The sequence below is a fragment of the Lytechinus pictus genome, chromosome 3 (assembly GCF_037042905.1).
Source record: "Lytechinus pictus isolate F3 Inbred chromosome 3, Lp3.0, whole genome shotgun sequence".
Lineage (NCBI taxonomy): Eukaryota > Metazoa > Echinodermata > Echinoidea > Temnopleuroida > Toxopneustidae > Lytechinus > Lytechinus pictus.
Window position 1 is genome coordinate 62,189,953 of NC_087247.1, and position 144,179 is coordinate 62,334,131.

At 33.7% G+C, this 144,179-nt stretch overlaps 2 protein-coding genes and 1 long non-coding RNA gene across 3 annotated transcripts; 2 read left to right on the forward strand and 1 right to left on the reverse strand.

The window, feature by feature from the left end:
• The first annotated feature begins 31,737 nt into the window (after positions 1–31,737).
• LOC129255433 (thrombospondin type-1 domain-containing protein 7A-like) lies at positions 31,738–52,865 on the forward strand. The gene is made up of 22 exons (XM_064096044.1): positions 31,738–31,831; positions 34,388–34,593; positions 35,060–35,264; positions 35,501–35,738; positions 36,244–36,359; positions 38,124–38,354; positions 38,815–39,009; positions 40,402–40,665; positions 41,024–41,196; positions 41,709–41,857; positions 42,035–42,191; positions 42,547–42,822; positions 43,470–43,587; positions 44,028–44,173; positions 44,540–44,695; positions 45,231–45,333; positions 45,953–46,042; positions 46,470–46,565; positions 46,828–46,951; positions 47,584–47,840; positions 48,333–48,417; positions 48,826–52,865. The coding sequence occupies exons 1-22, from the start codon at positions 31,738–31,740 to the stop codon at positions 48,929–48,931; spliced, it is 3,585 nt and encodes a 1,194-aa protein (XP_063952114.1). The 3' UTR covers positions 48,932–52,865.
• A 244-nt stretch (positions 52,866–53,109) lies between these two features.
• Positions 53,110–117,707, reverse strand: LOC129255432 (unconventional myosin-Ia-like). Its single transcript, XM_064097529.1, has 26 exons — positions 117,261–117,707; positions 111,575–111,861; positions 103,048–103,163; positions 97,027–97,121; positions 96,169–96,273; positions 83,448–83,494; positions 81,935–81,998; positions 81,370–81,468; positions 80,232–80,338; positions 78,489–78,636; positions 75,764–75,972; positions 74,700–74,765; positions 74,006–74,173; positions 71,284–71,478; positions 70,326–70,496; positions 69,231–69,296; positions 68,735–68,802; positions 67,901–68,117; positions 63,917–64,066; positions 63,008–63,163; positions 62,519–62,593; positions 61,973–62,211; positions 61,219–61,354; positions 60,785–60,937; positions 60,232–60,359; positions 53,110–59,079 (listed from the first exon to the last, which is right to left on the reverse strand). The coding sequence occupies exons 2-26, from the start codon at positions 111,752–111,754 to the stop codon at positions 58,959–58,961; spliced, it is 3,279 nt and encodes a 1,092-aa protein (XP_063953599.1). The 5' UTR covers positions 111,755–111,861; positions 117,261–117,707; the 3' UTR covers positions 53,110–58,958.
• Positions 107,654–109,210, forward strand: LOC135153771 (uncharacterized). The gene is made up of 2 exons (XR_010293277.1): positions 107,654–107,724; positions 108,680–109,210. It is a non-coding gene; the product is annotated as an uncharacterized LOC135153771 (long non-coding RNA).
• Positions 117,708–144,179: the final 26,472 nt, after the last annotated feature.

Sequence of the window (144,179 nt, forward strand, 5' to 3'; positions counted from 1 at the left end):
TTTTTTCATCATGCAGTGTCAATCATGAAACCCACATCACTGTTCTGATAAACATTAAGGCCAAAATCCTTTTAAGAGGGTTAATCATCTTTGAATTTAATAGTATGACATGAAGTGATTTGCTTAAAGTTTGTTAATCAATTCACACAGGTGCAGATATTGCAAATTTTGAAACATGAAAGCTGAAGAGATAGGATAGGAGGAAAAAAATAATGAAGAAAGTAAGAGGAAAAGGGAGATGGTGAAATGGGGATTGTGGGGAAAGCTATATAAAGGAGCAGATTTCCTTAGTCCTAGTAAGATATAAGATATAAGAGAGGGAGTGAGAGAATAGTAAGACAAATAAATGGAGGAAAGCAAGAAAGGAAAGAGTTGGAAAGAGAGATGTAGTTACATCATGCAGCAGAGAAGGACTTTGACTTTGTTCACCATGTATATAACACGACAGGGTTAACTGCTGTTAATGTATGATTCAATTTGTCTCTCTAGCAAGACAAAAAGGACTCCTCAAGCAAATCAACTGTTACATTCCGTGTTTCAACCCTACTAGACAGCATTAAGTTGCTTACAAAGTGGTCTTTACCCTTTATCCACATTCAATCAAATGATCTATTAGTTTAGCTCCAAGTCATCCTCACTGGACATTCTTTTTTGAAAAATTCAGGAAGCTACACCTTTCATATTCAAAATCAAGTTACCTCAACTTTTGTTTTAACCAAGTTTTGATATAAACAATTAAAAGCCTTTTGACTTGCAATTAAAACTTACAAAGTCTTTGGTTATCTTGCTTTAAATAAACATATATATAAAACTTACATCTCGATTGTTCTGAAATAAATTTTATCCAACTTGATAATGTTAGAAGATATGAGATGAAGGATCTGTTGATTATTTCAAAATAAATATATGGTTTATTTATTCATTAGAAATTTCCCTTCCAATCCAAAGCTGAATTTATTTTCAGAAGGTATGTGATGCACTTTCAAAATATTCATAATACAGCATTACATTTGTGTGATTTTAAACTTGAAAAAAAGGAAAGAATTGATGCAAGATATGTTAGAACATTTAATTTTGATATGTTATCTCATGCTTCAGTTTTGCCAGAGAAACAGACATTTCTTTTCTCATCATCTTATAGCATACCGCTGAAAATTTGATGGTATATTTAGGTTTTTCATTTAATTATCTAGTTTTCCCTGCAAAGTAAGATGTAACTTGGAAAGATCTAATTCTATTGTTTATTATTAACAGCACGTGTAACACATGACAGCCCGTGGTCAAGTTACAGCAATCTGAATATTTGCACTCTTTCTTAATCAATTTAACTGGTCAAATAGAGCACCAAGGGATTTGTTATGAATATGCCATTGTCTAGAAACCTGTCTATTTTCACACTTTTTCCAGTAGAACCATCAAAGTTCATCAGATGATATATTCCAGAAGATGATGAAGATGATCAAATGCAAATATGCTCTGCATATCGTCAGAAAATTTGATTTATACTTTCTTTGGGAATTAAGAACAATGGCCGGATAGAAGGAAACCTGATTACATCATTGTCCAGAGGGAGTTGTGTTAACTCTGATTGCAGCCGACTCTAAATGGTTCCACATATGGTAACAAAAGTGGTTTTAATCATGTCCCATGGTGATAGGCATGTTAAGAATAGAGGAAATAACCCCAAATGGCCTTTTCTTTCATTTATGTTTAATGTACCTCCCAAGAGCTATGGCAAGTGTATTTCTTTTCTTAACCTTGCTCACCAATGTTAAGAGTAGCTCCCTTCAACATTTGATCTTTTCCATCATACATTATTCTCCTCAGGGAACTGGCTATCTGACAGTGACACAAAGCGATCAACATCTTTATTGAAAGTTACATTTAAAATCCTCTGAAGGATAGTCCTTAAGTAGGCCAGCAAACATAGCTTAATTTGTGTGCACAAAATGGCTGTGTTCTAAATCCATGAAATTAAGGATTCCCAATAATTTTTTGAATGGACATTGACAAGCCTCGTGTTTTGGAGGGCATGCACTTTTTCACACATGAGAACGTGGCTATGCATTTTGGCTTTATTTGTGTCTATGTGAGATGATAGAGAGAAAGTGGTTTGCAGGAGCACAAAAGGTTTGTCCCCATAGACAGAGGGGATTAAATTTCTAACACATTGTGATTCATAAGTGGTTGCACTTGATATAGAATATGATCATTTCCTCTTGTGCTTCACACCAGCCGAACCTGAAAAAGAGAGGAAATAGCATTTTGGAAATCACAAGTTAAGCATATGCCTTTCCATGAATTCCCAATAGGCAAAAGAGTACATTTATCTGAGATTCTACATAAAGGGCATAAGTCCATTGCAAAAATTTTGGTATTTAGAAAATCACCCCAACATGAAGACTATTAACTTTACATGGTGTGATGATGATGATGCTGCTGCTGCTGATGATGATGATCTGTTCTTTATTATATTTGTTCCTTGTTTGTTTTATTATTATTATTTGTTTTTAAATGGAAGTTCACCTTGACATCAATTTGGTTTTAATAAAAAAAACATTTATTAGAGAAACATACAAATGAAGGTTTGACGAAAAGAGTCAAAGAAAAGAAACATTACAAGTTTTCTTGGTCTTGATTTTGCAGCATTTACTTTCTCCCATATTTTATGTAAAATTGACTGCCTTAATTCCAATTTTTAATGCTTTTTGATAATTGAAATGTTTTTTATTTTCCTAACTTTATATAACCTGCACAGGTAAAGAATCAATATCAATATTCTGAGAATATTACATTTAATGAAAATCATATCCCACAACATATGGGAGATTTGCTCGCATGTGAGGTCACATAATAAATGCTCCAATATATGAAATATAAAATATAAAAAAACAGAAAAATATTAAATATTTTTTAAACTTGACAATTAGATTATTACAAAAGGTTTTTCAATGAGATGTTTCTAGGTCTTCCCCATGTTTGTATTTTAGAAACATTGAGCCCATTCATAATTTGATGTATCTCATAATTAAATGAGGGAAAGACTCATAACTGTGTTACAACCTTCTTGCTCTCATAAACTATTAAAGAGTATAGAGCTAGTGGTGAGCTTATGCACTTTCTGATATCACCCTGTGTCTCAGTTTACCACACTTGTATAGCTTGTCTATCTGGGCTAATAGCTTCCCCATCATCTTGGGCTTGTGACTATTTGGTTACCTAGAGGAAAGAAAATAACCCAGTCATGGCCAAACGTCCACCTGAACAGCTTGTTCAACATAGCCTCCTAAAGACCTGTCCCTGTTCCTTACAACTGGAGAGGAATACAGTTCTTGGGATGTTCTTATTGCATTAGAGCTCACATTCAAGTTACATGAAAGAAGGCCTTTTAAGGAAAGAAATAGGGTATCTAAGACATAAAAATAAAACTGATTTCTTCAAATACTGAAGCTAGATACCGGTACATGTTAAGGTGTAGGTATGTATCCACCAAAACCAATTGAGCATCCTTATCTGATTAAGCTCATGAACTGAAATCTAATTTATAGGATTGTTTATTGGGAATAGGCTTTTGACAATATGATGATAATAATCCACTTTTATATAGCACTTGATACATCGCACTGACATGTCAAAGCGCTTCACTGATATATTACTATCCCTATCATTGGATCCTGGATTGCCCACAGACATATACAGTCTATGACCTTCCTCCACTCCCTAGGGAGCTAAATTGCAAGGCATGTTAAATAGGTTCTCACATCCTACTGGGTCCCCATTTTACATCTGGGTGGAGACTTGCAATGTGTTGAATCAAACCCATGACCCTCTGATTATAAGGCGAGAGTCAGAGCCACTACAACATGACACTTTTTGCAATTAATCACTATGTAAAATATTCTTGATAGAGTATAGGATAGCAAATACTAGTTAACATGAAGCGATTATGAAGTGAAAGGATATCTTGTAAAAAAAATCATATTTTTCTTTACTTATAAGCCATTTTTGTGTTGTGAACTTTACAAGCAAACATCTACTGCTACAAAAATCTTCCCAGTGCAATGGCTTTATTTGTTTTACCTAACAGGTCAAGTGCACAGAAAACTAAAACCTTACCTTAACCAACCACAAACCAAACCTTTGCTAGGGGGTTGACACTACTAGATCTTGAAGAGGACGTAACCCTTGTCTTTTAATATCGCTCACTGCACAAACCCCCTCCAGGTAATCAATACATTCCCTGTCTCATGATCAAGCCACTGGAATTAAATCTTGCTACTCTGCAAAGAGAAGAACTCGTACCACTTTTTTTTCTCAAATGAATATCCCAAATTATTTTTCCAGTTATGAAGTGTGTTCTTGTCATTCCTATGAATAGTTGGAGAGGTAAATAGAAACTGTGGAAGAAGTAGGGATCAGGTCCTGATATTAGTTTTCTATTTGTGCAATATGAAGAAAATGAAGATGAATGTACATGTAGCTGTGATTCTATGTCCTATAGTTTAGTGTCAAAGGTAGAGAATAAAACTGAGGCTTTGTTTGTTTTACTTTTGAATCAGTAATGCTCTGATACAAGCATTATTTTGTGAAAACAAGCTGTGTTACACATTAAAATGGCTGGATTTATATTAATGTTACTTCAGTCCTATGTAGAACCATAGTAACATATCCTTAATAATTAACATGGGCTTGATAGTGCACTTGAGACTTTATGATTTCAAATTAGACCACAATAGCTATAAGGGAAGCAGGCCATTGAAAATTATGGAATTCTAAGCAAATTATACATTACAGTCACCATATTTTTTATGTACAAAGGACTTACAATATGGTAACTTTGTCACATTGGTAATTAGCAAGGTTATAAGGCCCAAGATCCAATCAGAATATTTCAAGAAAAGAAGGATTTTGCTATCCACTTGTCACAGTTATGATACTACAAACGCAAAACTAAATATTTTTCATCCTGAAGTAACAAAGATTGCTATCAGGAGTAGATATCAACATATTGTACATTTGAAACCCAGATTAGCAAAGTGGTTTCTCTGACTTATTAGAGCATGAATTTAAAAAATGATAAAGTCAACAAACCAGCAAGATTATTATTCTCCTCTCACTCTGGTCTTATAAAGGCGTTTCTTCTAATCCTTATCATTTTTAATTATTTTACTTTTTGTTTGACATTTACCGGTAGCTGTGTGTCTATTGTGGAAGAGGTTTTTAACTCCTCCCCTTGTAGATTAAATAACTAATAATAAGCTGACACAAACTTCAACTACATATGATGTGTGTTGAGGTTTGGTAAAACCCATTTCTACCACTTTAGTGAGTCATGTAATTTACTACATAGGCTTATGGCATGACCTAGAAAACAATTTGATATCCACTCTTTAAAATCTGCTATCCTTAAAAGCCTTTTGTTGAATCGCCCTGTTTATGTGTCTTAAATTCGGATTACTAGCCAGTTTCACCATAATCTATGGGTTTACTTAATGCTGTGTTTTTGTAGTGTGTAACTCATGATATCTTACTTTCCTAAGAGTAACGCTTCATTTGAATCACTTGATATGTTTATCTTGTGGAAGCTGAATAATTTAAAGATTCAGCACTTCATAAGTTATGTCTTCATCGCAATTACAACAAAATATTTGCTTGTAAGATTATTCTTGAAAGTAATCATATATAGCTCACAATCTACTAAGTTCAAGAGGTGGCAATGTTTTTATGTAAAAGCAGGATTAGTTTATTGGAATTTTTTTTCAAAGAAGCTGGAAGCCTTTAACTACCTGTGATGTTAGAGTGAGTATGGCATGATTTTAGAGGTAACTTGATGAGGGTTCGTGACATTTTATGCGGATGTTCCTGATTAGTCCACCCCTTGCTCAAATTACACAGGTGTCCTCAGGGAACATGTACTCACACAAATCAACAATAAACTATTCCTGCCATTAAATTCATGCATAACCCCCCCACTATTATCTAGTTTTATGGTTTTGATCATAAAGTGTGCAAAAGTGAAAATTTCAACAGAACTTTACATGAGGAAGTATAGTTAAGTTTATGATTAAAGCTGCCCGAATCCCTGAAAATGTTCTATGAAGATTTCCAAAACATATGACTGCCTTGAATTAAAAAAGCATCACCCAAACCAATACAAATTCATCTGAGTATGTTTTAGATGTAAAGGATCAGAAAACAACTTTATATTTGCTGTCAGTCATAAGTGCAAAGGTAGGAGAACTTTCCAGCCTTATTTCAAACCACAAAGCTGTATGCAAATTGATGTATTATACATAGACATGTCCCACCACAATTCAGATCTTCACTACTCTCTTACACCAAATTTAATTCAAGATATCATTGACACATCACCATGCAGTGATCTTCACTCATAAAACCACATAAAGAAATACAGCAGAATAGTATGAAATAAAGGAGTCTCTCATGCTAGACTATAACCAATGTGAGTGAGACTGGCATGGATTGCGACCACTAATCCGGTTACCACTGCTGCAGGAACATATGACCTTTGGTGACGCGATGTTCGGCGGCTCATTAGCCTGTGTTTGTGATGTCTTCAGTTTTGGGGACAGAGTGGTGCAATGCATGATGGGGGAAAGGCTGGAGTGGAATCAGGGCTGGTAATAGAAAACGAGAAGGGGATATTGGTGTTTTACAGAGCAAGAAGGGAAAACAGATCAATAAGGGAGAAGAAAGAAAACAAGCATAGTTATAAGTGGAAGACAACTTAATCATTTGGAGCATATAAACAGTTTATTATAATCACTGAAAGACAAATTATTGCGTATTATTAAAGGTATGTGCCAAAAGTTATCTCGCTCACAGCAAAATAAAAACTATGAAAAAAAAATGTTGTTAAATTGTATCAGAAGCAAAATAACACAACAATAGGAAAATTGCAGTTTGTACAAGATAAAAGTGCTATTGAAATTCTTTAAATTAAGAGAGAGTATAGATTTGTAATACCTGTAAAAGGGCCAAGGAAAAATCATGAGAAAGGTCAGATAAAAGGGGAACTAGATCATGTGGAAGAAAGATAGGAAGGAGTTGAGAGATTATAGAGAGTGAGTGAGAACATGTAGTAGAGATGGTGAGAGATATAAAAGTCAATCAATTGATTCTTTTGTTCAATGGTGTGGTAGCATAGTGTTGATTAGTTTGAGTTGATAGGCTCGATTTGATGCTCATCATTTGTAAACGGGCCAGGTCAACCTTAATAGATAGAAAGGATGAAAAACAGGAAAGGAGGGCACTTCAAAGTTGATATTGATATGTGTTAACATCACGATGTTACCAATTCCTTCTTCAATTTGTTTTGAAAATTAGAGGTCAATCTATCTAATATACTATTCTGGTACTTGATTATTATATTTTTGGCATCCTTTATTGATTAAAGTTGATGAGTATTTTCAAACAAATTTAATTTTCACACTGAACATAACGCATGTAAAACAACCCCTGACTAAAGTTTTTTAAATTTCTTTGAATTCTTTGATATTTTGTAGATTCTTTTCAACTCTTAAGCTGTTTACTGTTTTTTTATCAAGAGGCAAACTTTGACTTACTTTCTTTTCAACTCCATTTTAACTTTTCATTTTAGCTTTCAATACTGTCTTAGTAGTAGATACTAGCATTGATCAAAGCTAAACATCTGTATATCTGGTGATATCAGATAAATCCTCTTCATCATACACCATAAATATCCCTGACAGAACTAAGAAATACAATACTTAACTGAAAGAAATCACTACAGATAAAAACCCACCATGCAGATTTAGAGGGTACGAACCGTAACTTTAGGATAGAAACCTGATAGATTTCAGACGCCGCCGACATTTCCCTTTCTCTTGCTCTCACTTTCTATCTTCCCTGTGGAAGGAGCTCACCTGAGGGGGTGTGTAGATGCTCTAATTGTAGTCCTGTATTCTAGAGCCTCTCTGGGTCCCTTGCTGATTATGTCACTGGTGAAAAACATGACCTAAATAACAGTATTCTCGCGAGGGTCGGTTGAGGCAGGGTCTGAGGCATTGGGGCGGCAAATGTACATAAAACATCACAGAGTCAGAGAAGAGAAAGAGGGTGAACAGGTTTAGAGTGATATCTTAATCCTTATGTTATTGCCAGAAAGCAATTGTAGGTATCATGTTGGAGGTATGACTTGACTTTTGCCCCATTTTTTGTGGTTGAATAATATAGAATAAAGTTTTTAATTTCTATCCTCATTCTCATATTGTTAGAACAGCAAAAGATAGATATTTTTAGATTGAAATTTGATATTGAGAAACTGAAATGTAAAGTATGCTTTTAAGATATACTTTTTATTATGATCAATTTAGTCTTGATTAGTAGAATGAAATTATCTGTCATAGTCTACCTTTAATTTTACATTCGTTGCCCATTCAAGATTTTAGTATTCTATGGGTTTCTTCATCAGAGTTTAAACATATCCATCTAACATTTTCATCAGTATGTGCACTATTTGTTCAGATAGTAAAACTAAGAATATTAGTGGATAGAGTTTCATATCTTCATTAGATCAATGATCTGATCATCTTCATCGTATGCAAAGAGTTTAGTCCCATCTATTGAATCCAATGCTGGTCATTTTCTTGAAGCGTGATTCCATGCATCAATTACGATAATTAGCTAAGAAGATAATCTCTGAGACACAGCAGACAGAATCTTACTAGGCTCGTTAAACCAGACTCATTATGATCACATGACCTTTTCCCTTATGCATGATGGTTCATGATAATGAGCTATGTCAATAAAAAAAGACAAGAGAAAAATAGTATGCTGCCATCAAACATAGCGTGCAGGGAAACATCAAGCGATATCGATTGGTAATAGTTAGGGTAAACATTCTCTCTCTAGACTACTGACAATGGGTCACAATAATGTGATTAGTTTTGGTATGCCACGCTCAGAGCGATGCATTGATTCTATGTCATTATAAAGGTGATGGAGGAGGGAATATCTGTCTGTTAATTAGTTATTTGTATTGTCTCTATATTATGTCATATGCCTACATGTGTCTGTCCATAGTTCTTCCCTTTTCTTCATCTCTCTCTCTTCTCCTCATATCACTGTTTATGATTTTATTCCTACCCTCTTATCTTCTCATATTTTCATCTTTATTTGTCTTGTTCCTCTTTATATTTCACTTTCCACTTTCATTTTCCTGTTTAAATTGATCCCATCAAATATCTATAGCCATTATCCCCTTTTCTCCTTTCTATCTATCTCCAGTTCTGGCATGATTACCTATAGTCATTTAAATTAACTGGTCCTGTCTAAACTGGTCCTGTCTAGACTTTAACGTATTATAGTTTTATTATTCATCTCTTGCCCTTTTAAAAGATATGTCTGTAAGATCCTCCCTCAATTCTTATGTTACATGTTATTTCCATTAATATCATGTCAATGCTTAAAACATGGAGAGAACAAAAGAGTGATAGAAATGTAATAGAACCTTACAGCACATGTGCAGCATCTTGCCATGAAGTTTATTTCAACAAGAGTGATGCACCTTTAAGCTCATATTCCCATTAATCACACAGTGAAGCTTTAAACAGGAGGCTCACATTGCTAGTTATCATATACTGCAGCTTTAAAACTGATGTGATCAAACTAGATTGAAATGCAATTGAGTCAAAAGACAGGTGTCAAGCAGCTAGTCCTGAAATCAAATCATATCTGACTGCTTCCATCCTATTCTCAATTATTCAGTTCAAAAGGTTCAAGGAATCCGGTTGCTAGAACAAAGGGCCTTGTCCATTTGCAAAGCGATGGCAGCGGAAGATTGGAATTGGTCAGCAATGAGGATCAAAAATTAATTTTCTAAATGTACTTTGGGCAAAATAATGGGATAGGGATGGGGGACATGTGGTTCGTTTGGTGACGTTTGGTTCTGCACGTAGAGTGACAAGTATTGGTAGATTTATTTGTTCAGAGCTAAAGCTTTGAAATAAAGGATTTGTGAACTTGAATGAGAATGTGATTATAGAAGGGTGTAGAATGATTTAAGTGAGATTAATATTGACCTTAGATTACATATGATAAACAATGAATAGAGTTGCATCATTAATATATTTTGACTGTAAATTAAATGAAGACGAAATGTGGTACTTCAAAAGAAGAGATATTGACTAATATATTCAACATTTTACTTGGGAGAGGGGGTAATTTCATTTAAAAAAAAAGAAAACTCAAAGTATTTATGTCTTCACATCAAGTCATTCCAAATACCCATGTCATCTCCTAAACTCCAAATATTTCCAACAAAATGATAAAAACCTCTCCCCAGTTGTACCACACACTCCCTGTACACTTACAAAAGCGGCACCACTGACGTCAAAAAGTCAGGTCACCGACATGTTGCTGCATTCATTGAGGCAAGTATATTCTGCATTGAGTACAGGCACACACCGGCACAAGTTTATAGAAAGTCGGAACTATAGAGGGAGAACATTTTTTATGCTTTTGGGGATTGAGAAGGATGAAAGTGTCGTTCACCTGTCAGAGTAGACTACAAAACGAGACTCTAAGATTTACATAACAATAAGAGATATCCATTCTTTGATAAGAGGTTAAAACACATACAGCTTGGCAGTGTCTACCAAGGAGTATTCTGTAAGCAGACTTAAATTCCATGATAAAACCTCTCAAATTTAACACTATTTTGAGGCTAAATTGGTGCAGGTTCATATTTTTTTAGCTTTGAATTTTGATTCTCTGCTACTATGCTTTTATTCAGCACCCATTTTAGAGTGCATTGTAAAGCAATAAAAAATATCAATCTCCTCCCTAAGACTCCATCATTGATAATCCCTTGCAGTAATATTACTTCTTTCAGAGCAGCATTGTCTAACTCTTGTTTTGAAATAAGTTTATTTTTTAGTTTGAATCCAATTTTATATTTTAATCAGACTAACCAACAACAGTTATTATTGTTATTTGTACATGGCTGGTTCTTAATTGATCTCTCACTGCACAATTAGGCTACCTTGGGTTATTTTTAGGAGGAAAAAAGTCATGAGTTTCAGATGGATATTAAATGAAGCCATATATATATATACTGTATATATTAAAATACCTCACCACTTTCTTCGTCTTCAATATTTTCATGGAATTAGACCATTATACATGACTTGTTAAACTGTTCAACCATATTTTTTTTCATTTCTTATCATCCTTTCATTCTCTTACTCTCTTTGTTTCTTGTTTGTTTGTTTCTCTCTACCATACCTCCTATCTTCAGTAGATATTGAACTAATAGTTCTTCTATAGGCTACTTATAATTGAATCATCATAGGCAACTATTCAAACTTTCAAATACTACAATCTATTCTTGCTTCTATTCACCACAATCGACCATTCATTAATGTAAATGTCATTCATGTTCAACATTCCCACACCTGAAGTAGATGAAATTCTTCCTGCAAGGCGTAATTGCCATGAGATTTCCCAGCAGGACAGGAAGTCTGTAATTTGCTCACGATCCGGAGCACAAGAGTGCCAATTCCTCTGTCATCGTCTATAACCCATGACAGACTTTAGTCCCACCTATGCATTTCTGATGCTGGCTATCATGCATTATTGATCACCGCACACCTCTACTAGTCACAGGTAATGATTTGTGGGGTGTCTCGGACCAGGGCTCTGGGAAACCTACTCTCTCCTGGGTGTTCAAAGAGATATTTATGCAATTACAGAGGTCATTTACATGGGGTTTTTTTTCCTTCTTTTTTTATATTTTTATGATTTTGATATTTTTATGTTGCACTTTGCCCTGGTATTCACTCATGCATGAAAAGCTGCTAGAGTGTTATATACCCTGAAGGTATAAGTATGGTGAAATTAGAAAGAAACAACTGGGATGAGGATACTCTACAGAATTCTTGATTAGGTGTTGCAAGTAATTATTCCATTTTACATACTATTTTTCTGTCAGAAATTGAGTTATTCTAGCTGTCAATCATAACAGAAAGTCTCTTGTGTCTCTCATGTCTTTATAAGGCATCACAAATATATTTATATGTCACCTTGTTATTTCATTGAGTGACAGGATTACAAATCAAAGTAGAATATATTCAATAAAATGAAATACTGTGTTTGAAATACAGCATTTATATTCTTTGAAATCCACATGTAATGAGTTTTGGTACACTTAAGATGATAATAGCCTAAGTTGTTGGAATGATAATGAACAATAAGTGCATAAAGGCTGCCACCTTCATTTGTAGAGATGTATTCAAAAGATGCTTAATCTTTATGATGTGGGAAAATTGATGCATTTTTATACCAATAAATAATTACTGCTTCCTCTATCCTCATTCTAAGAATAAACTGAAATTTATTGGTCATAAAAACAGTATTTGTATGAAACAAAATAATCTAAGACACTGTCATATATTTGGCAGTTAGTTTTCTTTTTTTTCTGTCTCTCCCTCTGCCTCATTGACTTTTCTTTATTGCTTTTCCTCTTTTTTTCACCTGTATTTTCTTGTCTAATTTACCTGTGCACTCTCCCCCTCTCTTTACCTTCTCCTATCCTTCTCTATAGCTGCTTTCTCATACTATACCAATCTCCCTTTCTTGCTATTTCTACGAGTGATAACTTCTCCGCCAGGGGGTATAAACCTAAAACCACCTTTTTCCTGTTTGAAAACTTCAAGGGTTATTCTTTGTCTAGCACTCCAATTGTCCCAGATATATGCTAGTCTTTCTCTGCAGACAGATATATCATCTCTCTTACAACTCTGTATTTTGATTACTGAGGTTTTCCAAAATTGTTTCTTCTTTCTTTCCTTTTTATTCCAGAGAATAAAACAGAACCTTTATTTCATAATATAAACAAAAACAATAACAAATCAAATGAAATTATTTTCTTTTAACTTTTTACATACATTCTTTTAACATGTTTTCCACATAACATACAATATTCAATAAATGAAAGAGTATACTATATGCCTACTTCATAAAATAATGTAAAAACAATGACCATTTCTGATGTAATTTCTCGCATTGATTATTTTTTATAAAAATGTACTTTTCAAAGACAAAGTATCTCTGAATTTTACTTTTGAGGAGATTAAAATTAGGCAATTTGTCATTCATTTTCATTTTATATATGAAATTGAGAAATTAATAGAATGGTATTCAGAGCAAAAAATGATCTAATTCCAAATAAACACATTTCTCAATCAAACTGTAACTTGATATTTGAAAGTTCTCTTAACCATTGTATAATTTTGTTCTAAAATAATAAATTTATCGAACATTCAGAGAACAAATGAATTAATGTTTTGTCTTCAATTTTACAAAAAGAATATAATCCTGAATCAATTTTATTTATTTTCAATAGAAATGAATTAATTGCCAAAATTCTGTGAATGAGACGATACTGGAACTATCTTAATTAAGTGTCTGTTGTACATTTCATTGGAATGTTGTAAGCTACAGACCAGACATCTTTACTGTAATGACCATTTAAGTTTGTGTTCCATTTATCTACAAACTTCCTTGCTTACCTTGCTAAAATTTCTCATTTTATAGAAGGATGCTGTAAAAATGTCTGTCATGTAACCTTGGTAGCCTCTTGCTTCAAAAGAATAATATATTCAATCAGTTAACATTCTGGCATTGCAACAAACAGTGTCTTGCAGTTTTAGACTACTTATAGCACATAACAAATTAAAGTAACAGGACTATTTGTTCCTTCATAGGACACTCACTTCGTCTATATTTAATCTGACTTATTTTGTTCATGTCAGTTTTTTGTGTCCCTATGATATTTTGTTCATTGCATCGTCGTCGTCGGCACACGATAGAAGGCCATCTCAAGAGCCCTTCATATGTGGGTTATGTATGAACTAGGTTAAGAAAGAAGAGGTAGTATGATCCTCTTCCAACTTCATCAAAAATCCATCTCTGTGTTGATCACAGGGACAGATTGGGTTATAGGGGTTGATCAATAGAGGGGGTACTATTTCTTTAATATTGCTTTGTAGTGTGAATTGTATCAGTGTGAATGATCAAGGGAATATAGCAAGGACTGTGGTACTCTTTGTTGCTACTGATCAATGCCATTTATTATTAGTAACATGTGTATATTGATTTTCATTTATTTAAGTACTTTGGTTTGATGAATCAAACAAAGAGGACTCTGGCAAATATTTTTGATATACTGGGTAAAACATCCACCTGAATTAATGAACTTATCTAAAGATGATGTGAATATACATTCAGATATAATGTATATTTCACATCATTAAAATAAACAAAAAGCATTACAATATGATTAAAAAAAATTATTTTTGTCAACATCTGAACAATTTTATTTTGGATTTCGTAAATTTGTGTATGGTTGATAATTAAACCATTTTCTGTCTTAATATTTAGGTCATTTCAGCATTGATAGTACTGTTTGCTGTTAATTGCCATAACAGAAGTTTACATTAATGTATATTTTTTTCTGAAGAAAAAAAATTGATTGAATATACTTTTCTGAGTAATACATATTTTCAAGAAATACAGATTCAGGTGATTGAATTTATATATATATATATATATATATATTTATATATATATATATATATATATATTTATATATTTATATAAAATTTTGTTTTGAATGATTGTGTAAAGACATATTACCTAATGATAATACAATTTAGAAAACAACCAAACTCATTTTATTCTATGATATAAGTAAAAATGGTTAACAAGAAAAAGTGCAATATTTCAAAGATGTATTGAATAAGGAAAGTGCAGCAAAAGTTGAAATAATCTTTCTGAGGAAATTGCCTGTTTGTGCAGCTAGATTTATGTTGACCCCACTATGTTTGTCCGCACCTGATAAAAAGGAGTGGTGAGAAATGAAGACCGTTTGCTGACCAAAGCCTTCATTCATACCAAGGTTTGTGTGTGTGTGTGTGTGTTAGTGAGTTGTAGTGAAGGTATGTTGGCAGATTGGAGAGTGTCAATGTGTTGATGTGTTGAAGTAATAGTTAAATTTACTCCCCTTAATTACTGGTAATTAATACCTCTTGAGAATTGAAAGAAAATTTTATAAAACTAATCATTTTTACAGTTACCATTCTTTTGGTTTTCATATATTCATAATGAGAATGTAGTTGTTAGTTGGTAAGAATGAGCCAATACTTAATGTTTTGATTGATTATTATTTTTCATTTCAATATTTCTTATTAATGGTATCGGTGATGTAATGGTATATAACTGGTATTTTAAACGGAATAAGATTCCGTGTCCAGGCAAGTCAGAATCTGATGACAATTTAATTACATATCTGTAAATCTCTTATATACATCATCTTGATATATTAAACACTATGCAGAATAATTGTATTAGATTGGTATCTGATTATCTATTTCATTGATTACTCTATGAAGTAAATTTGAATACAACTTTTTCCAAACCTGTTGATCATGTACCATATTTTCGAGTGTATGAATAATATACAATCCATCTAGAAATAAGGGGGAAATGGAATTGAATGGGAAGTATTTCAAACATACTGCAAAGGATATGATGTCAGCGAATGGACAACCTTCTAAAGCCATTACTTGCATCCATTCCAATATTCTAATCATGAAGACATGAGTTAGCTCCAGCAGTTGTTTAATGCCTTTCATTGATGATGGTTGGAGTATACCATCAAACAAAGAACAGAAGTTAGCAAATAGAGACCCTGCCAAATGGGCAGAATGGATGTGAATAGCAATTCTCAACAATTTCTTTCATCAGATTGGGATCTACCTCCATCCCTCCCAACGTGAAATACTGAATATTTTATGCTTCTTCATGAGTCTTCAATTTGCTATGTATTTCCTAAGTACTTACCTTCTTGAAAATAAGTGAGAATGTTTAAAAAAGACTCGAGTATTTGGTTGATTGACAACTGTTAACTGACCAATATCACTAAAGACCAGATGAAAAAGGATGATTTTTTCCCACACATCTCTTCTCTTATATCTTGGCTGAAACAAAGTCAATAATTATGGTTACTATAGCAACAAGTCTACAAATCATATTTTAACTCATGATCAAAAGTATCTCCATGATTGTACACAGCATTAAAGTTAAATGGGGTTGTGACTTTCATGTTTATTGCAGTTAAAAACATAAATGAATGGAATATATCTATTTGCCCTAGACTTTTAATTTTGGGCAGCATCCCCAGTAATGTACATCTTTGTATAATTTGGGAGAGAAGGGGTGGGGTGTGTGGAAAGGAGACACAGAAATATAAAGGGATCTGGGCTATATATAGGCTGCAGCAGACTATATTCAAATCATATCAACTTAATAGAATACCTTTGACAAGGGAAAATTAAACTGGATACAGTAGCCCTGCTTTGTCTTTATGAAATAGTATAACCTGTCCGTCTATTGATGCTCCATGAATTGATAAAATGAGGTAGTATAGTTGAAACAAGGAATCTTAGAATGTTTAATCCTTTCAGCAAAAATACCTATTCATGAGCCAATCAAACAGCTGGTCAATCATTCTTTTTGGAGTAGTATGGACAAGAGTGAGTTATTTACAGACATCTCGACTCATCCAATTAAACTTGCTCCAATTTTCTGTTCCAATTTCGGAACAGTTCCATATCGCGAGTGACTTATTGACCGTGACTCTGGGCTATGGTTGATCAGGAAGGAAAGATTTCCAGAAATTCAAGTTGGTGATTGGAGTCTGAGATTTGAACAAGAGAGTGAATCTTCATGTTTCTTTGAATTGAAATTTTATTTGATGGATTAATAATAATATTTGCAGAGCTAGAATCTCTCATGTAGTATCTGGAGGGGGTACAAAGTAGGCTTACTGAACTTGAGAAACACCACTTCTGTAATTTAAAAGTCATGTGGAAAAACACATTTTCTGAAATTTGTCTAATAAAAGTCTTATTTGTTGATTGATGACAGGGTGAAGTATGTATGGAAGACATCAGCTTGGTCTGAATGTGACATCTTACCAGGTTCATCTGGAAGTGAAGATGGAGATGATGATGATGAAGAAAGAGGTCCATGTGGAGGAGGGTTAGCATCTAGAGAAGTATTCTGCACCCATATCAATGATACAGGTAAGAAGACGATTTATCATGTGGGTCATGATTATATCTTCACATTGCCTGCTAATTTTTTCTTACAAAAAAATGGCTGAACTAAATATCATTTGAAGAATGAAATTAGTAAGTGACCTCTTGGAAGATGTTAGACCTTGGTTGTATTTTTTATGGTTTGCTAAAAATTGAATGGATGGGTAAATTAAGCAATGCATACAGATTGTATATCGCACTGGTATATTGTATACATACTTAATGCAGCAGTTGAACAGTGATTCATCAATGATAGTAAAAATTTGAATTAATATTTAACAAGCGCTGTCCTTGCATTGATTAGAATTATTGGTATTCCCTGGCCTGCAGCCTTTATGACCTCCATTTTTAAACAAACTTTATTTATGATTTCACGGTTCTATGCAGTTTAATATCACTGAATATCACTCAGATATATCTCATGTTATTCTATGACTGAAATTGACAGCTTTATATCTCTAATTCTTAAATTGCTCTCCTCCCCAACAGAGAACTAATTAAGATGGACACAAGCCCAAGGCTCTTTTCAAATAACATTTTTTAATCAACCACCAATCATTGTAAATTAGGTTTTTCCTGTGAATAGAATATATATCTATTCTCAATAGGATATATTTAATAGAATAATCCCTTACTTTGCATTGTCTTCTTTGTGTGTATCTGTTTGTCATTTAGATTTTACCTTCCATCCTGTAGATCCATCTATTAATTTGATAACCCTCGGTTGTTTTTGTATCCTCTATCTTTTTGTCTCAATTTTCACACATGTTCAGCTATCTCTATACCTTCTCGCAAAATATTTTTTGTCTCGTCTTACTCTCATGTTTATCTGCCCTTCCCACTCCAAACCTCTCTTTCTTTCTTTCTCTGTTTGTTTGTCTCTATTTTTCTCTCTTTCTCTGTATCTCTCCCTCACTTTCTACTGCTCTGCAACTTTTCTTCTTATTCTTTTATTTCTACTCTTCCCAAATTGTCTGCCTGTACTGACTACTATATTCCATGTATGCTCTGTCCATTTCCATATATCTCCTTTAGCCTACCCTATTAACTTGTCTTTAAATGTATAATTGCCGCAATACTACCTACTGTCCATATTCCTCCTAGTTTCTTAAGTATTAGATTATATATAGCACTGGGAATTGGAACTTATTTAAAGCATCCCACTTCTCCCCTCCTTCCACTATGTCTACAATCGTTGACTCCATTCAACCGTTTTTTATATTTTGAAGAACTTTCTTACTAGAAAGAGGCAGAAACTATATCCTATTCCCCACGTGCATAAGAATAAATCTATCCTGATAGCAGAAGATTGTCTTCTTTCATTGAGACATTGATTTTTGTCAAGACTTTCATGTGCAGTGGCTGTATGTCGTAGAGACCCCCTACCTGAAGAATTAAGCAACTAATTTAATCAGTGAACCCTACATCTAGGCAATATTCCTATTCCAGAAAGTTTATGTAAGGTTTATATCTGTAAAGCCTGGAAATCATGTTATTCAGTCTCTGTGGTAAATTGTACAAGTACTACATGAATGATCATCAATGAAGAATAGATGTTGGAACTTCACATGGTTAGGAGTCATGGAGTCAGTTCAGTTAAGAGTACTTGCAACTCTTCAGGGTTACTTGTCTTTTAAACCTTTTGGAAAACCATATCTTTGAAATGAGATATAAAGTTTAGCATTTAATTTCTATTATAAAATACAACATAGGAATAAAGGGTTTTATTTTCCATTGTCTTTCTACACTCCATTTTTTGTACATGTTTGTGAAAGCGAATTGCAGCAATGTAAGAGCTTATAAGATTAGACCAAACAAACCAAGTCAAACAGATTCAACATGTGAACTAATATGGGAATGGATTACGCCTTTAAATCGCCCTCCGAGATTGACATGAATTAGTTTCATTCAGCGCTAGTATTTACAGACAAATTTCAGTCTGTTTGTGCTGAAATCCCAGGTGATGGTGCCGCAGGAAGTATTTGCGGGTGTTATGGACGTCACCATTTGACATTTTACAGAGGGAAGGTGTCGCTCTAGCATTCCTTTACCTGGTAGTTTGATGCTAGTCTGACAAGGAGAGACTTTTGTGTGTAAAAACAAATCAATTATGTTATCAAATCAACTGTTCATACATTTATCAAAAATAAGATAATTGTAAATATCATAATAGTTTTTGTTATATAATTGTTTGTCAGTTATATGTGAGGTTTAATTCTAAGTTGGACAAGAAACTCACATTGAGACTAAAAACCTAGACAAATACATTCATTTGGTATAAAAGTGCATTTGTCATTGCTATGGTGATGTGTATTGATGGTGAGATTTCAATTCTGAGCATGCAGTATCCTCTATTTATATCTTCATCTCAAGAGTTCCAAAGAAGATGCAAAAATGAGCAAAATTGGAGCCATCATGCGTGATCACTTCAATTCTTAAGTTCCTTGTCAGAGGGATATGATGAAGTCATGAAACATATACTTATCAGATTTTTTTAAATTTCTTATGTCTATATAATGCATACTATTGATATAAATTGCCTTTTTCTCACATCAAGTTTCACATTAAATTTTATCTGGAACTTTGATAAATGTATTTTTAAATTGCTCAGTCCCACTAGAATTTTATAAAATTGATCAATCAACGCATCCTCTATTGGCTTAACATTGAATTTGGAACTACTGTTTACTGACAGATATGTCAATTATCATCCAGCTTTATCATCAAATGAAATCTGGTATTGACATACTAGGCATTCAGTGAGTTTTGACAAGTGATCTGATAAGGGAAAATTATATTCTGTTATTTACTACTAGTCTTCATGGTAGTGTGTTGGTTTCAATAAGAATACATGTTTACGGTTCCATATCAATAAAACATTTATTGCTGTCTTATTATATAACAGCATCAATGCCATTACCTGATGACCTCTGTGACCCAGGTGAACGACCTGGTACAATAACAGACTGTCATCTACCATGCCCTAAACCATGCAGGGTTGGCCCATGGACAAGCTGGGGTCCATGCATATCATTTGCATGTGATGTGAGAGGCACCAAAAAGGCAAAAGGTAAGAGATAGTACTTTTAGGATATATGTTTTTTGTATTTGGTGCAGATCAATTATAGAAAGACAGAATGGTGAAATGCATGCTTTCAGTACATGATTCTTAGATTATGATTGTTGTTTTTGTCTAGATCAGGAGTCTATTTAAATCTACCCATGATGATGTATTTAAAATTAATTCCAATAAACCTTTAAAATAAACGTTCATTCAATCATAGCAACAAGTCTTAATGTAGAGTCTTTTATATACAGTAAACTTTCCATATGGGCCATTTATCTGTTTACACTTTAAATTAAGCACAATTTTACCGTGCATTACCCATGGGTTAAAATTAATCACCCAATGTGAATACTTCTTGTTTATCAATGTATTCAAGGCTATAAGACATGAGTATATAAGACTATCCACTTTATATTGATACAATCAGCACCGTACATCTCACATGGCTTTATGCAAAGAGATATCACTATCTACTGTAGATTTGAACTTAGTTCGAGAATCTTACAACCTGTTGAAATTTTTCCAAAATGGGTTGGATAGTCCGAAGTATTCCCCATTCTAGGATTTTATTTAAGTATCAGATAGATTAATATTGTATCTTAATTCCCTAATGCCATCCACCTACCTGTGGTAGAGTTAATTTGAACATGATTTCTCATGAACAACTATCCTCTTTTATAATTTCCTGTTTAAAGCAAATACCCTATTTCACAAAGATTTCTTAGCAATGCCCAACCCAAACAATAGATAGTTTGATAGTTTTATTTATATATTTCGGATCTTGAATTTGATTACATGTGACTCAGTATACTCCAATAAAAGCTCAAAAACACATACTCGACTCTCAATATCTTTCATATTGGTATGATGTCCTTATGATTAGAAGTCACTGAGTTTGAAGAGTATTATTATCAAGATTGTTGACCAAAGAAAGTGAGTCATTTTAGTTTGACTGGTCTTCAGTATTGGAGTGTGATAGATTGGCTATGACATGTGATAGTGACAGAATTTTACTCAGAGTCATTCCATGCTGCTATAGATAATAGGTCAGTTCTGATGATCAAGTCAATATGTCTTTGACAAGGTTTTTACGTCTCTGCCATCAGTCAAATCTTGGTTCATAATCTCTGCTTTAAAACTTCCATTGGATACAAGAAATTAGATTGCAATAATTGTACTGGCATTATGTTGATAGTGAGGTACCCACCTGTCTAAATTACTGATATGAAGTACCACAACATTCATTATTTGGCTAGATATGGATATTTTTTTAAAAAGAAAAGAAGACAATTGTCAAAAACAAATTCACAAAAACTAAAATGGATAAGAGGCGAGTAAACATTACAACTTGCTCAAATTTTCTTCACCATGGTGTACATAAAACTCTCATTATTCATTGAAATATATTCAGAATATTTGTTGGTATAATTCAACACTTTTTTTAATATTTGTTTTTCAGTTATTATTTAGTAAGTGATGCAAGATATGTTTGTTTTTCATGTTCATAGTGTTTAGTGACCCTTCAGCAAAGAGGAATATTAACTCAGATTAGAAGTTAGCTTAGATGAATCCAATTTCTCCTTTTATTTTAAGGTTTTGGAGTGTGATGAATGACATATAGCACATAAAAGTGACACTGTCCATGCAATTACCAGGTTGTTCATTAACTAAAGTGATATTAGGAATCATGGCAGAGAGGCTTATATAAAGTCATTAAATGTGTAGAGTATGGTAGATATTGAAGGATAGAGGATAGGAAAGGGGCGCTAAGTGATATCTGTCAAGAGCTTACAGGAGTAAATGTTCTCCTGGCCACAGCAGGCAGTGTTTGAAGTGAAGCGTTTATTATGGGAAAGAGTCAGAATTGAAGTATATATGATGATTGGTGACCAGTAAGTGATGTCTTCAGACAATGAGGGTAAGGCTAATTTATGATAATGATGAATATGGAAGCATTTGAAAAAAGAATCAAAGGGGAGAGAGAGAGGGTCGGAGGGAGATATGCTGTAATAAAGGCTTTCAAAATTATAACTTTTGGGAAATAACTTAATGCATCACACTTTGAAATGCTTGAGATTTGTTTGCAAGATGACAAACATTTTTTTAAATTTGCATTTCTATGAATCAACTATGGCATGCCTTGCAGCTTATCTATAGACTTTGTGCAGTCAAGCTCCTTTGAATTCTGATAGTAATAACATTCTTTTTACCTATTTAGACACATCATTATGGATGTACATGTACCAGTATCTAGTAAAATATTCATACCATGTTTTGGTACACATTCATTTTATCTTGCTTGAATGGTCGACCATACCTTTCTCGCCTCATTTCATCCTCAGCTAAATGTTCCATCAGAGAACCCATTATGATCATACTGCAATGTAAGGTTCAATGCCATTTAAATATACTTTCCTACATCATTACCTCTCTGTCGTAGAAGGCATTCAAGCTGATCATTATGCAATGGCTGACATTTGCTTAATGACTTCTTGCATCTTTCAAAACAGTCCCATTGCACGCAAGCTCTAAGATACTGAAAAATTACAGGAGAATATTAAGCAGACAAACTTCTCCTATTCCTCCTACCCCCCTACTCTTTTTTACAGAAATTTTCTATTACCATTTAAAGACCACAGCACTGGAGTATACATTCAAGCCATAATATATCTTATATCAAATTTTAAGTTTGTTGTTCAATGCCAAAAATTGCCAAACATAGAATGTAAAGTTGATATTGAGTGTTAAGATAAAAAGTATGTATGTGGAGTCGAGGGGTGCCAGAGTGAGTTTCACTTTCATCCAACCATTAACAAGTCCTAAATCTTTTGTCAAGATCTTGAATCCATGTCATATCCCCCACACTCCCCCCCCCCCAAAAAAAAAAAAAACATGTTATAGGTTGCAAGGAGTCCATTGATGTATCTTCATATTACTAATGCACTCATATATTATATTTCCACTCCAAATTTTTTGTATTGAATTTTTTGTACTTGCATCTTTCCATCAATTTTACATGAGATCTCCTCAGTCATAAAATGTCAGGCGTGAGACCCACTAATATTTTTGTTAAAGCTATTACTGCATGAATAGCAAGCAACCTTACTTTGACTTGATATTCCTCAAGTCATACGTGTATACTGAGATCAATAAAATGATGTTCACAAAATGTAATTAATTAGTTTCTTTTGTCAAGAAAAGATAAGAGGCTTTGGTATCACCTGCTTAGGAAATTGAAAGTTCTCTTTAAAGAGACGTATATAAAGGTTCATTTTAAAGGTACATGTATTGCTCAACCTAAAATACTCCTTGTTTCAAATTGGGACTGATGGGACTGAGTTCATACAGGCATAACATTGATCTACATCACTTACTGATCCAATTGTGCCCCTCAAATCAACAATGATTATTAGATAATTTTCTTTCAAATTACTGTGGTTGACATACCATGCATTAAAATAAATATTAAAACAATCCATGTAATGCATTTTTAGAAACTTCTCAAGTTTCAGTGTCTTTACTGAACAAGTGCTATCTGATTGGAGTGCACAAGATGTAGCTTTTTAAACATGTATGTTGAGTTGTTTTCCACTAACAGGTGATCTATCATACAAGCTGTTGGCATGACACATTTTACATAAAATGCACTAGGAATACAATTTAAGCAAATTGAAGGTGTAAAGAATATATGGGTCTCTGAACTAGATCCCAAAATGTAAAGAAAACATGCCTTCAGATATTTGTAGGATAAAACATTGTGAAAGGACTTTAACAGGCTTTCTGTTGCAATGTATAAGACAATATGTCTACATGAAGGTTGTTGTCAACATGAAGAAAGAAACACAGTACTTACACCACTTTCTCTTCAAAGAGTAAACCGCCTTATGTTTGAGATTGTTTTAAAACATGAAAATATAAAGAAAGACAGATAGATACATACAGGTAGATTAAAGAGAGGAAATAGAGTAATGGATGGGGATACAGTGGGGTGTGAGTGATGCAGGAATGGTGAAGGTAGAAGAAGGCGAGTGGAGGAGAAGGAAAATACTTGACGAAATGTTTGAGAGAAAGAATGGAGAGGATAGAGGGAGTGAATTGGGGAGAAAGGTATTTTGTGGAGGTAGGGAATGAGGGAAGGGGAGGGAGAAAGGAGAAAAAGAATGGACAAGATGCTAGGCCTAGAGTAATATAAGTATGCCTACTGTAGCTGTGAAGCAATATAAAAGGATAGGAAGACCAACATACAATGGGTGATTTCAAGAATGGTGTTGGAATCTGGTTTTGGTGCTGTGACAACACCAACACCAGCCACAACACTGTACTTGAAATCAGGCTGGTGTTGTGATTGACCTCGGAAAATATGATGTATTTCCGGCAGAACGTTTGTGTTGAAGGCTGGTGTTGAATATCATCTGCTGAACCCAGCACTGTGGTTGGTGTTGATGATCTACGTGCAATTTCCCCATTCACCAACACCAACTCCCAGGGATTGGGAAAATCATGATTTCATGTTCGGTGTTGGTATTGGCAATCTCAAGCTCGTGAAGAGGCGGCGAACACGATGAAACATCCCGTATAATTAGCTTTTACAGTTAAGATGAGTATAAATCATAGGAGCTTTATATATTTTGATGAAGAATAAAGTTTACTCTTTCAAATTCTTGAATTAATTAAAGCATTGGTATTCTGTACAATGAAAATTTAATGCATTTCTCTCTGGTTTCATTTTCGTCGTTGAGACTTCTTGCGTGAAGTTGAGATGATTTAGCAGCGCAGAGCCAGAGGCGTGACGTCGTGTGCTATCGATAACGCAATCAGTATCCTTTCTCTGAACCCTGCTTGGTGTTTACGCTCTCAACACCTACACCAACACCGAACTTGAAATCACCCAATGTAATATTGAAGAGGAACAAAGGTTTATAGGGATAGTATATATGAGAGTGGAGAAAAGTGAAAGTAAATGAGAAAAAAAAAGAGTTAAACATAGCTAGGGAGGCAGAGAGAGAGAGAGAGAGAGATTATAGAAATGGATGGAGAAGATGGGATGGGGTATTCACATCATTTATCATCTCTTAACTCGTGATACTTCCACTTAAAAAGGCTATAGAAATGGTACAATTTTTTACATGAGTTGTACAAATTTTGTAGTTATATTTGAGGAAGAGAGGGGGGGAGATTGAGAATATATAATGGTATGATTTAAATGCATGAGTTCAAACCCTCTAGCTCTCTCCACCTTCAGCCAGATTGCTTGAACAAATTTAGTTAGCCAGAAACCTAGGTATACTAACCTTGAAAGCCCATACGCACATAAAACCCAAACAAAATGGCCATGATGTAGAGTTTGTTAGATTGAATAGACCAACCCATCCATTTCTCATTAAACCTTAACAAAGTTGCCTTCCTCTCACATCACGCACTATGACTTTACCCTTTCCTACAATAGTTAATCTTTATGACGACAATTTGATGAAGATTCATGAGCACTGCTATCGTTGCAAAAAAAACTCAAGAGAACTTTACATTTTAGCATTTTAAAACTATTTCAAAGTATAAAGTTTTATTTTTTCTTAAGATTTATGAGAAATCAACATTGTGGTGCTAGAATGATTGACATAATGATTGTTCATAATAATGTTACCTAACTGTTATATTTTTGGTATCTATGCAGACTGACATTTATTAAACCACATGGCAGATTTTAAAGGAATCTATGAATAGAGGCAAACCCTGTAGTATAAGACCAAGACATCTTCTTGAATCTAGCTTTGTGAATGATTTGCTGTTAAAAATAAATATTCATTTGCAGCAAAGAAGATTAAGTCAAACAAAAATACATTAAAAAATGAATTGGAAAAGAGTCAGTAGGAAGGTTTTTTTTAATGGTATTTCATTTTGGAATGAATATCTGTGCAGATTATCAACAACTTCATAGAAAAAAAATCAAAGCAGCCTCATGCTTACTCAGTTATACATCTGTTTTATTCATTGTCTTTGAAGAGAAAGATTTCAGAAATCCTCTTTTTTTGCTTACACGAACAGTCTCTAAGATGTATTCACTGTTCAGTTGCAATCGATCCTCGTATTCTCCCTGTGGTAAGAAAAATCTGAAGTTCAAATTTTTTTAGAGCTGCTCATCTTCCATTTAATGTGCTCTTGTAATGCACACAGATACATCTTAATGGGTATGACACAATACTGCTTCCCAACCATGAAAATTCAAATAAAATATTGAGTTCTTTATAAGAGGAATAATGATTATGAAATTCAATCAATTTAAAGAAATCTTTATAAAGCTTCCTTTGAATAGAAATAAGCAGGGTATTCTAAATGTCCAAATAATCTAATATAATTCTTTCTTAAATCTTTTCCTTGCATGCGGATATGTGATCTACAACAAAGTTGGAGAAAAAATCCTTTAAAATCTGTCATCTGTAAAGTCTTTACTTTGTGTATTATTATATTATAATCACCTTTACCATGGGCTCCATTAAAGTATCTATCACATTGACATTACCTGAACACTCAACTTTCTCTTTAATCTGCCTGCTGGATAACTTGACCAAGGCTGAACTTTTTCTTTAATCTGAGTACTGTGACAGAAAGCACTTACAAAATGAAAACAGAATCTATTACTATAGCTGAAGGGATCTACAGCCACTTTTAGATACAACATCCTTTTGTAAACCTTTCATTGCATCCTATCATCCCTGAAGCGTGTTGGATATCTTATATCATGAGATGGAAGACCATCATGTGACCTTTATGCTGTGAAGTGACCTTTGTTATGTAAATTACCTTTGGAATTTATCAGAATTGTATTGTTTCTTCATATTCAACAGTTTTATGGTAAAGAGAGAAAGAGAGAGATACTGTCTGGCCAATAGTGAAATGCATAATCAAACCTTGAAGAAATGGAAGTATAATTTTACTGAGACATGACCTCGCATCAATAAATGCATTTTGATGTTGGTCAAATCAGCAATTCTTTAGTGGATTTTTTTTTTTGGGGGGGGGGGCTGAAAGTGAAACTTTAACAAAAAGCCTGGTCAGAAATGCTTTTGAGCATTGTGGCCCAGTGGATTAGTCATCTGACTTTAAAACAGAGGGTCGTAGGTTTAAATCCCAACCATGGCATAATTTCCTTCAGCAAGAAATTCATCCACATTGTGTTGCACTCAACCCAGGTGAGGTGAATGGTTACCTGGCAGGAATTTATTCCTTGAAATGCCACCACGCTGTAAAAGGCTGCAGGGCTAAAGCCAGGGTAATGATATCCAAGTCCTTTGGAAGCGCATAGGGACGTTTTGACATAATGTGATATACGCTATACAAGAACTGCATTATAATTATTTGACTGATATCTCCAAACTTGGTTCTCTTATGTGGCAAATATTGGTTCTATTTTATAACAAAATTATTTCAGTCCCCATTACACAAGTGTTTTCCTAAGGGAAGGTGGTAGACTTATGTGATCAATTAATTCATTTGTGGTTATGTTATTCAGAAATGATTGCATATTATCTTGGAAGCGTCATGGTGTAGCGGTTCAGACTCTCGTGTTGCAATCAGAGGGTCGTGTGTTTGAATCCCACTGCGGACTAGCGTCCTTTGGCAAGGCATCAATCCACAATTTTTCACACTCCACCCAGGTGTTAAATGGGTACCTGGTAGGATGCGAAAGCCTATGTAGTATGCCTGGCAATTGAGTCTTGGAACTCTAGTTGGAAAGCTCCCCAGGGAGTGGAGAAAGTTCATACATTGTTTGCAGACTAATAATAATTACAATAGAAAACCCCTATAAAACAAAGTGTCATAAGTGCTATATCAATCTAACTACTATCATTTATTTTATTATTATGATTATCATTTTAGGAATCACTCTGATAAGATATTTTGTGTGTGTGAAAAATTAGGGTCTGTGTTTTTTTAATGATTTTAAACAAACCTTACATAACGATACATTACATTGCTACAATGATTAAACATATTTCAGCAAAAGTACATGTACATGTTTGCCACACTGTGTGAGAAGTCATTTGACAGAAGTATACCATATGGTGGAATAAGCAGTACAGATGCAATATACAGTTAACAACATAATTATTCATACCCCTACTGAAATTTCAATATTTCGTGTTTTTCTGGAAAACTACAGATGGACACAGAATATTTTGACCATGGGTGGATACCTTAACCTGAAAGGTAAAAATTGTGAATGGGTTTTGAATAACCTCATTTGCATAACAAAAAGCAAATTAATTTATTTGTATTTTGACGAGCTCAAAATTATTCATACCCTTTGTTAAAGCATGACATTTGGCCATATCAATCTGATATACACATGCTCCAGACCTTCTGCATGATTCTGCATGTTGTTTTGTTCACATGCAAAGATGTGTAGGCCTGTCTGGATAATCTCCAAAGTGGTAAGTGAGTTATGGAATGCCATTGTTCTAGAGTATAAAATCAAGTGCAATTATGGAATCTTCCTCAGTTGTTATGATTATGGCGAAAACTAAGGAACCCAGCAACGACCTCTGCATGAGTATTATGATACCCACAAAGATGAGAAAGGCTACAAAGCCATTTCCAAACTCTTCAGATTACCGTTCCCCCACTGTACAGTCCATTGTCCAAAAGTACAAGAAGTTCAAAATAGTGTAAAACAAAGATATCTCCTCGTGTGGCCAGAAAAGTATGCCGTGAGGCCCTTTGCAATCCTAGAACAACAGTTAAGGCTCTTCAGGACAACTTCGGTGAGGTGCGCACCTAGGTCTCACTGCAGACCATACACCACACACTCCACATGGAAGGACTACATGGATGTCGCCCGAGGAAGACCCCTCTCCTGACTCAGAAGCATCGTAAAGCTCGACTTGCATGGATCAACATTTCTGGTCATCAGGTCTATGGTCAGATGAGACAAAGATGGAACTTTTTGGCCACAGAGATGTTTCCTTCGTTTGGCGCAAGAAAGGCGAGGCATTTAACCCAAAGAAGACTGTGCCAACCGTGAAGTTTTATGGTGGGTGCATCGTGCTTTGGGGCTGTTTCTCTACAAGTGGGCTTGGCAATCTTGTAAAATAGAAGGCATCATGAATGAGGAGCAGTAGCCTTCATCACACTTTTGGAGGACAACGTCAGGCAGTCTGCAGAAAATCTTCATCTCGACCCCAACTGGACATTCGAACAGGACAGTGATCATAAACATACTGCAATGGAGGTCAAAAATGGTTCAAGGAAAACAGTCTGGAGGTACTACAATGGCCAAGCCAAGGCCCAGGCCCGAATCCGATTGAAATCCTGTGGAAAACCCTCAAGATGAGGGTGCTGCCAGCACATTTTTTCTAACACAGTACAGTAGTAGTCTATGGGGAAAATTAGTGGTTCTGGGCCATTCTGGCCACTTGTCCATTTTCACTCTTTTGAAGCACTTAATGATGTTTTTTAAGTACATTTTTTTCAGGGCTCAATTTCTGTACCTTTCCACAGACACTGATACCATTTAGGACCATGCAGTTTAGATTTGTTTTACGTGAAACAGTATTAAAAGATGCCTTTACAGTTTTATTGACAAAGGGTATGAATAATTTTGAGCAAGTCAAAATACAAATAAGCAGTGCGCTCTTTGTTATGCAAATGAGGTTATACAAAACCTTTACAGAATTTTTACCTTTCAAGTAAAAGGTATCCAACTACGGCCAAAATATTCTGTATCCACTTGTCATTTTCCAGAAAAACATGAAACATTGAAATTTCAGTAGGGGTATGAATAATTATGTTGCTAACTGTATATCATTAAGTCATGATTTGTGTCTTGCCATACCTAGGAGAAAGTATGGGAAATATTATGATGTCAGTCCAGAGCAATCAAAATGAAACTTTGAGCATGGGTGGGAAATCTTAGGGAATTTCTTGGAAAGTATGTTTCATGTGTAACAATAAAAATGACAGAAATAAATTGTCCCACTCTAAAAGTAGAGAATTTAAGGAATGACAACCAATAGCTTTTCAAGTAGCCTTTTGGCCTAAATTTTGGTATATCAAGGGGTAAGATCTTTCCTTGCACAAGATCCAATAAAAGTAAAAGCCCCCTCCCATCAGATGGTTTACCCAGGTCTGTGGTAATTATTTCTTTCCTTTGATGGACATAGATGCCGCGATGTATAATACATCAAATAGAAACTTATGCTGCAAACAGAGATCAAGCATATGGAAAAAGAAATAAGTGTTGAATGCAAAGATATGTAGAAATTCATCCCCAGAGTTGTCCAAGAAAGCAGATGAAATTTACTCTAGCGGCATGCAGGAAATGCTCATGACACATGTCGATTCCAGAAAAAACATATGCTAGTTGCAGGTGTTTTACAGGTGAGATTTGATTGCAAACCAATTTGAGAGTGTGGCTAAAGTTTACTTGTACTTGAGGTAGTAGATGTATCTTATATTGGTGCAATGAGGGGAGAGATAGAGAAAGAGGGGGATATAGTGGTATAGAAAAAAGTGGTAAAATAGATAATGATAAGATTAAAATGGTGGTATGTACTGAATATAGCAATGGAAGAGAGAAGGATAGAGCAAAAATGAAGGAAACAGGAGAGAAGGGTCAGAAGAGCAAAGGAATATTGAATTGGTGAGAGGGAGAATTGAATCAGATCTATGGACTATTGAAAGTGAGAGAGGTAGACATAGAGATAATGGAGAGGAGAGAAAGAAGGAAAGCAGGAGGAAGAGAAAAAGATATCAAATTTGAAGAAAAAAAAGACAGAAAGGAAAGATGATGAAGGATGGAGACTTCATCTGAAGATTAAGAACGAGGATGGAGAAAGCTAGATTTCATTAGGTTGTACTGTGGTCTTATAGGAGCTATTTTGACATAAATATTTACATTCATGGCTCCACGAAGAATCATCGTTAGGGGTCCCAGGGTGATGATCAGATTTTGAATATTATGCCAATTTGGTATTTGAAATGGGAAATATATAAAGAGGTTCCAGTGATACTGGGATACTGTACAAGATATTTGAATTGTAGAAATGGGGTATCGTGGGATAACGTACATGCTTCGAGGCAAGGGGAGAATCAGAGAGAGCATGAGTGAAAGAATGTGAAGCAGAGTTTGGAAATGGAACATATAAAGAAGACTTGTAAAGAGAGAGGGGAGGGGAGAGAGGGGGATAAATGGGTAGGGGAGGGTAGGGTGAGACATATTTGCAGCATTATTGATAAAATGCATGAGCTTAATATTTTAGTAAACATAATTATCAAAGTTTCTTTCAAGTGGTCATTTGTTATGAATGAACTGAAGCTTTTAATAATGCATGAAGTCTATTATTCATTGACTTGCATGTTCCATTCTCCATCAGGATATGAAAATGATCAAGTGCACATTTACTATTCATTATTTTCTTCTTTATTTCTATGTTTAAAAATCCATGATATTAATCAAGATATTGGGGGCGGTGTAGTTGGAATATATGTTAAAGATGTATTATGAATAATAAATCAATGATGCTGATAAAAATGAATACTATCAATGATGATGGTGGTGGTAGTGGTGATTATTATGGTGGCAATGATAATGATACTAAGAATGATGATATTAGAGATAATGATGGTAATATTTGAATATAAACACCCAGTTCAACATGTATAATCAATAATATTTGTAGGAAAAGAACTTGTTAAACAAGTAATCGCAAGACCTGTTTGAATTGTAAGCAAATTAATCTTGGAATGAATTTTTTGAGAATTTAAAAAAAGAGAGAAAGATGGTACTATGGCTTGCTCTGTAAAGGAAACCCGGGTGGAGGTAGAGCATATTTGCACTGCTAATCGAAATCTAGGTCCGAACATGTGCGAGAGCCATCAGGACTTGTGTTAATTCTTTTCCTGATCTAATATTGTCAGCAATCAATGGTACAAACACCGCTGACATTTCCACTGCCTTGGTATAATGGGTTCTCAGTCACCAGCAGCGTCAAAGTGACAACGCCACATCACTGGTTTAATATAAAACAGGATCAACCATCCATATTTTCAAGTATATTTCCCTTATATCAATCCAATGCCCCTTATAATTTTTTGATTGATAATTTATGTCTGCTTATTGATTATTTTTTATAGCTATGTAAATGAAAATTTGTTTGATTTTACATATTTCATCTTGCATGTAACATAAAAAATAATATGATTAATTACATATGTGGTTCCCTTCCCTTGGTATTTATCTTGTTTGTTTCAATATGAAATGTTTGCTTGAATTAATGGTAGCATATTTTGTAAACATGCTGGAAGCTACTTTCTTTTCATCAGCCATACTTCTTACCAATATATGTAGAGTGTAGGCTATAATTAGTACTGACTGGATTGCATTCAGTTCATGCGAAGTAGCCTTTCTTTTACCATAATATAGGCCTATTATTCAACTGATAAGACACAATTAGAAGAAGGATACCGTATTGATAATCATCGGTGATTATGACATATTGGATCATTTTAAGATAGAGAGGAATGAATCAGTGTGTTTAAAATACATAACGCTTAGGTTATAATTTGAAAATTCCCAAAGTTGTGAGCACAATTATTCACCAAGGTGTCCCTAAAGGCCACCGCACACCTTACGACTGTTCGCGATCCGATTTTGGAACAAATCGCATTTTGCTCATTTTCTGAAAATGTGAATGGAGCATATCATTTTATTTGAGGTTAAAATTAATTGAAAGAATACTAATATAACCATTTTGAAAGATTGCAAGCCTTTATTTTGGAGCAAAGGCCAAATTAGTTTCAAATCGTAGCCAATCGTACAACTGCTATGACGTCATTACGACTAGGTATTAAATTTTCTTTTATTCTAAGAAGGATGATAGCATAGTCACAGATTTGAACAGAGGTATTCGTACGATGATTTCGAGCATTACACAGTAAGATATTCCAAGTCTCAATATTAGCATCAAATTCTACTACGTTTTATTCCAAAATTGAGTCGCAGACCAATCGTAAGGTGTGCGGTCGCCTTAAGACTGGACCTTTATATCATAGTTATGATAAAATGCAAGGGAATGTTGAATTTGGTCTTTTTGTGTTTAGGGGTGGATGGAGGTTGGTTAGGAAGTTCATAATTTGTAAACTTTGATAAATATTCTTTTCAAATAAAAGTAATCAAGATATTTTAAATGTGAAAAATGTTATCCCTTTCTATCTCTGCTTTTTGTCAATTCATTTCATTGTATTCTGGAATCTTGATTTATCATAAGGCAATTCAAAGTTTGTTATGTTAGCCTATTGGCTTCCTCTTTCTCAAATTCTCAATGATATATTTTCCTCCTGTATAATGACTGTCCTAAGGTGTAGCACACCTTAATGAACATGGCGCACCTTTGAAGTAAATGATAGACAATATATCAGATTCTATGTGAATACCTTCCTTGAGGTCACATAATGAGAAAATTCTGTACCTTCCAATTTTCTTTCCTCAAGGGTATTTACCTTTAAAATGGCATCTTTTATTATTGATGTTTGTTAATAATAATCTAATCAACTGGTTAACAAGACTTCCTGTGGGTAGGGAAAGGAGGGGAGAGGAATACTGAATAGAAAACTAATTGTGTTTATCTGCCTTTGATAAATGTCGCTTTAGGATAGTGATCAAAGTAGGTTAATGGAGGATTGTGTAAGATTTAAAAGAATAAAATACTGAATTATTTTATATTTTCTCTGTACTAAAAATAAAGCTGCTAGTAATTTATCATACTTTATATTCTTGAAAAATTAGAAAATTAAACATCTTTTTCGATTTATGTTAAAAAAAAATCAGAGCTACCCTATTATACAGTAGATGCAAGTAATTTTGATAATGCTTCAGTGTAGTTGAAGTTTTGTATTGCTGAATTATAAAACATTATTTTTCTCAATAGAGCAATGACTTATTTCTTGATTTTTAAGTTAATCCGAAATATATCACCTTCTACAAGCTATGAGACTTCAAATACCGGAGCAATAGTCATAGATAAATAATTCTGAATTCTTGATTTTAGTACTTGTGGGAAAGATAGTGAACTTTCTTGTCTAATACCAAATCATTATTTTAAAGTCATGTTTAATGCCAACCAAACCATGGATAAAATCCCTTTAAAAATACTAGTTATTTATTTATTTTCAATTGTTTTAGGGCATATACATCGTTCTCGAGAGATATTGGCCCCTCCAGAGCATCATGGGAGAAAGTGTCCTCATTTGACTGAACATGCCCCATGTAACATTCAGCTTTGTTTTAGATGGGTAGCAGAGGAAGCAACCTGTCAACCAAGTGATGCACAAACTATGTGTGGAGATGGTGTCATGACCAGAAATATCTACTGTATCAACTCACAAGAAGTAGGAATACCTTCTGGATTTCTATCAATGTTTTATGTCTACCAGTATGTTTTTCATATATCTTTGTGTTCAGTACTAATCATATCCAACTTTAAAGAATAGATATGACTTCTAAGGAAATGAATCTTTGATAGTGTCAGAGCAATTATTTGCGTCCTTAAATTTGAGCAAAGAGAGGGTTGTGTAATTATATTTCACGTTGTTTACATCATCTTATCTCGAATATAATCATAAATCTGCATTATACATATAAAACTTTACTTTCCCCTTTTTCACTAGATCATAGATTTAGAAGATGAAATGTTGATATATGCTTCCTTAAAATGTTTTTGCATTCCCTCCTTCATAAAATAGTACCTTTATACTTGCCTTTGATCCATCAAAGTGTGAACTACCTTGTAGCTCTTGATATGTCCTTAGTCACTTAAACGTCTTATTTTTTGGTTGTTGTTTTCCCATTTTCTAGATTCCAATTGAAGATGAGCTTATGTGTGAGGCCCTCAGTAACAAACCTTCAGCAGAGATCAGCTGTGAGGCCCCATGTTCATCGGATTGTGTGTTAGGTGAATGGGGACCATGGAGTGAATGTTCTCAATCATGTGAATCAGAGACAGGTAGACCAGGTGGTGTCCAGGAACGTTACAGAGTCATCTTGGCACAGCCTGGACCTGGTGGGTACATCCTCTATCATTCTTAGATGTGTATATTTATAAACCTTTTTAACAATTTTGTTTCTAGTGTAGTAAATTAAATATCTTACTTGTGAGAGATTGTAGACAAATACAAGACAAATTATACATATGATGAGAAGACCACATCTAGATAATGTTGATTATATCTGTTAAGTCCCATTTTATATGACTTTTTTATTAGAAAATTATTTTCATGATATATTTATTTACTACAGGTGGAGCTGAATGTCCTGATGTGGAAAGTAGTGAAATGAAAGAATCCAGAGTTTGTAACCATCATAGTTGTACCCTGTTTGGTTGGCTTACTACGGAATGGGGAGAATGCTTACCAAGTTCAGAGAATACAGATCAAACTACTACACCAGATGAGTATGGGAGCTGTGGAACAGGTACTCAAACAAGAAATGTTAGTTGCAGTCGGGTCAGTCCAGCTAAGATTGCACCAGATAAAAGGTAAATTAAAGTTTGAAATACTCTTTCCCTTTGGGTATGGTATTTTTTTAGTTTTGATCAAATATCTGGGAGCAGGCCCTTTTACAAATAGTTGTTATTGATTAAAATCAAACAAAAGTACAGATTGATCTTAACTTCTCTCTCTTACGTACACAGTTGAAATTAATATAAATTTTATTTGCAAAAATTGCAACCTGGCAGACAGTTCCCTGATCTAAATGGACTTTATTACTCCCTTACATAAAAACTTATGACTGCGGTAAATGTTCATACCATGGAGACCTTGATATGTTTGGCAGCTAAGCTCAGTTACCATGGCAGTAGTCATAATTGCAATGTTAACATTCTAAGGTTATTTATGAAATATGCCTAATATGTAACTTGTGATGCACTTTTTTCTTATAATCACTTTTATTCACTGTCTTTGTACGACACAATTCATGGAAAAAATGAATTATGTCAGCCTTTATTGAAGTTTCAAATAATCTGCTTTTCCTCCCTTAAGGTGTTATGCACCAGTGCGTCCTCCTGCTTCTCGGTCATGTGAGGTAGAATGTACTTTAAATTGTATTGTATCAGAGTTTGGAGACTGGACACCCTGTCCCACAACTTGCTCTACAGGTAACTCTTTGATCTAAACTCACATTTTAATTCATTTTTTAAATTCTAGTTTGTTTTGATGAATCAGGGAATTATGTTTGTGCTGCTGGTTTGCTTCTGAGAGAATCTGATTTTAGTCATTTATGTTTAAGGGTCAGTGCAGACTGTCTCTGAAAGAATTAGGAATCCATACTTGGGGGCTTCTATAAGTTTGAATTCAATATAAAACAACCAAAGAGCTACATGCACATACACAATATAGAACTGATCTAACTATCGCTGATTGAAATAAAGAATTATTGGAGAGTGAGTAAGAAATCTAACAAATGAAAGTCAGCGTTTCTGATTTAGGTAAATTTATAAACATTGTTGGAGTTTTCATGTTGGATAGTCCATATATTATCTTAAATGATTTGTAAGATTCTTGAAGAAAAGAAGTGTTGATCTTTGGTGTTTTGATTTCCTTGAGGCTTGATAGTACTTCCTCATATATGAAAACTAAACAGAGTAACATTCAGATGATAGAGACAGGTCACTACCCCTATCAAAGGTATGAAATCCATTTCAAACCCCCATTACTTTTTCATCCAAACTGCCCATGGGTGCATTTGCTTGCCATGAAAACAGCATCAATTTCCCCTGTAATTGCTATCTAATTTTCTGCCAGTCCCTCTATTGCCCCGGGTCGTCTTCTCTCTTTGTATGTCAGTGCCGTCATGCGCCTTGCTTGTGATGTATGAGACTTAAGTTATAACGGGGCAGGATAAGATTAATACGAGACAGAGAAGTTGTGGAATGCTTACTGATTATAGATGAGTTATAAGAGAAGACAACCAATTAAGATTCATGTAGTGTCTTATTCCCAATGAAGCTAAGCAGCCCCTAAAATAAAACATTACAACAAATAAAAGATATAACTTATGGACATGATAAGTTTATAGGTTATTATAGGTTATTATTTCTTTGATGGTGTATGTTACTGAGTGATTAAAGACTTGACAAAACATTTGTATTTTGTGATGTAATTGTGTTTATGTATTGAACAAATTTGTTGAATTTCGATTTATTTGCAGTTCCATTCTTTTATTTTTGGGGGTTGTTATTTACATAACTGTAAACATACAAAGTTTACCAAGTATGGTGATTTCTAGAGAAAATTATTATCATATTGGCTATTAAAAGACTTCAGACCTTATTTTTATACAGTAGATCAAAATGTACAAAAGATTTTAGATTTCTTTATTTAGCACTATCAAGAAATAAATGAATTATTCTACATAATCAGAACCATGCTTTGCTTATTGCAGTTTATTATTGTATGAGCCATCATGTTTATCTCTGCATCAATATTATCCTCATCTAAGTCTGAATATGAATTTATATCACTGGTAATGTTCCATCAGATATCACGTCTCAAATCTCTTTTTTGTATTGCATGGTTGAAATTCTTACACTAGAATGTGGGTTAATAGAATTGTCCCCTCTTTTATTGCTGATTGAGGGAGGATATACTTTCAGCCACAAGATATTTTTTCCACTTATCTCCTGTTAAATGTATCCCTTGATTTTTATAATAATATTTTCATTACATCCTCCATTAAAAGATACTTGGGCTGTGCTGTACTAAAGATTTTGGATTAATTAATATCCCTTTTTTCTCTCTATTCTGAAAAAAGAGAATGATAGGCAACATGTCTCCAGATATTAATTTCTTATTTCTCTCTTTGTCTTCCTGTATTTTCATAAAATCTTTTTAATTTCATCTCAATTTGTCATCATATATAGATGGATCCCTTGCCACGCAAGAGAGAAGACGTTACGTCTTGCAACAACCACAAAACGGAGGCGAGGAATGTCCCACTTTACTTCGTGAAGAAAGAACATGCAACAAGCCAGACTCCTGCTATTCCTACACCTGGTTAGTTGGCACGTGGAGTGAGTGTCGGTTGACTGGGATAGATGTCATTAGTATAGATGGAATTCAGGAGCAATGCGGAGATGGACTCAAAACCAGAGGTGAACCACCTTTTTTATGATTTTCTCCTGCATAGATATGCTACTCATTTGGGTCTCATAGCTGAAGATGTTAATTGCACAGCCTCCTCAATGTTTCTCAGAAAGACTTATGTCATTCCTTATGTTAAGCATGCAATAGGTTTGGCCAATTGCCAACTAATTAGATTAGTTCTCAAATTAGAGCATATCAACTTATAATACCAAATTATTTATGATATAATGTTAAACTGTCTGAATAAACTCGAGTATAACTGATTTTTATTATTCAATAAAAAAATTAGATGTTCTGTTGTTGCTGTCTTATAATACTTAGTGTAAAAATGCATGCATGATACTAATGGTAAGCTAATTGTTTGGTTTCTTTAAAAGATTTATAATTAATAATTGACATTCTCCATTTGACTACATAAGGTAATAGTTTGGAAGTAAAGTAATTGAATCAAGAATCTGTTAATTGCAGGTATCCAATGTGAGCGTAGTGATGGTAGTATCATGGAAAGTGACCTATGTCTACAGTATGGACCACCGATGCCATTATCATCTCAACCTTGTAGAGTAGCATGTGCAGATGATTGTCGTATGACGGATTGGTCTCCATGGACCAACTGCCATTCTCAGTGTACAGGATCACAGATTAGAAGACGTAGAGCAATGGGTAGGTCCAACATCTGCTCTTTTCGTTTCTGATATTTAGAAAATATAAAACAAGAGATTATATCAGTCTTCTTGAGGATTAATTATTCTTACAACTGATTTTCATATTTGTATTTTTTGTATCTATTTATTCTCCAAAATTCACAATAAAAAAACTAAGTGTACATAGAAACATATAAAATCAAGATACAAAATAACAAGTAAGAAACAAACATATACAAAAATCAACAATATATATATATATATATATATATATATATATATACCAAAGAGACATGAGGATAGTGAAATATGAAGGACACCCAGTTCAGCTCTGCCCAAAGACAGTACTGTTCTTCCATGGGGTCCAAGGATTAAATCACAAAGAAAAAAAGTCTAACAAAAATCTCTTTGAACAAAAGGGTAAAATAAGGGATATGGGGGGGGGGATCCAGTATCAATTTTAGAATACTTCATATATCAGAAAGGAAGGCATTGAGCCTATGTAAGATGACTTTGAGACTACAAGGGACCCTTAAATTTGCAGGGAATGTGAAAGTTGAAGCTACATTAATATAACATTTTAAACCATACTTGTGGATTATTCATTATTGACCCCAGTATTCCTGTGTATAAAACTAAAGGTAGCATACTATGGGATAATTTCAGGTGTTTCAAATTCTTGCTTTCATGTTGATATCCCAGGGAATATACATCTCCATAACACATACTTGACATTTTCACTGTGTTCATTACAGGATGAAATGTACATTTGATATACAGATTAGAATGTAATTTGCATGAAATGAACAAAGTTGAAATGCAAGCCATACTCAAGTATTCATACATGTATGTTAATTTCAATCAATTTTTTTAGAAGATCCAGTAATTTGAAATGTACAACATACAGAATTAAATTAATCCATTAGGCAATGGAAAGAGTCTCTGGAAAACATGATTAGATATTCTAAAGGATACATTGAAGCCAGTGGCAAGTCTAATCAACTACCAATTTCAATTAGTATAATTTTTTGCAAGCATTTTAATCTGAAAATCTAATCAAATGTAAAATATAGTTACATTTACTTATCTGTCATGTGTATATCAGCTCTATGATATGACATAATTTGATTTGAAGTACAAAAATTTAATCGGTTTGGGAAAATTGAGCAGTTTTGAAAAAAATCAAATAAAAAGAAATAATAAAAAATCAATTCATCTGTCGATTAATATTTTTTAAAAACTTTTCCCAAATTAACCTTATCTTGTCTTTTATGCATAAAATTGCATTTGGATTATTTTCTGTTAAATTAGAATTTATCAGTTGATCTCTTGTACTTTTCAAACCAAACAAATATTATTATGCGCACATCTCTATTGATTAATTTCTGGACTAAATGCTTGTGTATGACAGGTCGTAGTCAGCGTCAGCCAGAATGCCTGAACACTGAGATCTACCCTCGGACAGAGTCACGCCCCTGCAAGTGCCCCTCCTATCGTCTTGTCCCTAAAGGGAAATGGTCTGATTGTCTTCTTGGTGGACCTCAGTTTGAGGTACAAGGAATGAGAAGCAATGATGAACAGCTAGAATGTGGAAATGGTATCAAATATCGACCCTTAGTATGTCTGGATCAAGATGATAGATATGTGGATGTCACACATTGTGGAACTGAAAATGGTATGTAATCAATTTGTAATTTAAATCAAAGACAATGTTTCTTGTGAAACATGAATGAAAGTTTTTTTAATGTGGTAAAATGCTTTTTAGAAAATAATGCAATGATCCATCACTTTTCCCTATCTCTATTCATACCTTCTTTGTATTTGCTATTGCATGTAGTAGCATATATTCACATAATGAAAGTTCAATATTTTTGTTTTTACTGTTTTAAAGATATATCAAAATATTATGTCTCATTTCAGATATGTATGAAATTTAAAGGAGATTGGAAATATTTAATGTATGGCTTATAAAGAACCCTAATTGAATTTTCACTTTTTATCATTTTTCTATCATAATTTTACCAATATCCTAGATTTCATGGAAGAACACTGCGCTGTCCCCTGTCCCGTAGACTGTGAGCTTAGTGATTGGTCAGATTGGAGATCATGTAAGCAAAGTGGTATAGGTGTGACCACTAGATGGCAGCAGATAGTAACACCAGCTTTAAATGGAGGTAGACCATGTCCGGAACATAATAACAACTGGGTATGTTTAACAATACTTTGAATTTGTTTGTTGTTTTTAGGATTTTGCATATATTCATTTGTATCTTATGGATAACTGCTTAAAGTTGTGCTAATCATACTTCATTGATAAGCACTTATTGGAATTGGAATTTATACTTTGTTTCTATTTACTATGTTTAATACATTTTTACTTTGTTTCATTTACGTACCAATTAAGTTGTAAAGCACTTAGAAACTTTATTGTATGCTTTATAAAAGCCCCATATTATTTATTGTTATGGATAAGACTGTGAATCACAACATTCTTATCTGTGATGAGAGTTAGGTTGGAATAGAAAGGAGGGGGTGGACTTGGCATCTAATCCCTTCAAAATGCATTGAACATTAGCTGAGGCAAAAATACGAATTATCAATAAACTTGTTGAATATAACATAACAGCAGGTGTAAGCATGCTATACAAATGAAAATGTACAAAAGAAAAGGCAATTTATCTTTATCAAAACAATTTCAATTCTCTGCTATACTTCCAGATTGATGAATCGAAGAAATGCCGTGTGGGTATTGGAAGATTAGATGCATCATGGCAGGCAGGGGATTGGCAGGGCTGTGTTGTTAGTAAGGTCATCAGTACGAATGATGGAAAGGATTGCGGTCATGGTGTCAAGAGAAGAGGTGTTTCGTAAGTATTTATTCCATTAATATCATCTCAGACTAGAGACAAGAATATTTTACTAGATATTATCAGTTGGCATAATAGAATAAAATGCATATTACATCTTTTAATTGTCAGATTATATTCATAACATTTATTGTAACGCTCTGAGATTCATTGAGTATTGATTTTGTCATCCTTCAGCTGTGTAATTCCTGTAGACCATGGTTTCCGAGCACAAGTTACTAATCTATCAGAGTGTGATGCTAGTAGAAAACCTGTACTGGTAGACGCTTGTATTGAACATTGTCCGGGACAATGTGTGGTTAGCAGCTGGACTGAATGGACTACATGCCCACAGGTAAGAAACATACAGAGAGAAAAAGAGAGATAGAGAGTAGGACAGACAGACAGAGAGTTGAAGAGAGTAATAGTGAGTGTGTGAAAGAGAAAGAAAGTAGGCATCAAACATTGACCTCCCAAAAAAGTGCATCCAGTTAACAGAATTTTAAGATTTTGAGTGGAAGTCCAAGAATATTATCATTAGGTAGAAAACAATCAAGTTGAAAACATATATCAAATTAGTTTTTGCTTATTACTGTTCCCCAAAATTCTTCCTATGTATGGTTATGATAGTGATAAATGAATTATCATTATATGATTATAATTCAAATGAATATGTAATTATATTCTTAATACATCATCACTTCCTATAGGACTGTCCACAAGACACCTTCCGTACCCGCAACCGTCTCATCCTTCGTAATCCGATTGACACTACTGACGAAGATGGTCCTCTAAGCTGCCCTCACTTGATAGAAAGAGAACAGTGTATGCCAGGGATCAACTGCTTTACCTACATCTGGAACTCAACAGAATGGAGCCCATGTCAACTAGAGAAGGGCAAGATCTGTGGAGAAGGGATTCAGGATAGGCTCCTGCAATGTCTGCGAAGCGATGGACGCATTGTTGAGGTCTCAAAATGTGAAGAGGTATTAACATCACTCAGTATAGTTTTAATTATTTAGATGTGTCAGCTGCCTATATTAATTGATATTTGTTAGGGATCATAAGGGTAATTAGGTACAGCAGCAGAATCTGTTGAAAAATGGATGAGAGTCAAGCATCTGAAATATCTTAAAATGTGGTTCATCGGAGGCATATTTTGAGAGGTATATATCTTAGGTTGTTGTTAATTATAAATCAATATAGTTAACTTACAAAAAACGATGCTGCTCAGAGCTTCTCCCTTTTTTTAAAAACTATATTTCATATCATTTTTATTTTAGTTATAATTACTAAGTATATATATTTTTTAGATTCATTTTAATGATACTAATGCATACAATCAACACTTAAGCAGTCATGTGAACTTATTTATGAAGAGCAATATTACATAGAACATTTTTTTAAAGCATCACATTTTCATGATGAAATGAAGTATTTCACATTTCACACTCTTTGAAGAAGTCTTATAAATATTTTTATTAATCTATTATTTTTTTTATAATATCCTCAATTGTATTCTTAATCAGCATTAGATATGAAGTTCTTCACGTTATTATGTAATCCACCACAATGCACTAAATGAATAATTTGATTAATGTTCTCTTTAATATTTCATGATTTCTTTACACAGTTTTCTACATCTATGCCTCTGACTACATCTCAGTCATGTGAAGTAGCATGTCCAGTAGATTGTACACTAACACAGTGGACTGAATGGTCAGAATGCTCTAAAACATGTGGCAATGATGGTAAGTAAACACTTTCATACTCTTATTATGATAAAGAGGCAATTTTTGTAGCTTAATGGCTTATTTGGTCAGTGAATGAATCTTTAAAAATTAGAGTTTACTTGCCTTTAAATTTAATCATGTGCTACTCCAGGGAACACCTGTTTTTAACATACTTTAAAGAATAATTAGTTTTTAAAGCATAGTAATAAAAATATATGCATTTAATAAGATTCTCAAAATGAGCAGAGTATTATCCTTATCTTTTATTAACTTTCATGTCAAGAGACTAGAGGTAATTTTCAGTTTAGATTCCTTGCAAGCCACTGTATCTACGTTCCAATAAAGGCAAAAATAAAGTCTTTCAAAAACTTAATCTTAAAAATTAATTGTTGTCAATAGTCCTGTTTACCTGGCTCTTAACTATATATGTTCTTTTTACTTTCTGATTGTTAATCCAGCTGTAAGGATGAGACATCGTAGTATTCTACAGGAGCCCAACCAGAAAGGACGACCATGTCCATCTTCTTTAACTCAAGATAAACCATGTAAAGCAGTACCATGTTATGATTGGGCTATTACACAATGGAATGATTGTACAACACTGGTATGATATCCGCTCTTTCAATTTGATGCATAAACTTATCTACTTGTATATATAGTGTAAACTACCTGTTTACTATGTATCTCTGCATATATACAACATTTTAAGTCTTTGGGTTTTTTTTTTATATTATATAAAAAAAAGCTACCTGATGTATTACTGTGATATAAAATTGACATTCATCAACTCTTAGCAATGATAAATCCTAAACCTGTTTGTATTGTTGGTCAAATAATTTTTTCAGCATGTACATCTGCAAAGCATTAGTAAAGACACTACCTATATTATCTTGTTACTGTAGTCATTAAAGTCTCTTAGGAAATCAAAGGATATTTTGATTTACTCTAATTTCATGTTATGTCCCATCAGATTGGTGAATGTGGTGCTGGCGTAAGAAAGAGGAATGTGACATGTCGTCAGCCTAGTGGGTTAGCCGTTCCAGATAGCTTCTGTCTTTTCACAAGGAGCACAGACATCTATGATAAGAATACAAACATCACATCACATGGACATGAATTCTTAGAGGTATATGCAACGCTCAGCCTGATCTTTTCATTCATTAATGCATTTGGAATGAGACAATTAATTGCTTAATGCGATTGTACAGTAAAACCTGTCTATAAAGATCACTCAAGGGAGACAAGAAAAGCATTCCTTATAAAAAGCGGTCTTTGGGTCCTGCAATACATGTATCAATGGAGACATAAGTATGTGGTCTTTACAGACAGCTGATTCTTATATTGTGGTGATCACTAAAGCTGGTTTGAATGTGTGAATATAATGAAAATTCTATTTTTGAATGGGCTAAATTATCATATATAATTCAGGCATCATATTTACCCTTACAAAAGATTAACAATTAAAATTAACAATTAAAATGAGTGCAGACAATATTTCCTCATAATTAAATATCATTTAGATATATAAGCCACTCTTAACAGTAAGTGTGTTATGGAAATCTTTGATCCAGATGTTTTTAATGAGTTTTTCATTGTTAAGTATACATAAGGAAATTATCATAGATTATGAAATGGAATAATGATTTTTTTTTTTTTTGTAGAGAGAACATTTTTGTGAAGTACCTTGCCCTGGTGAATGTCATCATACTGCATGGAGTCAATGGAGTGTATGTCATAGAACATGTGTACAAGGTAGACCTATAGGTAAGTAGGACACTTATAGGATAATATTATCTTCTAGATTAGATTTATTAATTTTTCTGTTCAACAAATACAATCAAAGTAACAATACATAGTCAAAATCTCACAAACCATCTACCATTTAAAACCATGGGTTACATGTTATGCGTGTTGAAAATCATATATATAAATATGTGACTTGCTTACTAGCCACGACCCCTTTATTCAGAAGAAAACTAGAGACATACACAGTAGTACATTATTTCCACTTTATAGTAACAGAAATATTTTTTAGTTTATTATCTGTATTTCTTACTTTCAATACAGTTTCTCCACTCATGTTCTTAGTCTTAGACATACCTTTATAAAGTGTAATATATCATGTTAATTTTATTCTCCTTAATGAGTAAACGCAACGCGTTATAACAATAGTAAATGATTTTTTTTTATTCAAAATTTTAATGTAGAGTTAACGACTTTACTTGTTACATAACATGTGCTTTGACATTTTTTGTCCATCAATATAGACACAAACTTTACTGTTTTTTCAAAAAGCTCATAGGTATGTATTTAGCAGTAGCAGTTATATTCACTGTATAAACATAATGGTACAATTGTTCCATCATTAACCTGTTTGTAATAGGTTCTGAAGGTATCCAGGTGAGATCTCGAGCCAGTCTAACCACTGATAGAGTATGCCCTGGAGATGATTGGGAAACAAGAACATGCTCAGGTATCTATTAAACTTTATAACTTAGTGTGTATGCCAGACAATAAGTGAATATCCCAGTTGGATAAAGCTAAATGATAATGTAGTGTTAGATCTTATCTGCTAGAAATTCATGTAGATAAATGTGTTATCTATCATTACATACAATGATGAATTAATGGAATACTGTTTTCACTTTAAATTGATTTATAGCATTCCAAGTATTCTTAGGGTTGTATGTTGCAGATTCATATGAATTTAATGAATATCAATAAAAAATTGGTTATTCTTGGTCGGATTTCATATTAATTGTATCTAACTACACAGCTTATTTTACATCATCAAAGTTTGTCAACTTTTCCATAAAGAAGTATGTTACCAGTAGATATTTAAGTAAGGTTGATAGATCTTTTTAATGACAGTTCACTCTTGTACATTGCTTATATTTTAGGTGAGCGATGTTATTTGTTTGAATGGTTTGTTGGTGATTGGGAGAGAGATCAACGAGATGTCTGGTGTCGAAGGTCAGATGGACTCAATGTCACAGGTATGTTGAATTAGATTCATGTTTCCTACGTGTTCAAGACATTGGCAATCAATATTATTATCAAATGTCCTTTTCTCAGTTATGTTGGTCTTGCAAAATAGATATTTATAAATTTACAAACGCTTGATAATTTCTGAACTAATTTCCATCCTTGAATAAGGTATCAATTTGAATAATCATTTCATAAGTTGATGATCTGTAAACTTTGAATATTCTTTTCTGAGTTATCATTTCAATTCCTTTTCATTATTTATTATTCTAGGTGCCTGTACCCTTGATAAACCATCCAGTAGATCCATATGTAATCCTGAATGTTACATTGAATCTTCATACTGTACAGAAGATAATAGATGTGTGTGTGACTTGGGTTACAAAGCTATTTACAGGTGAGTTTGATGATTCCTCTGTCCTTTATATTTCTACATTTTCTCAGTTTTACAAAAATCTCAAACTGCAATTTCATGTCTCTATTGAAATTCTGGGCTATAGATGAAATTTAAAGATGAAATTTGTTGTTTAGACATGTACAGACCTATTGAAGAACAGTCATTTTGGCTCATGTTGAAATTAAAAAAAATATATTTTAAAAGGGGATACTTTAGTATACGTAGTAATTATAAAGTTTTGTTTTATTTTTTTTGTCTTTTTGGGCTTACCAAAGGTTTGATTACAGAGCTGTAATCTTTTTGAATTCCATGTCCAAGTTACAAGTTATTTCACATTAAAGGGATTTAAGGGTATAGCAAATATGAAATGAAAGAAGTTTTCCTATCTTTGTCTATAAGCAAGCCATTGCAAGATACATAGAGCAATCTCTACTCATCATGTGTTTCTATTCTCAATCATTTTCAGTATGAAAGAATATGATAGCAATTCTGTTGAATTTGTGTCCATTTACAGTCTTGTCATGATGAAACGCCACACAGTTTGAAATTGATATGTGCTGTATGCTGATATGGTATGTAACAATGCCATGTGCATGTGACTCTATTTGTTTCCTTTTTCTTAAATCTGACAGCATGAGTAGTGGTCAGCTTGAGGCATGTCTCCATGTAGGTTACATGTCTCCTATGGTCCACACAGAGTCTGACCCATCACTATCTCCTGGACCATCTGGTAGACCAGGTACTGCTGGAGAACTCACCAATTCTGGTGATTCTGGAATTGGTACTGGTAACTCTGTGAATACTGGATTGAATAACAATGCACAAGCAGGTAAAGGTCAGAACAACCCTACTGAAACACCAAAACCACCTCAACAACAATCATTTCTAGGTAAGTGCAGATTGGGTTATTTATGAACTACATGTAGAAAATTTAAGTTTAAAGATATGTTTGGAATGTAATAAATGAATAAAAGGAAATTAAAAACAAATGAAATGGTTGGTATAAGAGAGGATGAAATGATGTTATAGAAGAGAAGAAAGAATATGTAGCAAGTAGACAGAAACTGAATATATATTTCCCCCCAGGTAGCAAAGATAGGGTGAGAAAAAATCAAACAGTATGTGACGTGATAGATTTGAATATTTTTTTTATTTTAGGAAGGAGAAAGAAAAAGTTCATATTGATATATGAAATACTCGCTATCTCTTTCAAGTGGGACAGGTATTTTGGAAATCTGTTTTTTGTGTGTTTTACTCTTCCCTATTTGTATCTTCCTCTTCATTTTTTGTTGAGGGAAACAAAGAGTGTTCATTTTCACTTAAAAGAAATAATTGTCATGGTGTATAATATTATTGCATTTATCTTTGTTATCTATTTCAGCTGCGCTCCCTCCTTGGGTGTATGCTATAGCAGCAGTAGTCGTCCTTCTCATAGTGATTGTAGCTGTAGTACTCTGCTGTGCCAAGTAAGTATATCATAATTCTCATATTTATTTTTCTCAATATTTCTATAGATTTCTTTCTATTTTTTTCATAACCATACCATTTGTCACACCTATATCAACTGTTTAGTGTAAGTGTAACACGCATTAGAAATGTAAATTGAATTCATCTTTAAAATATTGAATTGTTTACATTTGTAGTATGTGTTTTGATTCTAATTTGAGTAAATTTTGGAAGATATTTTTGTTCATAATTTTAAAAAGTACACAATATTTTAAGTGGTGTTTAATCTTTAAGAAATATATTGAGAAAATGTTTGTACTTTGATTAGTAAGGTAATTGATAACGTTGATATAGATTATGACTGAAAAATGTTTGTGAACAAGTAAGAATCAACAGTATGTCTGACTTTGTATTTACTGTTGTTGTAGGTGTGCACCGAAGAAGAGAGAGGAGGAGAAAAAGCCTGAACCAGATTACTCCATGTACTGGGATGAAACTGTTCAGAAGAAATACACAGGAGAGATTGAATTATGACTAGATGTTAACAAACAGAATACAGAGATTGAAAAGGGTCAAGCTGCGGTGGTTAATCGTCGTAGTGTGGCTGCATGTACAGCGCCATCAACAGGTCAAACCAGGGAGAGGAAAGATGTAGAGAAAGAGCTAGCCAGGAGAAGTGATGGCTTTGCGTTAGGGAATCAATCAACATATGTCAGCTATAGGTTCTCAAGAGATGGAACTGAAGTTGGATCTCAATGTTGATCAAAGAAAAGAGATTATGATTACAAAAAACAAACTTTTTGACCAAAACTTCTTCATGCTGCGTTGTTTGATTTTTCTTGATACAAAGAGATGTATGCGATCCTTGGAAGACTTGAAAGTAGAGAAACTTATCATGAATGGAAAAGACAAAATCGCCCTCATTGAGTAATTGATTCTGTTTGAAATGGTGGCTATCATTGTTTCAACTTGATCCTGGATCCTTTATCATCAGCTCCATCACAAGTAAACTGGTTTGCTTTTTAAGCCTCCATAAAATTGTTGCTGGGATTGAATACCTCTGTCTCTACGCTTGATACTATGCTTTTACTCACACTACAATCATGTTCATTAGCTGACAGAAAGGAATTCTGTACAGGGCATATATGAGAGAACACCATGTTGTCATAGCTCTGGACCTCCTAATATATTTCTAACAGAAGAAAAATGGAAGGGGTGAACAATTATATTGTGATTTCACAGTAAGTATTTAAAGATAAGCAATTAATTGTCAAGGCTGGTCAACTTGTACAGGTGATATTGTACAATTTAACAGGACATCAAAGCAAGATCGAGATGGACCCCTTTGCATAAAAGTTATTTATTATGATAACTTTGCAATCCAATGGTATTACCATCCAATCCTTGATTTTGATTTTCTGTTGAGCATTGTTACCATGGTAGTTACAAACTGGATGATAGAGTTACCACAATGGTAACGTTCATGCAAAAGAGCCCAGCTATGCATCATATAGAACTGATAAAATGTAATGAGGATGAAATAATGTTGGATCTGAGTGATGTGCAAAGAAATGATGAACTGTGATGAAAAGATGGTATTAGTAAGTTAATGGTGATTGTATATTTTATGAGAAAGCTTCTATCCTTGTATTCTGTTTGTTAGACCTCAGTTGGTCAAAGGATGAATGTGAAATTATGCGCTGAATAAATAAAGAAAATATGGCTGTGTTGATTTGAATATTGGACAAATATATGATTATTTTCATGTGAAGAAGTTATGATAAAAGGATAAGTAATAAGCAATGATGATAGTAATTTGGATGAAAATCCTGATATTTGATATCAATTTTACATGATTGAACAATTGTGTGATATCGGTTATCACAGTTGAATGAGAATTTTGAAAATGATATTATGATTTGTAAAGTTGATGACTGAACATTATTTGAACAAAAGGTATTTGAAGAAGATTGACCTTTGCCTTGAACTTGAATGGAAAGCACAATCTGGGTAGTATGAAAGGACTTGTCAGACAGTTACCATAGTAACAGTCAGACACCTGAGCTTTTCAGCCAATCAAAATTAGTAATCTGCCAGATGACTAATATTGATGAAACACTCTCAACCTGACGATGGTTTTAATGAATACAAGAAAATTAAAGAAACATAATGGTGATGACCATCTAAAATCTATCAAAGAGTTGTGGATTTATTAAGTTATGATTTTGTGATGTCATATATGCAGCTCCCCATACGTGATATCAATTCCATTAAATGTTATTTTCTCAGAAAATTTGAAGTTTTTCTTCCATAAATTCAATACATCATTACATTGTATGAGATTTCGGTGAAAAAAAATCAGTCATGAACTATTAGAAAATGAGAATTCATGGAATTTATATACATGACATGCTGGGCAGCTGCTAGTATATGACATCATGAAAATCAACACATTCATTGATGTGTTGTTCTTTACATCAACTCTTCATTTTGGCGTTTCTCTCCTATGTTTTTATTAGACAAACTTGATGTAAGGGTAGGTTTCCCCTTTAAAAGATAAGATACTTCATTGGTGCTAAACAAAGATAGACCATAGTCTGATGATATTTATTCTTATTTTTGTTCATTAATATGTAAGATAGAATTATATTAAAAACAGAATTGCATTAAAGATATCGAACAAGGGAATTTACCCATCGAAAAAATACGAAGTCAATTGATAGCAAAATGCCAATTAATTTCCATCCAAACCTAGAATTATATTTCATTTCAATATGTACTAATATTTGGCAATATGGAGCAAATTTGTAGCAATACATGTACATTCATGGAGAGAACTGTCAAATGAAACAGAAAGGAAAGGCTCAAAAGAAGGCCCTGACATCGCAAGAATATTCTTTTATTCTATGCAATTTTCAGAGAAAAAAACAAACAGAAGAAAATATGTGCTTTCAGTCTGATATGGCAGATATTTTTACTGTTACCTTTAAAACATTTTTCCACTTTTGCGCTGCTTAAAACAATGCATCAGTATAACTTCCCCTTCACCCTCATATATTCTAACCATATAACACCTTGTTATTTAAGTCATTTGTCCGTTTCTTTTAACACTTCTCTATTTCAGTCAAGATCAATAAATATGCAGACTGTCCGAATGGTCAAGTCATGTTTTATATTAATTTGCATATCTGCAAATATTGCTTTAGAAATTATGCCAGGAAAAAGCAAGCTCTTATGTGAGGTGCATTAATAGAATAGAAAATGGATTGTACAAATTTTTTGTAAATTATCTCAGTGTATATTATGAAGTGGATAGAATGTTTGTTTTAAGGATTTCCATACATTTAACATAAAATTTTTTAAAATGTGTGACATTTCATTTAACATGTGATTAATATTTAATCAGAATAATTGATAAAAAAGGACTGTATATACATTATTATGAATGTCTGACAAGGAGAATGTCTTTCTTTTAAATGAACTAATTTCTTTGGTCTGAAATGGTTTATCATAATGAAAGGGGAGGAGTTATTTTACATTTTAATATCAGTGAGCTCAAACAAAAAGTATAGTTGATTAAAATCTTTTTAAAAATATCATTATGATTACATGAGATTTGCATGGAATGGCTGGTATTTGACTCCAGATTTTAACCCACATTTATAACTAAATAAAGTCAGTTAGCCAGAGCTTGTGATCAAACTTTTATTTCCAAAATTTCTTTCAGCAATATTTGTAGTTCTTTGACTGTAATGTGAAAAAGAAGTATTTTTGTGACATATAATGTATTTCCCATTTCCATACATATTTATTCTACTTTAATGTTGTAGCTTATCATGTGTACCTATAACAAGCTAATACTTGTGTATTGATCATCTTTTTTATAAACAAAGATATATATCAATTCATTCAAAAATTTATATATATATATATACATGTGTGAACCTCCCCTCTCCAGTATATATTTATAGGCATGTAAAATTAGCTTTTCTTTCAAATGCAATTTTAGATTTAAAAAAAAAACATATAGTTTCACAATTATAGATGAGAATATTGAATAAATGTAAAAATCCCACCTGTATTTTCTTTTTCCCCATCCCATCAACCATCAAATATCTTTTTGTTTTCATGTTGGATGTCTTGCCTTCTCTGTGTAAGTAATGTTAATCTGACTATAAATATTCATCCATCATCTTTCAATGTGTCATGTAATTATTGTAAATATTGTTTATTTTACTAAATTATTGAAAATGATATTCCCTGTTGTGGATGTGAATTCGCCAATGTATTTTCTATGAATGTGATGAAAAAAGCTTTTGGTTTTTTTTTCTTCCAAGTTCATGTTCTGAAAATGAAAGGAAATTATTATGTTTGAATGGTGTAATGTTTTAATATGGAGCTGTGTAGTCTTTTTAATATGAGTGTCAAACTTTCTTTTCTTTTCGGAATAAAGAACAATCAAATTATCAATAAATTTGTAATTGTTGTTATAATTGAAGTTCTGTTGACAGTAGTATGATTTATTAATCAAAATGAAGACAGTGTTAAAAAATAAATTATAAAAAACGACACAAACATAAGGTTTTGTTGAAAATTCTGTCACGGCCAACATACAGTAATATGACATGCAATTATGATTAAATTTTGATTTCAAGAATAGACATATTTGCTAGATAACTACAATTAAACAGACCATAAGTGTTTTTTTTAAATTTCCTTTTTATAGTTAAACATTTATTCATTTTCTGAAAAACATTTTTCCAGTTATATACTGATATCTTTCACAAATATATGCATATTGGACAAAAAAGCATAAAATTATATCAAATCACATTGTTGAACAAATTGTTTTACAGGTAATATTTCTCATTATACACACAAACAAGATCTATGAGTTACACTGGTAAGCTTTTGGTACTGTGTAATTAAATATGTAAATAGTGATTTTTGTTTTATATATATTGCAATAACTACTATTCATGAACAATTAAAATCAAATAACTGACAATTAGAAAAGCTCTCAAATATGTGAAGAGATTTGAAGTATATTGATTACATGATTTCAAATACTCTCCTCATTCACATACAAATAATTATAAATAAATTCCCGTTGTCAAAAAAGCACACATGTATTTTGATATCCTGCATACAATCTCCCACACCTAAGAATTACATGCACCAAGAGTAGTACTGACAAAGCAGAAAGTATATATGCTACGTGGTAATAGATCAATATTAGTATTTAAGACACATGATAACGGATGGTCAAGATAACATACAAAATTTCATAATAGATGAAAATCATAGTGGTAGTTACTTGAAATCTCAATTTAATGGATGGGAGTAAGGCATGTTTTCAAATAAACTTTTTGCTTTTTCAGTTAGATATTCTTTGGAAAATACTGATACATGTATGTGTATAATCACATTGTAGCACCGGACATATTGAATGCTGTATCATTTGAATAATAAAATCCTAACTGGGACATATTTTGTTCTATTATTGTTTCATTTTTATTGCATTTCTCTAACTACACACACGGTCAATTTACCTTGATGTTTGGGATTTTGTTAAATGGGGGGGGGGGGGGGTAAAAAAAGAATAAAATTATGAAAAAGGTGTACTTTCTACAGGAGAATTATGGATTGAAACTGACTTTAAAAAAAATTAATATAATCGAAATATGAGACACATATAGAGCTGAAATATTGTTAAACCGAAAGCAGAGATGAAATGCATACAAGAGATTATTAATGATTAAAATTTTTTTTCCTACATAAAAAACCAATAGATCCAAAAACATAATCTAATGCACTTTAAAGTTAAATGTGTGAATAAGAATTTTTCTTTAAAGGATCCATTCCTATAATGAGAATGATAGTAGTTTTCTCACTTTTGGCAATCGTAAAAATTTGGTCAAAAAACACAAATTTTAGTCTGGTCGAATCAATAAATTTCATACTCCTGCAACTTAAATAAAAATAAATGTTTCTTTACTCCTATCTCATGTAACTAGGTCTACAGATTAAAGTGTACAAATTCTTCATCTATAAACAGACACATTTCCCTTTTAAAGACACTTTTGATCGGAAGACAAAACAAGATTGACATGATTTCAGAACACAAAAGAAATGGGAAAAGGACATCAAATAAGAGGGAAATTACATTAATAAAGATTACATAAGAGCAATCTTCATTATCTATTAATCTCTAACAATAATAGTTTAATTGAAATAATGCTTTACTTGGTGATGTTAATATACATTTACTTTCAATCACAAAAAAACAATTATGGACTGAATTCTTTATTCTTGCATTTCTTGCATATACACACATTCATACAAACACAAATACCATCCATGCAGTCACATAATCTAGGCTGTTTGGTATCACCTATATCATGATACTATATAATTATGATCCATGGTGACTAGCTTATTCAGACGTGAAATAGACAAACACTAAAAATAAATCAACACTCCGTATTTCTATTAACCTTGTATGGCAATTATTTTCATGTGTAGACAGTACAATATGCAATACAGAATTCCTAACAGGAAAGTATCAAATGAGTTAAGTTGATTTACTATAACCTTCATGATTAGTTTTATATATCATATCTCAGTATTTACCTTAAATGGCTAACCCACACTGAAATCAAGATAATTTGAATAAATAGTAAAATAAAAACAACTTATTGAATATTTCACTGAAATCATATGAATAATAATTGCAGATCTATAATGAAAAAACACACAGAACTACTTTTTTTATCCTTCATTCAATATTGACAAAATTTTCTTGTCTTGAATGGTTAATACATTGTATGAAGCAGCTTTTATCAAAGATTTTTATTGGCAGCTTGGATTCATCCCAGTCAGTATAATCTGTCTTTGTTAATGATAGAACATTCACTTATACTAACTAGGCTTGAACTGTACTATCATGACAAAAGAGTTCAATTTCAAGGAAACAGGGATAGATTATTTGAAGGCATCTATATGATTTTGAAATACAGGAGTATGAATTCAATATGACAATATCAATTTCAAGAACTACTCTAAAAAAAAACTACTGACATCTTTAAGAACAGTTTTCAACCACTCATATTCACTGCTTGGAATATATTACAAAGCAATACTTAATGATGTTTCAAGTGCTGAAAATACTTGTAATACATAAAGACTTCTACCACAATTCAAAAGAATGTAAAAGCAACTAACCATAACCATAAGCAATATTACATACTAAGAAAAATTCATAAATCTTGAAGGAAAAACAAATATGACACAGCACCATACAAGAAAGAAAAATGTAAATTGTCTTCCAAACAAATCCACTTGAGAGAAATGCCTAAATAACTTTACTAGCTCAATCTGTTGGCAAAATAAAATCAGCTTGTCCCTGTACTAAGCATTAATGTGAATTACACAATTCAGTATAGACAACTGGTTAAATATTGCGACAAACGATAAAAATTTGAGTTACTCTTGAGTACAAGGCAGAGCATAAGAATTTAATAACAGATTACAAACTGAATAACTATGATCATAAAATTGACCTCTCAATTTATACAAAACAGATTCAAAAATTTAGATTGGGAAAAAAGATAGAGGCCACTTTGGCGATGGCTTTAGGCACAACTAAATATAAAAAGTGCATAAATGTTGACATTTTCTGCGTCCGTTGAAAGAGCAGCTATAAATGTCAGTACTAGACGGACATTGCAATGGAAAGGAATGTTACTAGGTGACAACATCTTTGATATTAAACTAGCATGATAGTTTTTAGATACCACCATCATCATCAATATCAAGTCGATATATACTTATTGTGAAACCTGCTTTTCCTCAATCACATGAATGTTTTCTATCTCTAGGTATATACAATAACATCACAGACTTAGGATGATCACCACAATTTGGATGGGTTTAACATATCATTGAAAAAGAAAATCCCTCTTACATCTACTGTTAGCAAAAGCTATACATTAAAGAAATATACAAGTAAGACATGTCTTACCATTTAAAACGTTTAATGCTGATGATTAATGATTATTGACCATGTCAAATTGTCTTCAACATGAAACTGTATTTTCAATAGGACAGATTAAATAAATTCTTTGGGTGTGAAATTACAAAGTCAAAGGCTAAAAGAATGTACAATCATAATACAAATGCTGATCAATCATGACAAATTTAAAAACAAAACCAAAAGGCAGATTAACTTGCTGTAAATAAAGGCACAGAAATCATCTAGAAACACAGGGTAAGTATTTCTGTATCTGAAAAATTCAAATGTTCTGGTAATAACCAAAATCAGCTCAAGTTAGCCTGCATTTCTTACTAGATGTAATGAATGTGGATGATCAAAACATATTGCAAAGCTTTTCTACTATAACAATTGTACATAAAAGTATATGGAAAAGGTATATCTAGTTAAAAAGAAGTGCAACTCATCTGTACCTAACACAAATGAAAAGATGCAGCAGTCTAATACAATTTTATGTTGCATGATTATGAGTTGTTAGTATCAATTAGACATATGTAGGTATTTCTGAATATGAATTATCTCAATTGCTTCTTGCATTACTACAAGCAGTACTTGAAATTATCATCTCATTTCATGAAGGTCTTAAGAGTAATTTACACACCATATAAATAAGCAAATGTTTATTTATTCTTCAATTTCAAAAGCTAGACCTGATCTTATTCATACATCTACATACATTAGACAAGAAAATGAGTTGAATGTTTTAATTGCTGCAATACATTATATAGTTGCACAATACTTACACAACACTACTATAACATTTTTGGTTTTTAGTTTGTTTTTTTGTGGGGGTGAACTTTAGAAGTCTCAAGGACTGAATTCATGACACATAAACAAATGATGAAGGCAAAATCTTGTCTTGTGCAAAGGTAAATCAATATCTACTTACATTGTTATCTCTGTCAAAATAATGCATTATTGTGGATTGGCCTCCCATGGCTTAAATGTCTTTGAGAATAAGCCTCACAGCACTACAACACTACTATGAATATTGTATTTGTATTGAGGCTAAAGCATTACCAGAAAGCAGTTAATTCATATTACTGGCGGAATTATCATTTGTACTTTACTACCAAACTTCATAGAAGAAAAATAATGATTATGAATATTACCACTAATCACAAGATCAAATTTTGAAAGAAATAAAAGTGAGTTTTCTGACAAATAGCATAATTTATAGAGGAATGATTATAAGGCATAACTGAAGACTAAAAGACATCATCTTTGGTTTACAATACTTTAAATCTGTTTGTCTGTTTTGGTTACTACAATGTTATTTCATCATTCACCATCTAATGGTAGAATATGTATAAAGAATCAATATCATAAAGGAATGTTCTTTTCTAAGGCAGAATGTTCAGCTATATATCAAATATATATGCATATATTCCAAAGGAATTATTAATCATTCAACTCTACTCTCGGGGAAAACAAGATATAACTCTCATCCTTGTGCAATATTCTATGAAGTGCAGATGCCACACATACAAAACTTGTTGGAATACAGTTTGTGAAATTTGATTTATATCTATTTTAGATAATTAAATCTTCCCAAGGATGAGCTGTAGGTTAACTGGTCTGATGATCCATGTCAATGGATCAATCCAATATATCATGGGCCAAGGATCATAAACCAGGACTGTCAATCTATTTGTTATACATACAGAATTTTGTGACAAAAGTTGAGAGTGGCAGTCACATAGTTTTGTGCACTTGTTAACACAAGGCAAAAGCGATATTGTGTCTTGCCCACTTATGAAAATGACCAGAAATATTGTGATTTGCGAGGGCACGCAACAGAATTGTATCGAAACTTCATTGTGAAATGACTGGGATGGAATAACACTTGTCATAAGAGTCTTGCACGTAAACTTTAATGTTGACCTCAAAATGACCTTTGACCTTACCATGTGACCTCCGACTGCAGCCTAACATGCAGGTTCCCCAAGTCCATCTACCATCCAAGTTTGGTTGAAAAGTGATATACGGTTGCGGAGTTAGGTGTCATAAGAGTCTTGCATGTAAACTGTAACGTTGACCTGAAAATGACCTTTGACCTTACCATGTGACCTCTGCCTGCAGCATAAGATGCAGGTCCCCCAAGTCCATTTACCATCCAAGTTTGGTAGAAAAGTGACCTACGGTTGGGGAGTTATGTGTCATAAGGTTTGTGACGGACAGACGACGGACGGACGACATTTGGATCCCTAAGTCTTGCCTTCACCTCTGGTGGGCGAGACAAAAAGTAGGTGAAGAGCTCTCATAATCCAAAAGATGAAACTTAGAATCGTACCAGTGTCTGATTAGTTTCTTGATAAAGACCAAAGAAAGCTGATAACACAATAATGATCCTTTAAACTCACTTATAACTTGGATGTTATAAAGGAACACCTGGTAGAGCGTTCCTTTCTCCATGTTAGCCCTCCATGGTAACCTGTCTACAAGGGACACTTCTCATCTTCATATCCCTGGCTGGTCCTTACATACAAGTTTGACATGAATCTATTGCTATGCTTGTATTTCCATTCTTTGACCTTTCCGTTTGATGAGTGGTGTTGGATTAGACACTTTAGGGTCTTGTGTACTGATGATGGCCTCGATCTTTGATCCATTGAAGTTCATTGGGAATCTGAATTATAATAAAGAGAGGACAACAAACATAACATCGGCGTTCGACCGAACCATCGTATCAGTCAATTTTGGTCAAAAATTGATATTGAGAATTTTGCAGAAATTGAAACTACAAGTCTTATTCTATACATGATTACATTTCTAGGAAGAAATTTATTTTAGTTTCTGAGATATGTGGGGATTTTCACGGTGATGCCATACAAATTGTTGATAAAATGTGCAAATCCCATAGGAAACGTGTACTGAAGTCAAAGCAAACAACAGCTGCCCACCCACACTTAATATGCTAATGCAGGGTCAGTCAAACCATCATATCAGCACTGCATTGACTTTGCGTGTGAAAAAGCGGTAAGGGTTGCTGTATTCCCTAAGGCATTTTTGTACAGGGAAAATCTAAACAACTAAGACCGAAATTACAAGCATGTAGCTCTCTTGCAATATTTTCTCTGATCCTTGGATTTGTGTTAAAATTAAGATACCAATATCAAGCAATTGTCTTGTTCTTTCCAACCATGTATTTTTCTAGCAATGAATATGTTGTAAGGCTGGGGAACTAAGTGTGTAAATCATAGTAAACTCTCTCTGAAATGGGTTTGCACCGTAGTATGTGTGATATGACGTTTCAAATGACCGCCGACGATAAGATACAAACATTTCTTAATATTTTTTACAAAAGTCTATCATTTTACAATTATTATAAACCTCTATCCAAAAAAGGTGCATAATTGGTTAAGATATTGCAAAATATTTTCTGCTGTTGAGGATATTTTGAAAATGAATTTAATAAAGGTATACAGACCGGACATTTTTTATAAACAGCTGAAAATGAACGTTGATATTGAATTTTTTCAGCCACACAGATGCAAAAAATATGCTTTTACCACTGAATTATATAGCTTATATTACTACACTTCTGCAGTTGATAGGATATATTTAATTTCAGTAATTAGAAATGAATATGATTTTGTACAACTGTCCAATCGTTGTGACATGTGTGCTGATTTTCATCACAATCGCATGATCAACAGAACTAAGGACCACCCCCACCAACAACGCAATTTCAAAATAGCCTGGGCTCTTTAGGATAAGTGCTTAAGGAAGCAGGAAAGGGGAATATATTTTACATGCAATGAATTAATCAACTTCATACCTGTCAGCTACTGTGACAGTGACATCTTTGTTGGTAGCTGTTCTGATAATACGATGAAACTTTGTAACCATTTCAATCAGTTTATCACTCATAAAGACATAATCTCCTTTCTTGGTGTTATCTTCTCCCTGGTTCAATCAAAATCAAACAAAACACAATCATATTCATGAGAGGACAATAGGTTTGAGGACAGTAAGACAACACTCACAATAAATAAAATATCACAGACAAGTAATGATCAGAAGTTCAGCTAAGGAAAAAAACAACAATATGGTATCTAATTGACAAAAATACAGTTTTAATATGAATAAAAATAGTTTAAGTATATTTCATTAAGCTGATTGTACAGTTGAGCATAACTATGGGTACAGATTGCAAGAGATAAAGTGAGAAGAACAACTCCCCATCATTGCATCAAGTTTAATGAAATATTAACAGGTAATTTAACATGCTTATTGCTCATGAGCAAAAAACATGAACAGGTTCTACATATTTTTTTCCTACACATGTATTATGCAATGTTGAATAGGAGAAGATAAATGTTTGCATATACCTTTGTGACATGAATGACTATGATATAATCACTATATGGTGTAACAGACATTCCAGAGATAGCAGCCAGTGGTACTCTGTTCTTCTGGGATAATGTCTTCTGATCCATTACCATGAATGATGCTGTTGTCAAGACAACAAGCTGCTCAGTGACCTTCAAAATCAAACAAATTGCAAATGCAATAGAGCATATTATTTGTAATAGAAAAATCAATGAATTAGTAATAAATACAAAGTCCTGTACAGGGCAGAATGCACTTAGTTCAATATATACTTGCTGAAAAATAAACATAATCTCTGCTGATCAATGATACTAATATCTAATGATGAACAAAATGATAACACCAGACAACTTTGAAGTTTAAATAACTAATGAACACATGTAATACAGTACATTAATTCCATGTTTCTATTTGAAATGATTGAAGAGATTACCTTGCCATTGTTTCTGTTGATCTTTTTGATGATATCAGCAAACACAATAAACTGATCACTTGTCTCTGCATATGTCTTCTTATATTTACCATTGTTCCTTAGTAGCACATAATCACCCTTGAATGGAACTGCAACACTACAAATGGAAAATAGATTCAAAGATGCACTCTATTTTCATTAATTAGATATACAACTTTCCATTTTAGGTATGTCTATGCCAAAAGACTAGGTAAATCTTAGATTTACTTCCAACTACATGTATTAAAGCCATTTGAATTTTTTACCATCTCTATATGAAAATATAAAAAATTCCACGGGTTTTCAACAAATAAGTCACTTTATTGTAGTGCATTTTGTAGAGATAATAGGCTTCCCTTATTCTCCTTGAGGTATGGATTAATTATACATGTATTTCTAATCTTGATATCTGTTGTTTTTTTCCTGTTAATAACTTGCCATGCATTGTAGTGCACAGTTGATTATATCCATACAGATATTGTGCAATATAAATTTAAAAATATCAATATTATTGATTACACCTATTTAAAGAGGGATTTGCAGTTGCTCTAATGGCAAAAGTTCCATAGAATTGGCAAAACAGACATTATCTGGTTTATGTGTACGGAAGCTATTTATTTAGCTTGTTAATATTGTTGAACTGTCTATTAGGACCCAGTACTCTCTCTATCAAAGCTAATGAGTAAATGAACATGCAGAAAATAAAACAAAACAAATGTATGATTTTTCTTCATACCTAATTGGATAGAGTGCTTTCTTATCCTTAAACAAGCTGCTAGCTGTGACCTTCTCACCAAGACGAATCCTTGTAGGCTCATCAAACTTCTTCCTGAATTGGTTTGCCCTCCACATGATGAAGATTTCTTGAAGATGTTTGTGAGCTGCAGTGTGTAGTGGGGAACATGGCGGCCATGATGCATCAGTAGGTGACATTGACGGCAGGTGTTGTTTTAACCTCTGTAAGTACCTCACATGCTGTTAAATAATACAGGTATAAAACAATCTATAGCTTTATCATCAAAAGTGAAAATTAACTACTTCGCTTGACTGAAAAGAGAACAATGTAATTTTATCATTTTCATAGCATGTTAGGCACAGGATCTTTCCTCTATCACCCAAGTGATTTAAAAAAAAAAATTTGGGTGAGATTATCAACCAAAGGTAAATCATATAAAATAAAATAAAAAGTGAGAAAGATTTATGAGTTTGATGTCACTAATCCAAAGATGTCAGTTTTGAATGCTAAACACAAACAGTTAATAAGATGTTATAGGTTACTTACAATACATTTCATGAGAAAGGCTTTGACCTTGGGACCCGCATTTGCTTTGAAGTGTTTCCTGAACTCCTTCCGCACCTGTCACAAAAAGACAAAATTAAGATTTATTGCAAAATTTGTTCCTTTAATTTCCTACTTTCCTTTCTCTTCCTCCTTCACTTCTCTTTCATATTTCCATCTATTATCTTCACTCTGTTGCATTACAACATGTGCATTAGGGAAGTACACTCATGATGTAAAACAAACAAAACAAATCACCAATAGCAACACAGGAAAAAGTTGTCAGTATACACAAGAACTCTTTTTAACCCATATCAGCATTGTGGCTACTTATGAGCAACTTCATATGATACTGAATTCAGCTTTCTCTATCTGTAAAGAAAGTAATCTACATGTCAAAGATCTACATCAATTAATACATTACAATTATAAAAAAAAAAGATTTACATATCCCATAACTCTTTTTCATTACTTGAAAACTGATCAAGTTACCTTCCATCCAACATAGAATTTATGAACAATGCCAGCTGCCCATACACATCTTGCCCTGTATTTGATCTTCTTGAATTCTTGTCTTGCTTGATGACCATGATAATGAGCTGCTATAGTAGTACAAGCTTTCCTCTTCTTCTGGTACAATGTTCTCTCCTGACAAGAGGGAAAAGAAGAAAATGGATGATGAATATCACCAATAGGATAGGCTCATACGGAACTCCCTAAATCCCATAGAATTTAGGCCTATATAGGGACCATCCAGTTTCCATAACCAAGAGGTAAATAGCAAATTATACATTCAAATGAGAACAATCACAGTAAACCAAAAAAGTAACATTCTAAAGCAAACATGAAAGGAAGAAACAAGTCAATAAAAAAACACTAAATGTGAAACATGATACATAAATTTGACAGAAAAATCATTTTTATTCTCCATAATATTAACAAATTCTCTTGTGCTTATAGCAAAGGCATGAAACTTAGTTATGTCAGCTAGAATTCCTCAAAAGGCCTGAAAAACTTTGAAAATGGGCCCATATGTACGAAAATTGTGGCCTGAAAATAAGTTGGTCAGAAGCCAATCCTGACGTACCAATTGTTTGTTTAATAAAAAGTAATCACACAGATCGGAAAGCCTTAGCAGATAAAAAAATCACAAGAACATCTTAGTGAATTTCTGTCTTATAAGACGTTGCAAGAAACTTATGTGCTATTGCAAATCAAATTTGTCAAAATTTCAAAAAGGTTAAGAAGTAATTAATGCAAATTGGTAATAAATTTGCATTAATCAGAGGATTTATGCTTTACTTGGGGACTTGTGTGATTTGGAACTGATAAAAAAAAATTAGGTTGGATAGTCTGGATACAAGCAATAAATGTAGGTATATCGATGTGTTGAAATCTTACCTGAAAGCCCTTGAACTGTGAAGCAATGAGTACAGCACTCTTCTTCATCTTCTTAAATAGTGTCATAGCATGCCATCCACGATACATTGTTTGTACTAAGGTTGCTAAGTGATGCATATGATGATGTCTTCTCTCTTCCATATCAAACAACTATAATATAAAAATATATGTGAAAATCAACTTTATTATTCCTCTATTGAAAACACAGATCATCTACATTGTATTACTAATCTTATAACTTGTGCATTCATACTGCAATATAAGTCAATTCATACTAAAAAGGGAAGTAAGTATGAAGTAAAGAATAAAAACAGATAATAAAACCCATAAATCTGTTAATTCATGCTTTAATGTGTATAAGAGAAAGTCAATAATCCCTTGAATGTCTTTTCTGAAGCTATGCACAAGTTTATATGTCAGGAAAAAATCCCTCCTTGGTAAAAAAAAAGAAGGTTCTTAAAGGGGAATCCAACCCAGATAAAAAACTTGTTTTTATAAGGAAAAGAAAAATCAGACAAGTTGATAGGTGAAAGTTTGAACAATATTGGACAAACAACAAGAAAGTTATGAATTTTTAAAAGTTGTAAATATTGGTAATCACGATACCCATGGAGACTTCAAATTGGCCGCATATGGGATGTCATAGTGATGTAAGGCAAGGACTAAGTATCTTCCATGTACTCCAATACATATTATGGCTAAAATGTCATTTTTCCCAAAAGTTTTATTTCAAATTATATTTTTCTTTCATGAGGACATAAAACAATATACTACCTGGGTTACATTTAGATTACTGCCCCAGGGGAATGGGCACTTAGGAGAAAACCACTAATCCCTGATAATAAAGTACATGGCCTATGGGAAAGTTGTCCTTGCCCCTTGTCATAATTTACTTACTCAGTTGCCAATTTGAAATATACATAGTATTAGTGATCTCAATTTTAAAGCAGCTATAACTTTCTTATTGCTTGTCTGATTTCTTTCAAACTTTCACCATTCTGTTTCATTTATTTTTCTCCTTCCCAACACAACATTTTATGGCCAAGGCTGGATTCCCCATTAAAGAAAAATTCATGCGGGTTCTCTCCAAATATTGTTCTCTCCAAATATATCAACTTAGATATGTTAAAAGTTTCACAAAATATTAAAATCAATGCTTTTTTCGATTTGATGCTTAGTTATTCTTTTCATCCGCTTATTGGTGCACCAACTCGTGTTACAGCTTCATCTGCCACTTTGTTGGATAATATTTTTGTTAACTCAGATTTATTTATCAATGCTGGTATTCTCATATCTGACATAAGCGATCATTTACCTGTTTTTGCAATTACTGGTTCGTTAACAAGTGTGCCTCATGAATCTATGTATACTGTACAATGTATTAATGATGACACAATTAATATGTTTTATAGTGAAGTTCAAAATCTGTCATTTAGTTTAACTGATGATGTAAATAGTTCGTACAATTCTTTTCTCACTAATTTTACCAATCTATATAATAAATGTTTTATAAAAAAAGAACGCCAACAGAAAAAGATATGTAATAAAAAAACATGGATGACGCATGATTTAAAAAAGCTCTGCAAGAAAAAATCAGAACTTTATAAAAAGTTTTTACAATATCCTACACAGTATCGTGAGAAAGCATACAAAAGATTCAGAAATTATGTTACCTTAAAGCTTAGGCAAGCTAAGAGAAATTTTTATTTCAAGAAATTCAATGATTTCAAAGACAATACAAGAAAGACTTGGCAATGTATTAATACAATTTTGGGAAAAAACAAAAGCTCATCTTCAAGTATTAATTCTATAAAACTTAATGGTGAAATTGTAACTAATAAAGAAACAATTGCAAATGCCTTTAATGATTTTTTTGCTACAATTGGTACTAATTTGTCTTCTCAACACATTAATAATTCTAACGATAATTTTGCTTCTTATCTAGATGACCCCAATTTGCAATCGTTATATCTCAAACCAATAAAACCAAGTGAAATAATTGATATAGTTTTAAAAATGAAAAGCAATACAAGTTCTGGTCAAGATTCTATAGGTATCAAAGTTGTCAAGAAAATAATTCGTTTACCAGTCATTTGCAAAACCTCTTGGTCATATTTTGAACTGTAGTATATCTACTGGCAAATATCCCGACTTAATGAAAATAGCCAGAGTAACCCCAATTTATAAAAAAGGTGATACGAGTGAACTTAATAATTATAGACCAATCTCTGTACTCTCAATATTTGCTAAAATACTCGAAAGATGTATGTACAATAGAGTTGTTTCTTTTTTTGATAAACTCCAAGTTCTTTTCTGTACTCAGTTTGGCTTTAGATGTGGGCACTCCACATCTTCTGCAATATTGGAATTGATTCATAAAATTACGCAAGCAATAGAAAGGAAAGAATATACATTAACAGTTTTTATTGATTTGTCAAAAGCTTTTGACCTTATAGATCACTCAATTTTATTTCATAAATTGCATTACTATGGGATCAGAGGTATTGTTTTAAACTGGTTTCGAAGTTATTTGAATGAACGACAACAGTATACAGTTATAGATGGTATGGAATCAAAATACAATACAGTAAGATGTGGAGTGCCCCAGGGCTCTATACTCGGTCCCCTTCTGTTTGTGATTTATATAAATGACTTGCCAAAATGTTCGACCTTATTAAATTACATATTATTTGCAGACGACACCAGTATTTTCCTTTCCAATCCTGATCCAACTCAACTTATCAATACCATGAACACCCAATTAATGAAATTACATCAATGGATGTGTGCCAATAAGTTGATTTTAAATGTAGATAAAACTAACTATGTAATATTTGGTACACGTAAAATTAATAATAACATCCCAGATATATATTATAATCAACGTATTATTAATAGAGTGTCAAGTACTAAGTTCTTAGGTGTTATTATTGATGATAAGTTGTCTTGGAATAATCATATAAGTCATCTATGCTGTACCATATCTAGAAATATCGGAATTCTTAGGAAATTATCATTTTTGCCCAGAAATGTTCTTAAATTATTGTATCATTCTTTAATATCTTTTCATTTAAGTTATTGTTCCACAGTGTGGGGCTTTTCATCAAAATATAATCTTAATTGTATATTTCGTCTACAGAAAAGGGCACTAAGAGTTATAACTCATTCTCATCATTTACATCCTTCTTCCCCTCTATTTTCCAAAATGAATATTCTTTCAATACATAGTATTATTTCTTTACAAACTGGTTCATTCATGAATAACTGTTATCATGGTAATATACCACTGTCACTTTTGATTTTTTTTATATTGAATCAATCCATTCATTCCCATAATACACGAAATAGGTGTAAATTTCATCCTCCTCTGTGTCGCACTGAGCTAGCCAAATCAACCATTTTTTATCAGGGCCCTATACTGTGGAACAATCTCTCTGTTAAACTTCAGACAGCAAAGACATGTAAACTTTTCAACTTTAATTACAAACAACATTTACTTTACACTCAGTAACCCCTTTCTCTTGACAAATAATCATAGCCTCTCTGTTTCTTTCTTCCTTCTTTCCTGTCCTGTCTTATGCCATATGGATGCATTTTAATGATTATGTATTTATTATGTTTTATGTATTACGTACTATGTGCGCTTATGAATGTTATTTTGGGCCATCCAAACAAGCCTGATGAGCTTTCATTTGGTCCACCACTATTTTAAAATGTACTTGTATATTGCTTTGTATATATTTTAATTTTGTGGAAATAAATAAATGAATATACATATATTATACTATTTGGGAACACAGTGACTATGTCCATGTATGGAAACATTCTTTTTTTTTCATTTCAATTAATATTTCAATAAGACACCTGGTAACTGAGAGCACAACAGCAAAATTACAGAAATGTCAGACAGTTTCCTGTTAAAAAAACCTAAAGTAAATAAGATTATGCAGAAATGTATATCAGCCTTAAAGATAATATGCTTACTGTTCTTGGGTTCCTGATGAAGATCTTATTCCTGCCATATGCTATCTCATCATCCATTATATGAAGATGTCTAACTAGTTCTTCAACACCATCCCGTGGATCTCCAGTCCACTTAGGCCATGTCTTTGGACATAACATCTTGTAACGGGACAGGAACAGCTCATACAGCTGACGGAATGCAAATCCTGCTCGTCTAACCCTTACATTCTCTAGCAAGCTGGAAAGATTATAAAAGAGAACATTATCACATAAATTCAAGAGCCAAATTCCATGATTTTGGTGGCATATGATAATGCATACTCACCAACTTACCATACCCCCAAAAAGGTGAGACTAACTTAAAGCTATGACAATAATGAAATTTAGCTAATATTACTGGATAACTATCAGGGTAAGTCAATCTCCTTGTGAATCCCATCATGTAAAAGTTTTTACTAATGTCAGGTTGATGTTAGGCAAGGTAAACTGTAACTCTCTTTGCTGTAATTGCCTCATTTTATGCTAAAAATTGTCATGTTTTAAAAATGTTTTCCTATGCTTATTTTGGTTTTAATTCTGGAATTCTTTTTTTCATGTCAAAAATATGTATAGAGATGAGATTATATCATATACTATAAGACATCACCACTCCACCAGAGTATCATTTAGAGTGAGCCTGGAGCCAGAGATGGGATAGGATGTAAAACTACAGAAACAAAGAATGCTTAATGCTTTTTTTTTATTAAAAAATAATAATCTAGGAGCTAACTATAATACATATCTATAATACATTTGCAATTCACCCATAGATTCATATGGTAAATTTCATGAGATAAGAAGCTTCCTTCAACTTACCCAAGGTATCTAACCTGGTGTTGGACAATGTCATAGTCAAATCTCATTTTCTTCTTGAAGTCATTTGGCTGTGAATAAAGCATTATGAATATCAGATATTGAATATCTAACTAAACTAACAACCATATATAAACATGGTAAAATCCAGGTAACTATAAACTATTGGAATATGGGACTTAATTTTTCTTCTTTGGGGGCAATATGAAGGTTTTCTTTTTTTTAATCAGGAGAAAAAGAAAATTACATCTGGGGGAAAAAAAATGGTGACACAACATTTGCTCTAGCGACAATTGCTCCTGGATTTATTACGTCTAAGATATAGGGTTAGTGTTTAGGGTAGGGTAGTGCTAAATCCAGGGTTGAAGTTGGTAATGCCATTAGTGTGTGGAATTTGCAGTGGAGCAATTGTCGCCGAAGCAAATGTCCATGGAACCCCAATAACACAAGAAACCCACATGAGAGCAGGGGAGAAAATGAAATAAGAATGGAAACCAACCTTGATACATCTGATGTAGTTGGGATGTTTGCTAACCAGGTTCTTCATAAGCTTACTAACTGAAGCCTAGAAAATATAAAAGGAAAAGGTCAATTAATCAAATGAAAGAAAAGTATTTTATGCAGTATGATATGAAACTTTTGATAGAAACACAATTGCCTGCTGAACTGATTAATAGGTTTGGAATCATACTACATATCTCAGTTATTTGGTAATATTTTGGACATTTATTTCCCGTATTCTTTACTCTCTGCTTAAAAAAACATAATGAACATGTAATTTGATATTAGAAATAAACCTCTTTTTAATATGAAAATAAAATCAATTATTTCCTTCAAGGATTGCAAACAAGTAAATGGAAACCATATTCAAAGGAGGATACAAGTATCAAATCAACAAACAAAATACTGAAATTCCATTTCCTTGTGAAACTAGGAGCATAATAACCCAGTATTGGACTGTTGGAAAGATGGCTACCGTTTACCTTTTAGATATAAAAACCAAAACCAACATTTGAATAATATATACCGGATCAACATCAGTGCTTAGGTTATTTTAATATTTCATGGGATAATTTTGAAGGAAAAAAATTGAAAACAAGGTAAAACAGCATTATGATCTGACCAGGTTTTACTATACAAGGATAATACCACTTGAGAATAAACATCTAATATTTGAAATGAGAGACTGCCATCTTATATTTTGATGTGGTACAAAAAATGATAGCTTTAATAGTCGGTAGAATGGGGGTTTCAGATTCCAGTCACCTGGGTTCGATTCCCACTTGGTGTGCTAGTGTCTTTTGGTAAGGCATTAATTCTCATGACCAGGTCCCTCGGAGAGCACCTTAAGCCATCAGTCCTCTGGTTGCTTGCTTACAAGCATTCATGCTTTCTTAGCAATCAGGTAAAAAATCACCACCATCACCATCACCAAGCCCATTTCATAAAAAACCAACTCATTTCCAATAGATAGCATTACAATTAGGTAGTGATACACGTTTCATGACAAACAAAAGCACGAAGTTGTAAAAAGGTTCTTGAAATATATTTTTTGTCTATCATGGAATCCCTTAGCAAAGACTTCTCTGGATACCTTGAACTGACTGCCCGCCGTTGGTGGTCGTTTCTTGGACATAAATTTAGGATCTCCTTCTGGGAAGAGTTCTGATAGTAGCAGATGTTTACATTTAAACATAAGCTGAGAGAGATCATGGAACAGAAGATCATTGTTACGATCGATGAATCCTTCCACTTCATATGTCACCTGAGGGGAGGAAAATAGACAAAGAATCTTTGCTTGATTGCTTTTAGGGGAAACTTTACTGTGGGTAATGTGAGTGTTATACTATAATTCCATGGGCAATATTTTTCAATCATCAATTGACTATTAATGATTTGTCAAAGAATTTATGCTTACCTATGGCTTTGCTGAATGAGAAATTCACAGTCGCTATCCTGGTTGGTGTTTCATAAAGGTACGCATAAGTTTAAGAACGACTGGAACATGATCTTGGGTCCTAACTCAATTATATAAGGATATTTCACTTGGCATGAGAAAGGGTTACCAGTTGTGAGTAAAGTAATTTGTATCTTATGAACAGCTTTATGAAACACCCTCCTGGGCCCCGTCTTACAAAGAGTTACGATTGATCCAATCAATAGTAACTCTATAGAAATCCATCAATATCATAATTTATTTTGCAGGAAATTGTACTCAATGTTTTTCGTATTAGCAAAGAAAAGCACACTGAACTTGCAAGAAAAGGATGAGTGCATGAATATACAGCATATCTAGAAAATATTTTGAACCAACATGCATTTCAGATGTTGATGTTGCTAGCTTTCCATAGTTGCGATTGATCAGATCAATCGCAACTCTTTGAAAGACGGGACCCGGATCTTACTTTGTATGTACATGGAGAAATGATGGGACAGGAAGAGATAAAATGCTAAGAGGGATTTCCGTTAAAAGCCGCACTACAGGTGGCTCAGAATTTTTAAAGGTACCTAATAAAGAATCAATTAGTCCCACTAGGCAATATGATACTCACAGCTCCTGCATAGTGTTGTAACCTAAAGCTGTTATGATCAATGGTCTTGTCTGATTTGAGTTTTCCTCTGCTCTCAAAGTGTGGATGATCTACAACAGACTTGATGTTGTTTAATTTGTTGAGGAAGGTTTCATCTGACACAGTACCAGGTCTCAGACATTCTTCATCTAACATGGCGAGGATACCTGTATTGCTCTATTTAAAAATAAAGATGATAAATGTTAAAAATACAAGGCGAAGCACAGCTCTTCACTTTCTACTTCTAACCAATGACTTAATATTTACTTTTGGTCAAATGTTAAAGCAATAAATAACATCAAGTACACATTACAAATAGTCACTAGGTTATGGAACATATAGCACAAAATAAATATACTATTTCTCTCAAATATGTTAATGTACATGAATTAAAAACTTTAGAAACAGTAAATTTCATATTTACCAATATTTGTTTTGCCTTGAAATGAATGACATTAATGCTATGCTATTAAAGTCCACCCCCCTTCATAGATTTGTAAAATGTATGACATTTTTTATTTACTGCTTTTTATCAAATTTAAAAATATACTGAAAATATGAATAAGTGTGAGTATTTGTGAACCATATAAACAGAGAATGACATTATTTCAAAACTGACATTACTAGTCATTTTATATGCACATTCACATAAAATAGTAAAAATTCACAGTTATTCACAGACTATGCACAAGTATCTTATATGAACATTTAACAATTTAATTTTTAAAAGATATCATATATTTACATACTTCAAAAATATATAAATACCAGGTATGCATTTCATTTCCTTGTTTTTTAAGGGAGGGAGAGTAGAAACCAGCCTTCATGCTCTACAGAATATATACTCATAGCATTTGAAAATATGCAAAGAGTGATATACCAGCATACATGTTTTCCTTTATATAATTATATTCCAATCATTCAAGTAAATGATAGCATTGCCACATTTCTATTTCCTCAATATTACTTCCAATGGCAATTTATTAAGCTTCTATGCACCCTGACCTTTAAAATACATGAGAATACTTTTTATTTCATATTCTGTAACTATAGTTACCAAAGAACATATGTTTGCATCATACTGCATCCAGATGGAGGATTCGATTGTAGTTTCAATACAAAGTAAACATTACTATGATCAAACAGGCCAGGCTTTTCTATCCCATTTCAAGTGTATCATAATTAGCAAACACTACATTTTGCCATGAAGCATAAATTAAGTATTTCAAAGAAGGAAATGCATATAACGTTGACCTACATAAATTGTATAAATTTATGATTTATTTGTAAATGATAGCATTGCCACATTTCGATTTCCTCAATATTGCATCCAATGCCAATTTATTAAGCTTCAAGACAGCCTGACCTTTAACATACATGAGAATACTTTTTCTTTCATATTCTGTAACCATAGTTACCAAAGAACACATGTTTGCATCATACTGCATCCAGATGGAGGATTAGATTGTAGCTGAGTTTCAATACAATGTATACATTAGTGTGATCACTGATCAAACAGGCCAGGCTTTTCTATACCATTTCAAATGTATCATAATTAGCAAACGCTAGATTTTGACATTAAATTAAATGGCATAAATTTAGTATTTCAGAGGAAATACATATTAATTTGACCTACATATATGGTATAAATTTATGATTTATTTGCCTAAAGTAAATATAACCAATAATTTGTATATTCATTTAATTCGTTTTTATGTGGTGCAATGGACATTTTCTCATTTATATATCAATATAATTTAGTGCTGTTAAAGTTGCAAAATTAGTAACAATAAACCAATGAAAAAAAATTAACCTTGTATCACTACACAGTAGCGGATAAACAGTGTATGTTGCAAAGTAGAAAGCTAAGAATCTGTTTACAGTCTGAAGCGATTTGATAATAGGAGAGAAGTCAATATCTAACAACATGCACAGGAAACATATGTAAAAAAGAAGATGGGATATATATATATTGCATCCTCTACTCACCTCATCTTCCCGTTCCTTTCACATTGACATATAAATGATTGCAAAAAAATCAAAGCATTTAAAGAAAATAGCAAAGCAAAATGAGTGAGAAGCAAAATGAGTGAGGTGCAAAAACAGGGGCAATGAACATGTGAAGAATGAAATAATAAAGAACAATTAGTACAAAGAAAGCATTAATGTGAGATAGCTTGATGGATAAAACCTGAATTGACAAGTAACACATAACTAAATATGAAAAGAAGGATTTTATGAAAAAAATAAAATAATTATGAGCCCTATCAGATGCAGGCACACATAAAGACAAAAGTGGTCAGTGAATTTTGAAGAAAAAATTGACTTGGAGATGAGAAAACTAAAAAAAAAAAATAACATGAGATTTTGCAAACACAATAAATTATCCAAAAATACACTGGCAGTTACCATTACTAGCATTTCACACACCATCTATCACTCTCTCAAAAAATTAAACAAATCTTCATCACAGATGCAAACAAAAAGCAGAAAAAATATCAGCTGTTAATATACCAGCATTTCCAACAAGGAAATGATATGTGATATGAGATCATAGAGGAAAGGTGGGGAGGGGGGGGGGTAACATGGATGGTAAAAGTTACAGGCTTGATAGAGTGAATGAGAGCAAGTAGCCTAAACAAAGATAACATCAGCTAACAGTAATTGCATACAAAGACACACCCTGAGAGAGATATAGACTCACCTTCTCAATAAGATCACATATTGAGATATTATCAAAGTAATCAATATGTGTCCATTCAATCCCTTCTTGAATATATTCTTCCTGCTCTTCTCTCAGCGTTAGCTCTATGAAGATCTGTTGAAGCTTCTCATTGCAGTAATTGATGATGAATTGCTCGAAGAAGTTTTTCTGTATCATAATCAAATGAGACCCTTACAAGTACAATCCATTGGTTGTTAGTTTCTTTAGAACATCAGAACATGATATATATGATGCACAAAGTAGACTGCAACAAGAATAAGGTAAATATCTAGCAATTTCATCTAGGATTCTTTTTTTATACCTCCATCTTCATCATAGTAAAACCAATAAAATGTATTTTTTCATATAGTTTGCAGATCTATGAAAACCCATTGTTTTATCACGGTGCATAATGCAAAGTCTGAATGTAGAGACTACATTCACTTATGTACCGTGGCTACTCAAACCATCAGCCAGCTCCCTGCTCTTACATTACACACAAAGTAGATTTAGAGTCTAGTCTCCACTTAAAATAACTAATTTGTTAAAATATCACATCTGTGCTTGCAGGATATGTTATAGTTATTACATCTTGGTGCAAATATACCCACAGATATATACATAATTATATAGAATAGCTGAAATGGAAAAAGTTCAATATTATCTAAAACAAGAAAACTTAACATTGGCATACCTTGAAGATTTCAAACCCGTAGATGTCTAGTACACCCATGACTTTTTTGGCAGATCCTTTTCTCACCTGCAAAAAAAACATGGACACAAAACATACAGAAATAGGAAGGAAGAGGAATTATGTGAGGATCAGTGTCACTGTATAAACAAGGTTTAGCTAACAAAGTAGGATAAAGATAACAGTCTTTCTAGAATTACTTGGCACATCGAAGGGTGTGACAAGCCAAACATATAAACCATATGTTAATGTGATCTCTTTAAAGCAGTACCATCTTCTAAACATTAATAATCATGGCAACATCGGATGAATGTAAACCAATCACCTTAATATATTTTGATCTATGTGTTAGAGGCTCCATGTTAATCTTAAGCTTATGAGCTTCAAATATTCTTCTGCAAAGAGATATTTCAATATTAATTACACTCTCTATTTAGTATAAGTATGCAGTAGTAGAACGGATTAACTACTTGCTTAACCATATATGTATATAAAAATAACTGCTTACAAAGAATTTAATACAAGTTACATCCTGCACTTGCATCTAAATTTTTGTTACTTTCATTAATTTTTTGTGAACCGCTAACCAACAGGTATACATAAAATGCCTGATATGGCACTTCAAAACTTATTTCATACTTTAAGCAGCATACAAATAAATTTATGGCAGAATATTAGATAGAAATAAAGAAGAGACAAAATAAAAAATAACATGACTCCTACCAGTAGCCTTCAACCTTTACATTCTAATCACACCTATGTTGTAATTTTGTAATGAAACTAAGTTAGGGACTTGCCTTTGTACAAGCTTTGCTTTTTTCGGCGAGACCCTCCGTTTTACTTTTAAATACAAATGTAATCTGAGATAACTTTATTTATTGAATTGAATTCCTTAATTCTATGATTATGTTATATATATATATATATATTATGTCTTGAGTATTTTTGACCTTGTTACGTTATGTTTATCATAATATGTACAATTGTGAAAAGGAAATCAATAAATCAAATCCAATCAAATGTCCACAAAAACCCTTAATATATGATTTTAAATCTACTTGACTTACCCTGATACTCTCATTGATCGTCCTTACAAGCCATGAGAATAGTCTATCATAGATGGCTTTGCATAAGGCATCCCTGGCATAGAATGCCTGAGATGCACTCAAAGTGGTTGTCACCTTATCACCTTTGCCTCCATACATGGTACGCTTGGTAAGGGCTCCCATTACACTATGACGCTCACACTGTAACAAGTCACATACACTGTCCATTTCTGAGTTTGAAAGATACAAATTTGAATAATAATGCTATTAAAATAAAGAAAGATGAAAATGACAATGATACAATTGTCCTAATAATGATCAATGATGATAAAAATGAGAATGATACTAGGCCTATGCATAATAATCTGTCCTCATTGTCAGAAACCAATTCATATGTCACTGTATTATTGTCATTGTATTATTCATTATTTTCTTTCATGCATTTTTATATGATTTATGACAAAAATATAATTCCAACTGTCTTTTTTGTATACATGTATGACATGAATTTCCAAATTGAATAATAGAACATAATAACAATTGAAACTAAATATTGTATTGGAAACTACTTTTTTTAGAAACAAGTCATGTTTTACATTTAGATTTTCAAAATAAAATGTATATAAGAGACATGAATCTTTATGAAAACGGAAAAAAATATCATTTGAACTTCATTTAAAGCATGAAAAGAACATTTTTGAGAGTTCTGTCATACATGTAGTGTGTTAACAAAATTATTTAATTCATTTAAAAAGAAAAAGTACATATGGTGCAATGATGACATGATAAGGGCATATCATATAAACAAAACTTTATGTGTTAAAAAAACAAGATGAATTTCTTTTTAAAGAACCTAAATTATAATATCGGCTTTCTTTTTTTTAATATGAATTATTCTATTTGCCTTCTGTTGCAATTACTTACAAAATACTGCCATATGCAATCAATTTAGCAGAGAGAAATAGCCTCCCCATTATACTGAATATGTCAAGTATGCTTGCTAAAGCTGTATAAATATCCAAAGTCCATGATAAAGTACAATTTGCTTTGAGCTCTTTCACAAAGCAATTATAAACTGTAGCAAAAGAGGGATGCCTAGGGTTTGTAAATAAAGTGACAACTGTGCACAACCAAGATCCTCATTTGCTGAGCTTCATGTAAATGATTATTAAAGAATGGTAACAGTTCTATCGCTTCAATAATACAAAAAAAATGCCATGCCGTATTTGAAGGAGCCTTTGGTAAACAATCTACTGGTCATCTATCAAGGGCAATCAATATTAATTTTTATAACTACTTTAAAAATTGTATTTTGGACAGATTAAACAATATTTTATTTCTTAGGTCTAAGGCAATTAAAGTCCAAATCAAGGTTCTTGTCTTATTATCAGGGATGCCACTAGGTGTCCTCCAAAAATACTGAAACTTGTCGTGGGCAGGGACAGTGTCCAAGAACAGTGAATTGGGGCATTGGCGGCGGAAGCCAATAAATTTAGGGGGGTCCATCTTAAATTTTGGGATGGACACAGATAAAAAATTGAACAAGAAAAAAAAAAAAGTTATCAACAGAAATTTTAGGGGGGGGGTCAATCCCCCAATCTCAAATTTAGGGGGAAGGACCAAGTGGATTCTTACCTTGTTGTGATCAATAGCTTTTTAAAAAACTGATGGTACGTAAACCTAGTTAGTTGTTGTGTGTTGCTCCTAGAACGCTAGACCAAAAGCTTCAGTCTCTGTATTTTGGTTGTTCCGCTGAACCGCGTTGGCTCCACTCACCAATACATAGACTGAAGAGTTGTTGGCCCGTACGTTAAGACAACGTATCAGCTAACCCAGGAAGCTCCGGCCCGCAAAGCTGGCCGGAGCTCCCTGGGTTACATATCAGCATGCAGCAATAATGTTTGATCTAACATTCGGCGGAAACCCGATTTTCGGATTGTTTTTTGTACATAAAATGTCACATTATAAAAATATAATTACATCCAAATTTACTAGAAAATATATAAAATTCAGAAAGATCGTACCTAAGACCGCAATTACCGCTAATTCCTTTCAAATATTGATCAAAACATAGTCATCCTCGACCCTTTCGTTGGTCATCGTAAGTTGCCATCTTGTATGACGTCATCATCCTTACATACGTATTTACCAGTCGCTATTATATTGCGATTCGTGCCGCTGCTTTGCGCTTGTCTTGTTCGGAACTTGTCGCTTGCATTGATTGGCCAGGATATCGAGAATTCTTATCGGAAAGCCTTGATAAAAGCACAACTCAATGAACGTAGGGGAAAATATCTCTCACTCGGTCGATCGACATGCATCGAAATCGAGAGAGAAAGGGGGGAAAAAGGAGGACTTTCAGTTTTTAATACACAGAAAACAGGAAAAGTCGGAAATACTGAAATAAGACAGATAGCACGGGAAAAGCCGGAATTCCGTATAAAGACGGAAAAGTGGCATCCCTGTATTATTGGTAAGAGTTTAAGAAGGCTATTTTACTACAAACTTGTAATGAGACATGGATTTAGAAATTTACAAGGTGGTATGCAGGACAAACACTTACATGGAAGGGAATCATGTGGATTTACCTAGAAACGGGCGACAAATACCAGTTGTACCCCCTAAATGACCCACCAAATAGGAGTCAAGAATCAGTATATGCTGCACCTCTAATAGATCTACTAGCTTATTGATGAATCAAAGTATAAGAGATGAGGAAGGATAAGGAGGAGTAGGAAGAACCCACCTTCTTGGTTGATGATCTTTACTCCCTCCGTTCCGTTATGGGTTATATACTTCTTGAACTTGATGTTACCCAGTTTGAGGACACTCGCAAGAAGCTTATAGACAGCAAGGATTTCCTCATCAGCAAACCCAATGATCTGCATGGCTTTCTGAAATATCAACATACAAAATTACTCAATAATCACTTAACACTTCTTTTCTTTATCTATTTATCATTTCTGTCTTTAGTTCTCACATTTCTTTATGAGTTACAATGTAATACAGATCAAAATGAAGTTGTATTTAAAATATCAATGATATATCAATTTTAAAACATTTCTGCATCAATTTTACAATTGAATGGAGGGTATATTTAACTGAGAGGGAAAAATACATAAATGCCTAACAATGATCAACATCCGCTATATACTTGCATATATATCTTACTCCCTTGATAAAAAAAAACCAAACAGTATAAATGCCCAATATGCCTTATATAGTACAGTAAATTCAATCATTTCAAATGTGAAGGATTTAAGATTTTATTTTATTTAAAAAGAAGAAACATCGATAGTTAAAATCCTTTCCTGACATTCATTATTACCTACTTACAAATTTAATTGAAAGCCATTTCCTTTAAGTACAACTTTGAGAGGTTTTGTGTCATTTCAGGCACTTCATGGAAATTGATTAATTAGATATTCTGTAAATCCCTAATTTCCTAATTACTATTAAACCAGACTAGTGCCTTGTTTCTCCACCTTTAATGTGAAAAGAGGAAAGCGACAAATGGGCTTAACTTTAACATAATGGAATTAATCATACTTGGCACCTTACCAGATAATGGAGGAGAGAAACAAACTGGCAAAAAAAAAAAAACTAAAGAATTTGTTATAGCCGAGATCTCTTTATTATGTTGGTTTATCTAGCTTTTAAGATCCATCTGGTCACTTGCTATTGTATTAGTCAATCAAGCGTTAATGATCACATTAACAATAGTTCACAGCAAGTCTATGCATATTATAAATAGAATGACTATTTCTTTAAGGTCCAATGGAATTTGCTGATTTGTTCCAATGTAAAGGGAGTGGGAGGGTGGTTCCTAAAGATGTAACTCATTTCCAATGGAATATCCTGCCCAGGATATGTAAATCCCACGTTCAGTGCAAACAGGTCATAGTATAATACAGTGTATACATAAAAAACTTCTATATCCCCACACACAGATACCTGATATGTCAACCTACATGTAAGCTTATCTCTCTTTTACACCTTGTTAATCATTATGGGTCTCTTCATAGAAAATGAAATAAAATAAGTGTTTTCTGCCTATCCACATCTGATAATCCAATTGCTAAATGAAATCTCAAACTTTGATATCATACCAAATTATAATTTGGCTTCATTCCTTGGCAATAGTTACATGATTATAATGTTGACCTGATATCCTACTCTGCCAATTCACTGTAAAGTGGAGTTCCTCATTATTTTCCCCAAGATCGTTCAAAGATACAAAACCCACACCACTTTGGAAGTCCTGAAATATTTAAGTTCACCTTTACTTCATATGTACTCAGTATTCACTTTTGCTTTCCCAAATCACTTTTCAAGTAACATGCAAAGAATACTGCTTCTATATCATACAGCAAAAATATATTATAAATTAAAATGTATTATTTTTTAGGGAAAAAAAAACAATCAATACAAATACAAGGCAATTATAAAGGAATTTTCTAGAATTTTTTTCATAATTGATTATATTTACCTGTGTTATAGCAAAATTATCTCTATCATTGATAGTACCAACATTATGTGTTCCACTTTGGCTGAGGTAATGATAGTCTTCAGGATTACGACTCAATTCTAGTTCATCTAAAGGTTATAAATACAGAAATATCTTAGGTTACAACTGAATGTTATTTGATCATGTTTCTTCAATGACTGATCAATTTAAAAAACAAATTGAAGTAAATTGTCTTTTCTCTAATTTTCAGAGACATAATCATGTATTTTCAGGGAATAATTTTCCTGGTATTGCATCGCAACTTGCTCCATATTTTTGAAAGAATGCTATGCATAAAGTCTTTTGTATAGCATATTTTTACAGAGGACTGTACATTACTTAGTTGAGAGCTTCTCTCTTATGACCAAAATTTGTAAAGCAAAATTATTCCCTGATTTTAGTAGTTTAATGCTGTAAATCAAAAAATGACAGTGCACTCTTCCTATGTAATATTCATAATCAAATGCTTTAATAAATGTATGATCAATAGCTACCACCGCAAAGGCTATCAATCATTAAGAAATAAAATATGTGACATACAATACAATTTACATGTCCATCTATTAAATTTTACTGTCCATCTATATGTAATATTCATGTATACCTGTCGTTATTTTGACCTGTGCCAATGGAATCTCATTATCAAGTTAAATACAGTATGTCTGCCAATGCAAATCAAAAGGATCTATCAACAATATTATTCTGTGTGAGACAATTCTATCCTCTGCAGCAATTATCATCACCTCAACAAAATATTTTCCCTCATCTATTCTAAAGGTGCAAGCAAGCATGTATAAGGTCGTCTCTACTGCTTGTATTGACCTCATTACACTTTGAAAAGAAATTGATGGTCTGTGCAATACTATATCACCATCTCTCATAACAATCAAGTATGGCTCATTAGATATACAAGGAAACATACATGAGGATATGGAAGGGTACGGTGGTTACAAAAATATAATGCCTCTTAACAACATGGGTCTCATTAGAGCCATTACTCAACTTTAATAAAACAATCACTTTAGGATCAATATAAACATTTTTGTATTCTTTCCCCATATTTATTTTTTCTGCATATTTCTATTATTAAACTCAATATAATAAAGCCATATAAACTTACTCATCAATAGCTCTGGTGCTCCTGATAGAAGCTGGTAGAATATATGAAAGTTCCTTTCTCCTTCTGGCTGTGATATCACTCGAGATTTCTCTAATAAATCTAAGGGAGTGGGATGGGAATAAAATTTATATAATTCAAACAAAACATATCAATTTCACACAAGTCTAAAGGAATTGCAATCCGGGGTATTGTATCATTCAATTCTTTTTATAAAAAGTGGTTGGATTCTCCTCACCCCTCCCCCCCCAAAAAAAATATATATATATATGTTTATTTATGAAATTGTTTCATCAGTTTTGTAACTTGATTATTTAAATGACTTGGTATTTTCTAAAATAAATATGAAATCTGAATATGAAATTCAGAGTAAGTGTAGATTCTAAAATTCTTTATAAAGTAGATTTATATAGAGTACAATAAATCTTTTGAATATAAACGGTTAGCTTTTAAAAGGGAAATAAAACATCTAGTTATTATGCTCCAAGTAATCTTGAAATAATTATCATCTAAAACTATCATTTTGAAATAAAATACATCAAGATTTTTAAAATCCTGATCCACTTACAGTTTGTAATAACACCTCCAACCGGATCACCTTTGAAATCAAACTCTATGTCCATATACTTTCCCTAAAAATAAGATAAGGAAATATATTGGTTGATAATACAGCATATACCTTAAATTAAAGTGTTGGAATATAACCGTGGATAAAACAAATAACTCTTTACCTCAGCCTGCAAAAAGAACTTCATCATCTTAAAATAGTCCATGTACTATGATCCAATATCATTAAAATATGCATTTAGAGGCAGATAAATCATCCATTTGTATTTCCAACCTAGATCTGTTTAGATAATCATTTGGTATTACTCAAATCATTAATGCAGAATTGATTAGACCTTGTTCTACATCATTTAAATTTGAACATCCTGAATGTGGGCACCATATGTAATCAATATAACTAATAAGAACTGCAATTTCCTCAGGTAGTTCCATACTGTATCATACATGTATGCTATTTAAACACAGTACTAGAATGATCTGTGTTATTTACTTTTCATAGAAATAATTGTCACACAATAACCCAATAGCATAAATCCATTAAAAAAAAATGTAAATATACAACTGTGCTAATTTATACATACATTATACTTTCCCCAATAAATATGAAGTAATGTATTATTCAGGGATTACATGTATGTCAAGCCTAGAACAATTCATTAATTGGTATCTGAATGTAGGACAAGAGTACTCCATTTGAAAAAAGACCAACTACATGTTTACCAAATATCAATCATAATATTACAGACCAACATGTTTGACTTTGATGATCAAAAGACATTTGAAAGGTTTTTTTTCAAGTACTGATTGCAATTTCATATCACATGAAGAATAAGTATACAATCTATTAAAATGAAGACTTAATATGCAATAGAATCAAAGAAACTTTACATACTGAACTTTAAACTGGATGAATAACAAATACTGTCATTATACATGTAAGCATATATATTATTGATGAGAGCTACAAGGGCACAATTCTATTGCTAATTAAATTATATTTACTGAACATTAGAATAGTGGAATGTCAATATCTATTTCTATACAAATTAAACTTAAAAGTAAAATTATGTTTAATCTCAGTTATACACAAAGTCACTATGTTATAATAACACTCAATCATAATCAACGACATCTAAAATTAAAATCATAATTTAATTAATTTAATCAGAATTTCTTTTGACTATTCTGAAATCTAAACATTCTTTTCAATAGCTTAAATAACTTTTTAAATCCTTTACATCCAAACAACTATATTCATATATTTTTTATTGTACGGCTGTATCATTCATCTTTATTTCATGATTATTGTTTGCGTTCTCCTCACAGCTTCCAGTTAAAAATAACTCTCTTCATAATTGCGAACTATGCAAATATGATAACTTCATTACAATATTAGTTCACATAGCATTTATACAAAAAGGTAGAATATCATAGTTTCATAATAAAGAGAAATTTAAGATGCAGTTTACATCAATAAAACAATGGAGGAAATGTAAAAATGGGCAGATACTTACAAATCTTGATGAGTTGTCATTCCTATTTGTCTTTGCATTTCCAAAAGCTGAAAAATAAGATATGAGGGTTATGAAACAATATTATATAAAGACGTATATATAAAATATATAAAATATATATTAATGTAAAAAAAAAAAAACATTACAGGTATACAGTGAAACTTGGAGTATACATAACTAAAGACAACCAAAGGATGACAATAAAAATAATGTCTTAATAAAAAAAAGTGGTCTTAATGGATAGGAAATGGGGAAAACTATTGAAAGGAAACCTGTCTTAAACTAAGCACAGATTTTCCTTCTATACTGGTGGTTGCTAAAGTATAAATACATGTTTATGATTTCCTTGCATGACCTTAATCACAAGCTCCAAGAAATTATTGATGGGGGGGGGGTTGATAAAAAAAAAGAAATTGACTTTTGAACCCTCAATATAGACAATATAGAAATAACTAATAATAAATACCAAAGAAACCTTTTATAAAACTAAAACTATGAACTTTATTTATCAGGGGAGCGTTTCATCAATATTTTTGTCTGACGAGTTGTCAGATACCTTGATTCTTAGTTATTGGCTGATAAGAAGTTTTTACTACATGGTATCTGTCAGTAAAACCGTACTTGTCAGATAAAGGTCTGAAAAGTCCTTTTTCATAAATACTCCCCAGTACTGCTCACTTCATAATGTAAGTGAATCATTGTGTTAAATTGACATCTTGCATGTTTCAGTTTTATAAAATTCCAAGACAATGATAAACCCCATATAAGAGCACTATTTCATGGAAGTAATTAGCAATTACATGCACTATTTCAGTGAAATACTTTGTTTTGATTGGCTAAGAATCGCTGATTTCCGACTATTGTTACATGAAACTGTCAAGACAATGACAACTTGTCAGCATTGAGGCTAACACCAGGAATTCACTGCTCTCACCACTGCTTTCATTTTCCCATTTAATTTTCCCCTTTCATCAACCACATGACCACAGCTTGAGATATTCAATGATATCCCTATCCTCAATTCAGACATGCTGAGATTCAATATTCATGTAGGGGCTCTTGCTCATCCCTACATTACAACAATAAAAGATTTTTTCCCATACATGTATACATGTACTCTGCACAACACCACAGTTCCCTGCTTAAAACTGTTTGAATTCTCATCTCTCATATTAAGCAAAATTCACACCATGGCTGATTATGAATATAACACATTTCAATAGATTTAAAGAGATTAACATTGACCAATGAACACAGATATTTTTTTTCTTCTCTTGTGTGAATGAATCCATTTTCCTCATGATCTACATCCTACCAAGCCCCATCTCGATGATGAATCATCACTCATCTCATCTAACCATCACGTCTATCCTTCATCTCAACTACAAACATGATGTCTCCATACTCCAAGCTACGCTGTTGCATCAAAATAGATATGGATTATTGATTAACCTATACATGTAGCTATGCACAGTCTGCCAGGTTAATATTCAAGTGATCCCAACAAAATAATGTGTTCTGTGTGAGATCTACAGAATAAGAGGAAACCTTGAACAAGATGATAAGTTATCTACTCAATCTGGAGCCTTGCTAGGGGCATGAACATTTCACCTTTTTTTTGTAGCTCAGACGCAGTCCGGACGTATTCTATGATAATTGATATTGAAATTGTTATTCATATACATGTAAGTGTTCAGGAAAAGGAGAATGAGGAAGAGAGAGTGATAAGAGAGAAAAAGAGGGAGGGGAGAGAGAGCATGCAAGGAGAGAGAGGGGAACAACAAAGAATATTGAATGTTAAGGAGACTGTTGCCATGGTAATAACAGAAATGCTGAGGAAATGAGAATTCACTCCTTGTTAAAAGGATACTAAAAATTACCTTTGTGCCTGATTGAACATGTGAACCTACAAACCTTTGCAGAGGCAACAAATGATTATAAATAAAAGGGGTCTTTTTCAAGTAGCTTAAGACTTGGCTGAAATAAAATATATCTTAAGGACTCAAGTTGACTTCATGATAAAGGTCAACTTATTTTCAACAGGTACAGTAGGCACTGATCAATATACATGTATGGTAGAATATATGGAAACATCTTAGGTGTGCATCATCACAAATTTCTAAAATCAATCACTGAATGTAATGGCACACATATTTTAACAACTGGAATGCCTCTGGCCGTCTCACCTGCATCACGCGATTCAATATAGCAGCAGTGCTGATTTTGAAAACTACTATAACTCGCACACGATGTTCAGTGATACTTGGTTACTCGTATTTCCATGTTTTATGAATTAGACCAATACACTTATAGAGATATGATGGCAATTCAACAAATACCCCCAACGTGGCCAAAGTTCTTTGACCTTACATGACCTTTGACCTTGATCATGTGACCTGAAACTCGCACAGGATGTTCAGTGATACTTGATTACTCTTATGTCCAAGTTTTATGAACTAGACCAACACACTTTCAAATTTATGGCTGTAATTCAACAAATACCCCAATTTGGCCAAAGTTCATTGACCCTAAATGACCTTTGACCTTGATCATGTGACCTGAAACTTGCACAGGATGTTCAGTAATACTTGATTACTATTATGTCCAAGTTTCATGAATCAGATCCATAAACTTTCAAAGTTATGATGGTAATTCAACAGATACCCCCAATTCGGCCAAAGTTCATTGACCCTAAATGACCTTTGACCTTGGTCATGTGTCGTGAAACTCATGCAGGATGTTCAGTGATACTTGATTAACCTTATGTATAAGTTTCATGAACTAGGTCCATATATTTTCTAATTTATGATGACATTTCAAAAACTTAACCTTAGGTTAAGATTTTGATGTTGATTCCCCCAACATGGTCTAAGTTCATTGACCCTAAATGACCTTTGACCTTGGTCATGTGACATGAAACTCAGGCAGGATGTTCAGTAATACTTGATTAACCTTATGGCCAAGTTTCATGAACTAGGTCCATATACTTTCTAAGTTATGCTGTCATTTCAAAAACTTAACCTCAGGTTAAGATTTGGTGTTGACGCCGCCGCCGCCGTCGCCGCCGCCGTCGCCGCCGCCACCGCCGTCGGAAAAGCGGCGCCTATAGTCTCACTCTGCTATGCAGGTGAGACAAAAATGTTAAAATGAAAAAAATATTAATTCAAGTGCATTATTGTGCTGCTATTTTGCACATCATGATATATCTATTAATGGTTGATAACACATGTGCACAGATATTCCAAACAAAACTCATTCCTCATACCAGAAATTAACTTGAATGATCACAGGCTTAATAATGACACCTTTAACAAAATTCCACACTTCCCATATAATGCTTGAGGTAATTTTCATTAGTGAAGTTCAAGCAGATGATGTAGTCATTGTGAATCATCAGAGTTTTAGTAATGTTTAAGGTAGTCTTGAATATATTCCAGCATGGGGAATGAACACGTTGACGGAATATGATAATCTTGTCTGTTTTGATTGGGTCTGACTCACTCTCACTGTCGCTACTAATCCTATAGATATACCCTTGATTTAGTGTCTTAGGTAAATTCAGAATCCAGCATTCATCGCTTTTGTACCAAACATGAAAAAAAAAAGACAAAGGTATAAATAACCAATTTAATGTATACATATTTTATCAATTTAATTCTCTTAACAAAAAAAATTAGATGACAAAATGGGCACATCATGTTCTGGTGGTTCTGTCTTTAAGACAAAGGGTTATGGGTTTGAATCCAAGCTATGGTGTGTTTTCCATCACCAAGAAATTTATTCACACTGTGCAGCACTCAACCCAGGAGAGGTAAAAGGGTACTAGGTAGGATTAATTGAATGCTGAACACTGTTCATTCAGTTTGGATTCTTGATTTGAAAAATCTAGAATAAAAATGCATATGAATCCAGCTATTTATTGGATGAATCAAGAATGGCTCATCATTCTTTAATATTTACAAACATTTGAATTGTCAAATTGTCATCAATATGTAATAGGAAATTCTCCAAGAGTATTAACTTTAAAAAAAATTCAACTTACATGTATATTTACTTTGTACACAGAATTAAAGAGCTATAATGTAGCTTTATTCCATTTCATTTAACTGCATGTGTGAAGTTTAGTTGAAGTTAAAACTAAATATTATAATACTGAAATACCCCCCCCAAAAAAAATTGTTTGCATTAATATATAAAATTAAAACAAAAGATATTTTGAAATTCTAGTAAAGATGGGAATACTGAAGAGCATTAAAGGCGATCCCTTATTGGGTCAAAACCACTATCTCGGCGCAATTGGAAAGTCAACAAATCAGAAAAATAAACTTTGTTCAACACATATCATTTTATTGTGAAAAGAATGCATGTATTGTCAAGTTAATATCCGTTGATTATTGGCTTTTGAATTTTGCTGATTGACTCAATTTTCACGTTTTCGTAATGACATGTATAATTCAGTGTGAAACCTACGTTAAAGAGCATTACACCTTTAATAGTCGTGGTGAAATCTATTTCTATTGAGTACAACTTATTTGCCACTTCTGAAATAATCAATTTGGTGCCAAAAATTGTACGATAATGGTCTATTACTTCCCTTGAGTTTGATTGCGAAAACCACTGAGGAGAATTGAAGTTTGAAAACATTAATTTCTATAAAGAAATTTGACTGTCAAAATCACGAATTGTATCTTTTTACTTCGAACAATAAATCTGAAAGATAAAGGTAAGATTTAAACATTTATAAAGTCATGTAATGATTAAGTTTACAGGATGTTCATCAAATTCAACGAACGGGAAGCATGTAATATGTAATTGTCTCATTAAATATGGTAACGTAGGTTTCATGAAAGGTAACGTAAATTACATGTTATAAAAATCTGAAAATAACTACGAAGGTTTAGAATTGTATGCACGAAAATAACTGAAAGTTGATTGGTTACATTCTCAAATAATATCATGAAACAAAATGGACCCAACTATTATCACAAAATGGTTTTAATCCACGGGAAATTTAGATTACATGGTGCTCAGAATATGGGCATTTTATATTCAAATGTAAAGTGCCAGACATGTTGAAGTGTGAGTGATAATCAAAACACGGTCAGTTGTGTTTTCAGATAATGTTATTTATATCAACTCCCTCTTTCTATTTGCAATTTTAATTAAATGTAGAGAGTGAAAATTAGAAGTTACTTTGAAAAGAGTAACGTATGTTACTTTAATATCTGACAATGCTAAACGATTGTCCTACCACAACTAACATTTAAAATCTGCTAGTTTGGATGAAATATAACACCAATGTTCCAAGAAATTGCAATTGCAACTTTAAAATTTAACAATTTGTCTTTTTGAACTTTACCAAGGTATATGAAATACTAAAAGTGTGGAAGAACTATAACACCAATTTGAAATTGTGAATAAACTATAACTCTTATAGATCAACTATACGTCAAACATATATGGAAATGTGGTTGGTCATCAAAACGCGGTTACCTTTATTTTCCCGATGACTTTTATATCAATTCCCCATTTTGATTACAAATTTTGATTACGTTTACACGGCGAAAATTAGTAATAAAATTATTTTGAAAAGAGTAACGTATTTTAACTTCAACATCTGACAATGTAAAACAATTATTTCAACTCAGCTAACATTCAAGATCTGAAATTGTGGATGAACCCTAAAACCTAATGTGCAAAGAACTCGCAACTTAAAAATTCAACAATTAGCCTTTTTGAGCTATAGCTCAAAAAATTCAACAATTAGCCTTTTTGAGCTATAGCTCAAAAAGGCTAATTGTTGAATTTTTAAGTTGCGAGTTCTTTGCACATTAGGTTATAAGCAGTAACTATACTGGACTGTTCTCCAGATACTATTCGCAACATGACAACCACCTACTGTGGATTTCCATTAAATGGAAATTGATATAATGAAATTGTATACAAAGCTTATTGTAGCATGAAAGCTGATGAACATGCCATGTACATTATTAAAAACGTTACGGTATATAAGTATCGTGATTTGCTTGAATTGAAAAATCCCCCACTAATTTTATAAGACATTGATTTGCGTTCCGAAGAAGGTGTAATGAAAATTGAAAGAGAGAGATGAAATGAGGAAAAGGGAGATTGCAGTAAGTAGATACAAGATGAAAAACAAAAATAGATTAACCGCCACATATTCCAAATCTTATTAAAAGGTGTCGCGTTTATCTGATATCAACAACTTCTTGACACAAATGCCTTATACTGCTATTTTTATAATTTTTTTCCCTTTCATTACAAAAAATATTAAGGTATATATACATATATTTTTTTTAAGAAGGCAATTATATAAATTGATATATATAAAAGAAATTTGAGGGAAGGAAATCAACAATAATACATTTGATAAACCGATAAACACCCCTCCTTTATATTGCGAAAAATAAAATTTGATCATGGGCTTGGGAAAAATCTCAACTACAATCGGCAAAAAAAGTTCTTGGACACTTATAAAAGTTAAAATATTCCATATTCAAAACTCGGTACCAAATCCTGAATCCTACGTTACTATAATTTGAAACCTACGTTACTATAATGAGGTGGATAAAATATTAGCATATGAACTGTGTTATATACCTTAATTCAACCAATTGAGAGAGATCTTATTTATGAAGAATATTGGCAAGTATAAATGTAAGAAAGGTATAGACAGTGTAACAAAATACCGAATCTTTTAAAGGGCTAGTTTTATTTTTAAATATTTCATGAAAATAAAAATTGAACGGAACATAAACAATGCTTGAAGTCATAGTAATTGTACTTTTTTCTTTTTTTCGTTCCCAAAATTCCATTGGTAATGAAACTGAATGTAGTACTAGCTTATTATAAACATAAAGTTACGATTAGGAAGATTAAATCCCCTTATATCATTTATGTATGGGACAACTTCTATTTTGAAACATACGTTACTAGAGTTGAAACATACGTTTACATTATTATTACTAGCTTCCAATGTATAAAAGATCGATTTAAGAGTAATTTCACATTCTTAAACTTTTGTTTGATTTTCTACCACTTCTTAAGAAGCCCTTGACTAATGGTTGCACCTAAAATACACTCAAATATTTAGAGGAGTAGAAACTTTAAAAATTTTGATGGAATTGAATACTTACTAGTCAGCTTGTGATGCAAGGGATTAGAAAAAATGGGACGAGATCCACCATAGACTTGTAAAAAGTTGTTGCTTAGCTATATAGGCTTTCTGAGAATGATCGTAGATGGCTCATCTTCGTTATATATCGAGAAAAATCCTTTTAACGCCAAAAAGGCCGAGGTCTGCATATACGGTAACGTAAGTTTCACAACGTAAATTACATGATGGGGTATATAAATAGTTGCTGATCCAAAATTGCTCTTTGCAAGTATGATTTCGTTGGCCCTCTGACTTTCCTTTTATCAATGCTAACTGCTGATATACATATCAGCATCTAAAGTCTATACACATTTCCCCAAAACGGTAACGTAAGTTTCATCTCTTAACGCTACGTTTCTATAAATTGCATTTAGTTTGGTTTTGATAAGATAATTCTTACTTAGGAATGGGAGTACATAGGTATCATTTCTTATCATATACCCGAGGTGTCAAATAAATAAAAATAAACATATTTACGATGACATAAAGTATTTAATTATTGATCTAAAATACGATAACGTAAGTTTCACTACATTTGGCGACACATTTGGTTTTATCCGCATGTGAAAACAAAACATTTTTATCAAAAACTTTTGATTGTATTTTGTGGAGGGATCACTTATATGTATATTAATTTAGTTTTAGGGCAGTTGCTATTTACTTTATTTTGGCAAGATACAGAAATTTAGAAAATATATGACCTGCGACACGCTGTTTTTCACTATTACAACGGATGGGTTTGCTAATTTCTCATTATATACCAAATGAAGGTCAATAATATGACTTTCTTTTTAAAGAATGGATCTCATATAATAAATAGAATAGCTTAACTCGACCATTCTATATCAATTTTATTTTTAATTGGACCCATAACATGCGGGACACGAATTTTACGCAATTGCGCCGAGATAGTGGTTTTGACCCTATTGCCTATTGGAGAGAGCAAAGACCGAATCAGCTTCAAATCGTGCACTACATGTACCAACATTGCTTTGATGTCATTTGTTTTTATACCAACCAGGCTCAAAGTAAACATGAATTTCAATAATTTACTTATTTTGAAAGCTTTTGACCAAACATATTTTACATCACATAAATCAAAATTTTTTCCAAAATAAAATGGTAGACAGAATAGATTGTGTGCAGTTTTTTTTCAAGAATTACATACCCAATCATATATACAGGATTCTCATGAGCACATGATCTCATGCATGAACTGTGGGGAAACAATATCTCCTTCTAAGGCTTCAACACAATCATCTTTTATTCCTTATTTGAAATGCAACTGGGCTCTATTATACCAGAAAATGGGGAACAGTCAATATGGTTATTTTTTTCAATTGAAATAAAAATTAAATTCATGAACCCAACTAAGTTACTTTCTCCTTACTGATTCTTCCACCTTCTCCCACCTCACCCTACCCCTATCTACCTCTTTCTCCCCTTCCCCGGAAAGGGAAACATTTCTGCTATCAAACAATGCAATAATATGGAAATGCCAACAAATGCCAATGACTGTGATAATATAGCTATGCCAAAAAGCACAGCAGTAGTCCATTCTCTTATTTGAGAAATTCAGACAAGGTCCAAAAGCCATGTAACTGATAGAAATTACCAAGTAAAGCATGAATACAACCCCCTACAACTTCTTTCTTTGACTCAATAGCTGACATGTTTTCAAATACCAGAAAGTCACTTGAAATAAAAACATCATTGACGTTTGATTATAGTGAAGTGTGTTGTATATATTGCATACATTCAAGACCTCAAGTGACTCAACATACATGTATGGACCAATTTTTTCCCCCAAGAGTACATGCATTGAAGAAAAGAGAGGCCCCCTGACTGAGGATTTCATGCATGTCTGAATTTATCATATAATTTTTTTTAGTGACTATTCAGATACTAAAAAACACTGTCCAATCAACATTTTCATCTTGTGATGAAAAGTGGCCCATGACTGCCACATAAAAACCATAATTTAATTAAAAGTACAAGGTTTTACATCAAGCTAATTAAATATGAATGAACAGTGTTCTTTTAAATCTGTCCATGTTTTAAGCTGGCTCACATCTTTGCGGTTTAAGCTACATACATGTATTGCTGCATTAGCCAGAAATGCACAACAAAGTATTTGGTTGCAATTTTATTTTCGTGTACAAGCCCGCTGGGGCTCATGTTGAGTTGCACACAATAGAGTGAGGTGATCAGAGCTACAATAAGGTAAATCAAGCAGCAACACTGTGTTGGCCTGTGTAAGCTGCTCGCTGTTGCTCGTTGTTGTTCGTAATTGCATTCCTTGCTTACATTCTACTTGTTGCAACTCGTCTTTGCTTGCATGGATTTTGGATGCATTCAGTTGCAGATGTTTGACAAAATTCAAACTACTTGGCTAGAATGCAGTGCATTTGCGTTAGTCTGCATAATAGGGCCGTCTGCACCATCCCGAGTTTTCAAATTAGCGCGCTATTTCTGATCCGGCAAATTATCCCGATCTGAAAAATCTCGAGATAGTTTGCAGTGGAGACGCAATTATCGCGCTAGTTCGTAGGATTAATCTCGAGATTGCAATCCCAAGTCAACTCGGGTTTATTTGCAAAATAGCGCGCTATTTTACGAATTATCCCGCTAATTCGTAGGTGCAGACGCACTCGAGATTGGACTCGGGGTAATTTATTCATGACGTCAGTCCATAATGCAATTCGCGTTCCACTTCCGCCTTGGTCAAAACATAAACACGTGCGAAAGTCAACTTTATACATGCGAATAGATATTATCGCGAATAGCGTTCATCAATTGCCTAATCAGCAACGATGGTGTCCCACCAGTGAATGGATTTTGGGAGAGACCAGACCGAAGGGGGAGGCGCTCATCGACGATGGTCATATTCAATAACAACACTGACAGCAGTGTCGTCTTATTCCTTCGCAAAATGTGAGCAAATAGCATTTCTTTCCTCCTTCTCTCCCCCTCTCTCCCCCTCTGTCGTTGCCTCCTACTCCGCCATCATATTTAACGAAGAATACACTCGCTGAGCTGAGAGGATTGTTGCATAACACCGGTCGAATTCGGCGAAAGTGCTAGAGAAAGGAGTACATTGCTTGCATATCGCGGGAAGTTATTCAAAAGCGCGGGCCGTTCAAACTCCAAGATCCGAAAGTGCGCATGCTCGGAATATCGGGCTTGTTGCCTCGCTCGAGCAGGAATCGCTCTTCTTGCGATGGTGGAGACGGGGTTTCTTGAATCTCGAGATTAATCGCGAAGTGGGCCGATCGGGCTAAAATCTCGAGATTGAGCAAACTCGGGATGGTGCAGCACCGCCTAATGACCGTGGGTAAGCTCATATAATTGTGTTGTGCTGCGTTATCACTGAGTTTGTCTGCATTTGGGCAATCCACACCTGAATGCAAGCCAAATACGCACAGGTGTATTAAGCCAGGGTTAAAGTATAGTTTAATGGTAACCTTTTCATTGAAAATTAAACAATTCAAGCAGACATGCATGTAGCCACAGTGTGCAGATATATCTACAAATAAGAAAAAGGAGCTACAAAGCTAGAAAATAGGTCAATTTATTCATAACATTCTTCAATTGATTGATTGTGTGGACATTTATCTCTCTCACTCTCTGTGACAAAAACTGAGAAAGAAAAAAATTCTTCCCAGGTAATTCTTTTGATATCCGAATGATCAACCTTTGATATTTTCCTCTTATTTACAAATCTCTTCAAAGTGAACCGTGCATGTCTCCATTCAAGGCAAACACACATTCTACAAATAAAAAGATATCTCTATGGAAAAAAAACTTATTCCCCATATAGCGCATTTCCCTATTGTAAACATTTCACAATCTCAATGGCATAACGAGGGAATCCATGACACAAACAAGGGATCTCTATTTGGACAGACATAGCTCATTAAATAAGATTTATTGATCAAACAAAAACAAACTTCCGTACATATTGTTTGCTCATGATAGGAAATATGTTTCTACTGTTTAATCATTCAATAATCATCATCAACAACAGAGCAGATACAAAGAACAACCCTTGATGATAAATGCTATATTTGCACAGTAATAAGAAATATGATCATTTGCAACCAACATAAAACATAAGAGTCACAGGGGCAATGATATGTGACATAATAACCTCCTGAATGCTGGGTCAAGATATTTTCCATTTATGGAAATTCTAAACTAGATAATAATCAAAATCCTCTTCACTTTGACCTCTATAAATCTAATGTTTAGATAGCTCTACAGACCATGCAATGCAATCTACTTACTTACTAAGAAGGAATCAGTCCTCAATGAGATGCATGCCTACCTACTATGGTATCTGAGCCTTTCCTGGTTTTGTATTCTTACTCTTTACATACAGAAGGAATCATGATACAAGTTTCAGATTTCTGCTACTGAACCATAAACAGAATGTCATCCATTAACATAAGAATATTGGATGTGGTCGTTTGTTTTTTATGTTCACTGTAACATGACTTTAAACTTCTCACAGATAATGCATTTCAGATGTTAGCAACAAAGCTAGTTCAAATAAAGAAAACCAAACCAAGATTCAAATAGATAAGCCTAATTTTTAATGAATTAAATATTGTCAAAAAACAATATCAAAGTCTGATAACTGACATCTGAGCACCGACTTAAAATGACATACCTGAAATTAACTCAGTTTAGTCCTCTATAATATGGTAAATTACAATTTGAATTTAGCAACTATCAAACATAATAACTACTAAATGTAGTCATTAACACAGTTTGTTTTTGTTTATAAATAAATTGTTTCCGCCCAGATAACTGCATATAGGCCTGTACAGAATATGTTAATGTCAGTTTACCTTACAACATTTATAGAACTGATTGCAAGTTCCAGGCTTTTAGTTCCATTGCCAGTGTGATGAAGTTTTTATTCTGCATGAAAGAAGCTTTATTGAACAGTCTGGTACTGAGATTATTTAACCAGGTTTCATCATAACAAACAGATATTATGCATTTGTAGATGTGAACTTCCCCCGTTACAATGCACAATCTTTATATGTTAACTAATTCAAACAATGCAAGACAATGTTAGCTTTGCAATGGTAAGTCTGTGAAAGATCCCATTGTTTGCTTTCTGCTTAAGATGTACAAGACACAAATGGAACCCTGGGAGCTTTAAAAAAAAACACATTTGACCTGTTGTCTGGCAGAGTAGTAGCCTTGATAACACAGAAACTACATAAATGTGACAAAATCATGAGAGTATGATTTTAATCAAACTATAATGTTGCTGTGACCATGTAGAACAGTTCAATGAAAACATCATAATAAATGATGAGGTGAGTAGTCAGAAACATTGCATATACTACTGAGGAATTAAAAGATTGAATAGATAAGTGTCTTCCTTCCTTTTTTTCTTTTCTTTCTTTCTTCCTTCCTGTCTCACTATTAATAATTCTCAACAAAGCAACACCCTCTAATTTAAAGCTACTTCTGTCTCTCTATAGATTCCAGTACAACAAAACAAAAAAATAATATAAATGTACTTACATTCAAGGACTGGATTGCTTTGTAAGAGTTGTTCTTTGACCACATCTACATCTCCCCCTTTACCACATACTGCTGATACGTACTGCATAACAATTTTGCTTGCCTCTGTGAATATGAAGTAAATAAAAAGACACATTTCAATATGAAGAAGAAAATATCATTTCTTTCCAGACCATACGTTTACACGTTATTAGATATAAATATATATTGAGCCTTCATCACCCGTAAATTTACCAGTATTATATAATTCAACTAAATTGTCCTCTTCTTCCTTCTCTCACCTTATATTTCTTTCATCTATCTTCATCACATATGCCACCCCTATCCTCATCCCCCATTCATTCTTTATATCTCCTTACTACTCTTCTCCCCCTTTCTTTATTACATCTCCCTTCCTATCTGCCTAACAACCTTACCCCTATGATCTTCCCATTCATCCAATCTTTTTTTCTGAGTGGTGCCTTTCCACCCATTCATTTTTTAGAGTGTAAGGCCTATTGATTACTTTCACCTACATCATCTCATACTCTCATGTGTCATCAACTAAAGTATGATTTAATTTAACACATCAATCTTACCCTCCACATAAAAAGACAACTTTTGTTTACATGTTGTTTAGATATTGTGGCTGTTGGTTGCCTAATAAAGTAAAGTGAACGAGCTGTCCAAATTAAATAATTCTTTCTTAAGTATAAAAGATCAACAAAATTAAATTTAATGGAAAATGCACAACAAAGCTACATTCCAATCTCATGACAACACCAAAAGTCATTCCTAAAATTAACTTTCTGATGGGGGTACTCAATAAATCAGGAATGTTCCCAATGGCATTGGACTTGAGGCAGTGGTGTAAATCACCTGTTTTTCCTGCTCCACTCTCGCCTGAGATGATGACACACTGGTCTCGATTCTTGTCCCTCATGTCCCTGTAGGCGTCATCTGTGATGGCATAGCTTCAGTCAAAACAAATCAAAAGATAAAATATAAAATATCTGCACAGAACAATAAAGTAACATGGAAATATTGATCTCAAATATATCATTATTGGGAACTGGTTGCTAGTTCCCAAGGTTACATAAATTAATCATGGATGATATCCATAGTCATTTATGGGTGGGGTATTACACATTGTCATTATTCTTGTTTTATTACCCAAATATTTTCAAAAAGAATGTTATACCCTTTTTACACACGCTAAAATTTCCTTAACCCCGTACTATAGGTGGGGCTAAATTGCCATTTAGCCCCACCTATAGTACGGGGTTAAGCTTAGCCCACTTTCTTTTTACACAGCATTTTTGCAAAGTGGGCCAACCCCACCTTTAGTACGGGATTATTTGGCCCTGCAAAAAAGCAGGGTTATCCCAGCAATTGCGGTGCTAAGAGCGATAGTACGGGGTTAAGATCGCTAGTGTAAAACGAAAGTGGGCTAAGCTTAACCCCGTACTATAGGTGGGGCTAAATGGCAATTTGGCCCCACCTATAGTACGGGGTTAAGGAAATTGTAGCGTGTGTAAAATGGTACGAGTGAAGTACTTGTACTACGAATGATCGACAAAAACCACTAGTCCGGGGTTAGCGAGTTTCGTGTGTGAAAAGCAAGCATTCCTTATCCGGGGTTAGCAATAACAATTTGGCATGTGTAAAAAGGAAAAAAAATAGTACGGGGTTAAGGATAGTACGGGGTTAGCGATAGTCCGGGGTTAAGAAAATCCTGTGTAAAAAGGGTATTAGATGACAAAAGGGAACATACTTAATGGTCTATGTGAACTACAGGCAGGGAAACATAGTTCGTTCAAATACAGGAATACTTGGTAGAATGCATCAGTTATCACTTTATCAGTTTCTCAGATTGACTAGATTCATATCCAATCATATTTTTAAATTATACACAAACTGGTTTTGTAGAAAATGGGAATCTGATGTGGGGAAGGGTACAAGCAGAGCTGCCAAGGTGTATTTTGCATTTTCAGTATTCTTATCCCCCAAAATCAGTATTTTGACCAAAAAATCAATATTTTTACCGTGTGAGATAAATATTTTGTATTTTTCCCCAAAAAAGTGTATTTCATAATAAAATGCTTGGCGCACTCGCCCATCACGGCGCTCAAGCTGCATGCAAGCTAAAATGCGCACTGCTCTTGCAGATGAAAAAAAAAAACCATTGAAACTTGTGTATATCTCACCCTGGTTTTTACAAAATGATTGAAAAAAAAAACAAGTTACCTTAAATTACATTGATCTAATAACCATATTTGTGTACATTTTATGTAATAGAGACATAATATAGAGATGATTTTTCTCAATAAATTACGATTTTGTATAAAAAAAAAAAAAAAAAAGATTTTTTAAAGAAAAAACGTACTGCCGTATTTTGGTTGCAAAAACGTACTAAATACGGCTAAAACGTACTGGTTGGCAGGTCTGTAAAAGTCATTTCCTTAAAAGTTAGAGAATATAAAGACCCATTTTGAATATTCCCCTAGGATGTCATTTATTTTATCTAATGAAATGGTGGATTCCATTCATCTTCTCTGATAGAAAATTGAATTCTGATGTGTCTAGACACTAAGATTCAGAATAGAAGTTGGCTGGAATATAAGTTTCACTTTCCATGTTTATCTCTAAATATTTTAGGGTAAATTTTGGCAGAATGATAAAAAAAAATGGTCTGGGGTTGGAAGAATCCAAAGAAATATGTGCAAAAATAGCACTTTCTTCAACATCATAAAAGCAAAGCTGCTGTCAGCTGGCAAGACTGATTGAATGCAATGGCTCTAGGGTAATAATCTGTAAATGCTTGGATAATTTAAGTTCCTTACAAATCTTCAGATGGTGATGATGATTATCATCATTACAATCATCATTCTCATTATCATGGTTATTAGCCTTATAAACACTGTCATCATCATTGTCTTCATCACTATCATCAGCATCATTATCATTCAAGGAACATATTTTATAAAACTTTATAAATATTTAGAGTAGCTACGAAATTCTAATTTACAACTGTTTTCTAGTTAATTCTATAATTCAATTAGTAGTCCTGACTTATACTTTTATTACAGAGTACATAAATACATGCGTGGTTATTTTTTTCAGGAATCTTATTCGTTAATAAGTATATTACTTCATAGAGCAGAGACATCTAAAAATTCAAAACTTAAATTTCATTGTATTCAGATATTTAAGTAATATTTGAATAATGCTGATTCACTTTTTTTTTAAATGACCCTACACAATTGCTGACAGGAAAACATAGTCATAGGGGCTCCTTTAAGAGAGCCTCTATAATCTTAGCAGGTAAATGGGTGGAGTAGAGAGAACCAGAGTGACCCTAACAGCATGATATCATGAAAAACACTGTGATCATACCAAGTTCAAATTTCATCATTATCCTATTTTAGAAATGAAGTTTCATATTAGAAATCATCACTGATTTAAACTTTTTTAGATTTCAGCTATATGCAAGGGTCTCAAAGTACAATTTTGTTGTAGAACTTGCTTTATCAATTAATGTCACCAAAACAATGTGATATACAGGTTCTGTACTGACACATTATTACATTTTTCCCCCTAATCTCTTATTCAATTTACATAGTTGTTACCTACAATTCCATAACCTACAGTAAAACAAACTTTCCATACAATATGGTTCAATATTTTGGAATTTTTCAAAATCCCTGCCATTACTTTTGAAGTTTTCTCTGTGGATTATAAAGGAAATTTGTTCGGATTATTATTATTATTAAATTAAAGTATACCAGTTATTTGACTCCTCATCTTCTGATATTACAAAGATCAAAATGTAATAGCATACTGATTCATAGAATAAGCTAAATTTATTTTTTCACAAATAAATCTCAATTTCAAAAATGTTTTTGACTTAAAAATATCCATGAAAACCTAAGAACTGGCAATTCCTGGGGTGTATTCTGGAACACTGTCAGAACTTTTGTCATAAATTTTGTCATTTCTCTCCGAGATGTGACACCGCTATGATTGTCATAAATCGGTATTCTGAACATTGTCTTTTCCCCGTCATATCTCTCAAAGTTCCCGCCCATCTTTTTGGAAGCAAACCAATCAAAATCATCGTTAGTTCCCAGTGGGAGCCCTTCTAGCCAATAGGAAGGCCCTGTGGCAGGTAGGGCGTATCCCCAAAACAGTTGCTGGCATCGCCCAACTACGCGTGTATTGATGCGCTTAATTACAAAGAGAGACAGGAAGCTTTGAGGGATTTTAGAGGAGAATTAGAAAAAGAAGGAAAACAGAGAAAAAAAGGAGGAATAAATATGTAGGGCCTAACTAATTGTAGCATGAAAAGATAATTTTGAAAATTGTCATGGATGATGAGTGAAACTAATACCACAATATTATCTAAATAATATCATTATTTGCTTAACATTTAGTCGGCAGGGTATCAGGATATTTGGTACTTAAAGATATGACAAAATGACTGCTACCCCCCTGTCATAACTTTTGTCATATCTTTTGCTTGTATAAAAGGATTACGGGCATTTAAAACCGCGTATTTTTGGAGTGCGCTAAAGAGAAGAGACGAAATTTATGACAATTTTTGTGACAAAAGTTATGACATCCACCAGAATACCGATTTTGTCATATCTCTGACAAAACATAAAATATGGAGAAAAGACAATGTTCAGAATACGGCCCCTGAATTCAAGAAGCGGAAATGTTGAAAGATATAGGTGCAATTTCAACTGATCTGCAATTCTTATCCTACAATATCTTGTTCAATGAGAATTAAGCTTTGTCATATTCATTGTACAATAATGAAACACTACAGTCCAGTTTATTGTTCTCAGTCGCAGTGAACAATAGGTGGTTTCAAACCGCCTCGATCACAAGAATCCCCGTTAAATTACGAGAACATTTACATGCTCAAAAATACCAGATAATTATTCCCACATTCAGACCGCCCCGAAACACACTCTTTGGGGAAATTTCTCGAAGTTATGAGCATGCGCAGTACTGTCTGGTAGCAGACGAAGAAGCGCGCGCTTTTAGCGGTACGATCGGGGGACGGCCGGGGAGGGAAATCCACCTGCGGCCGGCCTAGCTCTAGCATGTACAAACTATACTCGATCGTATGCGCAAATCATTTGTTCCCTTGATCATCTGCAATTGCACTAGATTTCTCTCCACATTGAAATTAAGGCCTTGGTGGCCTCCTCACTCCAGTGCAATGTCATCTGGTATGAAAATTTAGAATACCGGTAAATATCACCCTTAATTCGTAAAACTATCTTTTTAAGAAGAAGAATCAACCGCCTAGTCAAAGTCGAACCCCGAGTCACGTCGCATGAAAAGTGTACGTATGTTATCGCTGCATGCACTGGAGCTGGCTTGCTCGCTCGGTAGGCCTCGCATATCCGTGCATATCGAACAGCGCGGGCTATGAACCGGAAATTCACTTATCGCGGTGATCGATGGGATACAAGTTCCCGTAGTTTGTTTTCAGATTGCCAAAATACCCACGACCTTGGAAAAATCCCCGCGAAAGTTCTCGTAATTTCACCAAGTACCTACTATTTAGCGGGTATTTTCTTTCGGGGATACTACGCGTAGTTTGCTTTCACATTACCAAAATACCTGGTATTTTCTGATCGGGGTAAATTTCCCGATCAGAGAATACCTGGAACTGACGAACTTCGAGGCGGTCTGAAACCACCTATGGATGCATATATGATTTATTGGGTGGGGTAAGCAAACAGTTACTTCCAAACAGATATTCAAGACTGACAGTTTGTTGGAGATGTTAATTGCATTATAATACATCATCAATTGTTTGATTGTAAAAGAAGGATGGAGATAAATGAATATCATGCTTTGTTTGCAAGATAATACAAGCCTCACCCATTGTAATATCAAATGTAACAGGAGATGTACTTGTGTATACTTTGAATGGCACATAAACAGTTTTGTGATATCATAATGAACACAAATGTCACATAAAATAAGTTTTGCAAATGAATGCTTTGGCTATTTCTTTTTCATCTTACACTTGCACATTTATATTTCAAAGTGACATAGGAATATCACTGTCTTTTCATTCAGCACCCATTTGTTTTACTTTGTCACTTTCATGAAAGTCAATTCAAAATTAATTGGTGCATGATGCATGAATGAATGAAATCTATGCTGTAATTATGATAATTTAATAATAATAATTCAGAATTTATATTCATTAGTGCCTATTTAAAATTTCTCTAAGCACTTCACATTTTACAACCTAACTTCTTACCGTAACTAACTTGAAAACATAACTCAGCTAACTTCCTTAGTTAGATAATTCTACTACTTGTACTATGGACAAATTACATGTAGCTGTGAAAATAATATAATGCTACTTAAAGTTATTATAGTGCAAAATGTAATCCTATTGTGAAGACACACATTCAAAGATTTACAACTCTTTTGGCATGAATTAATTTCTTGCTGTCATACTCTGAAAAGCCTTCTACCTTAAAAAATAACACAAAAAATACCAACCCTACACCACATACCCAATAGGAAAACCTACACAACATCCTTGTCAAATGTAAAGCACTCAACAGAAACTCTAACCCTAAATTATAATCAACCCATTATTATTGACAAAAATCTACATATATTTGGTAGGTTCTCAACAGTATCTGACAGAGTAATGTATTTTTACTTCTCTATTTGTATAATTTTATGAAATTATTACAGAATGAGCACTGTTTTATTAGCATTAATTCATTCTGCCAAGGGGGTAGGGGGTAATCATAATAGGACTGAAAGGATTTCAAACTTGTTAAGCAATTGTCTACTAGAACTGACTGATCCCAGATACAAATCAAATGAGAAATAATTCAGTTATCAAATACTTACATATGTGGAGGTAGCTCATATAGATTCATGCCTCTGTATTCCATAATCTTCTCCATTGTATAGAGTGGTAGCTTGGTGTATGGATTGACTGAGACCACGACATTGCCAATGTATGTCTGCAATAACACAATAAAAAAAATCTCCCACTTTAGATTTCTCTCAGGTAAATGTAGAGTGAACTTCGTCTTTAAGATTAGCAAAATTTTGCTTTTTTTTTCTTTGTTCAATACAGATTTACTGTTAAAATGAGAGTGGGTAATTTGCTTAACTGTTTTATCACTTAGACGGTTTAAAAATAAAATTGACACCATCAAAGGACATTAACAAATAGATTAGCACATTATCTAATTTAATTCAAATTATTGCACCCTTCTCTTTTCTATGGTTAGCATGCTGAAGTAATTCCATAATTCAATAAAACAATTTGTTAACAAATTTTCGGCATTACTCCTATTTGTTTAAGATCAGTATGCTCGATCTGTAAATGAAAATCATAAGATCAGTATGCTCGATCTGTAATGAAAATCATATGATCATAAGTCAGAAAAAATTGGAACCAGTGGGATTCGAACCTGCCATCTACTGCTTTTTGAATTCCAGTTCATCGTGGCTTAGCCGTGAACCAGAATAGCCTGGTGGTTGAGTCGCTGCCGGGAAAGCAGTAGATGGCAGGTTCGAATCCCACTGGTTCCAATTTTTTTCTGACTTATGATCATATGATTTTCATTACAGATCGAGCATACTGATCTTATGATTTTCATTTACAGATCGAGCATACTGATCTTAAACAAATAGGAGTAATGCCGAAAATTTGTTAACAAATTATAATTTCCTCCTATAAAAGCCCCTTAATTTACTATCTATTGTCCACGGCGGACGGTATTTGAATATTAATGAGTCAGAAAGAAGAGGATCGAGGGTATTTGAATTCCAGTTCATCGTGGCTTAGCCGTGAACCAGAATAGCCTGGTGGTTGAGTCGCTGCCTGGAAAGCAGTAGATGGCAGGTTCGAATCCCACTGGTTCCAATTTTTTCTGACTTATGATCATATGATTTTCATTACAGATCGAGCATACTGATCTTATGATTTTCATTTACAGATCGAGCATACTGATCTTAAACAAATAGGAGTAATGCCGAAAATTTGTTAACAAATTATAATTTCCTCCTATAAAAGCCCCTTAATTTACTATCAATAAAACAACCTGTAAAAGAATTACATGATAAGTTTGTCTTCTACAAAGTACACTTTCCAATTAATACTAAAATAGAAGTGGGGTAGGCCTACATGTATACTACCAGCAAAACAAACATCCATTTTTGTTTTCTCTTCATCATCACATGGTTTTTACAATATGGGCCAAAGGGTCATTATCTCTATTAAAAGCATTGCATGAACTATGAAAAGTGTACACATTTGAGATGCAATTTGCTCATAAACATTGTACACAAGCACAGTCTATTGCGATCATTAATGACATTACAAACAAAAAGACAAGAAACAAAAATATATCATAGAGGCCTTATGGTAACTAGTCAATGGTATATTAATTAAAAAAATTACTGTATTTTACTGTTACACATATAAATTCTATTCCTCCAGCATTTTTTTTTCGGGGGGGGGGGGTTATAGGATTTTTTAATAGTAAATCATTTTTACAAACCCATTCATTCTATACTAATCTTGGTGTTACATACAGTCAGACAATAGGCCTACAAGCAATCTCAATGAGCTTGTTTGGAGAATCAATGTTACTTAACAAGTCAATGTCCATTCTGGGAGGTGGTTTTAACAGACTGGTAAAATACACACAAAAGGAGTGGCATTTATTGGAAATCAATAAAGTCTGTGGTTTACTGCATTTTAATTGACATCTGGTCCAGTATTCATAGACAGGATAGGGAAATATAATAAGGTTTTCAAACTTCTTTATTCTTTAGGGATACAGGTTCAATTTATTTCTAGGAAGTATACTGTATATTCTGGCAAAATGACATTATTTTAGATGAAATATTCAAAGTTACATGTATCATTTTACAATTAAAATTCAATATATATGCATTTTCAAGGAAGAATTCCTCAATTTCAGCTTCAGTACACTGTACACAAATCCATCTTTTATTTAAACTTATAAAGGACTATAACTAAAACTTTGTTAATTCAAAGGAAGAAAAATAAAGCAGAATTTGAATAAATGTTATATATTTTTGCAACACAGACTTGAAGACCCAACAGGTGAGCCATGGAAAAATGTTGATTGATTTTATCAGTAATATTAATAATAATGTATATTGATTACTTGATTAGAGCATCCCCCTTCCTTCTTTCTTTTTTCTCATATCTCCCCACTCGCCCTACTGGTAACTTTCAATATATCAAAATTTAATTCACTCTCTTGAATTTTTGAGAGAACATAATACTTTGAGGGCAATTGCATTATTAATTCATAGGCCATGGCCATCAAACTATTACAATATGTATGGAATGGATTCTAGGCCATGGCCATCAAACTATTACAATATGTATGGAATGGATTCAATGGAATGGATTCACTGGAAAGTTGAGATCATAAATGTTGTATGAGCTGATTTTGATCAGGTAAAACCAGTTTTAGTAGCTCACTAAGAGGCTGTTCTCATTACGCTTTCTAAAACTAGTTTACTGGAAACCGATTCAGGAAACCACTTTGGAAGATCGCTTTGCTAGCGTTCCCTCTTGTTGCTATGGAAACGCTCTCAGTGGGGTGACACGTTTCGCGCGAAATTCGAAACCGCAGCATAGGCATTCTACACCTGTCGTGTGGAGTAGCGCGCTCAAAATGTGCGAAGATCGCTTCCCGAAGAACGGTTGTGTCCTCACTTACGCTAAAACCAGTTTAACGAGGCAAAGCGATCTTGAAAACTACATCGCGAGGTGGTTTTCCAAACTGGTTTGGAAGATCGCTTCCAAGACCGCTTCGACCGTTCTCACTACGCGTTAAACTAGTTTCCACTAAACTAGTTTCCAGTAAACTAGTTTTAGGAACGTAGTGAGAACAGCCTCTAAAAGCTGATGTGACAGCTTACTTAACATCAGTTGATGGGATGAAGTAACTTGTTATAAATAGAAAAGCTTTGGATGATGTGTCAGTCCCACCCACTGACGTGATTCTTGCTTAATTCCAGGTGACAAGAAACCTCAGTATGGTATGATATGTTGTCTTTAATACTTCCAGGTTAATAGGGCACAAATGACTTGTAACCATCCATTTGTGTAAAAGATATAAAAAAAATATTTTAATCTTAACAGCAGGGCTCTGCTTTATTTGAAGACTTATCAATATCATCATCATGTTCACTGCATGAGAAAACAATTTTCATTCCCTCTTTCATATAATTTTATGGAAGACAAGAATATTATAAAATCAAATTATTGTAAAATCAATGTGTCGTTACATGGAATCAACTTGACTCGGTATCATAAATTTCTTTAAGAATTTCTTTCATTATGAAATCAAAACTAGACAAAGAAAATTTGACCATTCTCATTCAAATATATTTCAGGCAGTATTCTTATTGATTGATACATAGCCTACTGGTTTATATTGACCTAAGCTGTGAAAAATGGTTATCCTGAGTGGAAGCTAATTTAGCAGTTATAGCTGAATGAACTCACTCACTATCTGCAATCAATAATCAGTCCTCCATCTAAAATGTTAATCAAGTGACCCCTTCTTCTATTGAAAGGAAAGGTCATTGAATGGCAGTCTACAAAATATATCATTTCAAGCAATTCTTTATATCTTGTATTCTATTTAAATGCCATGAAATAAAAAACAAAAATGACATTATTTTTGTTTGAGTATTAAAGGTTCATCATTTGTACTAACAAACAATTGTCTCTTCTGCTCCTTACATAATTACATGTTGTGTCCTAACAGTTTTTAAGCAAACATTCTTTGATGTAAATGGCTACTATTTAAGGTAGACAATAAGGACAGTAGTTTCTGCTATACTGGCCTCAGTCTGAACCTAGGAAGGATATTAGCCATTGTCTAATTACTCTGAGCATCCATGACAGATCGTCAATGAACAACTTCCGGTCATCAATGTCTTCATACCTCTAGTCTCCATTAACTTTCTCAAAGACAATCTCACATATTTCCGCTTGTTACAAATTCTTACAATACAGGCAAAATAAACTGTAAATCCAATAAAAAAATATCACATTTTCATGCATGATCTTTAATCATCTAGGCAGTGTTGCCAAATGTAGACATTTTTGTTTGCTTTGTTCAAACACTTGGGAAAACAAACATTCCATCACTGTTTGAACTCCAATAAAAATGACAGGAAACATGTAGGCCTGCAATGTCCAGTCAACTGCAAACACAATTTATGTTTCAATAAACGAGCAATAAACTTGCTTTCAAAATATTTTACAGGAAGGCGTACTGGTCAACTTTTAAAAAATTCTAAAAGGTAAAAAATACTTTATCTGCAAAATAATACAAAACAGTCAGACCGCAGCTCGCGCGATAATGAGCATATTCACGGAAATTTATTCAGCGGCCCTCTAGCGGTCTCCGAAGGAAAACGTGCGATCAATTTGGCTTGATTTTCCCCACTGAATTGGAGGGGCTGAAGTTATAGCTCTGTACTGGTCGCTAACTTCAGTTTACGTCGAAACGAATTGTGGTAAGTTATTCTCAAGACCTTCATCTACAGTTTGGTATATAATTTTCCATATTTCGACATTTTCAACCTACCATTTTTACCTCTTTAATTGATGCTTATTTTAGTAATATTTTAACTGCGATTTTGTAGTCGGAATTTCACTTTTGGTTCCTGACTTTGCTACATAACCAAATTGTTTCGATCAGGATTTTTTAGAAAGAAGAAAAGTCACTGTTCAAAATATGTCAGAACCAACTTGACGCAAACTCACCTTATATTTTTATTTTAGAGAAAATGATACCCTAAAAATCGAGAAATTTACGTTTTACCCGAAAGTAACCTTCTCGTTCACTCCACGATGGCGCGAAATAATGCCAAAATTACGTTCGTCGCGGGTTGGTAGAATTTCGTCTTTGGTCCCATACGTTGAAACTTCTGTAATGATGGCAGATGGCTCGCATTATATGTGTCTGTGCCTGTGGACGGTGGACTTTTTTTTTTTTAATTAAGACTCAATATAAACGAAGCTTAATAAGTAGATCCCTTCTAAAGTTTTATTCAATGATTATCAGGTTTCCGAATTCCATCAAGTTTTTATTATAGATTGAGATATTTCTTGATTTATGTTGAAAATTGTTAACCTTTTTTCTTAATTAGTCGAAGTTGAGCCACATGATGATTTTTGCCCCAGCCCAGGCTGCGGTTAAGAATTAAATGATGATTAGCTCAGACAGTCTACTCTAGAGACTATAAACAGTTTAAAGACAAACTAAAAAGTCTGGTACTACCGTACTCAGTAGTATTTATAAACCATTTTGTTCAAATAAAAAAATTGTGGCTGTCACAGACAGTAGTCCTACTTAGACTTAACTTAGTTAGTCTCTTAATTGACGTACATGTAACATAATTCATACTTTGAATGGTTATTTAGTAATTTAGACTATTTCTCTCTTTTTTTTGTCTCTTCTACACACAGATCTGCATACTTGCTGACTCTGGTCTCTGCTTGCTACTTCATTCTGGGAGAGTCCATCATGTACTATAATGGTCAGACCATGATTTCGACAAAGGCCAAGCCCTTATTTCGTTTGCAAATTTTGGACTGATACAACAGAAAATTTATCTTTATCGATATTGGAAACAACAAGATTAGAGCACAGTTTTGGGGAGGACTAAGAATACTGACTTGGACAGGAATACAGCTTGACAAAAATAAAAATTCACAATTCAAAACCAAAGAACATTTTTAATGTTACTAATAGTGCATTGCAAGAAACTTTCTACTCAATCACACATTCCAAAATTAAGGGTAAGTCCTTTGATTAAACACAAACATGTAGTTGATTTGCAATTGAAATTGAACATAAGTTTCTTGCAATGCCCCATAATCATATTTTGTTCTCAAGCAACTCTGTTATATGTTATCTAATGTGCTGAAGGTTAAGTGCCATGTATGTTCACAATTTTTTTTTTCGAAGGTATAATATATTTGTCCTTTTAAACGGTATTTGAATGTGGTTACGCCTTGTTTTTGTTTTCCACAGTAATTATTGCATATATGAACAGAAGTGAAATATTTGTTGTGAAGCACTGTATGAATGTTGTGTGATCATGGAGCTATGGTGTGATGGTATTATAATTAATTCATCATTTTTGTTATAAGACTGTAAACCTGGTGGATGTGAGAGAGTGGCCTGGATGAAAGGAAAGTGAGCATGTGTCCAATTACGGATTTGCATATGTTTAGACAATTTTGTTCGTGGATAAATATTAATGTGCATTCCCTATTCCAAGCAAAGAGTAAAGGAGAAGTCCACCCCACCAAAAAATTAATTTGAATTTAAAGAAAAATAAAGTATTGCAGAAAATTTCATAAAAACTATGATTCAAAATTTAAAAAATTACTATTTTGACATTGAGAAATTTGCCTAATTTTATAAAACAATTATATGCTCATCTTGGTCAATGTGCAAATTACAGACCCGATTATGTCACAAGCACTCTAATTTCTTGTGTATTTTTTTGTTTGATACATGTACATGACATGTATATTTTATTTTAATTTTCATTAACAAATTTTGAGAGGGATTTTAATTCCTCCATTAACATTCGTAGTTTCCATAAATGTAACATATTGTGATTCGAGGAAGATTTTTTAGATCAAATTTGCTAAAATTTATATAATAAAAATGCAACAAAAATTTAAAAAGTAATGTGATGTGAGTGACATAATCAACTCTATTTGCATACCATTGTTTTGTGTATATAACTGTTTTGTGTTAAAAAAGGGAAATTTCTGTATTTATTCAAATAATTTTTTGTTGATGTGCACTTGACCTTTAACTCACTTCCCTTCCCATCCCTGCCCAAATAAGTGTAATCAAGAACTTGAAAATCAAAAGCAGTGATTAAGAAGAAGTAAGAATTAATCATAGAGCTATTAATAGCTCCATGATTTAATAAATACAGGCCTAAATAGAACTTCACATGAAAGTAAAAAGAGAATAAAGCTGGGTAGGAACGATGAAGGAATATGATTTAAAGAAAAAGCATAAACATATCCCCATCACCCCCCCCCCCCAAAAAAAAAAAAAAAAAAAAAAAAACAGTCCAGCGGGTTCGAACCAGGGTCCTTGCACACGCCAAAACAATGCGCTTACGCAATACGCCATCGATCTCTTCCATACTACTTCCGGGTTTTTTTAGCTATATTAAATGTTGCAAGTCTGTGCGCCGCTGTTGACCAATCAGAACGCGTCGGCAATTCTATTGCAATTCCAATCATTTTGCGATGGACATTGCCGTGGTTTTTTGTGGTTCCTGACTTTGCTGCATCATGAAATTTCATAATTCTTTTTCAGTCGTAAAGAAGAATGTCTACGCTTTATATTGATTATAATATCAATTTGACGCAAGTGTAATTTCGGTGCAAAAATGCGCTCTGTTTATTCACATATATTTCTTGAAAAAAATCATTTTTTCTAAGCTAAATATCGGTCTTCAAAATACATTAAATGTGCATTTTATTTAGCTGATCAGAAATTTCAAAGTTTTATCTATAAAATAAGACCAATTTTGTGAGGAATAAACGATTCTAAGAGCAAAAAACACCGATCGGAAAGTTCGTCTTCACAGCTCATTACGTATGCATAACCACGGACGGCTATGCATACCGCTGAATAAAATAGAGCACTTTCGGACGGGCTGCGGACTGACTGAAAAAGGCCATTGTGAATTGAAATAATTAAATTTTAATCAACAATCTGCACATTTGACTAATTTGTTAAAATTTAATCACATGACTGGTCATGTTACAGCTTAATATAGCCAAAAAGAACATTTTGATTTTGAAGAAGAAAAAGTTAGTGATTCACAGTTGCAAATTGTTTGATACTGTTCCAAGAAAGTTAAATGCCAAATCACCCTTAACAGGTGGATTGTTTTAAGCTATAATATGTAGAATTGAATAATCTCTTTCATTAAAAAAAAATATATGTATCATTCTGTTCCATTTAATTAATCCTCAGGTTCCACACTCATATATATTTATACAACTGTAATAAAATAATGGTTCAGAATACCATTTGTCACGTAATAAAGTTAAGTCATAACTCAGAAATGAATACTGTTAAACTTACAACCATGTCAACTGATCGGATGCTGAGTTTCAAAAACTTTTACAAATGTAACTAAGTGGATGGATATTGAAAGTTAAATAATAATAATCATACATGAACTACTACTTATAATGAAAACACTTTCCAGTACGCACCTAAAATGTAATGTACAATAACTCCAAACCACTTTGACGTCAAGCTAACACTAGGAAGTATTCAATTTTGCTCTTAATCCATCATCCATTCATACTTACATAGACTTCATTAGCTTTAAACCTCATATTTAGGTTCTCAATGAAGTTTTCTTCAGTTAAAGGCTCAAGCAAGACACAGTCTCCAACTCCAACCATATCATCCAAGATGGTCCTGGTCTGTCCACCTAGACCATTCATCCCATTCATCTTGCCATTAGTAGTGCCATTGACAAGTGCCATCCTGGTGTGTAGGTTCCTCCCACAAGAACTGTATACCAGGGTTCCTCAAGGCTGCTCTTCTTCTATGCAGCTTCTGCTAAGTCTACGTTCTTTTACTTAGTTTGTTCCTGCAAGGATTATACAAATGAAATTGAGTGATGGCAAAAGTAGCCCAGAAAAGTAGATTATTCATAAGTACATTACTACGTTCATTCTCATTCTCAAGTTGGCCAAGAAATCTATATCAGCTGCATAATTCTTTGTCTAAGCATGGGAGGTTCATGGTCTATGCATAGGGTGCGTTTATCCGCCACTTTTTTACCCTAGAATCATGATCTGAATCATGATTCAAATCATGATTCTGCAGAATCATGATTGCGTTTAGTCGAAATTGAATATAATCATGATTAGAATCACAAACATGAAACACGAAAAAAGGGGCGTTTGGAAAGACGTTCCTGCAGAATCACGTACGAAAATGTTCGAATAAACGATATCGTGATTACAATCATGATTCTATGACCTCACTGTTGTGTCGGGCTGCTGTCGGTTTGACTCTTGCCAAGCTCAAGGCGCTCTATTTGCTCATTGTATGTACATGATTATGTACTACGCATGCATTTCTTGTCATGTTCAAGTTCTGTGTTGGTCATCGCATCGTCCACTACTTTTCATTTTTTGGTCATGTCTTCAACTTCAAGTTCTAGTAAATGAATTAATTGGACAGACAATGATCTCAGTTGTTGTTGAGTATATAGAGTATCAATATTAAATTGGATCTACGCTGAAATTCACTTCCGAACACCATTTTGGATAAACTAACAAGATGAATAGAAGCATATGGACCCTATATGATAAAAGTAAACAAAATGAGGTATAGATTGAATTCTGGAAGCAAAAGATTTTTCGAGAGCCGAAACACACGTGCGAAAAACTTCCTCTGTCAAACTGCGCACTAGTGATGCGCACTGGATTGGCCCGAATCTGAGGTGAAACAGCATTGGAATGAAGGTCGTCTAAACGCTGATTCTGTGATATTGTGATTCATGTTTGTGTTTTGAATCATGATTCAAATCATGATTCTGGCTTGAGGTCGCATAAACGCAGCCATAGACTCATTGGATCATATTCAGTGCACATCACATGTGCATATTCCAAATGGCAGTATCGGCTAATATTAATAATTTATCAGGAACTAGGCTAATTTGGTTATTGAACTCTGCAGAGAGCAATAATACTGATATATTTCCAATTACTGTTGAAACGTCCTTCCAATAGTAAACAAAAAGACATTCGAACGTCATCCAACTCTAAACCTTTTGTGAACATGTAAATGAGTAATAGAGATCTAGATCCCAAAGAAATAGAAGGATATCAGGCAGCTGTTACATTTTTCAATAGTCCATAAAAATTAACTGGAGCATCTTTATGCTATGAAACAAAAATGTTTGCTTTTTATGTCATATTAAAGGCCTAGAGCTATGTTCCACCAAGGAGCTTTCTGTTGAAAGCTCCTTGGTTCCACTTTCTCGATCTCTTTTGGTCTACCAATGTCCACATAAAATGACATAAAGCAGTTTTAGAAACACCATCCACATATACAACTGGTACGAGATGAAGTCTTTTTTTTGGCCTGCCATATGCGTCAGGTCCTCACCCTCGTCCACTACCAGAATTGAGAACTTCGCCACATCCATTCTGCGGTTCTCGTAAATCATAATCGACGTGCACGTGAGTGACGTCCTTTTAACCACTCAAGCTCAGCATGAAGATCAACCTTTCCCTTCTAAAACACAGTTTTCGAAGACTTATCTCAAACTAATGTAAGTTGTACGATGCATTATCTTTATCATATTTTGAATTGCCTTCTGATCTCCAATATATGTACCGTATCGATATATATCCTAACTTGCATAAAAAAAAGAATCAAAGCAAGTGAAAGAGCAAGTGTGCACAAGATGCACTTTCACATCACCCGAATGGGTCGCCAGGCGATGGTACGCCAGATCTTCCAGGTCAGGCAGCGTGTCATGACCCGCTGGTTATCATGCTGTTTCACGTGGACGTACGTACATGTACAAGTCGAGTGAAATCTAAAATATTCGCATCTGTAGTGAACAAGGGTAGACGACAACGCTGACTCGAACGATAAGACGACTGCGACGCCGTTCTTGTTCACTGCTCGTTCACATGATGAAACACCATGAACAACTTATCTGGGTTTTTTTACTAATAAAAACCAACCTACATACGTAGTTGTACTTTCAATAACATGGTACCTTGGTAATGTAAACTACATGTATTCCTCCCAAAATTATAATTTTATGAAAAATTGTTAAAGAATGTTCCTCTGCTACATGTACAGTATATAGGCCTACTCTTTTAGCTAGTTTACCATCTATTTTATCATCAAAATACACACTAGCAAGTTTATTGGAGTCAATGAATGTGCAAACTCTGCCAATGGCAAATTGCAAATTGTTTCAATGTGATATAAATCTTGTAAATACCTCACATGATCAATGCAATGATGAGCTTATACACTCTGTCTGCACATGCGATGGGAAGGAAATTCATTAATAACAGTTGTGATATTTTTAGCCCCTTGGTGACCATATCTGACAATTATAAGAGGGGACTTTAGGAGGCGAATTTCCTTGGAAAATTCCTTCATGTTGATGATAGATAATCCAAATCTCAGCAAAACATGTTTCACTCCAGGGGCCCGTAACACAAAAGTTAGCAATTAATCGTAAACTTGATTTTTACGATTGATTGTACATTGTAGTCAATGGAATCAATCGTAGAAAAATGTTCTACAATCATTGCTAAGCTTTGTGTTACGGGCTCCAGGAAAAATCTTCAGCAAAGACAAAGCTACATCTGCACCAGAATAATTGAATTGATTGTGTTTCTTTTTGGAGTGAGTGCCATGAGCACCTGAATTGGCAGTTACCCGTGGTGTACTATTCTTCATAATTTTTGTAACAATTCGCAATTTGTGTGTAATAATTCTTATTCTTATAATGAACATTAGAGAAAAGTTTTGCCCTTGGTTTACAATCAATATATAGGTAGAAATTGAGCTCAAATTTTCATTTTTTTTATAAAATCTTCATCATAAAACAGGGAGGGGTAGAATACCCTTGACTAATCTATAATTAGATGTAGGATCTGCCAAAATACTGTCAATGATATCACACAATCAATAGGCCTACATGTACATGTATACGCATGAAAATCAATCAGTTTCACACATATGTAAAAGGTTCCTTCACCTCACCACCATATTAAGAACGCTCTTTGCGGAGATTCCCAGAGTAGATGTACTGTGAATATTAATGTAGAAATATGTCATTTATACCCTATGATTTAAAGGCATACGTATGTAGATGATCTATTCAAAAGTTGCATGCACAAGGAGAATATAAAGTACTTAGAAACTCCAAGAAGATATTTTGTACAGTAACTAAGTTTGCAATTATCAATTGCCCTTTAAAAAGTACACAGTCTACCATTCTCATAATACCATCTATTCTGAATCAGTCATGCATTCTGCCTATCTCTCAACAGATCAGTTATATTTATCTACATGTATCACCTACAGCAAACATATTTTTTTTTTCAAACATCAACTTTAAAAAAAAAAAATTATTTGTCATGCGGACGAATTAGGTGAACTGGCGTATAGATAGATAGATAAACAGAAAAAAATATTTAAATAGATATTAGATTGAAAGATAGATAGACAAACAGACATACATACATGTATTCAAATAGATACATATGATAGATAATTATATATAGATGGATGGATGGATGAATGGATGGATGGAGTGATGGATGGAGAGATAAATGATAGGTGGTTATATTAATAAAACATAGATAGACAGACAGATATTATTATGTAGAGTTAGATAGATAGATAGATAGATATGTCATGTAGGTAGATAGATAGACAGATAAATAGATAGAAAGATTTATAACATAGATAGCGGATAGATAAATGTATATCATTAGATAGATATAATATGAAAAAAGTAATTATAATCTGTTTTATTTTGCAATATTTTAACTATTATTCATTGGAATTCTTATAAATGATCGTGCGCAAGATAGTTTTAAAAAAAATAATGTTCACCCTCGGACTCGAACCGCTGCCCGCATGACTGAATGAGATGCAAGTCTGACGCCTAACCGATTGAGCTACAATATTTCTCATAGACTTTACACATATGCAAAATACGAGAATCTCAAATCTAATTTCGCAAGTGAAATACAGGCATGATCCCGGCATCTGATCGGAAAATGAAGGCAACACTACCGAAAGCATAGAATCTCAGCTACAACATACTAAAAGCTCAGGGAAAACTGACAAATAAAAATGGAGATATGGCTCATGAAATAGAGGAATGTAGTATCAAGTTTTGAGAAAAAGTCATGTCCCGTAGAGATTACGCGCAAAATGAGTAAAAATGACATGCCTTTATTATTTGCAATTTTTCAGGATGATCCGTTTATTAAAATGAAAAATGAAGGCAATAATTCAGAAAGAGTAAGACCTAAGCTACAACATATCCAAAATTGGGCGAAAATTGATCAATATTCACGGAGTTAGAGCCAAATTTGCATAATTATAATGACGTCATAACACGCAAAATGGATATTTTTACTTCCAACGCCATTTTGATGACGTCATAATATACGTTAGGGTCCAATGAGACATGAAATCATATATGATTCCTACTCTATCGAAATATGAAAAAAAAATGGGTGTCCCGTTCGTTTTGAAGAGCTACAGTGAATTTTTAATAGGCATGTTTTTGCCCATATAGAGCCTATGGTAAGAGCTCGCGCGAACGCGTGCTGCAAAGTTTAATGGGTGCTCATTCCCTCATTAATGATCGTAGAGAGCTGATCTAGGTATCAATTTGATCAGAATTATATCAATAATAAATATGCATAGAAAAACAGCAAATTTATGCTGCGTAATACCGTTACGCACGAAAATGCGGGCATGTATGTGCGCGTGCGCAAAATGTTGAAATGCTTAAAATGACCTGAAACGTACCCAAATTTTTTATAGGCCATTTTGATAATTTTTTTAGTTTTGACGCGCATGTACAGGCGCGTCATGACCTTTACATGACATTTGATGACATTGATAGTTGACCTTTGACCTAAAGTTAATTTGATGTAAATATGATTGACTATTGATTATCCGTTATCTAGATATGATCAAATTAAGAATTTTACAAAATGGCGCGTTGATGATGTCATCATGACCAGATGACCTTGAAAAGCTTAGTATGCCGTCTCTATGATAGACTCTATATATGACAGAAAAATCAGCCAAATTGATACAGCCGATTCAGAATAAAGTTGGCGACAAACATTGATGCGAATAATAAATAAATAAAGAAATAAAGAAAATTCTGACGAAATTAAGAGGTGATCTGTCATAGACAGACCACCTAAATATCACAACAGAAAATGGGTATTACATGGCATTACAAAAATAACTTACCAACCAAAATGGCAGGCCCTAAAAATAAATTTACAGATGATTTCTCAACTTTCTTCAAAGTTCATTCAGCTAGAGTGAATTACTCAAATGCAATTTTGGCAGATATTTTGAGTCCTTCATTATACACTGAAAAGGAACCAAAGGCTCTGTCTCCAAACTATCCATAAAAACTAGATCATCCGAGAAAAGTTATTGTCAACTAGTCAATAATAATCTACTTATGAACTACCGCAGTATGAAGCTTCCCATTTAATTCACAGACAGAATAGATCCACTGTAGAGCTCCTACTGAGACACCCGCCACTTATAAACATTAGAGAGAGAATGAAACGGTCGAAGAGTGAGCAAATGATTCAGGTTATATCTTTTCATGGGTAGTTGAGGGAGGTAGATTAACACAATAGACATCCACATACCTTCCTATTCAAGAGGTTAGGGATTACTGCCCGATAAATCATCCAGCCACAGAGCTCTGTGAATAACGAGTGCACACTGATACTGGTGTGCATGAGGGCGGTGCTGAACACTGGCTCACGTATGGAACAGTGGCTCAGAACATCCATAGGCAGGGATTTACGCACACAATTCTTTTTGATAAGCTCAATATCAAATCAACCTGACACCCGATTGATCATATCTCTGTGTTAAATCATATTTCTTTATACAGGAACAGGACTAAAAAATGCAATGCCGATTGCTTAGGACATGCTAACAAATTTACAATTTATTTCCAATTGGTTGATGACTTTTGAGAAGTTTCCAAATATGCATTTATATCAAAGAAGTAAACCATCATATCCCTCTTTTTATATTCTATTAATCTATTAAGATTGACTCCTGAGTCCTGACAAAAATATGAAAGATGTACGTATTCATAAAATACTTGAAATAGTCTCTTCTCACCTTGAGACTTCTAAAAACTCATAAAAGATGATTTGTGTATTGAACGTAGATGTATTTATAAACGACTTAAGTCTGATCACTTGCTGTCACCCTTGCAAAACATTCATTTCATACCCAAGTTATCTTTCCTTTCAATAGTGATACTTTTTACATAGTAGGTCCATCAAAAAATAAATCCAGATTCATATTTTTGCTAATTGCTTTGACCTTTACAGCACTCAGCTGTGGAAATCTTATTTTGTTCGGGTCCACAAATAACTGTAAGATAGACCTAGTTTAGTGGAAACTAGTTTAATGTGTAATGAAAAGTCAAAGCAGTCTTGGAAGCGATCTTCCAAACCTGGGGGCCATTTCATAAAGCAGTTTGTAAGTTAAGAGCGACTTTAAAAATGACTGGTGAACCACATGCTAATTAATCACCAATGAACATTTAATAGTGATTATCATTTAGCACAAGAACGGATCACCAGTCGTTCTTAAAGTCGATCTTAACTTAAGAACTGCTTTATGAAACACCCACCAGTTGGAAAACCACCTCGCGATGTATTTTTCAAGATCGCTTTCCCTCGTTAAACTGGTTAAGCGTAAGTAAGGACACATCCGTTCTTCGCACATTTTGAGCACGCTACTTCACACACTGTGTGTAGAATGCCTACACTACAATGCAGTTTCGAATTTTGTGCAAAAAATGTCACCCGGTAAATTGCCAAATCGTCCACTCACCACATGGTCTAACTTCATTTACTCTAATGCCGTTCCATCCATCAAACTTTCGTCTAACCATTTGGTCCAATAACCAATTGGTCCAATCATCAGTTCATCTAATCACCAGTTTGTATATGACCATTTCGTCTCATTATATTTTGTTTTATTTTCATTCATTTTGCCCAATTAACACTTAGTCCAATTAGACCAAATGATACATGGACTAAATGGCTATTGGACCAACTGGTTATTAGAATTGTATTGTAGAATGCCTACACTACAATGCAGTTTCGAATTTCGTGCGAAAAATGTCACCCGGTAAATTGCCAAATCGTCCACTGCCAACTCGTCCACTCACATGGTCTAACTTCATTTACTCTAATGCCATTCCATCCATCAAACTTTCGTCTAACCATTTGGTCCAATAACCAATTGGTCCAATCATCAGTTCATCTAATAACCAGTTCGTCTATGACCATTTCGTCTCATTATATTTTGTTTTATTTTCATTCATTTGGCCCAATTAACACTTAGTCCAATTAGACCAAATGATACATGGACTAAATGGCTATTGGACCAACTGGTTATTAGACGAAATTGTGAGTGGACGAAATGGCAATTAGACAATGTGGATATTAGACGAACTGATGGTAGACCAAATGATAGTAGACGAGTTGACAATTGGACGAATAATCATTGGACCAAATGAAAATAAACCGTCACCCCCACTGAGAGCGTTCCCATAGCAACAAGGCCACTTTACGTGAAGTTGTTTTGAAAACCACTTTCGGCTGACCAAATGGGAACACAAGCAAAGCGATCTTTCAAACTGGTTTACTGAACCTATTTCCAGTAAACTAGTTATAGGAAGTATAATGAGAACGGTGTCATAGAGGCCGTTCTCATTATGCTTTCGAAAACTAGTTTACTGGAAACCGATTCAGGAAACCAGTTTGGAAGATCGCTTTGCTAGCGTTCCCACTTGATCACACGAAAGTGGTTTTCAAAATCACTTCACATAAAGCGATCTTGTTGCTATGAAAATGCTCTCAGTGGGGCGACACGTTTCGCACAAAATTAGAAACCGCAGCGTAGGCATTCTACACCTGTCGTGTGGAGTAGCATGCTCGAAATGTGCGAAGATTGCTTCCAGAAGAACGGTTATGTCCTCACTTATGCCGAAACCAGTTTAACAAGGCAAAGCGAGCTTGAAAACTACATCGCGAGGTGGTTTTCAGAACTGGTTTGGAAGATCGCTTCCAAGACCGCTTCGACCGTTCTCACTACACGTTAAACTAGTTTTAGGAATGTAGTGAGAACAGTGTCTAAAAAAATAGTCACTGGATGGTTTTGAAAGTAACAAATAAAATTGATTAAATCCCTAGAATACTTTTTTTTCTCAAATAGGCATTTTAAAAAAGCATGAAGAGAATTATAATAGTAAGACATAATTGTCAACTTAAATGAATCAAAGGAAATATTCTTCACTATCAAGTCTATCAGAATGAAAATATTTGGAATTTGAATAACTAGGAAAAAAAGGAAAAATTGAATGTGTGACAAAATCTGTTATCTCATTTGCAAAACTGCCAAAATATCAATTTTTAATAGAAATTCCAGAGTTATGCTTTATTGGTTCAGTCACCTTCCTTGATTTGCGGTAGACTTGACGTCTCACAGACAAGCATTTGGACTAAAACAATACATTAAAAAATATAATAAAATACCATACAGAAAAGATATTGTGATAAAAAGTCAAATTGAAAGTTTGACAAAAATTCAGATAGTCAGTACAGAAAATGTTTTCAATATATTTAAAGAAAATCCCTACTAATGAACTTGAAAGTCTTGAATGTTATGATTTTATCAAACATTCACCAAGTTTATCATCATTTCTATGAGAGCATGGACCTACTAATGAGAAACAGGAGTATTTTCAACAGGAAAACTGCAGAATCTATGAAACAAGGATCTGGGGTGTTAACACACTGTGTGCATGATACAATTTTTTGCTGGGGTTTGACTTGAACTGACGATTTATTTTTAGCAAAGGTAAACTTAAAAACAAAAATAACAATATCCTAGAAAATTATTAATTGTACCAATTGCATAAGGAGCTGCACCATTCTTGATGAAAATATTTGTAAACAAGTGGAATGCCTCTGGCCGTCTCACCTGCATCACGCGATTCAATATAGCAGCAGTGCTGATTTTGAAAACTACTATAACTCGCACAAGATGTTCAGTGATACTTGGTTACTCTTATTTCCACGTTTTATGAACTAGACCAATACACTTATAGAGATATGATGGCAATTCAACAAATACCCCCAACGTGGCCAAAGTTCTTTGACCTTACATGACCTTTGACCTTGATCATGTGACCTGAAACTCGCACAGGATGTTCAGTGATACTTGATTACTATTATGTCCAAGTTTTATGAACTAGACCAACACACTTTCAAATTTATGGCTGTAATTCAACAAATACCCCAATTTGGCCAAAGTTCATTGACCCTAAATGACCTTTGACCTTGATCATGTGACCTGAAACTTGCACAGGATGTTTAGTAATACTTGATTACTATTATGTCCAAGTTTCATGAATCAGATCCATAAACTTTCAAAGTTATGATGGTAATTCAACAGATACCCCCAATTCGGCCAAAGTTCATTGACCCTAAATGACCTTTGACCTTGGTCATGTGATGTGAAACTCATGCAGGATGTTCAGTGATACTTGATTAACCTTATGTATAAGTTTCATGAACTAGGTCCATAGATTTTCTAAGTTATGATGACATTTCAAAAACTTAACCTTAGGTTAAGATTTTGATGTTGATTCCCCCAACATGGTCTAAGTTCATTGACCCTAAATGACCTTTGACCTTGGTCATGTGACATGAAACTCAGGCAGAATGTTCAGTAATACTTGATTAACCTTATGGCCAAGTTTCATGAACTAGGTCCATATACTTTCTAAGTTATGCTGTCATTTCAAAAACTTAACCTCAGGTTAAGATTTGGTGTTGACGCCGCCGCCGCCGTCGCCGTCGCCGTCGCCGCCGCCGCCGCCGTCGCCGTCGGAAAAGCGGCGCCTATAGTCTCACTCTGCTATGCAGGTGAGACAACAAGGTAATAAATGTGATTTCTGCATCATATTGTAATGAGATTTATCCATCAATTCTCTTGTGCAAATAAAGCAAAGGGTGACTTTATTTCAGAAGCAAGGCAATATTGGCAATGAATTTTCTCCTAGTGAGTCCATACCAAGCCATTAATGGTTAGCACAGACATCAACAGCGATGCACACATCATACAACTACCTTTCCACTACATACTTTATTCTTGGGTGCAAACAAAGATTTTTCATTGAATTGATCTCCAGAGGCACAGTCAATAGTGTTCTATATCATACCATATTTTCATGAATAGAGGGTTGTGACCAGAGCAAGGTGAATGGAATTTAAGGAATGCAAACAATGTCAATGAACTATATTACATGATTGTTTGGTAATATCCTTCCACATCATAAGATATCCGTCAAATAGCCCTGAAACACTGATTCGCATTGCCTAAATTTCGTTTGGGAAGGTATGACTTTTGTTTTAGGCCAACATTCATGATTTTGAATGGGAATGGATTATTTGACTGACGAGTGATGTCGCAAGAAGAGGGAAGCGCATTTTATAAGCATCCATCAATAAAAAATACCAAATTGAATGTATAAAATGTATTGTACTGAGTTAAACAGAAAATTTCTTAGAGTTATCATATTTGAGAACTTTGATTGTCATGTCAAATACATCTTGACTAATATTCCAAAACCTTTAAATTAAAAAGTTATGTTTTATGTTATTTTCTCCCCCTATAAAGCCATCTGATAGGGTGGATGTGACATGTGAAAACATAATCACAAAACCTAACATATATTATCTAAGGCCCCTTTATATGAAAAAATAGTATTGTTTCATTACCCCTGACATCCTGTCTTTGTTTTGTATTTTGATATACTTTCTCAATGGGTTATTGTTTTACTTGAATATAATAGTTATTATTTGAAACAATACAAAAGGTCTCCTACACTGAAATGAGATATGGGTATCTGTAAATAATCCTTCTACTAACTTTTGTATAGTGCAATCAGCCCCTTATTGATAATATATAGAGGCATACCCACCAGGAACTGATGAAGATAGACCAAGTATGTTTACATTTTATTTTCAAAGACAGAATGAGCATTCTGAAAATATACTTAATGTATATGTATGGATAACACAGTACAGGGTCTTACAAAGAGTTACAAAACTTACGATTGATCCAATCAACCTCAATTATATGGAAAGCCATCAACGTCATAATTTTTTTTCTTCAGGATATTTGCAGTGTCCTTTGTAAAGAAAGAGAATTACAGTAGATTTTCAATTATGAATATACAGTTTATCTAGAATATATTTTGAATAAACAGGTATTACAGATATTGGCGTTGCTGGCTTTCCATAGTTGCGGCTGACTGGATCAATCGTAACTCTTTATAAGACAGGGCCCTGAGAAGCTCAATTACAGTCCAGTCTGATAAAGTGAGCCTTCTCTGAATCAAATAATCACAAATTTTGAAGCAAATTTTCAGATTAGATTATGAAAAACACGTTTTAATTAGCTTGTCAAAGTCAAATTACGTCCAAGTCAAACAAATTTCTGAGGTTTTAAGAATTTTTAACTTGTACTTTCAACTTTCAGAGGAACAACAGAGTGGCCATCTACAAGGTAGTCCATATAGAGCTAAGGACCGTCTGCACCAGCCCGAGTTTTCAAATTAGCGCGCTATTTCTGATCCGGCAAATTATCCTGATCTGAACAATCTCAAGATTATTTGTAATAAAGACGCAATTATCGCGCTAGTTCGCTGGATTAATCTCGAGATTGCAATCCCAAGTCAACTTGGGATTATTTGCAAAATAGCGCGCTATTTTATGATTTATCCTGCTAATTCGCAGATGCAGACGTATTCAGGATTATTTATTCATGGCGTCACACCATAATGCATCGATGCCTCACTTGAGCACAAATCGCTCTTCTTGCGATGGTGGAGACAGGGTTTCTTGAATCTCGAGATTAATTGCAAAAGGACTGATCAGGCTAAAATCTCGAGATTGAGCAAACTCGGGCTGGTGCAGCATCGCCTCTAGAGAGAGCTTGCAATGCACTAGAGGGGATTCAGCACTGAAATACCCCTAAAAGCCATGAAAAACTACTTATTTTTTAATAGTAAAAGAAATTCCCTACTGTCCCATATAAACTGTGATACAATGTTGGCAATTGAGGCTGATGAGCTCAAAAAGTAGACCTAGATTTTTCTCTCTAGAGAAATAGTCATAGCTGGAGTGCAAAAAGTGTTGTTTTATCATGCATTTAACTTAATATCAATGATGCTTCCTTTATATACTTCCCAACAAAAATCAATATCAAATCTCTCAAAGAAAAAAATACAACTGATAATTGAATAGTACCTCATTAAGACATGTATGGTTTAACTATAATTCCTTGAAAATTTAAATAATGCCTGTTTTGACCCAAAATAATTAGCATTATTACATACAAATAAAGATCCATGTTGGTCAGGATTTGAATTAAATTGTAGGCTTTTGTAACAGTATAATTTTCTGTACTGGTGATTTCTTTTCATTGACAATTAGGATTACAATTTCCTATTGTTTCATTATTATGTAGACAAGGGTGTGTTGAAATACAAAACTACAGACATTGTATCATGTTACAAATGTTCACAGCATCGACAGTGTCATGAATGTGCCACATATGTGTAAGCCTGGAGTAATCAAGGTTGACTACTGTAAATTAGTCTGTAACAAAATAAGAATCTAGGATTAAACTGGTCTCATACTACACTGCACAGTTCATTTCCTCAGGATTAGGGCAAAACATATGGGATAGAGACTGAGTTGACTAAAGGCAATCAATGTAATATTCATGACTCAAAACAATCAATGCTTACCTAAAAGAAGCCATCTGTTTCATTTGTAAATTCAGTAGCACTGCAGTACAACAGTCCTGAGTGAACACACTTATGCTCATACTATTAACAGTTTAGGAAATTAATGTGTACCACACCCAATAATTTTACCAAGTTGGAAAATTTCATGTTTTCAATAACGGTCAAGCTACATGCAAGTTAATTCCACTATGATCCTGAAATGAACAAAGATGAAAATAAAGGAAAGAAATGTAAAAAAAAGTAAATATGCAATGATAAATGGTGGAGTAATTTCTACCGGTAGTTGTTTTAAATCAGATCTTAATTTATTGGAAAGAACAATATTCAACATGTATACATATTAGTGAGGAAACACTGATCCACATGTACCGGTACATGTGTGGCTACTCCAATAAAAACATCAAATTATAGCAAATACAACATCTATTGAGTTTCAAAATGAGTGTTAAAACAGGTTAAATATTAAGGTAAAAAGACGTTTTAAATAATATGTGGGCATGTGACTGTGAGGTGGTTAATTTGTATTTTAAAAGGACAAAAATGCCCCTGCAGTTCCTAAAAAAAATTGAATTCACTATAACAAAATGTACATTTGAGTAAGATTTGCATACTGCTGAAAATTTAATAATGGCATTCTTAAGTTTCAATAATTTTCACAAATATGCGCAACAAAGGTGATATGCAAATGAGAGAGTTGATATTATTCACTCTTTTTGTATTTCATTATATGAAATATAAAATGTTCAATTTTTTGCAGATTTGACAATAAGAAATCATCTTCACAAAAAGTTGCAACAATGGCAATCCTATGCACATATTCATTGAGGCATCAAATCTTAAACTGGTGTGTTGGCTCAGCTGGTAGAGCATTCATCTCACAACTGTGAGGTTGTGGGAGAAAAGGAGTTTCTGAATATTTCTATTCTCAGATTTCTATTTTGAACAATAAATTATAGATTTTTTTGTTTCACATTATTAAGAAACAATAACAATATTTCATATTTTATTAAAAAAAAGAAAAAAGTAGGTGATGTCATCAGTTACTTTCGATATGCATGCTGCTGACCACGATAGTGTGAAACTTTAACAAATAGTGTAATTTCTGATTTCACATTCAATTTTGATGAAATATTCAGTGTTGTTTGATTTTTTTTATTTATCAAGTTTTCATTGGTATGTAACAATTACCCATAAACCTGAAATATCTTTGAACAAAAAATCACACTCATTTTTCTAAATTATAATAGTAGTGGATTTACATGTAATCTTATAGATGAAGTACAAAATCTGTACTTGGAGAATATTCTCTAAAACATTTATTTAAAGAGATGGTCCGGGCTGGAAATATTTATATCTTAACACATAGAAAATTCACTGAGCAAAATGCCGAAAATTTCATCAAAATCGGATAACAAATAGTAAAGTTATTGAAGTTTAAAGTTTAGCAATATTTTGTGAAAACAGTCGTCATGAATATTCATTAGGTGGGCTGATGACGTCACATCTCCACTTTCCGTTTTCTTATGGTATTACATCAAATTATAATTTTTTCATTATTTCATACCTGTGTGAACAATATGTCTCCCTTATAATGAAATAAGTTGCAGCAATAAATATATAATGCACTAAATCAGTTGTCAATCCAATTTTTTTAGTTCTTGGAGGAAAAAATTTGAATAAACCTAATTTCATGTAATACAATACAAAAGAACAAGTGGGGATGTGACATCATCAGCCCTCCTAATGAATATTCATGATGACTGTTTTCACAAATATTGCTAAACTTTAGAATTCAATAACTTTGTTATTTGTTATCTGATTTTGATGAAATTTTGCTCAGTGAATTCTACTCTATTTATTAAGCTTTAAATTTTTTCAGCCCGGACCATCCCTTTAAGGCTGATTCCCATACATTTTGGACAGTTCCCAGTTCATTGCACTTATCATAATTTGAAATCAGCACATTGACAAGTCTGATAAGGGATGTCACACAATCTCTCCTTTGGTGGTGTTTTGTAACCATTAAAAGGAAATGAAACCTGAAAAAAATATCTATACATGTAAATACAAAGAATTTGGCACCCCATCCAAATATGCATTCAAATAAGCTTCCATTGTAACCATAGTACATGTAGGTCCATGTTGTAACACAGGGGACATATCCTGGCAAGGGAGACATACCATCAATACATTTTTTGAGAATCACCAAATTAAACTTTAAAGGGATGGTCCGGGCTGAAAGTATTCATAGCTTAATAAATAGAGTAGAATTCACTGAGCAAAATGCTGAAAATTTCATCGAAATCGGATAACAAATAACAAAGTTATTGAATTTTAAAGTTTAACAATATTTTGTGAAAACAGTCGTCATGAATATTCATTGGGTGGACTGATGATGTCACATCTCCACTTGTTATTTTGTATTTTATTATATGAAATTAGGTTTATTCAATTTTTTTCCTCCAAGAACTAGAAAAATTGGATTGACAACTGATTTAGTGCATTAGATATTCATTGCTGCAACTTATTTCATTATAAGGGAGACATATTGTTCACACAGGTATGAAATAATGAAAAAATTATGATTTTATGTAATAACATAAGAAAACGGAAAGTGGAGATGTGACATCATCAGCCCACCTAATGAATATTCATGACGACTGTTTTCACAAAATATTGCTAAACTTTAAACTTCAATAACTTTATTATTTGTTATCCGATTTTGATGAAATTTTCAGCATTTTGCTTATTGAATTCTACCCGGACCATCCCTTTAAGTTGAAGCTATTAATAGTCTACATATACTCTGTGCCCTCTCTATTTTCAAACGTTCTCTTTTTGGTCTTTACTTTACTCCCCCTCTATTTCAAATCCACCACTGATGATGTACCATACAAGAATATTTAATTGCGTCAGCAGCAATAAAATGATAAATGAATTCATTACAACATTTATTGTAATAATAATAGCTGGATTTATAAAGCACTATTTGCATGGGGATACATACAAAGCGTTGCTAGGTGGCTTCAGCTGTGCTGCCATATAGGCTCTGAAGCATTCAAGTAATTTCATCCGGCCGGGTACCTTCACTTCACCTGGGTTGAGTGCAGCACAATGTGGGTAAATTTCTTGCTGAAAGAAAACATGCCATGGCTGGGAATGGAACCCACGTCCCTCAGATTGAAAGACGAGAGGATAACCACTAGACCACGACACCCCAGGCATATAAGGCATGTACAACTACTGTAATCTTGAGCATAATGGGGAAGAAAACACATTGAGAATATTTGTAAGGAGATCATGGGATCCACTAGGCCAAAAGCTTTGGTCTCCGTTACATTGGTTATTCCGCTAAACTCTGTTGGCTCCACTCATCAATTACAGAGACAAAAGTTCTAACTTGGTCAATTGGGGTCAATGGCCATCATAAAAAAAAAATTCTCGTCAATGCTGTAGTTTTTTCTGATTCTTAGTTTTCAATAAATTGAAATATTAAAGTTGAGATAGTTTCTTACCCTGTATTCCCTCCTTTAAACTGGTGCAGAGATTTAAATTAATTAGCAAGTTGTATCATCTGTTATGCACAGTGGGCAGCCATCTTGGTAAAAAAAAAACACAAAGCTCAACCAGAGTAAGTCCCTGTTTTTCATTTTTTCTTTAAAATTGTCTTAAGGTTATCTAGACCTAGTTATCATTATTATAATAGTGGCACAATAATTTTTATCTAGTTTTGTGTTTGTAAGTAAAGATTCAAAGGTCCCCGGTGGGGGCTTTTTTTACTGCAAGTCCCCTAATAGTGCGTGCACGATAGTAAGCCGTCTGTGTAGGACCCGGGGGACCACTTACATTCACGAATGGATACCATGCGCGACCAAAAAAACATGTAAAAAGGATGTCTTTTTCGAGATAGGGCACGTTATGTACATAACGTAATAAGTAGGACTAGTAATAAGGGTGTCAAAAACACTAAAATAATGAAAAAAGGGTATCTATTTCGCTAGGAAAGATACGTGTTTAGGGTCAAATTTGCGAGGTTATAAAAAAGACTAAGTTTTATAAAGGATGTACTTTTTGCCCCACCAGTCAACACTACGTGTTCAAGAGTACAATTTGCGTGAGGTGTGGGAGGTGGGGCCATACTAAACCCAATGATGTAGGTAGGTAAAGGTAAAACCAACGACCGCCGTCCGTGACACAACAAAATATCGCTGTACTTGTTTAGGGGTTCATGTATCGTTTTGTTTCCAATATTTGTTAAGGGTAGGGTTTCACACATCAATACTTATGCATTTTCATAATATGGAAAATACTGGTTTAGGGTGCTTTTCGAGACCCCATGGTCGCGCATGGTATCCACTCGTCAATGGAAGTGCCCCCCCCCCCCCCCCCCCCCCGGGTGTAGGAGGAGAAATTTTAAAAAGACTGAAAAATGTTTAAAAACTCCTGCAAACAGATGGCTGCTAGCCATCCAGGGATCCACCTACCCTGTATTCTTGAGTTTTTATTTCTATTTTTGAAATTGATACAAATGGTTTATACCATCTAGGTAATAGTTAGGAAGTTACCTAAACTAAAGATTTGATGTCGAATGAGTGAGAAATAAGTTTGGCCATGGGCACATTTCATGGACATTTAAGAAATGAAACACAAATTGAATGTTAACCCTAAAAGGACTGAGCTATTTTAGACGTATTGAGGACAGGGCTATTTTAGACGTATTGAGGACTGGGCTATTTTAGATGTATTGTGGACTGGGGGGGGGGGGCATGATGGTCCCCCTTCCGATCTCGGCCGCCATTTGTGCCGAAATTTGGCATGCACAATCTTTACCACATAAACTACAAGCCAGTATAACAAAACATTCTGAAAATAATAATTTTTTATTCATTATTAATAAAATATGCAAATTTATTTGTGAAAAACATTATTAAACACCCAATTTCACTTCAAATTTTCTTGTTTTTTTAGATGTCATCTTTGTAATCTAATCTAAAAATTTCCACAAAGAAAAATTGTAAAATCCTATTTTTTCCTTATGTACAGTGTATTTCTTTGTTTTTAGAATTTTTGTTTTTTCATCTTGTTTTTTTTTCAATGGAAATTATTACATACCATTTTACAACTAAATTCAACCCTAAATTGATTAAGCAGACCAATAAGAATGGAAAATAATAACCCTTTTATTAATTTCATCTCCCATAGACTTTAACACAAAGTATCAAAATTAGCCATTTTCGGCATGACATTGTCTTATAAAAAGTCATGTGGCGTCGCGATGCTATACCCGTATGTCGTGAATTGGGTCTCAAAAGTTGCACGAGACTTAAAAGAAAATTCTTGAAACTTTGCGGTGCTATCTTTTTGCATTTCGGAAATATCACGCAAAGGGTTGAGAGGGGCCATCATGGGCCCCCTCTCCAGTCCTTTCAGTGTCAAGGCTTGCTGGGGAAGTTTTGATATTGTATATAATTTCTAGCTTGAACCAATTAAATATTAAGGTGACAGAGCTGCTGATCGCCAATCAGTAGAGGAGATGTTCAAATCTTGCTGGTTCCAATATTTTTCTGAAACAGATTTTTAGAATGAACGCAAGATAGTTACTACTTACTGTATTCATTCTGATTTATTTCCAATTAGTCCAATTGCCTACTCTTCTACTAATTATTTGGTCTACCATCAGTTCATCCACTATCCACATGGTCTAATTGCCAATCCGTCCACTCACTATTTCGCCTAATAACCAGTTGGTCCAATAGGCATTTAGTCCATAGATCATTTCGTCTAATTGGACTATATCTAATTGTTAACTGTGCAAAATAAATAAAATGGATATTAGACCAACTGCTCACGAGAAAAAATGGTCTTAGATGAAATGGTGATTAAACAAAGAGATAATTGGACCAAATGGCCGTTATTTACTTAGATGAAATGTTGATGGTTGATGGATGGAATGGCATTAGACAAAAGTGGACCATGTGAATGGCAAAACATGCACTCCAACTGTACGATAAAAGAATATATATCAATTTTATTAATATATATTCAATTTTCCAGAACGACAATACACCAGAGAATTAAGACGGTGACCTGTAGTACCGATGAATGATTCCTTATAATATATCACATCATCATGTATTTAGACTTCGAGTCTGCAATAAATCACAAAATACAGAGCCAACTCGACCAACTCCCATTCTTTTGAATTTTTCTTTCCTTCAATATAATTAACGAAAATAACTTCGAATTGATGCAAAAGAAATGCAATTAGATAAATTCAAAGAGCGTCGCCAAGGATTCCTTCCAAATCCAGTGGCGAAGTCAAAGTGTGCATCTATATTATTATTAACATGAATCTCGCGAAGAATAGTAGTTGAATTGAATTGAATTTATTCAAACCAGTCAAAGGAGAACAAAATACAAACAAAATAAATGGTTACATTATAAAGTTAGTACAGATAATAGTAGTAGCTGATAAATTACCTTCCTTGGGCTTGGTGATGTGCTTAAGTCTTAACTAAGTTAAGATCAATCCTAAATGAGAATGAGGCAGGGTGGCACATTGGCTTTACAGCTTATGAGCCACAATTTCAGTAATCAAAATAAGTCCAGCATCAGTTTCACACGTCGTTGTCGTCGGGAGTCGGTCTTCGAACTGGACACGGTGAGCGATACGGTACCTACGACGGTACGATATGGAGCTCCAGCTCTGGGCCATGCCAGGGCGCTGAGTTTTGCTCGCTCCTCCGATCATGCACCTGTTAAACTCTCGGTGGTATATGGAGGTATTAAACCCAATGATACTCTTCATACCATGTTTGTGGGCTGCCCTCTTTCGGCTTCAGCGCGCGCGCGTTTCAAGAATATTAACTTTTCGAATTTGGGCTTACTTTATGGAGAGAAAATAGACATGAGCAGGGGCGGCGGAACCAGGGAGGAGGGGGGGGGGGTGGTAAGGGGGAACTTCCCCCCGAATTCCCCGTAGGAAAAAATGCCTTCTTTTCAAAATGGAAAATGCCAATTTTTCCAAATGAAATGTGCCCCTCAGGCGCGGTTCTATAGGGGGAGCTTTTGGGACTGAAGCCCCCCCAAAAAAAAAAAAAAATCTGTGAAGCCCCCCCCCAAAAAAAAAAAAAAATATCGATCTTTAAGGACAAAAATAGATATAAAATGTAATATTTAGGCCCTATATGAGTATGTTTTGAGTCATGCAGTATTCTATTCATATTGTCGCCAATTGCTCTAAAATTAAAGTTTTTTACAATTCAAATTCAAAAATTGTATCGGTCGGTCACAATTCGCTTCCTCGCAATTATAGAGAATACATTAATGATCCTTTTTTTTTCAAATTAACCTCCCTACTTCAACCAAAATAGATATATTACTTTCCGCGCGCCAAATTTTGACACAGAATTTTTGCACGTTAAGAGCGTCCAAAACTTTACAATTCATGTACGGTTGATGATATTTTTATGTCGACCAGTATAATGGTTTTATAAATGTTTTTCAAAAATTTTTGGCCATAGAATACTAAAATTCTTTCAATTTTTTAAAATTTTGGGAGAGCATATTGATATGTTTGTCTCCCACTCGGCTCATCCATCCTATATACAGGGCAACGATTGCAAGGTCATGTTCTTTTGCGGCTTATCTTCATGTTGGTTATCACATTCAGGAATTTAAAGATGTTGCAGATTTACATTTATTTGGGTGTTCATGATAAGGTGCTCCAAATGCTAGGCTTTAATTCGAAAATTTTATCCCCAGTCACCACATAAAATAATGTTGGTATTATTGACAATAAAAATCACATTTCCTGCCATATACATTTTATTATGTTCAAAAATGCTAATATTTGAAACTGTCGCTCTTGAAAGTAGGAATTTATCGCTCGTTCACTATGCTCACTCCTGTGTATAACGCCTGGAAAGAGTAACAATGTCAGCTTCTTTCTTAATTCTTGTTTGTCGGCCGCTTACCGTGAAGGGAAATCACATCATTCACATGCTTTCATCTACATATATAATACCAATCGGGACCTGATGGGTGTTATACAATCATGTAGATGAAAGGGTTATGAAACACATTCACAAGTATTATGAATATGTGATTTTTTTTACTCGGTCGCTACGCTATATACCTCGCATAATATCATAAACATTTTGAGGGACAGGGGCGGGGGACTACAGTCTCCCATCTACAGTATGTGCTGCCCCGCGATAGGCCTTTTCAATTGTTTTGAATGAACCAACGTCAAAAATTTATCAAGCCCCCAGAAGCCCCCTTAATTTTTTTAGTCTTTAGAACAGCACCTGGTGCCCCTTCTCAATGAAATAACCTTTTTTAGTAAAAACATGAATCATTTTAGGTTAGAAAATCACAAAATGTTGGGCTCGCACTCGCATCAATTACGGTTTAGTAAGGTACTCATCCTGTTCAAGGGCGGGGGAACCGGTGGGGGGGCACTTGTCCCAAAGTTTCCCAAAAGGAAAAAATGCATTTTTTTTCTTCAAAATTATATGTGCCCTTTTACAGAATAAAATACCTTTTTTGAAGTAAATCATAATACATTTTAGGTTAGAAAATTACAAATATTTTGGCTCTCGCTTCACGCTCGCATCAATTATTGTCTAGTAATGTACTCATTCTGTTCTTGGTTACAAAAAGTGCTTAGAATGTCCAATTTTCAGGTTGGAATATCAACAATTTTCAGCTCACGCTTCGCGCTTGCATTATTCGATTGGTGATATATATATCCTCTCCATCAGTCACTATAATCATGATAATGCAGTCTTTACCAGCTTCCTTTTTTGGTCAGTATATAAAAAATTTCAGCTCGCGCTCACGTCAATTCTTTAGTTAAATACACATTTTTTTCATGATAACACAAACTGCTCAGTGCTTAATTTTCAGTCTTATTAGTACATAAAAGGTCCAAAAGTTTGAGCTCGCGATTCGCGCTCGCAACATCTCGCAAGGATGCCCTTTTAACAGCTAATATGCGCGATAATTGAAAAAAAAAATGAGTTTCACAACTTCAGATTGATTTTTTTTTTCCAAACCGCTCGCTCGCTGAAAAGGAAAGCCTAAATATGTATTTTATCAATAAAAACATCACTTCAAAAAGGCTTTGCTCAACTTATTACTATACAAAACACACAACAGTTATTGTAACTTAACGCAGATTATAATCTCATGGTGAAAATATCCGTTCGCATCAAAGTGCCCTTTTTTGCCCCCCAAACGAAAATACGTTCCACCGCCCCTGTCCTGTTTCTTGTCACAAATGCTTAGAATTTTCAGTTTCCAGGTTGGAATATCACAAAATTATTTTTGGTTTGCGTTTCGCGCTCGCATCAATCATTTTTTTGGGTAAGGTACTCATTCTGTTCCTGTTTACACAAAACGTCCAGGGGCCCGTCTAACAAAGAGTTGTAATTGATCCGATTAATCGCAACTATGAAAAGCCAGCAAAGTCAACATATTTAATGCATGTTTGTTCAGGATTTTTTTTAGATATGATGTACAGTATATTGATAAATTCGCCGATTTCTTTGCAATTTGGTGTGTTCTTTTTTGTTTACAAATGTAGAAAAAGTTATAACGCTGATGGATTTCCATAGATATACGATTGATTGGATCAATCTTAACTCTTTGTAAGACAGGGCCCAGTTTTCAGCTCGCGCTTCGCGTTCACATTATTCGATAGGTGAAATATGAGTCACTGAAAGCAGTCTTTAGCAGGTTCCTATTGTGTTCAGTGTATTTTTTTTTTAGATAGAAACACATCTTTTTCATGATTAAAAAAACTGTTCGGAAAATTTAATTTCCATGTCTCATTAAACGTTAAATGTCAAAATTTTGAGCTTGCGATTCACGCTGGAAACATCTCACAAGAATGCCAGTTAACAGTAATAAGCGCCATAATTGACCGAAAAGCGAGTTTTACACATTCAGGTAAGATTTTTTTTTTACAAACCGCTCGCTCTTTATGCTCTCTCGCCGAAAAAAGCCTAATTAAAATCTTATCAATCCAAAGTAACTTCACAAGGGCTTTGTTCATCATGATTACTACAGAACGCATTAGTACTCCACGCAGATGATAATGTCATGGCGAAATATCCGTTTGCACCAACTGCCCATTTTGACATACAAGTGCCCATTTTGAACTTTGCCCCCCCCCCCCCCCACGAAAATACGTTCCGCCGCCCCTCGGCAGGAAACAGCAAAAATCATTATTCTGCATCAATTAATACATAAACATTGCGACCAATAAGGCTAGAGGTATGATCCCTGAAGAAGAAACAAAAAAGATTGGAGAGAAATTGCTGAAAATATACATAAGATTTATCAGTAAAGGGGGGAAAATATCGTTTTAAGCAATACAAATGCGTAAATGAAACGGTTTTTTTTTAAATCTAATTTGATTTGTCTCATAATAATCTAACAGAATTGAAAAAAAAAGATAACTTATATGAAGACAGTCTTTCTTGCAAGCATAGCCCTATTGTGACTGGCGTTCAGATGAGAGGCACGGTTTCTCAACCAAGAGGAAAAAGAAAAGGAGAGCAAAAGTGTGAAAATATCTTTCTCTGGATATTATGGCAAAAACTATCCCTGAATTCAATTCTGTATTGAAAAGAACAAAATTTTTGCTCGCTCGCAACTTTTTCCCATACGCCATATCCCCCCCCCCCTCATTTTTGGGGCTCATTATGCTATGATAAAATGATACTTGCAAGTCAATCTGAAATGTTGAACCTAATTTTACGTTTCTGATATCGATATACACACCCTAATTGTTTCTAAAAATTATACCCATTAAAGTCCCCTACTTCCCTCCAATGTGTCACCAAAAAAGTAATATTCAATATTTCAATATTCATACATAATTTAGTTCAACTTCAAGTGTCATAATGCATCCTTTACATTTATAGAACACGGGTGATTTCTCTTGGAGTGGTCAAAGATTCCAGGACATCAAATGTAAAAAAAAATATGTAAAATGTATCATTATGATTCAGCTTTACAATTGAATTGTGTTCTCCAGAGGTGGCTCCTTGGTCTCTTACATGAATAATAAATCCCCAATGTTCTGTCCTCATTTTATTTATTCAAAATCAATTTATCACCATCCACACTTAGTTGCCCTTTATTGCAAATACAATTTGAGACTCATCGGGGAAAGTCTTCCCTAGCATGAGACAAACATGTTGAAATAAATAATAATTAACATGTGAATGTTGAATTGATATTTGTGATATAACATGCGAGCAGCTATAGCTGAATCAATCATGATATGGGTTCCAGAATCCACATTTTCTATGTGGTGTGAGGGCTAAAAATGGTTTATGTTCTAGAGTGTATACACAGGTAAAAAGTGGCGTATCTAGGACAAACGGCGCCCGGGGCTAGTGCTAAAATCGCGCCCCTTTCACAATGTATTATATAATTATCTGATAACTACACTATGTCTTATTAAACACACGATCAGTCAAAATAAAACATAAAAATTATTATCGATGCGAGTGGGAATATTTTTCAATATCAAAACGGTAAGACGGAATATCTTAATTTTTCTTATCATAAAGATGATTCGTATCTAACTAAGCAATGAATGCAAGCGCAAAGCGCGAGCTGAAAATTATTTTTATTCAGACCTAAAACAGGGATATTTGAAAAAAAAAAATTTAAGAAATTTATATAGATGATAGATATCTCATTCAATAAATCAACCTAATACGAGGGGCGAAGCGCGAGCAATTTTTATTCAATATTAAGATCTTAAAACTGAATATTCTTAGCACTTTTTATAATCATTAACATGATGTATATCTAAACAATAATGCGAGCGCGATATTTAAACCTGAAATCACGACATTTTAAGGGAAAAGTACGATGCCTATCTAACTAAGCAACTAGTGCAAGCTCTAGGGATGAGCTGAAATTGTTGATATACTTACCTGAAATGGGGGAAGTTTTAAGGACTATGTATAGGAATTCATGAAAATGACACATAATCTCATCGGCGTAATGCGGGCGCGAAGCGCGCGGTTTTCTTTTATGTACATCCTCGTATAAAAACATGAAAAAAGGGACGATTTAATGATTGTAAAAATTATTGAAGAGGGTTTGTATCTCCCCTATCGAATCAGTGCGTGTATGATAAAAAAATATGTCTTTCAGAACTGTTTGCAAGAATTAATGAAGACTTAAGTATCAAAATCCAAATCCGCAGCTAGAGATGAAAAGTTATGATATTTGCGTTTGAAAAAAAAAGGAATACTGTCTCTTTCAGTTCTTAAATAGAATAACTTTGTCAATAATCAAAAGATGGTACGAATATTCATCCCCGAGTAAAGACATGCAAGATTAATTTCCTATGTGTGCTCGAAACTGCATTACCATGCAGGGTCCTGGGAACGATTTTTTAGTTTGGGGGTGCTAATGTAAATTTGAAAGCCCCCCCCCCCCCAAAAAAAAAATGTTATCAGGTTATCATTGCAAAATGGAATTCATACTGGTCCCGGTAAATTTGAAAAGTGAAAATGGTTTTTACTACAAGATGAAGGTAAGTTGGGTTATGGAAAATAATACACGCATTACCCCCAAGGAAAATCTTAGGGGTGCTTCAGCATCCACAGCACCCCCGCTTCCCAGGTTCCATGTTACCATGGTAATAGCATAGGATGGGGGTATTAATCACATTCAGTGGTATTCATTTGCCTTTTCTAATCATATTTTGTTTTACTTTTCTTTATTTGCGCCTCCTTTCCCTAATTATTTTGCGCCCCTCTGAAAGTGACACCCGGAGCACAGCCCTCCTTGCTCCTCCCTATATACGCCACTGCATGCAGGTAATTTCTAATTTTGCAAATTTTGAGAGAAGTTCTGAAGTTAAGTTTGAGAGAAGTTATGTATACATTGCAAATCACAACTGGAAAATCATACCGGGAAATCATAAACCTTTTATAATTTGATGGACTTCGCCACATACTCATTACTTTGTGTTTCTTATTTGACATCAATGCAGACTTTCCTTCATTCCTTCCATTTGCTGTTTCACTGTTACATCCACCTTCTCCTTCACATAGGCTCATGAATTTCCTATATATCACTCTCACGATTCCATTGATTTTTCGACTCTTTTGTGTTTTTATACCTATAACATTAACAATTACTTTATTTTACAAATCATTTTAAAGAAAAAAAAATCAAAATTCGGCAAGCTCCTGCTTTTCAGTGATTTATTTATTTATTCATTCACTTTCGTTCTTCAGTAAACAATTGAAATTCAAGACATCACAATTTTACCAATGCCAACTTTGATCTTAAAATAAATTGAACTAAACAAATTCGTCACTATTTGCCGTAAAAAATACATATATATCCAAAAGAGTTAACTACATGTTTATGCAAAGATGCAGCTTTTACAGAGGAAATATTTTACGTTCAAGATTCACACGGTGCAAATTATGTTTGTTGCATAATGTAAAGTTTCAGATGAGTTTCTGAGTCTCAAAAAATAGTAAATATATAAAAAGGTGCATTTTGCACATTTTATCACCAAAGGGTAAACTTGTATGTTTTTATTTTTTTACGGAATATTGAATTATATTTCTTCACTTTGAAAAAAGTGTTTAAAATTTAAGCACGTTGTTTAAGCCTGTCATTCTAACCACAAGTTGATTAAATATTTTTGAAATTGTTTTTTTTATATTCATTTTACCCAAACATTAAAAAAAATCAATATACAAACCAAAATATATATAAAATCATACATGAATGTACAGTATATATTAAATGATTAGGGTGCCCCTTAAAGCAAAAGCTTGATGAGTGGGACACCCAATATATAATATAAACGTACACAAAAGTGAAAAGGTAACAATAATAACTTTTTTGTTAATCTCAAGATCAGCGTTTATACAGTGTATTTGGTCCGATGTATATATTTTCATTTTGCATGATATATTTGTGTATGGTTGTCATATTATACTGTTTAAAGTTTTGCTCCGATGTAGTGCTAAAATGAAACAATGCGAGTCTTCAAACACATTTTTACGCAAAATGAATTTAGTATAATACATTCTTGAACCACATCTCTGATGTGGTACATCTGCAATATTTCCTTTGCAAATTGAAAGCTATACCTTTAATTTGTAATATAGATTTAACGCAGGAAAATAATATTAAAACTAAAAAAAATGCTGATCTAGATTACAAATGAAATTAGAGAAACAATGCAGAAAAACCAGTTCTACTGGACCAGTTAGACCAGTAGAATTTTAACTGGTAACTCTGGAAATTGGAACATCGGTTTACTGGTCTAACTGGTCATACTAGTCCAGTTAAAATTTTACTGGTCCAGTTAAAAATTAAACTGGTCTTGAATTACTGGAATTTTATACTGGTCTTGTTTCTGGTGGTTGTTACTGGTCTCACTGGTCTCACTGGTCTTCATTCTGGTATCCAATTCAAGCTGGTCTTTACTGGTATTTTCTACTGGTCTGACTGGTTCTCGAACTGGTCGAACTGGTCCTCGTACTAGTCTCACTGAATCAATTTATTACATGCATTTGGTTTGTTATATACCATGGTCAGTGAAATGTGATGGAAAAGATGGTTAGTAAATTAATCTTTCTGCTGTTATTTTAAATGTGATATATGAAATTACACATTTTCATTGTGAATTAGTTCACACACTTATTTGGAAAGTTTTTAAACAACAATGAGTGCCATTGCAAGGATATTCTAAATCCTGATTTTTATTTTTAAAATAGGAAATATGAAAATGAGGTAAACCACGTGATCAGCATCATCAGAATTACTGGTATTACTGGTCTTGACCAGTTCAATTTCAAATAATGAATTACTTTAGACCGGTTGACTATATCAGAGGAATATATCTTGCTTTGATCTTAATCATAATTAAAGGAAATAATTATTTTAATGATAATGTTAATACTTGATAATTATGATATTAATAATAATTATTACAATATCGATAACAATGATAACAGTAATAAGAATGATAACAACAATGAACATAATGATCATAATAATAATTATGTTAATTATAAGAAGAATGATGATAACGATAATAACTTTCTCGGAATTGCAAGATTCATTTTCCATAATTCGTCAAATGATCTGACTTGAAATAAAGTCATTATTTATTGGACCAGTAACACCAGTTTGATGGTATTACTACTTTGCTTCAACTGGAATGCAATTGTTTAAACTGGTCTCCAGTTGATTTTTACTGGTCCAGTTAAAAATCAACTGGTCCAGTAAACATATACTGGAAACCAGTAAAATTCTACTGGAAACCATTTATTGGACCAGAAACACCAGTTTGATGAAAAACAATTTAACTGGTATTACTAATTGCTTCAACTGGAATGCAATTGTTGGAACTGGTCTCCAGTGGATTTTTACTGGTCCAGTTAAAAATCAACTGGCCCAGTAAAAATATACTGGAAACCGGTAAAATTCTACTGGAAACCAATAAAAATTCTTACTGGTCTTACTGGTTTTTCCTTCTGGGTTTGAAGTAACATTTAGCAGCGCTGAAGAAACATGAATGCTTTCTGATGATCAGTTTACGATTACAACGAAAAGTGGCTAACGGTTTTGTATTTTTCGAGGAAATGACTATTATCTGTTCTTTTCTTTACTTCGTTGTTCTGAAATACCGGTGAAACATTACAATCAGCAATTTAATTGGTTCTTCTTTTGTTTTTCAATAAACACGTCAAATCATACATTTGCAGGAGAGTGGATTATTTTAGGTGATAATCATAACTTGTTTATAGAGAGCCAGAGTCAAATGGGATGAGTATCTTATTTTAATGTCACTTCCTCCGAGATGGTACTTAATTGAAAAAAAAAATTGATTAGTAAAATCGTCAGCCGCCAGGAAGAACAAGTGTGAAAGAGCTGTATTTTTATGATTCATAACCTATATAGTTCAGTCATAATATGACGTTTGCAAACAAACGCTATAGAACTCATTCATTCGATACATCTTATTGTATTGCTAATTTAAATTCATTTCGGGTACATACAAACTATTAAATTATGAACCCACATAAAATGTTCAGAAATGAATTAATAAATCAAATTATACATGTATTTTAGCCAACGGAATAATGGAAATATTAAAATCGTTGGTTCACTTCACACGATAAAAGGATAAAACTTACATCTGCAGCAATTCGCCACAAAGTTGAATAAATTCATATGGAATACACTCAACAACAACACCAGTTAACGTATTGTAGATTTAACTTCTGAAGGTTTCCATGGCGAAGAACAATAGTGTAGTAGGTTTCACGGTACACCATCTTTCTTGGGCAAGTACCCAATCTCGAAGTTTCGACAAGTGTGTTCTTGTCGTCCTCAAGAGATTGGGTGGTCCTTTTCAGGACCAACACTTGCCCAAGAAAGATACATGGTGTACCGTGAAACCTACTACACTAGTATTGTAGATTGTTCGCCAATTCAATTCATGTTTTCCCCAAATATCACGTATATTCTGTTTATTTTCTCTCTCTTCAAATTCAGTTTAGCAAATGCAAAATTGCCCCAGGACAAGCTCGTTTTTTTTTTGCTCCCTCGTTTTTTAGTTTCTTCGATTTGATTTTGTCTTGCCCCCCCCCCCCGTCCCGGAAAAAATCTGCATAAGGGCCATGCGCTGTATGTGTTCTACGATTATTAATTTATTCGTTAATCATTATGTCTTATTATGAGCAAAGTATTCTGTCAATGTCATTATCCACTGCTACACCGACTCTGCATGTATACTAGAGTTTATTGATACTTTTCTATTATATTTACGAATCTTATCATTGATTATTATTGATTGATTGATCGCTTTTATTTTTACATTCAATTAGCAGATACCAATTCATTTCAGAAATACTTAATTCCTACGGTACGCTTCAAATTGATGGTAAGTATGAAAGAGGATAACAGTTTACATTGCTTATTTCTTTCCCCAAAATCTTCGGCGACGACGACGTCTAGATGTCGATGACACGTACGACTTGGAAGAGGACGATGTAGGTTCTTCTTTATCAGCATGCCCTGGATCGATCCATGGGGGTGGTATCGGGAACCATGACCAGTTGGTGTATTGAGACAAGTTGTCATAATTAGACCAGTCGACATACAAAGACCTATTGCCATCTTCAGACAGGTTGCCAAACGTGGACAAGTTGTAATACATTGACCAATTGAAAGACTTTAATACTTTCAATGCTTGATTGAAAGCATCGAAAGATTCATCCGAATGATTAGATAACAATTCGTTAACAAGAGAAGAGGGTGTAGGTCTACTATCGGAAGATGAATGTAGGATAGTGAGGGATTCAAGTGTAGAATCGTTGGATGGGGAATATAAAATTGATGATGAGAAGGATGATAATCGTGGCGATTGAATAATAGAGGTGGTCAGAGAACGTGTTGGAGATGGTAAAGAGGATGACATTGTGAGAGACGAGTGGATATAGGTTAAAGAAGGGGTGTATTGAGGATGAAACGACGTTGAAGTAGAAGAATACCGAACAGTAGTCAGGATATCAGATGTTGCAAGAGAGGTCGCAGGGGGTGACGAAAGTGTTGTTGGTGTAGGTGATGGGGTTAGTGGTGGTGATGAAGAAGAAGAAATACCAATGACTGGCATGGCTGATGAGGAGATGGAAAATGAATTGGGCATGGAGTTGGAGGACAAAGGCAATATGGAGAGATGGAAAGAAGATGAACGATAGATGGGATGGTCAGATGGATGAAAATATTCTGGACTATAATGAAGGGGAGATGATTCTTTAGATGCAGGGACCGACGACCGGTCAGTGTCGTGAACAATTTCATCATGTCCTTTATCGTGAATTGAAATAGAGTCGGGGACTTGTTCTAATGTTCCTCTCTGTGAGCCCCAAGTAGTTCGTGTCATGGATTCATCCACCCTCATGCTACCTGTAAACATGGAAGTATGACATGAGTTCATATATGACAGTCTCTTCATAATTAAAAAAAGGTCGATGTATATAATGGTCATGTAGCACCGGAACAAGTTGAGTAAATCAGAATAGAGAAAATCAAAACAAACATAATACGATTTGGAAGGTTTTTAATCCTTTCACAAAACATTTGTGTATACAACAGAGACGGTATATTATTATCATTATTATCATTATAATTATTATTATTGGGGTGGGGTAGACTTGACTTTTAACTCTATGTACTTAAAGGGGTTCTGAAATGATATGTTTAGTGATTAGATTGAATAAAATTAAACAAGAAAACATCGATATTTTTTTAAACCAATATCAGATGGAAAATGAAAGAGGTTATGCCATTTTTCTTTTAATTTGACACTATTTCGGTGAGATAATATCCACCTGTGTTGCAATTCGCGATCACATAATCAGTTCTAACGTCCCATTCCTGGGGACCCACGTTTCTATTATTATTATTCAGCCTAAAAATCCATTGTTTATTGACCATGTTGAATATAACTTTTTCTTCTGTACGATGTTCCATAGCTTGAACTGAGAATAACACTGGTGGCGTGCACCTGTAATCCAAGCTATGTGGGGAAGTTACAAATTGATGCAGAGGTTCGAGGTTCGAGCCCTGGTCACGTCTTTCGGATGGTAACGTTAAGATCGGTCTCAGACGTAAGTAATAATATCTGATTGATACACGTCTGACAAAAAATACACACACATATACACATGCACACACCCTCTCACATTTGCTGCTATTGTGCGCAGTGACTAAAGAACCACTTATAACCATTTTGAAGGGGTGGTAATAAAGATATTCAAATGCGAGTTCACTGTGAATATTGTGTAGTTACCTTTTTCACAGTGTTCTCCCATGAAACCTAGTGGGCAGACACACATATACCCCTCTGTTGTTTCTTCACACAATCCTTTCCAACAAGGGTCTTTGTAGCAATCTGTATTTTGGAAAATGTGAGTTTCATTTAGACTAGTTTTAGAGGACTTGTGTTCTCTTCAGGGCAAACCATTCCCCCCACGTTTTTCTATATCCTTTGATAAAAAATAGATGTTGATTTATAACAAAATTAATGTCGATTATTTTGTTTTTATTCTATTTTTATATTTAGTAATTCATTTATTATATACATTACATCAATATTGGTAGATTTGCATCTACACAGCCTCCAAAGTGTTTTGTTTGAAAATAAAATGATAAATGCAATCCTACTAACACCACTGAGGCTAACTTCATGCCAATACCTCTACTGGTTGCAGTATGGAATGAAA

Excerpts from the sequence above, each read along its gene's own strand:
- LOC129255433 (XM_064096044.1), top strand. The coding sequence starts at position 31,738 with ATGAATACTATCAATGATGATGGTGGTGGTAGTGGTGATTATTATGGT. Across the intron at positions 35,265-35,500 it reads CTTGGCACAGCCTGGACCTG|GTGGAGCTGAATGTCCTGAT; the intron begins GTGGGTACATCC and ends TATTTACTACAG. Across the intron at positions 43,588-44,027 it reads TAAAACATGTGGCAATGATG|CTGTAAGGATGAGACATCGT; the intron begins GTAAGTAAACAC and ends TTGTTAATCCAG.
- LOC129255432 (XM_064097529.1), bottom strand. The coding sequence starts at position 111,754 with ATGGCACTTGTCAATGGCACTACTAATGGCAAGATGAATGGGATGAAT. Across the intron at positions 80,339-81,369 it reads AGCACCAGAGCTATTGATGA|ATGAACTAGAATTGAGTCGT; the intron begins GTAAGTTTATAT and ends TATAACCTTTAG. Across the intron at positions 71,479-74,005 it reads TATGTGATCTTATTGAGAAG|AGCAATACAGGTATCCTCGC; the intron begins GTGAGTCTATAT and ends ATTTTTAAATAG.